At 54.3% G+C, this 119,155-nt stretch overlaps 2 protein-coding genes and 1 long non-coding RNA gene across 3 annotated transcripts in view; 1 reads left to right on the forward strand and 2 right to left on the reverse strand.

Annotated features, from left to right (window-relative positions):
- The window catches only part of LEMD1 (LEM domain containing 1), a 26,447-nt gene extending 17,985 nt beyond the window's left edge, over positions 1 to 8,462 (reverse strand). The window contains exons 1-4 of the mRNA XM_043569265.1: positions 8,399 to 8,462; positions 6,883 to 6,998; positions 6,148 to 6,267; positions 3,114 to 3,184 (exon numbers count right to left, since the gene is read on the reverse strand). Of these exons, the coding sequence (XP_043425200.1) occupies positions 3,114 to 3,184; positions 6,148 to 6,267; positions 6,883 to 6,964 (273 nt within the window). The 5' untranslated portion in view covers positions 6,965 to 6,998; positions 8,399 to 8,462. The remainder of the gene's footprint in view (positions 1 to 3,113; positions 3,185 to 6,147; positions 6,268 to 6,882; positions 6,999 to 8,398) is intronic.
- Positions 8,463 to 23,549: 15,087 nt separating this feature from the next.
- LOC122476499 lies at positions 23,550 to 31,232 on the reverse strand. Its single transcript, XR_006295511.1, has 3 exons — positions 31,072 to 31,232; positions 29,891 to 30,064; positions 23,550 to 26,711 (listed from the first exon to the last, which is right to left on the reverse strand). It is a non-coding gene; the product is annotated as an uncharacterized LOC122476499 (long non-coding RNA).
- Positions 31,233 to 41,137: 9,905 nt separating this feature from the next.
- On the forward strand, positions 41,138 to 111,972 carry CDK18 (cyclin dependent kinase 18). The gene is made up of 21 exons (XM_043568056.1): positions 41,138 to 41,184; positions 41,959 to 42,128; positions 42,354 to 42,535; positions 42,801 to 42,937; positions 84,571 to 84,737; positions 84,773 to 84,850; positions 102,290 to 102,439; positions 102,625 to 102,764; positions 103,361 to 103,486; positions 104,306 to 104,362; positions 105,173 to 105,287; positions 105,482 to 105,576; positions 105,800 to 105,862; positions 106,754 to 106,877; positions 106,979 to 107,099; positions 107,870 to 107,967; positions 108,211 to 108,316; positions 108,442 to 108,484; positions 109,144 to 109,234; positions 109,576 to 109,630; positions 110,387 to 111,972. The coding sequence occupies exons 1-21, from the start codon at positions 41,138 to 41,140 to the stop codon at positions 110,526 to 110,528; spliced, it is 2,307 nt and encodes a 768-aa protein (XP_043423991.1). The 3' UTR covers positions 110,529 to 111,972.
- Positions 111,973 to 119,155: the final 7,183 nt, after the last annotated feature.

Here is a 119,155-nt window from a genome sequence, read left to right on the forward strand (position 1 = left end):
CATTAAAATTTTTTTTTTTAATTAGGAAAAAATTATTGGCCTGGGGTGCCTGGGTGGCTCAGTAGGTTGAGCGTCCGACGGGCTCATGTCATGACCTCACAGTCCATGAGTTCGAGCCCCCCATCGGGCTCTGTGCTGACAGCTCGGAGCCTGGAGCCTGCTTCGGATTCTGGGTCTCCGTCTCTCTCTGCTCCTCCCCGGCTCGCACGCTCTGTCTCAAAACAATTTACTAAAAAAATTTTTTTGAAACATTGGTCTGACTTTCTGAGTGGTCTTGACCACCAGAGCAGTGGGCTGCATACATGATTTGATACAAGACACACATACAGTATCACAAAGCTTCCAGAAGTTGACACAATCCGAATCTCAAAGTGGTTTGTATGCCACTGGAAGCCTAGGATGGGAGACGAAAATAGGCGTTCATTTGTGTTTCAAAGAAATGCGGAAATACTACGTTTCCAGGTACTTAGAAGACTGTTAGGCACAGACCCCTGCTCTTCAGTAATTAAAGTCTATGGTGTTAGACAAGTATCTCAATAAACACACTTTTACCACCTTTTATGTGGAAATTTAAATGCTTATTTACATTTGCTTTAGAATTTAAAGTTGAACAGATGTCTTGAGGCCCTTCTGAGACTCCAAGTGGCTTATATAAATCCTCCAGGGTCAAAATGTTTCATGCCATCACAGACTTTCTGCTTAATTCTATTGCCAAGTATTGATGTGGTTTTATTTCAGGTTTCTGTAGAGCAAGGACTGAAGGGCATTGGTCCCATCCGATGCATTTTAAATACTCTGGTTGTTTTTCCCCCCTCCATGTCTTTGCCGGAACTATTACAAAGGGTTTGTGTGTGTGTGTGTGTGTGTGTGTGTGTGTGTGTGTGGAAATGAGGTTTTCTGAATGGAAAAGATTCCTTTGATGAACCATTTGGAAGATTTTAAAAATTCTTTTAGAAAACCTGATAAGATATCAAAATTACTTCATCAAATTTGAGTTATGTTCAAATGAGAAGCTAAAGTTTATGGCATACTACCAGAATATTTACTTGGGGGTTTCCTTTTCATTTGTTGAAATGCAGCAAGTAGTTTAAATATGAGACCAGGGGCGCCTGGGTAGCTCAGTCAGGTGAGTGTCTGACTTTGGCTCAGGTCACGATCTCATGGTTTGTGAGTTCGAGCCCTGGGTCGGGCTCTGTGCTGACAGCTCAGAGCGAGGAGTCTGCTGCGGATTCTGTCTCTCTCTCTCTCTCTCTCTCTCTCTGCCCCTCCCCCACTTGTACTCTGCCCCCCTCTCAAAAATTAAAATACTAAAAACATTAAAAAAATTTTTTAGAAGAATTACTAGACCATATTTGCAAACTAACCTATTCGTCACTAGAGCTGCCCTGGCAGACTTGATGAGGTGAGCTTCGGGCTCCTAGTTTGTGCAAGAGCCTGTGACAGCTATTGAAGGGGATAAATGGCAATTTTAAGGGGAGGCCCAGGCATGGCCTTTGAGATCGTCCTTAAACCATCACAGGATTTTAACCAGAACAAAAATGGCGGGGGTGGCGGGGGGTGGGGGGGTGGGGAGGGGGCTAATAAGGCATCAGATGAAGTTACGGGACCTTTATCGTGTGTGGTAAGTTTGCGTCTTGTTTCCAGGCATGATTCAGTCTCTGCTTGTAGATCTGAACTAGAGTCAGGAAAGGCCAGAGGCCCAGGACACTTAGGAGGATATTACAATTGTTGAAATAAAATTAAAAAAAAAAAAAAAAAGTAATACGGTACAAGTTAGGCTGTAGCAGAAAGAAAGGATGGATTTTCTTTCCTTTTTTTCCCCCCCTCCAGTAGGCTCCACGCCCAACGTGGGGCTTGAACTCAAGATGCTGAGATCAAGAGTCACGCGCATGCGCTCTACCTACTGAGCCAGCCAGGCACCCCTGGGGGCTGGATCTTTAAAACTCATAACTGAAATCCATAGGATTGGCAAGTGTTTCTATATGAAGGGCCATGGGGAGTGGGGGTTCCAAGATGACTCTTGAGGCTTTGAGCCTGGATGGGAAGGTGGTAAAACCATGAAGGTGAACAGAGGCCACAAATGCAGGTTTGGAGTCAACAGAAATGAGTTTGGTCCCCATGTCCCACGTGAGGAGCTGGGAAGTAGAGATAGCCACGGGGGAGAAGCGTAAATACACTTATGTAATCTACGAAATGTTCATGATGATAAAATTTGTTGCGCGAATGCAGGACAGAGGGGAGGGATGAAAGGACAAGGAAGAGGAGGGGGCTTTCCAGGAAGTGGCTGGTTAGGCAGGCCTGCGCCTCAGGGGAATGGGAGGCCAAGGGAAATGATGCGGAGCAGGAGGGGAGGGGGGCCTGCAGACCGATCTCATTTAGAGGCCAAAAGACGAGTCAGAATGGACACAGAGGTACAGAACCAAGAGCTGGGCGAGCATGGTGTTGTTACAATTGAAGGCGGCAGGCGTCTCCAAATACAGAGGGACCGTGGTCAGAGGACTGAGAACGAAGTCCCTGGAGTTGACATCTTGGAGTTCATTATATGAACTAATTATGTGCCTCGTTCTAGCGCTTTCCCTGCACAGCCTTTCACTTGACACCCACCCTGTGAGGTAGGCAGTGCTATCAATTTCACGGAGGGGCTGGAGGACCGTGCTGGGGGGGGGGGGGGTGGTGACGGGGGGGAGGGTCTTGAGCCAGAACATGGAAATAGTTTCACAAAACAGAAACCTGCATTCAAAGGAGACTCTTGAAGCGAGGATTCTACCCTGGTCACAGAATGTAGCGACTTGCTATTTCCTTTCTTTTTTTTTTTTTTCAACGTTTATTTATTTTTGGGACAGAGAGAGACAGAGCATGAACGGGGGAGGGGCAGAGAGAGAGGGAGACACAGAATCGGAAACAGGCTCCAGGCTCTGAGCCATCATCAGCCCAGAGCCCGACGCGGGGCTCGAACTCCCGGACCGCGAGATCGTGACCTGGCTGAAGTCGGACGCTTAACCGACTGCGCCACCCAGGCGCCCCGCTATTTCCTTTCTTAATACATGGGAAGAGTGCTAGTTCCTAAATTTAATATATGGGTAAAAGTATTCATGCATGAGAATTGTACATACTTTTTTGGGTCTCTTGTGTTTTTCTGATGAGAGAATGATATTTCCTTTCAACATGATAGTGGTCTTAAGCTCTGGATCACAGGAAACAAAAGGAAAACAGGGCCATGAGAACATACGAGCGAGCAAAGGAAATAAACACCAATCGTCGGGGTGAATGCTCTCAACTGTAGGGCAGAAGAATTTGGGGAGGGGAAGAAAATTCACTTTGCCCTTCTGAGGGAAAAGAGCATCTCTGCGGTGGCCTTTGTGCGATGAGCTGAGGCTTCCCCCCCCCCCCCCGGGGACACGGCGGGGGCTCTTGACAGGAAGGCTGTCATACGTGTATGTCTCCGAGAAAAACACATTGCTGCGTTCAAGCTGGCTGCTCGTCTGGGCGGCTCTTTTCAGTCTAGTCAGTGCCCCTTCAAACCAGCTGCAAGCCTCATACATCCCTGAATATCAAGACAGGGTAGGAGGAGTTTCTCCTTCTGTGTCCAAAGAAGCCCCCCGCCCCCTTCCCCAGGAGGGAAGGCCAAATCTTTGCTAAAAGGCTTCAAAATCAGGGAAACTGCCAGGGGAAGGAAAGGTGGTTGGTTGTTCATCAACCCTTGGCTTCAGCCCGTGGAGGAGCATTTTGATAAACCTGGAGCAATCGTGGGCCACTGCACGTTCAGCAGAGCCGTTGGAGGGGATTTTAAATGAGCTCTCCAACTCAAAAATATTTGGGAAGCTTGAAAAGAGGTGCAGTCGTTAAAGCTATGCCCACTGGGGGCCAAAACAATGAGGGGCAACGAGGAAAATCAAACCGACCCAGGTTGTTTGGATAACCTAATGCTTAGCCTCAGGTCATCACTGCCCCCTGCCGCACACTCCCCTCAGCAACCCTGCCCGGGGATTAGGTGTTTCTTTGAAATGCCCAAGACGGGATCTCCCCGGGAACTTAGCAGTTCTGCATCATCCCCTTCATTTGAATGGCACCAGGGTCTACAAGGCTCCTCCAGTGAGGGAATTCAAATGTCTGATTCAGACCTGACCCGGAGAAGCAGTCATTTCGTACTTGACCTAATCACCATCCACTGACACAACAGAATTGCATTACAAGGGTAGGACTGAACCAGAGCTCCCACCTCTGACCGGATCGCCTGCAGTCGGCTAACAGCAGGTGGACACAGTCTACGAAGCAATGGCAAAGCTTACAAACCGAGGGGCCCGTTTTCTCCTCGCCTCGCCTGGGCGTAAATGCCCCTCGGTGGAGGGCTGCGTGCTGGGAACCAGGTGAGCTTGGCCTGAGGCCACAACCGCTTGGCTGTGCAGCTTTGACCTGCGGCGCTGGGCGGCTGTGAGCTGTGAGTACACAAGCCTTCCTTTCTGGAATCTCGCACCCTGGCACTGCATTTCATCAAAGGGTGATGGAGTCCCTTCGGCTCCTGTCGAGGGCAGGAAACACAAGCAGTCCCAGGTCCGGGATAGGACTCGGAACACACTGCACATCCAGAAAGGGTCTGGGGTAGCCACTTGCCCTGCGGCTCCCTGGTGCTAACTGCCCCACTCTGGGGTCGGTGGGGTCCGTCTCCAAGCCCTGCTGCTCTTTCAGATGAGGCCAGCCACACCGGACTTAGGGAAAACCTTTAGAACCTGCACCTCTTCCAGTACCAGGCATCACAGGGGATTTTTCAGAAGGCCCAAGCACTTATCTTATTTGTTAAACTATTCCATTTGAACTGTTTGAAATTGCCTTTTTTTTTTTTTTTTTTTTGTAGATCAAACGTGGTCAAAAACACAATGTGCTCATCCTCGCGGTAGAAATTGTGGAGAGCGTGTAAGGCACGTGATAGAAGGATCACAACGATGAGAACCAGACCTGGATTCAAACCTCGGTTCTGTCACCCTCTTTCAACAAACATTTCCTGAATTCGTGCTATGTGCTTAGTACTATTAGTACTAAGCACTTAGTACTTCCAGGATCTGGACGTGCAGTGGCGACAGAGACAACGGACCTTGCTCTTCACGGCCCACTCTGGGGCTGCCTCCTAGCTATTTGATGTTGGGCCGGTCACTTGGCCTCTCTGGACTTCAGCTAGAAGCGTGGGGGTTGAATGAGATATTGCGCATTAGAACAGAGATGCATTGGTGGCCTTCAGTACATGGTAGTTCTATTATTTGACTGTGGCTCATAGAGGACTCCTAATAACTCTTTATCGAATGAAACAGCCTTGGAGTTGATCGTAGGAGTCTTCAAGCCCACCCCCTACGATTTCAAGCCAGACGCCCCTACAGAAGAATGCTGCACATGGGGCAGGGGCCACTGGAATGGGAGCCCCGGGATCCCAGAGACCACAGCTCTCCACCTCCCCTGGGGCCCGGAAGAGACCAGCTGTGGTCAGCGCCTACGAAGTCAGGAAGGCAGTAGGCATAGGAATTCAGGAAGGTACAGTTGGCTTCATCTTTCTGAATGCATTTGAAATCATTTAATCCGAACAAAATCATTGCCAAATGTATTGATTGAGGCAAAGCAGAGGTTGAGACCTCAAAGGAGACGGGAAAACTACCTGCAGGAACTTCTGGTTTTAGAAATCAAACCCACGTGGCGCCTGGGTGGCTCAGTCGGTTAAGCGTCCGACTTCGGCTCAGGTCACGATCTCGCGGTCCGTGAGTTCGAGCCCCGCATCGGGCTCTGGGCTGATGGCTCAGAGCCTGGAGCCTGCTTCCAATTCTGTGTCTCCCTCTCTCTCTGCCCCTCCCCTGTTCATGCTCTGTCTCTCTCTGTCTCAAAAATAAATAAACGTTAAAAAAAAAATTTAAAAAAAAATCAAACCCAGATTTGGTTCTAGTTAATAAGAGGACAGTGCCTCCCCTCCGGCTTTCCACCTGTGGGGTCACTGGCATGGACAATGGAGTATTGGGTTCCTTTGGCAGCCCAGGGGCCTAGTCTCCAGGCTCCGTGTGAAAACGGGCCATATGGATATTTCACAGGCCACCCTGCTGCATAGATCATACCAGACAAGGTTCGAATAAGTACACAGTTGCTCTCTAACAGCGCAGCTTCCGATGGTACCTTTAGCGTCATCATCCTGAGCTCTGTCCAGCTCTCTGGGTCCATTCATCACAGGTGATACACTGGGAGGTGAGACCAAGAGTTGCACCAACTTTTTTTCATACGCTTTTCTGGTGGAAGCTGAAGAAGAATGCAGAGAACACAGTCAGTTGTTCTGTTTGTGTATACGATCTCACTGCGTTCAAGGTCTTTCACAGAGAAGGCGCGTATTCTTGTCCCTTACGTTGTTGGTGAATCATGGCTTTTACAATCGGGTCGACCCCACAGCTGCTCTCCTTTCCTTCCACAAACACTTAAGGTGGGGCCTCTGTGGATTAGCCACAGAGGCAGGCATTGGACACATCCGACAGTAAGACTGACAAAACCGTACATCCTATCTATGGGGAATATGAACAATAAATAAATAGCTAACATGGCGCACATACTAGAAATCAAACAAACAAACAAACAAAACCCCACCCAACAGGGTGATATCATCAAGAGTAACTTGTTTTTCCTTGTTGGAAAAAAACAATTCTTTTTCTCTGGCTCCCTATTTAGTGATCCATATGTAGCATCAGGACGTATTTATCACCTCTTCCCTGTTTATAGTTTTTTGTGTACAAAAATTTGTTTTGTATTTCCATTCTGAGGGCTTTTATTGCATATGTTCCTTCCATTGTAAATGATTTTAAATCTCTGGAGGTAGTGTGTAAGTGATAAACGACTAGTCTCTAATATTTGCTGCATACGTACGTAATATCGGGCCAGGTGAATATCCAAGCTTATTAAGTTTGTTCTGTAATTCATAGTCACTCAGACACTTCACATCCACCATGGTGATAGATGTTTGGTCTCTCAGACAGTGGAATCTTTGAAAGAGGAAAACATTAAATTCATGAAGACAACTTCCAAATAAGCACGAAAACTTTACCAAAAGTCCACAAAAGTGCTTCAACCCAATGTCTCCAGGCTTGGAGGCACAGAGGCAAGAAAGCAAAAAAATCACTGTTTTCCGCCATAAATCTCTCTTGGGTTCAATTGCCTCAATGCTAAGCTTTGGGTAGGTGTCACTTTCCCCAATGCCTTTGGGGTTCAATTATTTCTAACTTTGCTACTCAACTCATGTGAGAGAAGTCTTCTGCACAAAATGAGCAGACGAACAAATGTTTCCATTCCTACTTAGGAACTCTGAGTAAGACTCACGCTCTGAGAAGATAAGAAGTTAATTAAATACGAAAGAGCTGAGAGAGATTTTTTTAGTGAGTTAAATAAAAGTTATTTATCCCTGCCCTCCTTTTGATGAGAGTACAGAGAGTCCAGAGCATTCAGTTCCTGCTAACAGTAGTAGTTTTCACACTTGTAATTTAACTCTGAACGTAACGAGATGGTAGTTTTTAATTAACCGTCAACAGACTTGGTAATTGCTGAATTGGCATTTGGAAAAAGTCAGCTATTCATTCTCTGGCACATAAATTGATTTATATAGGTTTACCCAAGTCTTGATTGGCTTTCCAGACCTACGCTAGCCTCAAGTTCAATCACGTTTATTCACTTGATCCCTTCATCCCCCGCCCCCCCCGAAGGACCCCTCCACCTACTTAACAAAATCCTGAAAAAGATACGTCTGTCAAACCTTTTAACAGAGATTTATAATTTAGGAGCTTGTTTATTGTACCTCACTTCTATCATGTTTCCATGCTTTTTAATATTGCAGTGAAAATGACTCAAGACAATTACTCAGCACAAGAGGATCTGGACCAATTTTAAGTAATGACTTTGCCTTTATTGGTGATCAATCAATGTCCAATTAGGAAGAACATTGTATACAAGCTAGAAGAAGCTGTGAATTGTCATGTACATCAGGGTTGTCTGAGAATGCCTAGCTTTCCAGTTTTCCACTTTAAAACTATACTTTTGACCAGAGTCACATTCTGGCACCACAGTAGGTGCTTCGTAAAAGGGAGTTTTCTTTTCTATGTGTTGGGGAAGCTGAATTAAAAATTTTGGCTACCAGTAAACAACCTAATATAGAAAGGAAAACAACAATGTGCCCCAGACTTTTTTTTTTTTTTTACTAGAAGCTAGCTTAGGCAGATCCTGTGACACTTGTTCCCAAGAACAGCTGTCTGTTGTTTCACCAACTTCCCCAAAATAACCTCCAAAAGAACCCTCATCAATTTCAAGTGACACTAGACAATTGCCTAGAGGGAACACACATATGGAAGAAAAATATTCAAATGGAATCCAACTGGATGATTAATTCACTTACCCCTTTACATGGTTGTCTAAAGTCTATGCAGTTGGGTTGGTTACTAGAGCCGGGTGAGTTTCACCCAAGGGTTTCTACTAGCAACCAACCCCTTTTTGCCTGTTAGATATCATGGTGATCATAATACAGACAGTGTGACATCAGTCAACCCCATAGCAACAGACTGATGTGGAAGTCAGATGATTAATTTAACCTAAGTTCAGACAGAAGGAGGCACTGGTTGATTTTATGGGCAGCCTGCCACGATGAAATGTCAAGAGATGCAGAGAAGTTATCATTATGTACAGGAAGTGAAGGGAAAGAGATACTACGGCACCAAACAGTGCCAGGAAACTGGGAAGATAAAGGAAATATCAGATAAACTCAGGTGCCAAGGTCATCATCAAAAGATCGACAGTAGTAGATGGGTGATTTGGCCATGTACTCTAGGGAAACTGAGAAAGTGGGAGAAGCTATATTAACTTGTCAAAGAATCCCTCATTTAAGAATGAGGAGATCCTTCAGACCATTAGCTTGAGTCTTTTTAAAAAGACCGCGGAGACTTTAAAAAACAATTATGTAAGATGAAATGTAAGTACGGGAAAACACACTGTCTTAATTAAATCCCAGGGATGGGAGGGAGTCACCTGAAAGGGTTACACGGACAGCGAACCAGCCTGTCCGGAGTCAAATCCCGGCTTTGCCTCTTACCAGCGGGGTGACATCAAGTGAGATAAGTTACTAACCTCATTATATCTCCTTTGCCGCCTCTGTAATGGGGATGACAACAGACCCACCTTACAAGGTTGTTACTGGACGTCAAGGAGTGTACAATACACAAGAAATGCTTAGCACATAGTAAGCCCTGTCTAAATGTTTCTCATTGTTCTAATTATTCGTGAGCCATGTCCGCAAAGTTTCCACACCGAGTCCCTTGCTCAGGAGGCCCCATCCCATTTACACTCGCCCATGGGACTTTACCATTTCAACACCATCCGGATTCTGGGAAAAGATTAAGCAATTTTGTGTGTATTGTCAGGGAGACTCATTGAATGATTCCAGGCTGTGGTTCTGAGGGCTACAGCTCCAGAGTTTCTGAATAGAGCATCAGTTTCCAAACAAACATGTAATGCAAACATTTGCCAACATCCAAACATTGGATTCACCAAACAAAGACTTGGAAAATTGACACATTTGTTTCAATCAAAGCAAATAAATGATAGGCTTGGGTTATTAGGATGCATACGCATTTTGTTTACATTTCCGGGAATTGCTTTCGACAAAAAAGCAGCCAGCAGGTGGAACTGCTTCCATTTAAACAGTTAGACCATTAGGATGAAACAGGCATTTCTAGAATATTTTCTTAGACCTCTGCGGTTTCAAAGAAGCTAGGTTGACAAAGGATTCAATCAGATGATCTGATTGGGTTGAGCCTCCTATTATGCACAAACTATTCTGTCTGAAATTATTCCCCTGTAGATCCCACCCAGCATCTCCGTGATTCTATTCTCAGCATTATTCTGTTTAAGAAATCCTGTACTCTGCAGTATCCGGAAATACTCGGTTTTGATGGTTGCAACACCCATTTCTCTTGGTTTTATCTGTGAAGTCCCGGGCATTAGCTTGTTTTTTTGTTTATTATTCCTCCCATGGCTGTAAAGATATTTTATTCCATTTCTTGAGGGAAACAAGTTTTAATTGCCAATTGACGAGGTATTCAACATGATAAGGTATCTAAACCCTGAGAGCTTCCTCTTTTCATTAAAATGTAGATCCAATTTCTTTTCCCTTAATGCCACATGCTGTTATTAAACTGAAATAACGGAAATAGTAAAAGCCAGATGTCACTTCGGTCTCAGGTTTGACGTGGGGCACAATTTCCTCTCCTCAAGTTTAATCTGCCGTTATTTACTAACCCCATCCTTTGGAAGAATGCACAATTTAAATGTAAATGCAATTTACATAGGGGAGCAGATAGATTTGCAGTTTCAATTGCCAATAACCATTTGCAAAGGGGGAAATCAACTAAAGCAAAGAGCAGCAGCTGTCAGGCTGAAGTCTGCATCACTTGCCATTATCCTAGACTTTCCTCCTGAAGACACCTGCCTCTGAGCCTCAGCTAGGCGGGCAGAAGGAAGTGGAAAACCGAGGCATTTCCTCAGATATTTCAAACTGCATTTACTATTGACTAGGGGAGAAAAGAGGAAGTTTGGGTTTCAATGTGCAAATTCAATTGGCATCATCCTTGGAGTCATTAACCGAGTCATCTCTTTCAACAAATATTTATTGATCATCTCCTGTAGGACAGACAACATGCTTGGCCTAAATTAGAAAATGGTAGAGGGGCGCCTGGGTGGCTCCGTCAGCTGAGTGTCTGATTCTTGATTTCAGCTCAGGTCATGATCTCACGGTTGTGTGATCGAGCCCCGTGTTGGGCTCCGCGCTCAGTGTGGAGCCTGCTTAAGTCTCTCTCTCTCTCTCTCTCTCTCTGTCTGCCCCTCCCCTGCTCACTCTCAAAATAAATAAATAAATAAACATTAAAAAAAGAGAAGCTGGTATAGGAGAATACAAAGATACAGCCCTTCATTTAAAGAGCTCATTGTCTCCTTCAAGAGAAACAAATGATTTCGAGAAAATAAGGTAAGCTGTTAACAGAGTGCTCCTGTAAACCCAGATTTGGAAGCCCTTAGGGTTGAAAGATTCATTTAGACTGAGACTTCCAGAATGATCAGTCGTTTGCCCTATAACAAGGGGGCTGAGGACAGCCTGTTCTAGGAGTGTGGTGACAGAAGAGACAAGAGGAAAATGAGTAGTGGGGTGGGGGACAGTAGGGGAGCGGACGGGTCAGGGCCAGCTTCTGAGCCATGCTGAGGAGTTAACCCTTCACCTCTAGGCACATTTGGAAGTTTGTAAGTAGGACTTGGCAAGATTACATTCGTTGGACGCTGGCTGTAGGGTTCTGTGTTTTTGCATCCAATACAATTTAGGGTGGATTCGGAGTGGATGTGAGTTGATAGTGCAGAGTCTGGAGGCTATTGGGAGAATTGTTACAACAGTCCAGAAAAGAGTGGATTCAGACTTGGACCAGGCCAGTGTGGGGGAGGGCGGCAGAGGAAGTCACATGACTCATGAATGATTGATTTAGGAGCTGGAAGAGCCAGGGCAGGGTGTCTCTTTGGATGTTTCGCCCCTTGACCTCACTCTTACGGGCACGAACTCCATCTCAATCTTTTGTCTCAGCCATGAGCCCACTTGGAGTTTGGTCTACACAGCACTGATGCTTTAATTATTCTGTATTCGTCTAGTCAGTGCTTGATTAGCCACACTACTTGAAGGCAGCAGCGTTGCAGACAACCCACAACTCTTCTATTTGGCTGCGGAATTAATTGCACCTTTTAGAGCAAATTTGCCTTCCTAATTAATCTTTCTTAGGCTAATATTAAAATTAACTAAGGGACACCTGGGTGACTCAGTCGGTTACGCGTTCAGCTTCGGCTCAGGTCACGATCTTACGGTTTGTGAGTTCAAGCCCCGCATCGGGCTCTGTGCTGCCAGCTGGGAGCCCGGAGCCTGCTCCGGATTCTGTGTCCCCCCCCCACCACACACACACCCTCTCTCTGCCCCTCCCCCGCTGTGCTGTCTCAAAACTACACATTAACAAAATTTTTTAATGAAAAAAAATCAAATGAACTAATATTCTCCAAGCCCAAAACAGCTGGGCAGGGGAAGGGGCGAGCAGGGCTGAACAGCAGGAGAAAGCCACTTCACCTTAAAATTCAGGGTGAATCATCCACAGGGGCCATGAGCTGGGTCTAGCTCATTGAGAGGTGGCCATATAACTAGAGACTTCAGTGCTTTGGGGGTTCGGTTGCCAAGTACCTACTATGCACTGAGCACCTGGCTGAGCCTGAAGATGGGAAGATAAACACAGCGAAGTCTGTTATTAAGGAGCTGCCTGTTTAACTGGGACAACGGAGGAGTAAACAGATCGTTTAATCAAATGCAGTCAGGGCTCTGGCAGAAGCATCTTCTCAAGAGAATAAGGCATGAGCAAGGTTAATGGAGAAAAAACAAAAACAAAGTTGTATGAAACAAAGGGGGGTGGGGCGCCTGGGTGGCTCAGTCGGTTAAGCGTCCGACTTCAGCTCAGACTTCAGCTCAGGTTGTGATCTCGTGGTCCATGAGTTCGAGCCCCAAGTCGGGCTCTGTGCTGACAGCTCAGAGCCTGGAGCCTGTTTCAGATTCTGTGTTTCCCTCTCTCTGACCCTCCCCCGTTCATGCTCTGTCTCTCTCTGTCTCAAAAATAAATAAAGGTTAAAAAAAAAGTTTTTTTTTTAAAACAAAGGGGGGAAAAGTTGCCTAATTGCTGTTTTATAAACACACCAGCAAATACGCTTTTAATAAAATGTGTGCATGTAGTTTCTTCTTCCAGTAACTCAAGTTTGAGAATTTTGGTGTGATCTTCCCTAGTGATTAAAAAAAAAAAAAAGTTTACTTCTTTTGAGAGAGGGAGGGAGGGGCAGAGAGAGAGGGAGACAGATAACCCCACATAGGCTCTGCACAGGGCTCCATCTCATGAACTGTGAGATCATGACCTGAACAGAAATCGAGATGCTTAACCCACTGAGCCACCCAGGCGTCCCTTCCCTAGTGATTTTTAATTATAATATTTCAGCACCAAGATTCCCTCCAAGCTGCCATGGAGGGGTGGGGGCACAGAGCAGCCCCACTCAAGGGCAACCAGGACAACTCCACCCCTGCCTGCTTTACATGTTGAGCTCCTGTGAGGACTACCTTTAAAGGAAGAGAAAATGGCCCTAGACCCAACATCGGTCTAGCCTCTAGCCCTGTTACGAAGACAAAGCAAACCTTGGATACTGACAAATCATGATCCGGAGGGCTCCCTTCCTGGTGTCCTGTAAGTCCTGCCTACAGAGATTTATTATGCATAAAACCTGAAAGAAATAATCTGTGGGTGACAGAGGGATAACTGAAATGTGTTTTTTGTCCTCAAAGGGATCAGGTTCTAGGTGGAGAAACCAAAAACAGGCAAGGGAAAAGGCAAATCAAAGTTCATAATCGAATACCAACACAGTGGTACCCATGGGTGCCCCAGGAGTTTGGAAGCAGAGAAGAAAATCACCATTGGTTGGGGGGTGGTAGGTGTTCAGGGAAAGCTTCCTGGAGGAGGCGGAATTCAGAGCGCAAGCTAACGCGTAGGCAAGGTCTAGGTAGGCAGGAAGCACGAGGATGGGCATCCTAGGCGAAGACACATCGTGAACAAAGGAAAATGGAGAAGGAACGGAGTAGGCTGGCCACAGCAAAGGATTGCTTTGAGAAGTGGATAGATACAGTTGAACCAGAGAGCCCTAAGATTTCATAGTAAGGTGTAGGCCCCCAGGACCCTTCTTCCTCCAGGATCCTCCCATTCTGGGGCCCGCTGATGCCAATGATGGGTTGCCCCTCGAGGCCGCTGACAGAGGGCGCTCAGTGATGACAGCAGGGCCATCAGGAAGACGAGCCTGACAGTGCAAGCCAAGATGCATTTTGGAAAAAGAGACACCCGCAGGGAGGGAGATGCTGTGGGTTCTTGGCCCTAGTCTCTCCATGAAATGGTCATGAACAGTAGTGAAGGGAAGGCAAGGAGCCCTGGGAGTGCCAGAGTCCCAACCAGGAGCTCAGAGGCCACCAGAGGACCTTGAGAGGCAAATGCACAGTGGTCAGGAGTGCGGACTCTCCGGTCAGACTGCCTCTGTGCCCTGGACCTGCCACTTACTATAAGCTCTGTTCCCCCGGGCCCTGGCTTTCACGTCGATAAAGTGGAAACATAATAATAGTACCTTCTTCACAGAATTATTGAGGACTGAATTAGTGCATCTCAAGTGCTTAAAACGCTATTTTCACGAAGTGCCCACGGGTTAGTGCTCCAAAGTGTGAGTTGTAAGTAAAGCCCCGTTACTATGCCAAGGCATTAGGGTCCTATCCCAGGGCTCTTGGTGGGGAGGGGACACAGGTGTGACAGTGTCCCAACCTCATTCAGCGTCCTAGCCCACCTTTGCTCTGGAAGCCAGAGAAACGGAAAGCAACTTGTCCTCCTGTAAAGAACCATCAGGGATCTGCTCTTCCTCCAAGGAACACTTGAGAGAGAGAGAGAACGAGACCGCACTGGAGGGGATGGGCTTACAGCGCAGGAGGGGGAGAGGGTTCATTCCGCACCAGGAACACTCACCAAGGAGCAGCCACAGGTAATAAAAGACAAGACAAACCGGGTGGAGAGGGCATGGTGGGAGATCCAGTCCTCTCCCTCAAACCCAGGAAAGGTCAATACCCGTGGCTTAAAGGAGGCTCCGCAGGAGTTTAGGGCAGCACAGAAAGATAATCAAGGTGGAAGCAAAAGAAGAAAGAACAAGCAGGAACATAAAACGGAGCAAAGCGCGAGGCTAAGGGAGAAGGGAGCCCTAATGGCCTGTATACGCGTTTATTGTACCTGCAGCAGGATTTCTAATTTGACCTAGCTTTCCAGCAGCCACGCAAAAATTGTCCATTCCATACTCATAAAATAAAAATAAAATAACTGTTCCAGAGAATTCTATCTGTCCCTGGTACTAAGAAGCGTAGATGTTTCCTGGGGATCCTCTGAGTGTGCAGAGCAACGGGGTGACAGCTGCGGGGCGAGGCTGCAGGTTGGCGGGGGTGGGGGGCGCTCAGTGAAGGGCCCCGGGGGCACCAGGAGCTCTCAGCTTTATCCTGAGGACGGCGGGGGCCAATTTTTATTTCCATAATTTTTAAACCCAATTAATTTTAAACAGTTTCAAGCAGAAGGAAATTATAAACAAATATAAAGTGAAAATATAATGAAAGTCACACATACCCTTCACTCTGCTTCAATAGCTGTGGACGCTTTGCCTGTCACCAAAGGGCTTTGAGCAGGGGAGTGACATGATGACATTTATGTCTGAGAGAAATGCCTCCAGAAGCTTTGGAGAGAAAGACAGGAGTGGTGCAGGACTGGACATGGGTGTCATTAGGTTGAGGCTGCAGCGAACGTTCATTCATTCATTCGTTCATGCATGCATTCATTCATTCATCCAACAAATATTTCCTGAGTCCTACCACATGCCTGGCAGTGTTCTCAGTGCTGTGGATTTAAAGGTACATAAAGTAACGGGGTTCCTGCCCTCCTAGAGCTTATGTCCTAGGAGGAGAAAGCAGACAAGCAAGTGAAGCGAACAAGAAAATTTCGGAGTGTGACAATGAGACAGACTGATGTGACAGAGAAGGTCTTGGGGGGGGGGCGGGGGACTAATTCAGCCTGGGTGGTCAGGGAGGGTCAGGCTTGCGTTCCCGCAACAGGAAAGCCAGCTGGCTGCAAGAGCGGGGGAGAGAGGAGACCAGAGGGGCAGGGCGAGAAGGGATGATGGCTTGGACTGAGGTGGTGGCAGTGGAGGCACAGAGAAGTGCATTTGGGGGGACAGTTAGGAGGGAGAGCCAACAGGACTTGGCGATGGATCAAATGCAGGGGCGTCAGGAATCGCTCTCTGGCTCGAATTGAAGGATGATTCCTGGCTCCAATATGCAGGCAGACAAGGGTGCCCTTCACTGAGACAGAGAAGAGGGGTAACGGGCAGAGCTCGGATCCCCAGGGGACCCCCTCACAGCCTTTCAAAGTGAGGGCCTGACAAAGCGAAGCCACTTCTATCACCAGCTCCAGTCAAGAGATCGATTATCCATGCAGCTTCTGGATCAGACGGATGCCTCAGGAAATTCCACGGGATCACCGCCATCACCCCTAACCCTCCAAAGCTGGTAGTAAGCCACCGCCACTTCCGATCACGTAGAGAGTATGGAAGGATGCTTGCCTGGGCAGTGGACAAGGTGATGGAGATACCACAGCCTCTGGGGGAGGGTGGGAACATTGAACTGAACCAGAGGACTATGGTCTCCATGGTGATGTTTCTATCATGATAGCAGGGGTCCTGTGAAGCCACGTCTGTGTCTCACGCCATTTTGGGGCTTGGCTGATCTCAATGCCCCCCATCTCAGGCGGTTATGAGGGCTGAGATTCAAAAGGAGCAGGGTTTTGCTGCTTTTGGAATATGCAGGACTACGCAGGTCTGGCTACAGGGAAGCCTAGCATTAGAATTTCAATCCTGTGACTTTTGCATGGTGCACAGATTAGAAGGGACACAAAAGGTGGCCTGGGAAGACAGTCGGGGCAGGGAGGAGAAAGATGCCCCCCAATGCAATCTAGACAGGAGACCACAGTGGCTAGGCGGGTGTCTGTTTCTGGAAATGACTCCTCCAACTCTCCTTCGCCCCATTTTTAGCTATTATCAGTCCTTGAAGCACCTTGCCCTAGAAGGGCATTTTTTTTCAGCTGTCTATTTTTGGGGGGGAGGGCAGGGACGGGCATTCGGAGTCATTGTCTGGGAATGAATCCTGGACAGCAGGAGGTTGCTGCTCTCACTCCTCGTCCCCATCACCCCATCATCTGTCACCCAGCGAGGGCCGCGGGCAGCCGGGCTGCGGACTGCCTAATGAAGACAGAGAGGTGGTTCCGGCTGTGCACAGGTGCCGCTTCCCCATTACCAGAGGTGACATTCCGAAACACTCCTCATTACAGAGCAGACATTGGACAGGGCTGGGACACATATTGATGGCAGCAGGGCCAGCCAGCGTCTGTCTCAAATCCCACCGCCCCTGAGAGAGCAAGCGAGAGAGCCAGAAAGAGGCGTCATGAGTGTCAAACGCACAGGCCCCTCACTTTGCAGAGAGAAATTCATTCTTGCGCGCATTTAGGGCTAAGTCATTCTCGCCGCTGCCCGCACACCCAAGGGTCCCTATCTTCAGGCACCCCCAGCAGCGGCCAGCTCCTGAAGAACCTCCAGCTCCTTGCGTCCTGGGAAAGGCTGGTGGTGTGAATGGCTGTGGGTGGGCGGGGGCTGGTTCTGGAATGGGGCCCACGATGTAGCTAGGGGCGATGCAGGCAGGCCAAGGAGAAGAACTTGCAGACTGAGGGCGATCGGGGAGGGCGCAGGGGGAGGCCCACAGTCGTGGCGCCTCCTGTGCAGCAGACAGTAAGTGGACAGATCTCCAGCTGGGCTGGGCTGGGCCACGCGTTCCCCTTCGGGGACGGGGACGGCCGGGAACGGCACACCCGGCCCGCGCCGACGGCTCCCGCTGGCGCGGTAACCGCGAGCGAAGTGGCTGACGCCGGCGGGGGGGCGGGGGATCGCCGCGGCCCGGACACCCTCGCCCGCCGCTGTGCGCACGCGCGCTCGGCCCCGCCGCCCCCGCCCGCTTCTAAACCCGCAGCAGACGGAACTCGACTTAAAAATAACTATTTTGACAGTTCAGATGTAAATATGTGAACGACGCGTGGGGCTGTTTTTCCTTCACACTTCCCCTCACCCCCTCGCTCCCTACCCCAGCCCCTCCTCGGCTGAGGCTGAGATGATGGGAGAGCGCCGCCTGCAGGACGCGTCCCAAAATGTAGCGGAGGGCTGGGCGGCGGTGGAAAGTGACCGGTCCGAGAGCACTAGGCCCCTTGCGGGGGGAGGTGGGGAGGGGGAAGGGAGGGGGGGTGGAAGAAGGAGGGAGGGGGAGGAGAAGGAAGAATCAGATGTTGGAAGATCCCCAGCTCGCTTTCGCCACGCCCCACGACACTGCATTTAGGGGCATCCGTATCTATTTCTCGTCTGTAACCGGAGAGAGAAGTTATCTAGGATACAAGTGAGCTAATTTAATAATTCCTGACCTCACCATACGCGTCTTCAATTCAGCTTGAATTGTGTTTACTGAATCTCTATCGTGTTTACCGAATCTCTGGCTCTATCCGGTACCGACACTGTGCCGGACGCAGGGGACGATGTGAGATATGCAAAACTTTTTGCCATTTGTAACTCTTGTTTCAGGTGACCCTTTGGGTTAACTTGTATTTAACCCCTGCTTGGTGCCGGGCCCTGAGCTAAGGAAGCGCTTCAGCACATGCTGTCCTATCGATCCTCACAAAAACTTGTGGGATGGGCGTTATTATCCGCATTTGACATATGCCAAACAGACGTTTGGGGAGATTGAGCTCTCCAGGCTACCACAGCTAGGGAAGAGAATTGAAATCAGAATGCGAGTCTGGTGCTCTTTCCCCCAGAGCCAACTGAGAGGAAGGGAGGCAGAGGTCCACCCATCTCACAAGCAGGGAAACCGAGGTCCAGACAGACAAAGACACGTGTCTGTCTTACCACCAACAAGCACCTTAGCTGGAGCAGAGCCAGGACAAAAACACAGGAGCTTTAGGATTGCCAGCGCAGGTTTTTGCCAGAGGTTTTCTGACTGTCTCCTTGGAAGGAGGGTGGAGGAAAAGGTAGTTGGAAAGAGAAAGGAAGGAGAAGGGAAAAGGAGGGAGGAGGTCTGGAGCACAAGCAGGCATGGGCGTACGTACGTAGCTTGGCTGGGCAGAGCCGTGAGATAGGGGCAGCTCCTTGTCAGACCTCCCAGCTACACCTTTCTTTGTTCCCCTTTTCCCCACCAGGTCGTCCCCAGCCTGATGTACCAGTGATGCTGTGGGGCAAATGCCTGATGACTGCCCAGTCCTTGCCTCCCTCCTGGATTACAAACCCTAGGGGATCAAAGCCTAAAGCAAAAGAGAGGAAGCACTGATGAAATTTCAAGTATCGGACTCTTGGGGAGGAGAGGCATTTGGGAGCAACGGGGCTTGCCTGCAACAGAAGAGGCTACGTATAGCTTTTGCTTGCCAGGTCATGGCTGGCTCTGGCTGTGCATATGACTACGGGCAGATGTCTGCAGCTGTTGGCAAGGAGAGAAGGGTCCCTGGGATCTGTGCTTTGAACGGTTTTTTTCCTCTTCATCCTTCAAGGCTCAGCTGAAATTCGCCTCCTCTGTGAAGCCTTCCCTGATCCCTCCCCACTTTCCAAACAGCTCCGCTCTCTCAGGTCCCTGCAGCCTTAAAGCACTTTGCTACACTCTTCCTAAGGTTTCTTGCATCCCTCAAGCCTTGGCATGTTGCTTTTTATTAAATTGTGAATTCCTCAAGGAGCAGAGCAATGTCTGATGTCCCTGTTTCTCCTGCAGCTCCTCCCACGGGACTTTGCACTGAGTCAGGACTCGATCTTGATTGAAAGGCTTGAGTTGACAGCAGTACAGGGCACACTCTCCCCACACAAGGAGGTAAGGAACGGTGCTGACAGCAGAAGGGGTAGGGACAGACGTCCCTGCCGTCCCTGCCGACTCCTGAAGGCTGAAAGGTGTGGGGCACTTGCCGGCCCCAGACCATTTCGCAAGCACTTACTGAGTGTTTACGTGCTAGGCAGCATGGTAGCCGAACCAGGAGAAGGGGTGGCCACCCCTTTCAGGAGCAGCGAATCCACTGCTCTAAACTATAGATTAGCCTCATCCTGCCCCAAACCACTCCATGCCTATAGGATGCTGGCTTTGGGGTTAGACCTTCTGGTTCTAGCTCTCCAAGCCCCTCTCAGGGCCCCTTATTTCAGTGATCATTTGGAATCTCTGTCCCTCCGATCAAAGTGGAGTCGTGATATAAGAATTCTTTTTAGGATTTTATTTTTAAGTAATCTCTACACCCAATGTGGGGCTCAGACTTACAACCCCGAGATCAAGAGTCACATCCTCTTGGCCAACAAAGCCAGCCAGGCACCCCAAAGAATTATTTAAAAAAAATACTTTTACTGATATATAACTCACATACCATATAATAATTCTTATTCTTAATGTGAAGCCATCTGGTAGCATTTTGCTCTCCTTGTAAATCTGAAACTTCCCATTTGTTCTGTCAATAGTCCTGGGAAGCCCAACTAAAGGTCTTTATTCTGTCTGTAAAAATAAAAGCACTTTTCAGACTATGTGATCCTATTATAATCCTAAACCACCTTCCCTGTTTCCCCACCCCACCTCCTCTAGCCAGCTTGATCCCACTATTTCTCTGAGATTCCAGGAGGCAGGAGCCCTGGATGTATAGGAAGCTCACAGCTCCAGGGGCTCGGTGGGTCTCCCCAAGCCTCCTTCTAAGCCCTGTCACCTCACTTGACTTCCATGCCCCTGACTTCCTCCCAGTCTCCAACCTTCCTCCTCTCCCCGGCAGAGTCAGTAGAAATAAATGTTTAGCTTCTGCTGCCGGAACGTATCACAGTGCGAAATAAACACGGATGCCCCATCTACCCTGACAACATAATTCATTTACTGCAAAGGGATATAATAAAGTCTGTTTATTACAGCAATTAACAGAGCAGCATTTGCCGGCATGCTTTTCAGAGGCAACCAGAAAAGTGCTTACTCCAGGTGCATAGATTCAGGAAACCATGCAACTTGAGCCAAAATGAAACCAATTAGACGCTTAGTAAATGCATCCCAGCCACCCTAGAAAAATTAGCCATCCTGGAGTCAGTTCAGCTGAGGTAGAACCTCTGTACAGGAGTCCAACACAGTATGAGTGCTACTTTGCTGGGTTTAGACCTGGACCGGTCTCCAGGGTCATGGTCTCGAGCATGTGCATGAAATGGTCCCCCCAACCCAACCACCCCAGCTGCTGGGTTCAAATCTCACTGACGATCAGAACATACAGGTGGGGAACGTTAGCACCGTTGACTTTCAGGGTACCACTGGGGTGGAAATGGGGACATAGGGAGAGGACCAGAGGCTGGGCCAGGGAAAAGGGACAGGGTGTGATCAGCTCTAAGAAATCCTTTCCTCAAACCCCGACTTCAAGAGCATTGTCAAAATGTAAGACCTCAGGCGCCTGGAGAGAAACATGGCTGTATGTGGGGGTGGGTAGGAAGGAGAGGAACCCAGGAATCTGCTTTCCAGCCTGGAGGATGTATGCTAACTTGCTTTGGGCACAAAGACTGGACAAAGACACGAAGTCAAATTGCCTTAATTCTTTGGTGGGGGGCAGAGGCGAAGGGAAGTACCGGTTTAGATTTCCCAGTGATGGTAAGTGTATCTGATTAATTAATCAAACTTAGCTCTCTAGCCCTTTCAAGGGACCGGGGGTTGGCCTGTGCCAACAGGACCTTCTTTGGAACCAGGTCTGATTTTCCCAAGAGGAGCAGCAGCCACCAGCCCCCGCCCCCCCACCCCCGACCAATGTCATAGCCGGGTAGGAAAAACTCATCTAGAGCGGCAGCTCTTTCTTTTTCCTCTGGAGCAGCCTCTCAGGGAGACCATGGGGAGTTTTGATCTCCCTGAAAATATGAAACAGAGCTCCTAAGCCAGCTCGAAACCCAACGGCTCACAAGTGCAGAGGCAAACCACCGCCAATTCCCCTGGTTGAGGCGTGCATGACCCAGTGGGTTCCCCCTTTCCTCCATTACTCTTTTTTCTTCTCAGGCCTCTGGGAGAAGATGCGGCATTGAAGGATGAGGGCAGAAGCCCGCCTGGCCTCTCTGGAACAGAGAAAGTCAGAGCTTTGAGCATCATGAACAACGGGATAAAAATAGCAGCGTTGCCATGGCAACGGAGGCTGGGAGAGTCCTGAGGATCTGGCTGGGTCCTGCCATCTCCCCTGCAGCCTTCCTCCCGCCTGTCTGATGGAACACAGGAATGACTGAGGGAGGAGGACAGGCTGCCCACGAAGGGCAGGGAGACAGACCAGTAGCCCACTAGGAAACCCTTGAACTTCAGAGCCTCGAGTTGCTGTCGAGGTGCCCAGCTTTGGGGGCTCCAGGCTTTTGGAATGCCTTCCTCAGGATAACGAGTTCCTCCAGGGATGGGCTGGATAGTTCCCCCAACCTCACCCTCCTGGCGGATGGTCCTGGCTTCCCTGTGGATAGCCAAGGTTTCTGTTTCTTCTTCGTGATCTGTGGCTCTGATCCTACAGGAATTTACAGAAGGGAACCCAGACTGGACTGGCCACACAGCCCAACACAGTAGGCACTGACCTAGGGGGTATGGCCTGGGGAATAGAGGACTCACTTGGACCAGCCCGCCCCCTGCTCCTAGCTTTTTTAGCCACGTAGGCTTAGGATGCTCTTTGTATTGGGAACAGGGTGATGGTGGTGACAGCTCTCTCATGCTCTTGCTTTTGTGTCAGAGGGATGGAACGTTCTTTGAGAATAGATTCTGGTTCTTGGTTCTGATGGCGTTGTCAGCCCCGTCACCTTCTGGGCACAGCGGCCACCTCCAGGGTGGACACCAGCTTTCTGGATCAACCTACTGGGAGCCCCCCCAAATGCAGCAGCCAGAAGTTTCCTTCTCTGGTGAAAGCCCATCTTCATCGTTGTAAACCAAGTGTTTGCCTCCAAAAGTTCAAGCTCATCTAGGCACATCTGATACAAAGTGCCCTTGTAACGAGTGCCTTCCTATGAGGTGGGGAGGAAATGAGTCTTCTTACCACCTTTTATAGAGTCCGGGAGAGAGGAGGCAAGTTACTGAGGTCAGGAGCCAGCCTTGGCGGAGCACTGGGAACCTGCGGGCGGCAGCTCTCCATCCAACGATGGCCAGTCATCAGCCCATCCCACCATGGGCACATCCCAACCCACCGGAGAAATGCACATTCATTCTGCAGGCCGGGCAGATTGCAGCCTGACTTCCCCTTGCAGAAGGCAAGGTAGTGAGGTGGGGTGGCTCGAGCAGCTTGGAGACGGGCTCACCAGCAGCTGGATAGAGGGGAGCCCATGGGTTACAGAGCCAGGGCCCCGAGCTGGTCCTCTGAGATCCCACCTGCCAGGGGTGGAGTGTGTGTGTGTAAGAGAATGTGCACAAAAGCGGCCCCTGAGGTGGCCTAGACAGGCCCGGCTGCAGGAAGGAGGAGAGGCAGAACTGCTCGGGGCCCCGGGGGAGGGTTCGAGCGGAAGCTATGGGTGCCTTGGCTGTCCCTCTCACCACCCCCGCCATTGCCTAGACCTGCCGTACGGCTTCCACCTGCCCTCCCCACACGGAGCTGCAGACACGGAGCCCAGGAGACTACAACCCCTGTGCCTCCTCGGCCCTGAGCCCCACTGAGGCTCGACTGCCCAGGGCCACAGAGTCCTGGCCTCTGATGGGGGGGTACTTAGAGGACATTGGTGGGAGGAGACTGAGTCCCAGAAATAGGACATGATTAGCCTAAGATCACACTGTCATCAGTGTCTAAGCAGCAGGGCCGGAACCCAGGAGATCTGGTTCCCAGCTCAGTGCCCTTTGCATCCACTGTGGTACTTCGTGCATATTTCAGTTAAATTATTGCTCTTTTTATTTGTTTCAAAAATAACAATCTCTGTATATATTTCTGTTGACTCCTGCGACATCCAAAAAGCCCTTCCCTGGGAGTGGAGAAGGAAATGATATTCTACAAAAATAAAATAAAATAAAATAAAATAAAATAAAATAAAATATTTCAAGAAGCCCCTCGGGGTCCCTAGGGCCCGGCCCCAGACAACATTCGAGTCACAAGAACCTCATGCACCCCTCACGTTTCTTTATCCCCCATTCAACAGACTGCAGCACAAGAGGGGAAAACTGAGGCCCAGGGAGGCCAGGGCCTCCCGCCCTCCAGCAAGGACTCAGTGCCACACAGCAAGAAGGAGAGGCCCGCCTCCTTCCAGAACCCTCGACTTTTGTGCCCCCTTCCTCCACCCAGGAGTTCCCGTCCCCCTCCTCAAGGTAGTCTGGGAGAGAACTGTGGGGTGGAGGGAATTAGGAACGGGGAGGACAAAATGGTCCGACCTGTGCCCTGGGGAGGAGCCTCAGGGCAGGGCAATAAACGGGGTGGCCAGACCTCGATGCCCCAAAAGAAACAGAAGGAAGAAAAGCCCGGACTGTGAGCCAGAGGCCTGGGGCGCACAGTCTGTGGACACGAGGGCTGCTTCTGCATTTTTGGATGAAACCTCTCCCCTGGGCTCACCCAGAGGCAGACGGGCAGGCACAGGTCTCCAGATTGGCTCCAGGCGCTGAGAGGAGCCAAGTCACCATTTCCCTGAGAAGGAGACCGAGGGAGGGACGGTGGGACGAGGGGTGGGTCTGGCTCAAAGCTGCTGCCGCCTCCTACTCAGCGAGGCATTTGCCCCCACCTTCACCCTGGATGAAGGAGGGGCCAGGGGCTGCGGTCTGCAGGCACGGCTAGCCCTCCACTCAGACCAGTGATGCCCTGACCTTGGGACCTCTCCCATGCTCCCGTAGCAGGAGCTCCAGATATCCGGTATCCCTTTGGAGTCAAAGGAGTTCTCCCGGGGGGAAGAAGCTCTCTGGACGGGCTTACTGCCAGACCCCTGCAGCGGACATTGCTGCTGAGCCCCAAGAGGTACGCAGGGGCAAAACCCTCCTTCGCCACCTCTCCTGACCTTTCCTCCGGGTGAGCCTATGTGGTCAGGACCTAACACCCAACACCTCTGAGGTTCCAGGGATACAATTTCACCCTCCACCGCAAGAGTGGCTTCTCTAAGCCTGCAGCCTCACAGGCCACCGCTAGGGACACACATGCCCTCCAGGCGGGCTCCCCTGCCGCCTGATCAAGGTACCCTTGAAAGCGTTTTCTGCCCGTCTCTGCCTCTCCCAAGGCCTCTACCGTCCAAGAGGCCAAAGAACCGGGGAGCTTTTCCTCTGTCCCTTGTGACCCCACTGGCCTTTATTGCTGTTTCCTTGAGGGAAGGACTTCTGTTTATAGTTCTTTGGATATAAAAGGAACTAACAGATTGTACAGGTCTGGGGCTGGGTGCTAGGGGCAAAGGAGGTGGTTGGAGGATGGGAGGAGAGGGATCGTAAGCGGTGCTCTGGCTTCACAAAGATGACCTGTCTCCCACCAAATCTGCCAGAAGCTCAGGAAATGCCCCTGAGCGTGGGGCATGAGCTGGACAGGCAAAGAAAAGCTGCGAGGACAGAACGTGCCTTTGCTTCTCCCAGGTTCCGGATGAACCAGCACAGGTGGTCTTCTGCCCTCCCTGACTGCCCAGAGAGGCACATTCCAAGGAAAAGGGCACACAGCCCCACCTTCCGTCCAGGGATCCTGACCTCCTCTCCCGAGCCCACCTGTTAACTGTCAGAAAGAATATTCTGTCCCCGGAGGCTACCGGGCATCTGACTCTGTTCCTGGGCCGACCTTTTCTGTGCTGAAGGAGAGGGCAGACTTGCTAAAGTTACAGAATCTGCCCAAAGTGTCTCTGCCACTGCCATTGCTGCCCGTGTGACCCTCTAGCACCCAAGAGGTTCGGGCACTGTGACAGAAGGGTAAGTTAGATCACATGGGAGGAGGGAGGAGGGAAGGAAGGAAGAAGGAAAGGGGGTTTTGTCTGCTTCTTACCGGCTGGAAATAGGCTGGGAGAGGGGGCTGAGACTGACCCTGGAAGATTGAGGTTAGTGGAGAGATTAGGGGGAAAAGGCAAGGCAGGTCCTAGAGGGTCCCTCCACCCCGTTTCCCCCAAAGGCACAACATGCAAGCCCTTCCCTCTCTATGGCTTCTGAGAAGAGAAAGTAGAGGCGGGCGGGCGAGGCGAGGAGACAGGAGAATAAAGGGAGGACACGGCACAGTCCAGGAAGGGGGCCCCACAGTCTGGTCCTGGATGACAGTTCCCAAGAAGGGGAGTCGGGGCCTGGGAAACAGGCCCCCACATCTGTGCTGTTGCAAGGAGGCGTGACAGGGGTCAGAGGGTCTGCGAGGCCAGGCCTGGAGAGAAAGCTGCCTTCTGGAGTGCGGGAGAGGGAGGCGCCCAGGGGACACCGAGCTGGCCTCCTGCCACGAGGACGTTGCCTGCCTCTCACTGTCCCCACTCGGCCATCCGACTCCCAACCTGGCTGCCCGCCTTGGTCCTGGCTCCACCTGGCCCAGGAGAACGCTGGGAGGGGACAGGAAAGGACCCCTCTCTCAGGGATGCTCCTCCGGAGAGGCTCCTGCCTCAAGTCCCGGGCTCCCAGGAGAGACTGCATCCTGGCTTTGGAGGGGGGCTCGTCTTACACCTCCACTCGGCCCGGCCTGCCTGAGGCCTCCCCCGGCGTGGGGGCTGCTGGGAGGTCCAGTTTCCTATCCAGGAGCAGCGCTCCTAGCCCACCAAGGCGGCACATCCCTCAGCCGAGGAGTCACCCTGAGTGGAGGGCTTGGAGCCCTGAGGGCAGGAAAGAAGTTTCACTCCTGGGGCTGCCCCGAGGCTTCTCCGTCTCCCGGTCTCCAGAAGGCCAGGCGGGTCCTTCCAGATGTGGGCGCGCCCTCAGGCCTGGAACCTGCTGGAGGCTGCAGAAGGGGCCCCGGTCCAGCTCACACGGCCGTTTCCCGCTGTCTGTGAACTTCCTCCTTCTTCCTCTTCATCTTGCAGAAGCCGTGGAGGCCACAGAAGCAGGCAAAAGTGAACTGGGGCATGCCCTGGGCCAGGCTGGGGGGATGCTCACCGGAGAAGATCTGCAGGGAGAGGCAGGGGAGGAAGAGGGGCAGGAGGAAGGAGAGAGAGAGAGAGAGAGAGAGAGAGAGATGCAAGCTGGGGTTAACATTCCCAGAGCCCTCCGGATCTGGCCAGCCACCACCACTCCCTGAGCCTGCCAGGCCCTGCCAAACCTCTCACACAGGTTGGGGGGGTGGGGGTGGGGCTGGGACAGGCATCAAACAAACAGCCTCTGTGAAAAGTTCAGCATTTCCGGATCTCTGTGGAGCTGATGTCATTCCTCAAATCGGAGCCTGGGTGAGTCCTGGGTGGGGAAGAGGGAGCCCCAGCTACTGCTGCCTTTGTTCCTCTCCTGCCCGCTCGGCCTCACCTCACCACCACACACCTGTGGTTGGGGAACAGGAAGCAAGCCGGCCCAAAGGAAGCTCCGTGCCACCTGACCCGGGTTAGGGGTGGGGGCTTCCGCTCGCTCCTCTAGGTCACACAGTCCAATGATCCAAATGCGGGACTTTGGGGGCGCCTGGGTGGCTCAGTCGGTTAAGCATCCGACTTCAGCTCAGGTCACCATCTCACAGTCCGTGAGTTCGAGCCCCGCGTCGGGCTCTGGGCTGATGGCTCAGAGCCTGGAGCCTGCTTCTGATTCTGTGTCTCCCTCTCTCTCTGCCCCTCCCTGTTCATGCTCTGTCTCTCTCTGTCTCAAAAATAAATAAAAACGTTAAAAAAACAAACAAACAAATGCGGGACTTTGTGGGCCTGCATCCAACAGCCTTGGCCTTGACACCTGGAACTGAGTCACGGGGTCCCCCCCCTTTCCTCGCAGCCCCCATCTGCTTAATACCCTTCAGGAAACCTATAGAAAACAGAATGGACTTTCTTTGCTCAGAGCAGCACAAATCCCGGTCCTCCTCGTGCAGAGAACAGACAGCGGAGAATTCTTTTAGCCAACAGGCTATTTTATTGAGCAGCTATGCTGGGCAACGGGGTGGGGAGGTAGGTACATAAGGGTAAAGATATAGTTTCTTCCCTGGCAGGGAAGTAAGGCTGAGAGAGAGGCTGAGGCTGGGTTCGCCCCGGCTCGGCATGTTATCTCCACTCCCGGCTGACACGGTGCCCGGGCACCCAGCACTGGAGGCGGGCGCCCCTCTGGGAGCGGGGGCAGTCTGGCTAGGGCTGGGAGCGGGCTTCAGGAGGTGGGTACCCAGTCTGCAGAGTCCTCCAGCTCGCTTCTCTGCCCTTCCTCTGCCCCTAGCCTGCCCCGGAGGGAGCAGATGTACGCTCAAGTCGGCCGAAGCAGAGCAGCTGGGCACCAAGAGAGCACTTTGCGTGGAGGTCAGGCTCCCATCCTAAGCCTGGTTTGGATCATTTTTCTCTTTAGAAAGAATTTGGGGGGCAGCCCAAATGCTGAGAGGAAGGAGGGAGGTGTGGGGCTATGCCGAAGTCAGGAATCAGGAAGCGTGAGGCATGTCCCCGGCCCGGCCCTGCATCGGGTGTCCCAGGCCGCAAACACTAAACACACCTGCAAATGGTCCCCCCTGTATTTGAGGAACCTGGCAAGGCCCAGGCGACGCCTCTCTGGACAGTTCCACAGGTTTGGCCAACTTTGCTCCTTTGGACAAGCTTCGCGTTTCCGCAGGCCGAGCAGAGGGCCCCGGCTGGCAGGACCTCACCAAGCACGGTGCCCACAGCGGAGCCGGGTCCCGTCAGGATTCTCCCCTCCCTTACCCTCCAAGTGTCCTGGTAATACAGCTAATGACTGTAATTAATAGGTGCAGTGCATTTCCAATGGCCAGCTGGGTGGGCAGGAGGCCCAGCCTGAGTCAGCATGGGTAGGTAGACTGGCCATTTAATCACCCGATTTCCAGCATCCTCCACATACCCACTCTCCTGGAGTATATATAGAGAGCAGAGAGCAATCTCCAGGATATATATAGACAGAGCCGGGACGCAACTACCATATTTCTAGATCTATCTCCTGCAGCTATCTCTGGATCCCTCCCGTGACAAACCTAGAGAGACTGGGATCTAAACTGGGGCTTAGATGGCCTGGGCTCTATTCTTGGCTCTGACGCCGGCATGCTGTGTCACCCTGGCAAGTGGCTGTGCCTCTCTGGGCTTTCACTTCCTCATTTCAGTGTACCAAGGGGTTACCTAAAGGGCCAGAAGGGCACTAGAAATCCTGGTCTGATCAGGAAGACGGGAGGGAGAACAGTTGGGTTTCCTTGTAATCCGTAATTGTAATGCATCCACTTCCTTTGCTTAGGGGGATATATGTCAAGGGTACTATCAACACAGCGTTTCCTCGATCACAGGAAAAAATAACATGGGGAGAAATCAGTAGGCACAACAAAGCTGATCTGGGGAAGGAATTCGTAGTTAAAACAAGCCAGGCAAGTCACTTTGACCATGCCTCTCCCACCCCAAGCCTGGGTCCAGGCGCAGCTCAGGGTCTCTGGCCCCAAGGTGCATACATCCTCTTTTCTCCCTACCATACTTCCCCTCCAACGTCTGCTCTTTCCAAAAAAAAAAAACAGTAACAGTGGGGGTGCCTGGGTGGTTCAGTTGGTTAAGCATCCAACTCTTGACTTCCGCTCAGGTCACGATCTCACGGTTCGTGGGTCCGAGCCCAGAGTCAGGCTCTGCACTGAACAGTGTGGGGCCTGCTGAGGACTCTCTCTCTCCCTCCCTCTCGGCCCCTCCCTTGCTTGTGCACACGCACGCGCGTGTTCTCTCTCTCTCTCTCAAAATAAGTAAATACACTTCAAAAAAATCTTTTAGAAAACCCCAGCAAAGCGTACCCCCTGAAGTGACTGTTCCTCCCCAAGGTCCTTTGGGAGAGATGAGAAAATCCTGCCTTTCTTGCTAACTGTAGGGAAGTTTGGGGCTAGAGGTTGGAGGAACCAGGACCTACACATCAGAGTTTCCAGAGGGTTGGATGAAGCCAATATATATATCTTTGATATATAAAGGGCTCGGATTGTCCTCTGCCTTCCCTACCAGGGCCCGACAAGGTCGTCTTCCCTATAAGGAGTGGGACTACAAGCCCTGAAAGCAGTCTGGGCTCTGTGCATGATACAGGTCCCTGGGCCGGTCCCCAAAGTGGGGAGCTGTGGACTAGAGAATGCCTTCCCATTCCAGGGTTATCTCTCCTGCTCGGGGTCCCACTCAGCCTTCGGGATCCCTCTGCGATGCTGGCAGGTACCTGGGGAGCTGTCGGGGCTGTGCCTCCACGTCTCTCTCTGCTTTGCCCACACTGCCTTGATCCCTTCACACTTGGCCGAGTGTCTCAGCACCAACAGGAGGGCTTCCTGGAAAACGTAGGTCCTGATGAACTTCCTCCTGCTCTGTCTACTTGAGGAGAAAGGGTTTTGAGTGTCTAAAATGGGCAGAGTGCAGAGTTTCAATGAAGCAAGTGGACCAGCGCCTGGAGGCAGCCCCTACTTATCTGTGTTCGTGATGCAAACTTCCCCTCCCATCCTGCAGCTTCCCCTCCGGCCTCAGCTTCCATGCCTCTAGCCCAGGAGAGGCTAAGGGATAGAAAGATGGCCCCCATCGACTCAGCATAGGAAGGAAAGGAAGGTGGACACCGGACAGATCCCCCCGCCAACTCACAGTTGGCTGCATCTGACCGCAAGCTGGTGGCTTGGATGTATTCCCCATCCGCCTCTCTGGCCTTTGTCCCCAGCTCAGATCTGAGATGATCTGGGGTATGGAGGCGAGAAAGAGCCTCTGCTTGGCCAGCTCTGTGGGAGCCGAGCAGAGGTGTGAACCTATAGCTCATCATCCCCAACCACCAGGGGGTTCCCAGCCTTCCTGTTGACCCCTTCCCCTGTCCCTCAACCCTGCTTCTCCTCTCTATACCAGGCCCCCTCCCGGGGGGGGGGTGGGGAGGGCAGCCCTAGCACGTCCAGCCAAACTGGGGCAGTGGGTCAGAGACGGCTTGAACACGTTGGAGGGACCAAGAGAGAGAGGGTCCCAGAGCAAGCTAGACACTGGGGGAGGAGACAGCCACGGCTTCATGCTGGCAGACCAGGAGCTCCTAAGTGCCTCGGATTTGGGCAATGTCCTCCACCAAAGTGGACGGCAGTGGGGGCTGGAAGGGTAGGGAGATATTTACAAGTGTTGGGACATGCCTGGAATCCTCTGCCAAACAAAAAAGAAGGGAGAGAGAGGTCTTCCCTCCCACCCCCCTCACCTCACCTCCCAAAGCAGAAGCAGAGTGGCGGCGGAGAAGGCGCCCCCCAGCCTCACTCTGCCCCACCCCCACCCCAGGTAAAGGGCAAAGGAGAAGTGACCCAGCGCGCCTCCAGAACAATGCTGAACCCCCGCCCCCTCCCCAGCGCCCCTTAGCACCGCGCCTCAGTAATTAAAATATGAATTCACCTTCCCTCCCCGAGCCATTCATCACTGCGAAGGAAAGCAGCTGCGGCTTAGGAGACCGGATTTGGGGGATTAGCTCGGGCGGTGGAGCAGACACACCAGGAGAAAGAATTAAAAAGGAAGGGGGTGAATTGGGTTTTCTCTCCCCACCTCCTCCCTCTCCCTCCTGCTGCCACCGAGCCTCACACCCCACCCCTTCCCCCAAAGCCTGGCCTCTGCAGGTTTCTGGGAACTGTAGTCCCCAAGACGTTGTTGATAAACAGGCAGGCCAGGGGTGGGTGGTGGCACAAACTACAGATCCCAGGACTTCTTCCCGGAGTTGGCAGAGGCGAAGCTGGGCACAGGCCTCCGGTCTGGGAGAAGCCCTCATTCTCCTTGGAGGTTAACTCCTTCTTGGCCTGCTTGAGACTGACTTCCAGCCTCTGGCTGACTGAACTCCTTGGAATCTGGAGCCAAGGTCCTCTCTGCCTTCGAGGGCTTCCGGGCCAGCCCCCCTCATTTCTCGCTTGCCCACCTATGGAGAAAGCGGGGACGCTCCTCCCACCTTTCTGAGACTACTAGGACAAACAGGCATTCACCGATGCTTCCGGGGGACTCAGGCGCCATGGGAGCTGGAAGGGTCAGGGCACTAACAGTCTTGATGTGTTTTTATGCCCTGGGCCTTCCAGGAGGCCCACCGCTTGGCAGAGGCTGGCCTATCTAAAGAGTCATCGGAAGCATGACCAGGGTCGTCAGCTTATCAGTGCTAGAAGGTCTTCCAGAGGCCAATGGTCCGTGCTATCCCCTTCTAATGACGGGACAGAGATTTTTTCTTTCAATAGTCTGCGCTTAAAAGGAGCAGACTTTTAGCAGTGAAACTCCACTTCCACTAAAAACAGGGCAAATACAACCGGAGAGATTCACTTGAATCTGTGTTGTTAAGTGTGGGCCCACGCTCTCAAAGGGGGAGGGCTTATACTGGGGTAGCTCTGAGGACTGTGAAAAAGACTGAGGTTCAGAATATTTTTGGTTTCAGCTGTCTGCAGGCAGGGAACAGGATAGATGCAGCCCTCTGATCCGTGAATCCTCCAGGGAGAAAGGGCATGAGGCCAGCTTGCCTATTCAATGCAGTTTAACAATTATGTGAAACATATAATTACATATCTCTGCCAGGCCTGCACCACTGGCAGTGGCCAAGAGGCAAAGAACAGAGACAAGCTGCAACCTTGTAACCCCAGAAGCACCCTAGGCCCAGGCCCAGGGAGGGTGGGCTTGCTCTGTGTCCCTGTTTGTGGCAACTTACCGCTTTTACCCCACCCGCCTTTTCTCCCAGTTCACAATTCATTGGACAAACGTGTACCCAGCAGCGGCTCCTCGGAGCCTTGCCTCGCTGGAGCTTTTCGGAGGTAAAATCTGGCATGGTCCCCTGTTCCCTTCCTCTAGGCCCAGCCCATTGCGGGGGACTCCCTGGCAAACCGTGCAACAGGATTCCTGTGAGGGACCCAGTTGCAGAGACAGGAAGGGGGCGCTGTTCCAACCTGACTTGCCCATTAGATCCGGAAGCTGAGGGGAGTAAGTCGGGTGCCTGGATGTCCTCGCCCAGAGGAAGGAACAGAGGATAGGCTCATTCGGAGCCAGGGGCAGCTGGATGAGGAGGGAGGTGGGGAAAGGTGGTAGCCACCTCTGATCTCTGGGCAAGAGGACCCAGAGGGAAAGTGAGAAAGCCTGGCAAGTCTCATCCCTGTTCCTTGCACCACCGAAGCTGGGGTGAGAGGGGAAGTGGCTTGGAGCAGCCCCAGCAAAAACCCAGCTGGCTTGGGCTTTCTCTTTGCTTCTCCTATTGTTTTGATTTTCTCCCCCTCTGCTGTTGCTGGAAAAGGGAAACCAGCGATGGACAAAGGATGGTTAGAGTTGGGCCACGGAGCCAGTCTGTGGACATGCATCCAGCACTTTCCAGCTTCCAGAGTGCTCTCCCATGCCACCTTGTTGGCTCTCCCCACATCCAGCACGATGTGGTAAGAATCCAGGTTCAAATCGCTGCCTCTGCCCCTTACTAGCCCTATGAACTCGGGCTCGTTTCTTGGCTCCCTTCTGCCTCAGATCTCCCAAAGTAAAATGGGATAATCATAGTACTTTGTTCTTAAGAGTTGTTTCCGGGATTAAATGAGCACAGGTAAGACGGAGAGAGTCTTGCCTGGCACAGAGCCAACACTAGGCGAATGCTGGCCAGGGAGCTGAAGGGCTCCGAGACATTGTAAGTAACTTGCCTCCTGGTTCTCAACACCAACTACCGTACCCTCTGATTCTTTAGTGGTCCGTCTTAGACAGACTGGGGGGCTTGGAGGGGAGGCGAGGGTGCTTCCACGGCTGCTCCAGCCAGATTGCCCGCCGTATTTCCATCAGCTGGAGCCTTCCAGGAGGGCTGGGATGGAGTTAGGCAGATGCAGATCTGCATGGGAGTTAGGGGGTAGGACAGGAACGGGAGAGGGAGAATGGGCCTGGGGAGTCAGGCAAGGTGAGTGGCAGACGGTGCGGGATAGGGAGAGGAGGTACTGTTCCCAGATCCGGGGAGAGGGTGACAAATGCCAGGATGGGGTAGCAGACCAGGCGCTAGCAACCCCGGACTCCACGTCGCAGCCCACGGGGAGAGGCTGCCTTCCTAGTTTCACGCTACTGAACTTCCTCTCCCTGAGTGGCCGGCCTGAGTTCTCCCGTTTCAACCACTGAGAAGTCCCGAGGTCTCTCTTACACAGAGAAGGCTGTGGATTCCGAGCTGACCACAGAGAAGTGAGCAAGGCCGAGAAGCACAGGCTGTCCTGGGGGCACCGAGTGAAGGCCGGAGGGCTGTGTGGTCCCATGCCCTTGACTCTAGCCCCCAAATCTCTGAGCATGAGCCAGTCCTCAACATGGCAAGGGGTGGGGGAAGGAAACCAACTTACAGACCTCAGCACCCCCTGAATGTGTCTCCATCCTCAGAAGGAATCTCCCTCTGGAATCACCAGTTCAGCCTCTTCATTTCGGAGTGAGAGACCAGGCCCAGAGAGGGGAAGTGACTTGGCCCAGCTCACACAGCCTTGGCCCCAGACCCCAGGTTACCAGATCCCCTGCAGGCCCCATCCCCAAGTGGAAACCTCTCCTGGTGCCCCCTTTGTGGCTGGCTCCCAGCCTGGTCCTGTGGGGAGGGAGGTGCAGATCTCAGAAGGAGCACGCCCCTCACTGTAGCCCATGGCTTTTAGCCCTACATGAGTTAGAAACAGCAATCACATAGGAATGAAAAGCCATAGGCCACAGCAGAGCTGAGGGGGTCCAGCGGTGGGAATCTCAAAAGGATGCGGGGAGCTGGGGGTACCTGGGGAGCCCTCCCTCCTCTTCCCACCAACCCTTCCCACCCACACTGCCACCCTCGAGGTACTGGGCCCCCCAGGTTACATTCTCTCACCATCCCCCACCACCTGCCCTGGCCCCAGCATTAAAGCCTTCCCAGTAATGAGTTTCCAGTTCTGGCCCCACAAAGTCCCCACACAATGGGCCTCGCTCCGGGGTATGAGGAGGGGTAGCTTCCTGGCCATAAAGGACCTCCTCAAATTCCCTTAATTAGCCTCCAGCCCCCTGCTCCGGGTCCTTAACTACCCCCTCCCAGAGAGAGACAGTAAGGCCGGATCTTTTCAATGATACTGCAGCCAGTGCCCAGGGCCAGCCCCGTATTAGACTCTCTCCTTACAAAGCTTAACCCTTCCTAGTCCAACCACAGGAAGCAGAGAGGGCAAAGGAGGGTGTGGGTAAAGGAGAGCTAAGATGAAGGCCTGAGTGTGGGCTTTGGGGGCCCCCGGGAATGGAAGGCAAAGGAGAACCAGAGGTTCTATTCTTGAGAGGGGTGAACAAGTTTCTTGAGCACCCCCAAGGTGGGGGGCTGGCCCACACTGCCTCGAGTGGTCAGCGTGACTACAACTATACCTGTTCTCATGTGGTTTAGAGGAAAGCAGGGCCTTCTTTTCAGACCCAGGTGGAGGCAGGAAAAGGGCCTGAACTTGAAATCCCCACCAGCTGAGGGCGGCCTGCTTTGGACCCATCCCTGGGCGATGCTGTGGGAGCGGGTGCTTGGTGCTCTCCCTCTCTCGTTGCCAGGATATACACAGGCACGGCCGGGGCTCAGGGCAGAGCTGAGTGGAGGGGAACCAAGGTCTCAGGACCCTGGAAAAGACGTGCTCTAAACATAAGGCCTGTCTCCTAATTCCCTCTCCCATGATGGGTCAGTCGTGGGCAAGCATCAGCCTCGGGGGACAGGAGTTCAGGGGACTCCAGGTTTCAGGAAGCCTCAGGGGATTTGAGACCCCAAGGAGAAAATCAGAGGTCGTAGGCCCACATCAGGCCGTGTCCCTGCCAGGGACCAGCTGGGTCCTGCGCCCCAGGGGCAGGCTCACTGTTCTCTTCAGGACTCCAGCTGGACCGACCTCCTTTAACTGGGCTTCCCACACTCCAGCAGCAACAGCGTGTGTGCGCACATTCACTCACACACGTCTTATCCAACCTACCGCCAAACAGCTGGACACCCTCCAACGTCCCTGAACTTCTGGTCACCCGCCCCAACCCCAGAAACCTCTGGTTCTCCCTTGCCTCCCTCTCCCGTGGGCCCCCACATCCCAGACTCAGCACCTGCAAAGAACCGCGGGCTCCAAGCAGAATGCCCTCGGTCCCCTCCCAAGGGCCACTGGGGCCCGGGTCCAAGGGACGGCTCACCTGGCGGGCCCCCTGGCCCTGGCAGTCTCCCTGCCTTCCAGGCAGCCACTCACTCCTCCACTTACCCCCAGAAGCTCCACGCCCAGCGAGGGCAGGCCTCCTCCTTCTTTCTCCCGCCCACCAGCCTGGGTCTGAGCGGCCCAACTCCACTTGACTCACTGAGAAGGCCTGGCTCGCCCCTCCCCCAGCCCGGTGGCCGGTAGGGTGAGGGTGGGCTGGGCCGGCGGGGGAGGTCAGGTATTCCTTCAACCCTGACTTGGGCCTGGGTAACAAAGGTCTCATTGAGCCTCTGGCTGTCTGGTCGGTGAAGCACAAACCTCTTGTATCTACTCGCTTTTGATCTCACTCCCTCTGAACCAGCCATGTATTACTCACGTCCCCCTGCCGGGCTATTGGTGTGGAGGGGCTGTTCCTCCCCTCCCTTCCTCCCCATCTCCTTTCTCTCCTTCCTTCCCCTGCTGCTCCCCTCCAGCTTTTTTATGGTTCATTTTTTTGGCAGGAGACCTGAGGCGGCTCCCCAGAGGCCCCCTCTCCTGCCTCGCTGCCCCTCCCCATCTCTGAAGCCCCTGTTCCTCCCCTCGCTCACGCCCCCACCCTGCGTCCCTCCGTACCCTGTACTCCCGCACTTGTTTGAAGGTCCACGCACCGGCTCAGATCTGGCCCCTCCACCCACCCTCACCTGGTTCTTCCCTCAGATTCCCGGCCCTGGGCCCCTGAAAGGCTCAGCGCCGCCAGCCCCAGCCCACCGACAGGCCCCAAGTAAGCCCCAGAAAGGGCGGCGTCTCTCCAAGGTGTTTCTGGGGCCAGAAACCGGGGAGTGAGGGGAGAGAACATCCGTCTGGTCTTAGGCAATGGCCAGGCCAGATCTCCTTGGAATGTGGAAGAAGGGGAAGCAGGTCAGGTAGCCCAGCCTCCTCTGCTTCCTCCAATCCTGAGAATCTGGAGGCGAGAACCCTAAGTGAAAGGCGAGGACCCTAAGGACCCACCTCAAGCTGGGGCCACCCCCCCCCCATCCCTGTCTCCTCTGGAGTCACCCCCCAAGCCTTCTGCAGCTCTGCTGGGGGGCTGAGAGCTAGGGCCCAGGCAGCCCACTGGCACATTCTCTCTCTGGCTTCCCCAGCCCTGTCCCCAGGGAGAGAGACAGTCACCTTTGAGGTCTGAGCTCTCCCCCAAAATGCCAGCAGATGCTAAGAATTCCCATGGTGGCCGGCTCCAGAGAGCTCTGCCAGCCCCCCTCCCCATGCCCACCACCTGCGGCCTCCTCCCCACCCCATCCTGGCCCTCAGGTACTCCCACTCAGCCGAGCTCAGAATTGGGGAAAGTTTCTCTTGCCCGGACAGAGGCCCCATTCTTCCTGCCGCTGGCTCTCATTGTCCCTCATGACTCCACACATTCTTGGGCCTCTAATGAGAAGCCAAGACAGCCACCTTCCCGCCCCGTGCTTGCAGCCTGGCCCTGCCACCTGCCCCTGGCAGGAGGTGGGGGAGGGGCAGGGGCGACCAGGAGAGAGTGCGAGGAGGAGGTGGGAGACCCAGGAGGAAGGAGCCAGAACTGGGAGAGACAGAGCAGAAAACGCTGACAGTGAAAGGGGCATGGAGTTGACAGCAGATGGAAACATAAGAGAAATCACAGAGGAGAAAGGGACAGGAACTGATACTTAATGGAGTGAAAAACTATGTCACGCACGCGCTAGGTCCCTGTTGCTGTTGCGTATAACCACTCAGTAATGCAAACACTATTATTCCCATTTAGTACTTGAGAAAACTGAGGCTTACAGAGGCAGGCAGGCGGGGAGGGTTGCTCTCAGAGAGGTATCCCTGGCCTCCTATAGTTCCCCTCAGGGTCTGTCTGCATGACTGGAGGGCAGAGACACTCCCCAGCCCCTTTGGTGTGCCCTCCCTCTCCAGTAGTAGCCCCTCCATTCCTACACACCTACGGGAGAACAGAGGGCCAGCCTGGATACTGAAGCCTCTTCCACTGGGGAACAGGCTGCAGCGACTCCCTTTTTAGGGGTCCCGCTATGCCCTTCGAGGGCACGCAGTCAACCTGAACCTCAGCCTAAGTCTGGTCACTGAGGTTGCAGATGGTTCCAGCTAAGGATGAGCCCGATCGATGGGGAGCACTCCTTTGCAAGGAGAGGAGTGGGGATGGGGCTAGCCAGCCATTCACCCTGCTGTCCATAGAAGAGAAAGCCACAGATGGAGGGAGTCAGGGGACCAGCCTGGGCTCAGCTCAAGAAAGGACTGAAGACCCAGAGCTACTCCAAAAGGAGCCAGCGGGCTCCCTGACCCCGGAAGAAGTCAAACACAAGGTGGTCAACCCCTTCTCAGACCCACAGCCAGGCGCACAGGAGGTGCCCAATAAATGGTCTACTAGTGTAGAAGGGATCTTTGCACCCGGAAGGAAGCCAGATAGAGCAAATCTAAGGTCCCATCCCACTTCAAGATTTCACGAGTCAGCATTGGAGCTGACATCTCCTCTCAGAGCTTCTCAGGCTTAGGTACCTTTTGGGGGGGGGGGGGAGGGTTGGAGCCCAGCAACTCTGCGTCTTTGCTCACAGGGGCAGGAAACCAGGATGTTAGGAAGATTCTGAATAGGAGAATCCTATTCCTTCCTACACCAACCTGAAGGAGATTAAACTGGAAATATATATCACATTATTCTAAGGATGTTGGCTGAATGATACAGGTATGCATTTGTTGAATGAATGAACACACGGATGCGTGAATGGCTGATGAGCTTAGAAACAAGGACAAGAGATCCAGGTTCTCCCATATTCCAGGCTTGGTGTGCCTGGAGCCCCCTCATGCCTGTACTTTCCGGGAGGAGGGTTCCTGTGCTGCTGCAGGTTGTGGGTGTGGGTGGCATCTGACTCCACTCGCCACGAAGAGGGAGGCGCTGCTGAAACTCCAGAGGAGCCTCAGGGATTCGGTTCTGCTACCTCTGCCCCAAACAGATGCCTAGATTTGGAGTTGTAATTAGGATGGACCAGTGGGTGTAGTCTCTGGCCCAGAACCGACCCAGGAGAAGACTAGTTCCAGACGGGTCTGCCAGTCTCCCGTGCGTGGTCCTCCAGACCTGAACCGGGCTAGCGGTGTGCTTGTACTGAAACAGGATGAGTGCCCTATTTGTGGACCCTTCAGTAGGGCTCCCCCAGGGCTCAAACTCCCACTGCTCCTGGCTCTATCTCTACTCCAGAGCGTAACCAGCTCGGGTTCCTTCTTAGTGGCTGGCTCCACTGAGCAAGAAAGCACAGAGAGGTCAGGCATGAATATTCCCTTTTCCCACGGGTTTTCTAGAATTGTCTCAGGAGCCTCAGCTCTGAGCCCTCTCGGGCAAACAGAGGGAGCTCCAGGCCTGGCAGGGTCCCTGGGCTCTTAGGGAAGAAGGGAGAAGGGAGACCTCATGCTGTCTCAGGAAATCAAGGCAGAAAGAGACCAAGGGGAAGGAGCGTGCAAGAGTGTCTCTCCAGCCTTGACGCTTCCTGCCCCTGCATCTGATTTCTACTAAGCTCCAGGACCGGGCTGTGGGAGGAAGAAGAACCCAGGGAAGTGCTTGTGTCACCAGAATCCAGCCTCCCCAAACACAGGACCCAGGCCACAGTTTTGCCTCTCAGAGCAGTTATGCTGTTAAAGAAAAATACAACGGGTCATTGGCAAACTCAATGCATTTCAACCTGAGCAGTTCATGAATTCCAAAATGTTCTGATGTTCTCCCCAGGCCCAATTCCTCCCCAACTCCTTTCCTCCGCTGCCCCCCTAAACCCACATAGGGCAATGGCAGCCCAGCCTAAAGAATTACACAGCTGGGCTCTCCCAAGCCCTTCCGGAGTACCTCTCAGAGGAAGAGGCAGGCAGAAATAAAGGGTAGGGAGAAGGTCCGTGGGGACGGCCGTTCATTTAGCAAACGTGCCCTGGGCACAAATAATGGGACAGGCACTGTGCTAGGTACCAGGAGACAGCACCCAGGAAGTCAGCCACCAAGCAGGCAGTCCAGTGGGAAGACAGGCCCATAGGCATAGGATTGTATTCAGAGCAGCCACTGCCACCGTGATCCCTGTCTCCCCCACCACCCAGAGCCTTTATACCACCTCCTGGGGGTTACACTGAACTTGGTTCTCCCTATTTGAGGGTTCCTCCTTCCTCATAGTGCTTTTAGGAGTGGCCCAGCTGGATAGATATTCACTTCTTCGTGTGTGTGTGTGTGTGTGTGTGTGTGTGTGTGTGTGTGTGTAAGCGGAATCTTCCTCTTTCTCCTCTGCTAGGCCCCAGTAGGGTGATGGGAGCTGGAACTGAGTGACAGATAGAAACTGTTCCCAGTCCCAAGCCTTAGCCTTGTCCTCCGAAGGATGCAAGCAGGGTTTCCAGGCCACCAAAACTGGCCCCCAAGGGGGCTTCTTAAAGGACAATCAATTCAGAGCTCTGTGATCTTAGGGCTCCCATCCCAGCCTCAGAGGGCTGAATTTCCCTCTGAAGTTAGCCCTTCTTTAAGGCTTAAGTCGGGCCAAGTTGTTCACCAGCAGAGAAAGGTACATTGAAAAATCACCAGGAGAGAGTAAAATCAGACCTGAAGAGGAATTTGTTAATGACCGTTGAGGGGAGGAGGGCAGGATACTATGCTTTCAAAGGGAGGCTGTGGAATGTCGGTCAGGAAGGGAGGGCTCTCCCTTGGGCACCCAGGCGCCCTCTCCTGACAGGTTTGGTAGAGCCGGGGGCTGGTGGCCAGCCCGGTTCCCTAGGGGCACCCTGTCATGGACCCTTTCTTAGGAAAGGGAGCAGCTATCCTCTCTACAAATGCCTCCCCCGCCCCCACCCAGCCAAGGCTCCCGCTCCCTGGCGGGCCTCCAGCTCCAGCCCCTCTTAGATGTGCAAGGGCCCTAGGGTTGAGAAGGGACGTGGGCAGAGGACCCAGGGCCAAGAGTTGGTGGGTTTTGCTCATAGAAATGGCTTCTCTCAGCCTCCCAGGCTGGGGTCTCCTGAAGACCACTGTCCCAGGGGTACCGGACACCTCGGCTTTTCCCTTCTTAGTGCTAAACAAATGCACAGGTGTCACAAAGTCCTGATCCCTGCCTCATTTATAGCCCCGTCCCCATCCAACCCCTCACCATGGGGTGAAGTCAAGGGGGGAGGCACCCAAAGCGGGTTTCTCTCTAGCTCCCTCTCATACTCCCCCCCCCCCCCCGCCTGAATCCTACCAGCTGCAAAAACCTTTATAAGGAACAAAGGCAATGGGGGCGGGGTGGGGGGGGCTTCCCTTTGGCGGACCTGGGGCTGCGGTTGACGCAGCCCGCAGCCGGTCGGCGCTGGCGCTGGCTTTCAGGTGAGTGCCTGAACCCGCATCCCGGAGTCCGCCCATGCCTCAAGGACCCCTCATCGCCCAGCCAAACCCCTCGGCGAAGAGGCAAGTCCTCCTCAGCTGCTCCCGGCCCTCAACCCGGCCGAGGGGGTCCCCGACTCGCAGCACTTTCTGCCTATTTGGTTTCGCTCAGTACTCACAGTTCGGATGCTAAGCCGTCTCCTCTCTCGCACTCACTTCCTTTGTCTCTTTCTCTCTCTCTCCCTCTCCAACCTCTCTCTCCCTCTCCAACCTCTCTCTCTCTCTCTCTCTCTCTCTCTCTCTCTCTCTCTTCCCTCCTTGTCTGATTCTCTGCTGTAGCTTCCAGTGGAGAAAAATAATTATTCTTCTCAATGGGTTCGCACGGGGCGCACGCACACACGCGCGCACGCGCGCGCGCACACACACACACACACACACACAGACACACACACACACACACCGCCGTGGTACCCAATCAATGCACAAATCTTCGGGGTCCCTTTAACCTCTGCGGATGACTCCGGGAGTTAATTATGAAGCCTATTTCGGCGCAGCATAAATATGCATTAAAGTATGATATGACAACCGATGCGCTGAACTTCAGGGAACTGGCATTTAGATAGACTTCGTCTCGCCGCCACCGCCCCCCCCCCTCCCCCCCGCATAGCCCCAAGAGCCACCTCCACAGCCTCTCTCCCTCCCGGGGCTAGCAGTGGCCCCAGCGAGCTCCCACCCGGGTGGAAGCGGGCCGCGTAACCGCGTCGGCGCGGCACCGCTGGCCCGGAGACCCCCTCGTGCGCCCCCTGCGGTCGGGGCAGACCTTCAGCCGGCGACTCCCCTTCCCCCCCACGCCCGCAGGCCCGGCCCGGGCGGCTGCGCTTCCCCGCCTCCCGCACGCTGCCCGTCTGTGAACAAACTCCGCGCTCAGTCCTTTGAGCAGCGGGCAAGAGCGGGACCGCTACCTGCCCGCACGCCCGAGTCCGGGGCTGAGCGCGAAGGACCCGGGACGCGGTTCAACTCGCGTTCAGGCCCAGCCGCCTCGCGTCTTCGGGTCCCACCGCCCCCCGGGCCGGTCCCGACCCACACACACAGACACGCATTTGCACACGAGCGCGCACACACAGGCACGCACACGTATGTGCACACACAGGCACTCCCGCGCGCGCTCACGCCTGCACACACTCAGGGTTATAACAAAGGAAGAGGGGGCCAGCGCTGCCTTACTTTTCTCTCTCTTCTCCTCTCTTTTGCAGCCCCCCAGCCCCGGGCCGGCGTGCCCGGCCCACCCCGCCCTCCGCGCCAGTCCGACGGCAGCTGCGGCCGGCATTCCCCGGCAGCGCGTCGGGGCGGCAACTTCGCGCCCGGGCGCCCGCGCCTCGCAGCCCGGCGGGCGGGAGACAAAAGCTGCGGCGCCGCCGGAGGCCGCGCGGCCAAGGTGTGCTCGCTAATTGTCAGGAAATGTGTGTGTGCGCGCCGGGAGCCCGCAGGGGCGGGGAGGGGGCGGCGGCGGGAGGGGGAGAGGGGACGAGGAGACCCACCCCCCCCCCCCACCCCCCAGTCCCTGCCACTCGCCAGCGCCGGGCACCCGAACCGGGATTAGAGAATAAATTATCTGCTCTCTTCTCATTGGGCTGTGGCTGAGGACGCCGTCGGCGGCGCCGGGCTGGGAGCTCGCCCGGCTCTTTGCATTCACCGCACAGCTCCGGCTCGCCTCGCTTCGCGGGGGCCGAGAGCTCCGGGCCTTGGCTCCAGACACCAGAGGACACCGGCCGGCTGTCCGCGCCGCCCCTCCCCCCGCTGCCCGCCTCAGCCTGACCCCTCTCCCCTCCCGAATCTGGTGCCTTGGGGACGTAGAGACTGAGAAAGAGAAGCCCAGAGGATGGAAATCTCAGAGTCCCTCCCACCCCTCTCTCGTTTCACCCCCTCTCCTAGGAGAAAGACGTGGGGGGTGGGGTGGGGGGGTCACTGGGGTCGGACACCTGAGCCAAGCCCATCTCAGTCCCTGAGAGTTTTGGGAGCCCCCTGAGAGGATACCTCCCAGGACCAAGTCCCCCTCCTTGGGAGTCATCTCCTGCCCTCCACCCGGCAGTAACGACAAAGAGGAGACGGCACTCAGGTCTTTGCTTTCTCCTCCGTCCAGCCCCACCAGCTCCGGCAGAATCTTGTTCCCCACTTTCCTGAGCCTTTCCGTGGCCCACCTGGGAAGATAGGTCATTAACTGCAAAGGAAATGTGCTCTGGTTCAAAGCAGCTCCCTGCCAAGAATGCATTCATTCATTCATTCATTCAGCAACATGCAGGACCACCCCTGTGCTGTGACATGGGCTAGCCACCAGGAATACAAAGGGGAAAGATTCAGATGACACAGTCACGTCAAAATAAAATAAAATAACAACCGTGCAAGAGGTGCTATATCAATATACAGGCCACTTTGAACCCAGAGGCAGAAGTGACTAACTTCAACCATTCATTCAACAAATAATTTAGCATGTCTTAAGTGCCAGGCTCTGTGCTGAGCCAGTGGGCTTGGTGCCCACCCCCCTGGAGCAGACAGTCTGGTGGACAAGATGGGCACTGGCTGGTGTGATATGAGCTAATCAGAGACACGGGGGGGAAGGGCGAATAGCAGGGGCTCTTAATCTCCTCTGGGGAGCCCAGAAAGGCTTGTGTGAGAAAATGAGATCTAAGTCAAGCCCTAAAAGATGAAAAAGAGATAACTACGTGAAGATGGGATGGGGGGGGGCGGCGGAGGACAACGGAAGAGTTCTGGGCAGAAAGAACTTTCTAGAAAGGCCCTAGAGCTGCTGGTAGCTGGCTCATTAGAAGGCAAGTAATCCGCCACCTTGCAGAGAGGGAGATGGGCCGGAGAAGAACTAGGAGAGCTGCCTGGATTAGTATTTACAGATATAACCCAGGGCAGACTTCTCCATGTCCCACAGCTTAATGTTCTGGAAGAGGCTCACTTGTATGCTGTTATGTCTCATTCTAGGCCAACCCCATAACCCCCCGCCATTTTGCTTCTAGTCACTGTCTGTTGCAACCAGACCAACTCTGTGCCTTCTAAAGACAACACTAAAACCAAGAACATAGACGAAGGCAGCCCTGCTTCAATGTATCACTTCTCAGAGGTTTAGACCACTACTTGCTCTGTCATTCAGTGATTCGGTGACCTGTGGCCCTCACATGGGGAAGCTGTCCTTAGAACTGGCCTAGACTCCTTTCCATGTGCTGAGATTGGATGCTTTCCAAGCACTTCTGCATTTATAATCCCTAGATTCTCACAATAGCCCTGTGAGTTAAGTTTATCTCCAACAGACAGATGAGGAAACTGAGAGTCAGAAACGGAGTGGCCTGCCTGGTGCCACATACAGTTGCTGTGGCCAGGCAGAGTTTATGGTTCCCCATCTTCTCTCCACCAGATTTTAGGTATTTGCCAGCCTCCTCTCCTCATTGGTGAGCCCCAGGAGGGTAGGGGTTCGGTGATCCCCTGTCTCTACGAAAATGTCTTCAGCACCTAGGACAGGGCCCTGCGCAGAGCCAACCTTGTGGAATGAGTGAACGAGTGACTGGGGTGGGGGCTGGGAGATGCTGATACAACCCACTGGGAACATGTTATAGCGGAAACTGCATGGGCTTTGGGTTCACACATACTTCAGTTGGAATTGCCACTGTTACTAACACACTTAGACTTTCCGAGTCATTGTTCCCCTGTCTTCCAAATGGGATTCATGATACCCACCAAAGAAGGCTGCTGTGAAGATTAAGTGGCGTTTGGTATATGTGGAATATCTGTGGGAAAATACACAAGACGTTGCTAACAGCAGTTACTTCTGGGAAGGGGATTCAAGTGGATATGGCACAGGAATATATAGAGAAACCCACTTTTCATGATTTACCTCCAGTGGTTGTGATGTGTTATCATGTGCATGTTTTGCCTGAGTAATTAAAGTGAGCAATAAAATATTTTAATGAGATAATATGCGCAGCAACATAACAACAGCAATAAAAACGGCACTCTACACACATTTGTTGAACTGAACTGAGTTTTGCCATTTGAAACATCAGGAGGTACCTATGACTCTGGCCTAAAGGTTTGCACACTGCCCTGTCTGCAGGCGAAGGCAAAGATGTCTAACCAGGCGAGATATTTACCAACCCAGAAATTCTACAGTTCAAACCCTTAGTCACAGAGGGAAACAGCATCCCAGCAGGCTCATTATTCTATTGTGAATCCTGGGAAGTAACAGGAGATGGAGGAGGATAGAGCAGGGGTGATGGGGAAGGAAAGCTGTGGGGTGGGGGCAGACCCCCCGTAGGCATCATGCTGCCCAGAGACGCTAAGGCAGAAAGGGCTCCCAGACCTACCCTTATAGGGTTGCCCTTCCAGAGCTTAGCAAGCGAGCTACCTACCCAGGTACCCCGTGGCCCCCAAGGAAAGCTGAGAGCAGCAGGTGCAGAGCCTAAGGAGGGGAGTGGGCTTTCTCCTGTTACCCTCCAGGTATTGAGGTCCCAGGGCAGGACAGGGCAGCCATTCATCAGCCAACACAAAGAGACACTTTCTCAGCTGCACGGAGACCAGGCCAGGTCACCTCAGACACTGGGGCATAACATCAGTGGGAACTTTAGAGGCCTCTTTTAAAAAGCTTTGGACTGTCACATGTAGTAGTATTGGGGGAGGGGGTGGGACAGGAAGGAAGCATGTCGTGGGAGATTCTGGAGAGGGAAAGAAAAAGTGGCCCGAGCCTCAGTGAAACAAAGGGAGGGCAAACAGGATCAGAAAAGCTAGAAAAATAGAAATCAAAAGAAATGGAAATCATTTCTTCCGGACGAACAGCAGGTAAGGGAGAAAAGGAAATAAAGTCAAAGGCACAGGCCTGGAATAGCCATCAGTCTAAGGGAAGGATGTGGCTGCTCCCTTTTCTGTTGTGAGTTTCCAGAGAAGGGCCTCGGCAGAGCATCTGAGGTAGGGCTGTGGGGGACGGGGATGTCCTGAAGCTCAACCTGAAATAGGTCACTTTCCTGGTCCTCTCCTTTGCCTCCTGTCCACCTCTTCCTAATTAAGGCAGAACACAACCAGGGTCCAGTCCCTGGTCAGTCTTGAACACAGGAATGATTTTCATTAGAAGGGACAAAGTGCAAGCTATTTATATAGTCAGCACTCCGAAGTCCTTAGAGATTGTCATCACCCCCAGGATCCTGAGTACCTATTGTATTCAGTGCACTAGGTTGTGACCTGCCCCTATTACAGTCACCAGAGCATCAGCCATAGGCAGTTTAAATTAATGAATACATCGAGCGCCTCTCACAGCACTAAACACCTCAGGGATACGTGGATTAATTTCATGCATCCTTTTCTTCAGTCGAGTCCTCGTAGGTGCCAGCTACATACTCTAGACTATAGGTAGCCTTACCTGACCACCCCTTCTTTTAATGACAATGTCAAGACATGCTCCATCATGTCTCGTATCCCAAATCCTAACCTCCCGCATCGTCCATAATTCCAAAGACCGGAAACCCCTCATAACTCTGTGTAGCTACCGACTGCATCCCATCTCCCACCTCTCTCCCATTCTCGCACCTTGCCTCTAAATCCTCTGGAACTCAGTCTGCCACTAGCCAACGCCCCTCTGTCCTCAGACCCTTCCTTGAGCATTCCCTTGACTGTCTTGCTCTACTGACACCTGGCTGTCCCCTGGAGACACTGCCTCCCAATAGCCTTGTCTACTGTCAAGGATGAAGGATAACAAAAACAGTGAAGGCTGTTCTTTTCTCTAGTACCCCACGTACCTCAGGGTCTATAGTGCTGTTCCGAACTACTTCTCCTCCTGCTTCCTTCAAAAATGTCAGCATGTTTGATATGAATGGGGTTAGACCTCACCTCATAGGCCTCAGTCGTCTCCAGTCTCTCCCAAGGTCATCCCCCAAAACCCTGCCCTCACCAATATGTTTACCTCCAGTTATCCCATTTTCAGGCATCCCAGCCCCCAGTGCCTCCTATCAACCCCGTTAACTTTCCGTGAGACCTCCATTCTGCCTATTGTTCGATCTCATAGGGACCTGATGTGCCAAGACAGTTTTTATTGTCCACCGTGCCCCGCATGTGACCATTTTATCCCTTAACCAGCTTCATTATCACGTCTACTGCTGGGATCTCTTACAAATGCCCTCACCGGCTTTGCCTCTCTTTCTTACCTCTGTTGTACTTTTCTGGCAAAATCCTAATCCTGGCTAAACCTGGCTACCCACCTACCCTTCACCTGTACCCAAGCAACCGAACGTTACTGAGGAAAATCATACAGCTCTGTTTATCCACTGGTCTTACTCTAAACTTGCAACTTGAAATCTCCTGAGAGCACTGGGTCCTGCCTACCGCACCTCTGCACTTCCCCGGTGTATTCCCCTTTCCCTCCCTCTCAAGTAACTATTTCATGCCTCCCCTCTCCTCCTTCTCTCTTCAACCCTCCCATATCCTCCCTCCTACGTCACTGATATAATTTAAAAAATGCAAATGAATGAGAGCTATTTCATTTCCCCACCAACCCATCTGCATGATCTCTACTTGTATTCTCCGCCCTCCCTGTAGATGAAGAGGCTCTGTGTTCTCTGGGGCCAGTCCCCCCATTTGTGCACTGGACCCCATTTGTTCCTTCCATGACTTTGCTTCTTGCAATTGTCCCTCTGTCTCCTGAGTCAGTGGTCTCTCCCATGCCTACTAACATAAAAAATATGCCTTAATATTGCCCACCTTAAAAAACCTTCCCTTTCCCCCACATCTTTTTCTAGGCAAGGTTCCATTTCTTTATTGTTTTATAGTAAGCCTCAAAACAGTTCCCTGCAATCACTCTATACCTCCTTACCTACGGTGTCTCCTCAACTCACTCCGCTTTGACTTCTGTCTCCATCACCTGCTGACATCTCCCGCCAAGGTCATCAGCAACATTCTCTCTCTCTCCCTCCCTCTCTCTCTCTCTCTCTCTCTCTCAACAGCTTCTCTCTTACCAAATCCAAGAGCCAAAGTCAATCTGACTTACTTACCATCAGTGTTTAACACAATTGACTACTCTTTCCTTCTTAAAACACTCTTCCCTTGAAACACAAGGGCTCTCTTCTCTCAACATTCTCTAACTTTCTCTCTAGACAGTCTCTCATCCAGTCCTGTGACTTTAAAGATCAACCTCTCCCTGAGCTGCAGGCCTGCATATCCAACCTTGACCTCTCCACTTGGATGCTGTATTCGCTTCCTAAGGCTGCTGTGACAAAGTACCATAGGTTGTGTGGCTTAAAACAACAGAAATTTATTGTGTTGCAATCGTGGAGGCCAGAAATCCCAAATCAAGGTGCCGGCAGCGCCACACTCCCTGTGAGGGCTCTAGGGGGGATCCTTTTTTTTGCCTCTTCCAGCTTTGGGGAGCCCCAGATGTTCTTTGGCTTGTGACAGCACTGCTCTGATCTCTGCCTCCATCTTCCCATGGTATTTTCTGTAAGTCCCAAATTTTCCTCTTCTTTCTTTCTTTTTTTTTTTTTAAGATTTTATTTTTTTAAAGTAATCTCTACACGCACCGTGGGGCTCAAACTCACAACCCTGAGATCAAGAGTCACATGCTCCATCAAATGAACCAGCCAGGCACCACTTTCTTCTTCTTTTAAGGACACTAGTCATATTGGATGAGGGCCACCCTAATGACTTCATCTTAACTTGATTACATCTGCAAAGATCCTATTTCCACACAAGATCACTTTCATAGGTATTGAGGATTAGGATTTCCATGTATCTTTTGGGGGGGACATAATTCAACCCATAACAGATGTCAACTGGGTATTTCTTTTTTTTTTTTTAAGTTTATTTGCTTGAGAGAGAGAGAAAGAGAGAGCGAGCACGAGCAGGGTAGGGGCAGAGAGAGAGGGAGAGAAGAATCCCAAGCAGGCTCCACCCTGCCAGCGTGGAGCCCCACGCGGGGCTCGATCTCACAAACCGAACTGTGAAATCATGACCTGAGCTGAGATCAAGAGTCAGAAGCTCGACTGACTGAGCCACCCAGGCACCCCATCAACTACGTATTTCAAACTTCACATGCCTATCATGCAATTCTTGATTTCTATGCCTCTTGCCTCCATCCTGTACCTCCTCCACCTTCCCCGTCATCATCAGCTCCATCCAGAAGCCTAGAGAACATCCTCGCTTCCTCTCTTTTCCTCACGCCCTACATCTAACCTATCAGCGAGAACACTGCCCAAATCCCAGCCCTTCTCCCACTCCTCTGCTACCATGGGAGTCCATACTCTCCCCTCTCTCCTGGGCTGCTGCACGGGCCTCCTGCTCTGCTCCCTGTCCACCGCCCCCCCCCCCCCCCGCCACAGGGTCTACTTTCCATCAAAAAGCCAGAGGGATTGTTTTAGAACATAAATCAGATCACATCCCTCCCACTGCTTAAAACCTTCCAAAGACTTCTTACTAGAATTAGCATAAAATCCAAGCTTCTTAACTTGGCTTATGAGGTTTGATAGGCTCTGACCCCTCTTCCCTCATTTCCTACCACTCTCTCCCACTCTCGCCTCCTCTCCAACTGCACAAACCTTCCTTCTGTCTCTCTAAAACGTTCCAAGCTTGTTCCTGCCTCAGGGTTTTGCATTCGCTGTTCCTTTTGCCCAGAACACCCTTCCCCCATCTTGGCATGAACAGCTTCTTCTCTCATTCCAGTCATATCTCTAATGTCACCTCCTGAGAAACCGTCCCCACTGTGACAGGCCCTGTCTAGCTACTTATTCTATTTTTTTTAATTCATACCTTTATTACTATTTGTTAGGTCCTGTGTTTACTGTCAGGCTTCTATCAGGCTGCAAATGTCATAAGGACAGGGAGTAAATCTGTGTGTGTGTGTGTGTGTGTGTGTGTGTGTGTGTGTGTGTATATATTATTTTTTAAGAAATTTTATTTGTTTATTTATTTATTTTAATGTTCATTCACTTTGGAGAGACAGAGACAGAGCACGAGCAGGGGAGAGGCAGAGAGAGAGGGGGACACAGAATCTGAAACAGGCTCCAGGCTCTGAGCTGTCAGCACAGAGCCTGACGCGGGGCTCGAACTCACGAACCGTGAGATCATGGCCTGAGCCGAAGTCGGACACTCAACTGACTGAGCCACCCAGCCGCCCCCATTTATTTTTTTAAGTAAGCTCTACACCCAATGTGGGGCTTGAACTTACCACCCTGAGATCGAGAGTGGCAAGCTCTTGATATGCCTTTGCCCCTGCTGAATCCCCGGTACCTGCAACAGATCCAGTACATCATAGGGGCTCCGTAACACTTATTAAAGAAATAAACTTATTTCTATGTGCCAGGCACTGTACTAAGACCTGGGGATTCAACGACGAGTGACAAACGAAATCTGTTCCTTCTCCGTGAACCGGACAGGGCCGCACCTGCTGAGGAGCATATCACGGGGTAACTGGCTCCTGAGCAGCTCCATGGCAACACTGCCTCCGAGGCTGGGTAAGCCCCCTCTCTCTTAGCCAGAGAAGCCTTTCCAAACCTACAGCGCTCTTGACACTTCCCTGCCTCCTCAGCTCAGTAGAGGATCTCGTTTTCTGTTTCACAGAGAAAATTGAGGTCCAGATCAGGAACTCCTGAGTCCTCCTTTTATTTCCTTCCCTTTTCTCCTTCCTGTCTGCCCTTCTGGAATGTGAGCTTTGCCTTCAGGGAGACATGGGTGCCCTTGGACAAATTACTTAACCTCTGAATCTCAGTTTCCTCCTCTGTAAAATGGTCATGAAAACGCCTACCTCATTAGGCTGTCCGAGAATTAAGCAAACATCCTAAGTCACATGCCCGTCTTTTCATAGATGCGCAGGAAATGTTTCATTCCCTTCCCTTCCCTTCCCTTCCCTTCCCTTCCCTGCTGCACCCTGCCCACCCCCCCCATGAGATAAGTGTGGTTTCTGGTTTACAATGGAGAAACTGAAGGCAAGTCTTCTGATGTTTGAGTCTATTGGTTATTCACATAAAGTCACACCCCGCTAAGTGGCAGACCCCAAGTTAAATCCCAGATCTTGGACTCCAGACCCAGGACTCCTGGCACTGCAGCGAAAGACAATCTAGTGACTTTTTAATAAAGCCAAATTAATTCAATTCAAAGTTTTTTTTTTAACATTTATTCATTTTTGAGAGACAGAGTGTGAGCGGGGGATGGGGAAAGACAGGGAGACACAGAATCTGAAACAGGCTCCAGGCTCTGAGCTGTCAGCACAGACCCAACACCGGGCTCGAACTCATGGACTGTGAGATCATGACCTGAGCCGAAGTTGGGATGCTTAACCGACTGAGCCATCCAGGCACCCTGAATTCAATTTAAAGGTTTGTCCTTCGGTCTGGTATTTTGTCCTCTTTCTCTCTACCCTCCCCACTCCCTCTCTTTCTCTTTCCTTTAGTGTTAGAATGTCCTTTATCTGAAGAAATGATGTATTTTTTCTTACTGGGAAACAAAGCTAGCTGTACACGTATCCCCACTATTACAAAACTGCCTCAAATATCCTACATAGGCTGCCGCTCATCTCTCCGTGACAGGGGGACTGGCCCTGGGACTTCTGCATTAATGCGGCAACCAGTGGTCTGGTTGGAAGGAGGAGGGGGGGAATTGACTTAGAGCTGGTTGCATAACTATTTACCTTGGTTTGGAAGAAGTAACCAAGATTTCAGAGAAATCAGAGCCCCACCCAGCCACTTTCTGTCACTGCAGCGTTCTGGCACACGGGCACACCCTCTTCTGAGAAGGAACACCAAACTGCTCAGACAGGCTGCACCCTCCCTGTCGTGGTCCTTCCCTGGCCAGAGAATAGTCTCTGCCTTTTCCCTCTAAAGATTTCCCAGCATGTCCCATGGGGTGATTTTTGGAGTATAAAAATGTGGTCAGCATATTGGCCCTGGTACTTGCCCTCCCCCCTCCCCCCTACGTGCGACCGGTCCCAGGAGGTGACTGACAAGTTGGGCCAAGTGCACTGAAAGCCCTGTCTCTGTGCGCCCGTAACTCCTGAGCCTCACAGACCCCAAAGGACCCCGCAAGATGGCAGAGAGCCATAAATCCGGGGAGCTGAAGCTGGGAGCTCATGGGCGGCACTGGGGGAGAAGCCGCCGATCTGATTGCTACGTGAGCTGGAGAGAGAAAAGGTAGTAGCTGGAGTGCTGGAAATACAACCACTTTGGAACAAAATGAAGCAACAGAGGAAAGGCAGGAGGGACGGTGCTTTTTTCTTCGGTACAACAAAGGGGCTGGATTATACTGTATCCAAAGCCCTTTCATCACTGAAATTCCGCGTTCCACTCTGCAACTAAGGTCAAGCGTGATCAAGCAGATATGGGAGATGTGAGGGCAGAAAAGCAAAATTGGGAGGCCCGGAGAAGCCAGAAGCAGGGAGGAAGAAGAACTATTTACTGACCAATTGCTATCGCCTTTAATCCTGAAAACAAGAAAGGTAGATAGGGTTTTCCCCATTCCGCAGGGAAGAACACTGAGGCACAGAGGCTGAATTAATTTCCCGAGGTCACAGAACCAAGTGCTCAGGCTGGGACTCCAGCCCAGCCGGTCTGCCCCGGGGTTTGCCTTCTGGGGCGCGAAGCCACCTGCCTGTGTGTGTGCAGTTAGCAGAACACAGCAAGAAGCCTGTTTACAACCACCTCTCCGCTTTGAAGGAGAGGAATAGGAAACAGGCAGTCCCCAAGGAGTGGACTGTCCGAAATGTACACCTGGCTTCCAGAGGAGAGGAGTGTGGGCCTGTGTGTCCGTCTGTCTGTCTCTAGGGGATGTAGGATGTGGCAGACAGAACCACAAGGCACATAGGTGAAAATATTCCATAGGAATGAATGTAAGCTCCTGCACACGGGGCACAGAATCCCCATTATATAAGAAGAGGGGGGCACATTAGGACCAGAAAGCCATTAGTTAGGCGTTTCACCGGACATCAAACTCAAGCTGAGTCACCAGGGAGGCTTCCAAAAGAGCCCACCACAGGGCAGCATGGACCGAAGGGCAGGGTCTTACACCAGAGAGGTGAGAAGCCCCGGAGCACCTGCTGGGTTGAGTTCTGAGCCCCTTGCGGTGCCCAGAGCAGGGCCGGGCTCGGAGGAGAGCAGCTGGGACTGAGAGAGATGGCCATCAGGGAAGAGGTGAAACACCCGCCAGTTGAAGGGCTGGGTGAACCTGAGTCACGCAGATAGGACAGCTCCGGTTTTCTCACCCGTGAAAGGGGGTGGATAGTAGGATTGGCACAGAGAATACATGTGGCGGTGCATGTCGGCTGCAGCAGCTGTTATTACACACTGAGCATGTTCACCTCAAACAAGAGAAACCATCAGAGACACACTGGAAGGTCAAGGACAGGGCCTTCCATGTCATCAATCTGTCCAGAGCCACTAGCTTTTATGGACTCCGTGAGCGCATCCAAAGTCCTCAGGTCCTGTTCCTCGTCCTCTGACGTTAGTCCTATGAAACCCCAACGGCCCAGTCTTTTTAAAAAAAAAAAAAAATTTAACATTCATTTTTGAGAGACAGAGACAGAACACGCGTGGGGGAGGGGCACAGAGAGAAAGGGAGACACAGGATTCAAAGCCGGTTCCAGGCTTCGAGCTGTCAGCACAGAGCCCGATGCGGGGCTCAAACTCACAAACTTCGAGATCATGACTTGAGCCGAAGTTGGACGCCTAACCGACTGAGCCACCCAGCGGCCCCCAACAGCCCATTCTTGATGATCGAAGCAGAGAGGTATCTAGAGGGCGGTGCTCCCCCCTCCCCTGGCAGGCTGCTGGGGTGGGCAGGGCAGTTGAGGGCACACGACAAGCTGGGGCCCAGCGACTGCTAGGTCCAAGCGCTCCTTCCGTTTGCTTACTGAGCCCTTCTGTCCTGTCTCTCCCCCTCCCCAGTTCACTGCCCCGTCACCCCTCCTCCCCCACCATCCCTGCTCTCTTGGTGGGAGCGGGAACAATGATGCTAGTCTCGTCTTTGGCTCTTTCCCTGACCTCTGGCTGAGTGTCAGTCTCGTACACGGGCAAGATCAAGACACACAGTAGGCTTTTAATGACTAGGAGGACGGAGACTGGATGCTTAATCCTTAGCATCAGTGATTTTCCAAAAATACTGAGCAGAGAAGTACTTGGGGAGCTTATTAAAATGCAGACTCCTGGCCCCCACCCCACTCCTACTGAAATACAGTCTCTGGGATGGATAGCTGGAAATGTCATTTATAACCAGCTCCAGCAGGTGATGGTGTGTGCAGGGGGGTGGTGGGTGTGGGTGGTCTGGGTGGACATTTTCAGAAACACTGCTCTGATTGGCGATGCCTCTCTGTATTCCTACCACACACATGGACCTCTGGGGAGACCATAAGAAACTTGCAAAATGCCCCACCCTCGTGGTGCCTGGCTGGCTCGGTTGGTGGAAAATGCAACTCTTGATCTCAGGGTTGTGAGTTTGAGCCCCACGTTGGGTGTAAAGATTACTTTAAAAAATGAAGCTTAAAAAAAAAGAATTTACAAAATGCCCCATCCTCAAAGAGTTCGCGGTCCAGCTAGAGAAAGAAGACACCCACAGGAGGAATTAGTGCTAAGGTCCTGACAGATGTCTTGTGCTGTGAGAGCTTAGCAGAGGGCTGGCTCCGTCGGAGGCAGCTTTGGGAAGGAGGCTAGGTTCAGGCAGGGCTACGACAGTCAGGTACAGTCTTCGTCCCCAAGCAGCTAAGATACGCTCCATTGTGGAGGTGTTCAATTAGCCACACTCGTGAATCCTACACGTCTATCTAACTGGCTTTCATCCACCCCCACCTCCTCCCTCCAGATGGAGCCCTCTGCTCCGTGGGATATAATTACACTCTCTGGCCTGTTTTAATGAAGGCAAACATATTCAGTATTTGTATTCAGGCTTCTCCTGTGTTGGAGAGGGTTGGAGTGGGCAGGGCGGGGAGGTGGTTCCCTGGGAGAATGGGAGAGTACTAACCTCACTGCTCACTTCCACAAGCCTCTCCGTTCACGAGGTCCATTCACGTGTATTTTCTCATCAGTGCTGCTGCCCTATCGCTGTGGCCATGCATTCGAGACCTGTTCGCGCCAGAAGGTGTGCCCGCGTGGCTTTACAATGATGTTGGCATCGTGTCAGTGCAGGTAAATCAGTATTTCCAGCTCAACCAACTAATTTAGCTGGGAGCTCAAATACCAGGATACGGGTTAATTCACACAATCCCACCATCACAAATGTTTCACTACGGAGTCAGTTTTCATTTCTCCTACTGTTCATAGTGATAGTCACTAACCTCTGCCTAGCATACTACACAAACCTTGGACCATACAACAAAAGCATCATTATTTTACAAGCCACCAAGAAAATAAAGAGGTTTGCCAATTACGATGCAACCACCAGTTCTGCGCTGTGTGCCGATTTCAAGGATGCTAAAATTTGAAAAATAACGCATGTGAAAATCAGTGGGAGGGCATAAATGACAGAGAACACAACACAACACGTCGGTCCACCTGCCTTTGGCACATGAATCTTTTTACCGAATGTTTACCCCAGATTCAATGGCAAGTGGGAAGAGAGTAGAGAGAAAGGGGGGAGAGAGGCAATTTCCAATTTTTCTGAGGCTCTAAAAGCCACTAGAGATTAAAATTTCTATGGTTCCATTTTACAGGCGAAACTGTCAAGGCTCAGAGACATTTCAGGGCTACTGAAGGCCACAGAGGTAGAAGTGGCATGGGACACAATGCTGGGATTTCTGTTTCCGAGTTCAGCGCCTAGGGGTGCGTGGGTGGCTCAGTCGGTTGAGCGTCTGACATCAGCTCAGGTCATGACCTCACGGTTTGTGAGTTCCAGCCCCTGGTCGGGCTCTGTGCTGACGGCTCACAGCTCACATCTCGGAGCCTGGATCCTGCTTCAGATTCTCTGTCTCTCTGCCTCTCCCCTGGTCAAGTTCTGTCTGTCTCTCTCTCAAATATAAATAAACATTAAAAAAAAAAAAAAGAGTTCAGTGCCTAAACCACCCAAACGTTCATCAACCGATGACTGGATAAACAAACCGTGGTGTAACCATACAGTGGAATATTATTCAGCCAGAAAACAGAATGAAGTACTCATACATGCTGTAACACGGGTGAACCTTGAAAACGTGAAGTAAAAGAAGCCTGACGTGCAAAGCCACATATTGCATGACTCCATTTATATGAAATATCCAGAACAGGCAAATCTAATTTTTTAATGTTTATTTATTTTTGAGAGAGAGAGAGAACAGGGGAAGGGAAGAGAGAGAGAGAGAGAGAGAGAGAGAGAGACAGATTTCAAAGCAGGCTCCAGGCTCTGAGCTGTCAGCACAGAGACTGACGTGAGGCTTGAACTCATGAACCGTGAGATCATGACCTGAGCTGAAGTCAGATGCTTAGCCGAGTGGGTCACCCAAGCGCCCCCAGAATAGGCAAATCTATAGACACAGAAAGCAGACTAATGGTTGCCAGGGGCTGGTGGGGGGAGGGGGGGTACCTATTAATGAGTGTGGAACTTCCTTTTGGTGTGATGAAATTTTCTGGATACATAGTGGCAATGGTGCACAATCTTGTGACTATACTAAATGTCACTAACGGCAAATTTTATGTTATGTGTATTTTACCACAGTCAAGAAGAAAGATACAATCGGGGGGGGGAACCCCATTCCCTTTCCTCTGTGGCACTCCTATAGAAGCAGGGAGGAAGGGTGGCCGGGGAGAAGGGGAAAGGATGGGGATACCAGAGCAGAGGGCACCCAGGCACCTGGCAAGCCCTCCCCCACCACACACCTAGTTGTGACCCTCCCTCCTCCAGCAGGAAGATGCACAGAGCTGGCCTGGGATCATCTGTCTTCATTACACCATCCCTACCAGCTCCATCGCTTCTTGCCAGAAAACTCATCAATATTCCCCTGTGGCTTGGCAGACCCAGCCCCCCTCCCTCCCCTGCCCCCACACTGGCTCCTTCTCCTCTTCCCAGGTTATGAGCCTGGACCAGCTGATACACACACCCCAGGGTCCCTGCTCTCCTTTGTCTCCCCTGGAGATCCCAGCCATGCCCTCCCTCCCTGGCTGCAGGGTCTCTGGATACCCTGGAGGTGTGCAGGGGGCTTTGGGAGCCAGACAGGCTGAGAGGTGCTGAGTGTTGTCAGCCCCTTCGAGAAGCCACCCTCGCACCTCTATTTGAACTTTCTAAGCACTTCCTAGTACTCTGGACTCCTTGTGTCTACTTTGTTTTTCTCTAGTCTAAAGCATCGATCATTTTCTAATATGAGTTATATATTAATATCCTATAGTACTTATAGGTTATAGGTATAATATATGTATGCTGTTTACTGTTACTCATCCCCTATTAGAATGTATGCTCCGTGAAGGCAGGGCTTACATCACATGTGTTCACTGTTGCACACCCAACGCCCGGACCAGTGCCGGAACTAATAAGTAGAATGAATGAATGTTTGGGGACTGGGTTTGGATGCCCAGCAACAAGGTGTTAGCAACTTTGAGGGCTTTTCAGTACTTCTGGAACCCAGTGGCTGTGATAGCAAGAAACAAAAGTGTAAATCAGATCGGAAATTCTCCTGCTCTCATCCATCCGGTGCCCTCCATTACCCTTCGAACAAAATCCATACTTATTCCCCAGCTTGGCCGTGTCTCTGCTCTTTCCTACTCTGCCTCATTCACTCTGTGGAAGCTACTCTGGACCTCTTGCAGTTCCCCAGCCTCCTAAGGTTATTCCCTGCCCCCACCCCGGGTCTCAGCACTTGCTATTTCCACCGCCCTGATTCCAATGCTGTTCCCCATTTGACATTCAACCGCCTGCAGATGGCCTGTCTCTCACCTCATTCAGGTCTCAGCTAAAATTTCATCTTCTCTGAGATGCCTGCCCTGACCACCTGAGCTAACACGGCGTCCCTCATCCCCCTCCACCTCCTTTCCCCAATGCTACCTGGCTATGCACTACATAGGTTTGTTTACATCACTCTCATTAGACGGCAAGCCTCATGAGGGCAGGAGTTTTGTTCGCTGAAGGTAGCAGTTGCTGTCGGTGCCCCAGCTCACCTCCTCCGCCCCACCACAGTCAGTGCACAGCAGACTTGACTCCAGCTGCCAGCTCTGCATTTCTTTGCAGGATGGCTTTCTCCAGCTGTGCCTGCTTTGCTTGCATCTGAATCAAGCAAAAGGGAACTGACGGGAAATCAACACACACTCAGACACACCCAGAAGCCCTCAAACGAGGCTCCTGGAAATCGGTTTATACATCCCCTTGCCCCCTCCTCCTCGGGCAGAATGACTTTGAAGTGCCGAGTTCTTCACTCCCAGAGCTGGGCAGTGGCCTTAAGCTTCAATTGTTCTCAGTGGTAATTTGCTCGATGATAATCCTTTACTGGCCCCCTTCCCTTCTCTTTCTCCCTCCCCTGTTCTCCTACTGGTGTTTCCTGGGATCACGTCCCAAATAGAATCCTACAGTTCAAATCTTATCTCGAATTGGAACGCGCATGCATTGCTTAGTGGGGATGTAAAATGGTCCAGCTGCTTTAGAAAACAGTTTGGCAGTTTCTCAAAATGTCAAACATGGAGTTACCATATGACACAGCAACCCCATTCCTAGGTACACACCCGAAAGAATTGAAGGCATATGTCCACACAAAAACTTGTACACGCACACGTTCATAGCAGCGTAATCGATGACAGTCAGAAAGTGAAACAACCTAAGTGTCCATTAACTGAGGGATGGATAAGCAGAATGTGGCAGACCCATATAGTGGAACCGTATTCAGCCACAAAAATGAATGAACTACTGACATATGCTACAATGTGGGTGAGTCTGCAAAATAGTATGCTAAGTGAAAGAAGCCAGTCACAAAAGGCCACATATTGTACGATTCCATTTTTATTAAATGTCTAGAGTAGGTATATCTCTAGACAAAGTCCGTTTGTAGTTGCCAGGAAGGCAGGGAGAGAGGACAACGGGGAAAGACGACTAAGGCGTGTGGGATTTCTTTTTTTTTTTTTTTAATGTTTAGTTTTGAGAGACAGCACAAGCCAGGGAGGGGGAGAGAGGGAGGGGGAGAGAGGGAGGGGACGCGGGATCCAAAGCAGGTTCCGCGCTGACCGCAGAGAGCCCGATGTGGGGCTCAAACTCATGAACCACAAGATCATGACCTAAGCCAAAGTCTGACGCTTGACTCATTGAGTTACCCGGGTGCCCCTGTGGGATTCTTTAGAGGGTGATGACCCTGTTCTAAAATTGAGTGTGGTGGTGGTGACACAGCTCTGAAAATAGACTAAAAATCACCAAAATATGCAATGCGAATGGGTAAATTTTACAGTGAATGAATGAAATCTCAGTAAAGCCTTTTAATTCTTTTAAAGCCCTTTTCTCAAGGCCCACTTCTGGAGGAACCCAAAGGAAGGTCATCAGAACCTAGGACCGTGCCTAGCACATAGTAGGTGTTCGATCGACATACAAATAACACGTGGAATAACGAAAGGAATGGAAAATAGCTGCCAGCAAAGACTTGATGAAAACCACGCGAATAACTTCAAACAGAGCTACCACTGTTCCCCCAAGTTCACCCTCAGCCATTACCTCGTGTGCCACCAGGAACAAATAGCACATCTCACGGGCACGTCTGTCTGGAATTAGCACGAGAAGGAAGCAAAGTGATGTGGGTATGTGTCCACCATGAGACGGTGAGGGTGGGAAAGGTGTGGCTGTGTGTTTATATGTGTTTGTGTGTGTGTTATGTATCTGTGTGTGAGGGTGTGCCCATGGTGAGTATGTAAGTGTGTTTGCATGTGTGGTACGTGTGGTGTGTGTGTGTGGGGGGGTGGCTGGGTGGGCAACCAGAGTCAGGCTAGATGCTGTCAGGAATCTGACAACAGAACCCTTGGTTGTTGGGGGTGGGGTGGATCTGAGCGCCGCCTCCTGATCCCCGAGAGCCAGGGCGTGCATCCCAGCCCCCTTGGGGTCTCCTCTGGGCCCGTGAAGCCCCTCCTATTGGAGGCCCCCTGGGGTCCCCGGAGCAGATGCTGTCACTTCAGCAGGACGCTCCTACCTGCAACGTTGTCAGCCGTTAGTCACTCGCTCGGCTGGTCGGCGGGTCCCGTGCATAGGGGTGGGGGGCTGAGAGGAGCAAAAGGAGCCCGAGTGGGAGCAGGTTGAGGGAGCAGAGGGATCCCTCCACACCCGTAATCCAGTATTTCAGACCTTTTCTTGTCCATTAGCAACAAGACCAGTCCTTAATCGACTTAGAACACAATCTCCATTAGAATGTGCTTCCGATTGTCTGTGACTCATCATCTCCCTCAACTGAGTGAGACTTCAGAGTCCCCGCCGCGCTGCCCAAGGGTTCCGCTGAGCTTCAAGGACTGACACCCGAGCCTCTGCACGCGTCTTCTGCAAGTCCGTGGGTTGGGTGGAAAGCACATGGGTGACCAGAGTGTGAGCCCTGGGAGGTCCTGAGCAGGTCTCACTTCCTCACAGCGTGTGAGGGCAGGGGGCTGGGTTCTGCCGACGCTGACATTCTGTGTCCTGTCCAACACGGGACAGCCCTCCTCCTCTCTCCATCTTGGCAGCCCCCAGGACCACCCTCTACTTCCTCACGCCCCCGGCGGTTCCAGGGGTGACTGACCAGTGCCCCATCCATTCTGGAGGGCCATGTGGACTCTCCCTCTAGCTGTCCCCGGTCCAGGAGCTCAGTGGCAGGAGACTAAATCCTCTAGGCTGGCTCCAAACTCTACCTCCCTGGGCACCTGCCCTTCCCGCCCCAGCAGATGGCCACAGCGCCCTGGGTCGCCGTGAGCAGGAAAAGAAGCATGGCACCCGGACCAGGCTTGCCCTGACGTTGCCTCCTGTGACCCCGCATCTTTCTTTGGACCCCTCCCCAAACAGAGAGCCCTGCCCGTGTCCGGGCAGTGTTGGCTCTCCCACCAGCCGATCCCAGCGCTCCTACTGACCATTTAGTCAGTCGGCACTCAACAAATATTTTTGGCCCGTCTGCTCTGAGCTGGGCACTATGCCAGGTCTCGAGGATATCAAGATGAAGGAGGATGTGGGAGGGTCTCTGCCCTCAAGAACCTTGGGAGAAGCAGACAGGTGACATAACCTGTCATGGTAAGGGGCGCCTGGGTGGTTCAGTCAGTTAAGTGTCCAATTTCAGCTCAGGTCATGATCTTGAGTTTCGTGAGTTCAAGCCCGGTATGGGGACTCTCTGCCTGTCCCTGTGTGGATGTCTCTTCTGTCAGCTCAGAGCCTGCCTTGGATTCTCTGTCTCTCTCTCTCTCTGCCCCACACCCAGCCTGCTGTCACTCTCTCTCTCTCTCTCTCTCAAAAATAAATATTAAAAAAAAAGAAGAGACAGGGAGGGGGGCGGGTGGCTCAGTCAGTTGAGCATCCGACTTTAGCTCAGGTCAAGATCTCACCCTGCCTCTGGCGCCCTGCAGTGAGCACAGAGCCTGCTTTGAATCCTCTGTCTCCCTCTCTCTCTGCCCCTCCCCCACTGGTGCTCTCTATATCAAAAATAAATAAACACTAAAAAAAAAGAGAGACATGTCTTGGTAAGAGCAAGGACAGTGCTCATAAAACACTATAAGAGAACTTGCCACATGTAATCATTGTTTTTTGGGCAATTACTGTTTTAAGCACACATATATTAAGTCACAAAGTCTAACAACAACCCTGTAGTACGGATATTACAAAGACAGAAGCCGAGGCTCAGAGAGTTTAGGTAGCTTGTCCAAGATCATCCGCTGGCACAGGGGGTGAGGAGGGATTCAAACCCATGCCATCCAGCTCCAGCGTGGAACTTTTAAACAATGCTAGCTTGCCTCCAGATGAGTACAGGAGAGAGACACACGGGGGCCAGGCCATCTCAGCTGCTTGGATGAGTAGGGAAGGACTACTGGACCATCAACCTTCCCTTCCCAGATGCCGTGAACGACCTTAAACTTGGCTCTAAACGCAAAGGTGGGGCAGGGGGCCGCCTGACTCAGAACAGGCAGCTCTTGATGTCAGGGTCATGAGTGCAAGCCCCCATGTTGGGTGTAGAGGTTACTTAAATAAGTAAATGAATAAACAAACAAACAAACTTATGTATCTATAGATATATATTATATAAATATATATATATAATATAAATATATATAAATATATATTTATGTATATATCAATATCTAAATATAGACATTTATATATCGATATGCATAAATATATACATATATAAATATAGATATTAATATATTAATATATATAAGGCCTTTGAGCTTCAGAATATTAAAAAAAATTTTTTTTAACGTTTATTTATTTTTGAGACAGAGAGAGACAGAGCATGAACGGGGGAGGGGCAGAGAGAGAGGGAGACACAGAATCGGAAGCAGGCTCCGGGCTCTGAGCCATCAGCCCAGAGCCCAATGAGGGGCTTGAACTCATGGACCGCGAGATCATGACCTGAGCTGAAGTCAGACGCTTAACCGACTGAGCCACCCAGGCGCCCCTCAGAATATTAAAAAAAATTTTTTTTAAATGTTTATTTATTTTTGAGAGACAAGAGAGACAGAGTGTGAGCAGGGGAGGGGCAGAGAGAGAGAGAAAGACACAGAATCTGAAGAGGCTCCAGGCTCTAAGCAGTCAGCACAGAGCCCGAGGCGGGGCCCGAACTCACAAGCCGTGAGATCCTGACCTGGGCCGCAGTCGGACGCTCAACCGACTGAGCCACCCAGGCACCCCTGAGCTTCACAATATTAAGCCCTTAATGGTCAAAGGCTTTTTGCAAACCGAAGAGCAGCAATGTGGTCCTTGGCATGGGAGGGCAGGGAGGGAGCAGGGTCATGATGCCAGGAATCAGTGACCATGAGAGACTACAAGACCCCATGCCTTTGGCACCCGGTACCACCGCACGAGCAGAGGGCCGTCCTGGTGTCTCAGCAAGGACTATCCCCCTCTTATTTCCTTCTCTCTCATTATTCTCTACCCTCTTTTGGTCATAACTCACCACACTTGAACCTCACTGTTCCACTGCCCGTCTGTCTCACACTCTCCAAGTTCTCTGGGGGCCGGGGCTCCATGTGTCTTACTCCAGGTCATGCCCTCTGCAGCCAGTGCCCTTACCTGGAATGGAAGACACACAGTAACGCTATTGAATGAATGGAGGGTGGGGGAACGATGGGCGAGTGAATGAATCCGAGCCTTACAATCACCCCAGGAACATAGAGTAGGTATTACTGTCCCGTCTTATGGGGTTCAGAGTGGCGGCCTGGAGGAACTGTGGGACCAGAGCGTTGGTCTGACTCCAGCCCAGGGAACGTCTTTGGGTCACACTAGGGGTAGGTCCCCAGGGTCACAAGAATCAGGGACAGCTGGCTTCTGGCAGCCCCAGGTCCCATTTTCCTTCCTCTTTGTCTCCTCCCTCTGGGGGTCCCTCCAGCAGCGGTCCATAGACCCCAGATGGCTCCATCCCTTCCCTCGGCTTGGCCCATCATTGTGTTCTTGGTGGCCATTGTAGTGGAACAGACATGTGCCTGGGGAGGGACGCAAATAATAACGTGTATCCCTGAGGCCACGGTGATGCCAGCAAAGTCCTCCTACGCAAGCACTTTCCCTGTAGTGAAGACCCATGTGCTGGACTCTCAGGGAAAACATTCCATTCCATTCATTCATTCGCTCACTCAACACACATGCATCAAGGGCACGCTGTGTACCATGCGGTTCTGGGCACCAGAGCTCCAGGAGGGACTGGCAGTCTAGCAAGGGAGACAGACAGACAGTCACACGCCAGCAGGACAAGCAGCAAGCACGTGGTGGGTACAGCGAGGCGGGTAAAAAGAAGTCACCTCTCGGAGGGGTCCAGACACTGAGGTGAGAAATAACACAATTTGCATGGTGGGGGGGTGATGACAAGAAGTGCCAAGCTGAGCCAAGCTGCCGAAGCGAATGCGTGCGGCAGAAAGGGGCAGCAGAGGAAGCTGGGGGAGGCAGTGGTAACGCTCCCAGTTCTCAGAGAAGCTCATGGAATTCTCACAAGTCTATGAGGCAGGTACTCTTAACATTCTGATTTCACAGACGAGGAAACGGTGGCACAGAGAGGTTCAGTAACTTGCCCTTGGTCACAAGCTAGGAAGTAGCAGGTGGGATTTGAACCCAGGAAGTCAGGCTCTAGCATCCGTGCCTCGGATCACATCCCGCACCGCCTTGGCAAGCGGGAGTCAAACCACAGGTGCCTTTTTGGTCATGCTGAGCAGTCCAACCTGATCCCAGGGGGGATGGGGAGACCCTGGAGATGTAAATGGGACAGAGAGCGGCTAGGCGAGCCCCTTTGGGGTTTGGGCCTGGAGGCCCCCTGGGGGGACGGGTTTGTGGGTGCAGGCAAAGAGAGCCAGTTCCTGTGATCCAGGTGAGAAGAGAGAAGCAGGGACTGGTGGGAGAGGGAGGTTGAGTTGGAGAAACACAGAGAAGGTAAACTTGGCGAACCGTGGTGCCTGGCAGGAAGTGAGGAATCAGAAAGAGGAGACGGGGAGGAGGACCTCCTGATTTCTGGCTGGGTCCTGGGGGCCAGTGCTTCTCCAGCCAGGAAACAGAACCAGGAGAAGGTTGTAGGGGAGCGCCAGAGCTCAGGCTGGGACACGTTACCTCTGAAGTACCTTTGGGACACCCAGGTGGCCGTGTGCGAAAGTTACACAAGAGTCCCACAGCCCGCTGCCTCCCAGGCCCCACTTCCTCCCACCTGCCCTGCCCTCCCCACCCCCAGCCACTGCCCGGCCCCGCCTTCCACAGCACCCCAGAGCCACCAGCTTCATGGAAAGCCCCAGAGCTTACTCTGGCCTTCCAGGGCCCCGCGGTTTCCAGGGCCCCTCCTGGCCTCCTGTCGATGGGGGGTCCACAGACCCTCCCCCACTTCCTGCCTGCCCCCTGACGGTGGGATGGGACTTTTCCACTCTGGTTTCCCCTGGCAGCGGTGGGCGGGACGTTAGTTATCTCCCTTTATGTGACTCCACCCAGCACCAGCACCAAACTGAGGACGACCCCAAGCGGCGTGTGCACAGGGGTGGGGTGGGGTGGGGAGAGCGTTGGCACCGGTGGCTGGGGGGGAGCCGCCACGGGGTTCCTAGAGGGTAGCCCCCCCTGGTCTGTGGCGGGAGATGGGGAAGAGCCGTGTCTGGCAGGCACAGCTCCGGAAGGAAGGTCGGCCGGGTCCTCTCCCTGGGGATCGAGAGACCCAGATGCCATCCTGGCCCTCCTACTGACTTCCCACGTGACCTCGGGCCACATACTCATCTGCACAGGTCTCCTCGGTCACATCTAGGCTGTACGCCTCTGCCCTCACCTCCCCGTAGGGAGCCTCCCCCACCAGTTCGCGAGGGGGAGCCCATAGGGCCACACAGTGCTGTTCTAGAGGGGGGCGGGGCACTTGGCAGAAAGCTCAGCAAGGTATTTTAGCAACAAGCCGGACAATAGGGCGGCTTAGAGCTGGGAGCTTTATTCTGCTTATTTCCCCCGTCTGTGTGTCAGGACATGCCAGGGTTGGGTGTCTGCATTTCGGTAAGCCTCTTGCTACAATAGCATTCTCAGCAGCTCTGCTCACTTAGACCACAGGGTAATCGGCTCAGGAAGAGCCTGGCCCTGCCGAAGCCCAGCCCAGCCCAGCCCAGGGGCCGCGTTTGGGACAGGGGGCCCGAGTGCCCGTGCAGCCACTCCTGCTCGTCTGCCTTCGCTCTCCTTTCTCTCCTCGCCCAGTGTGTCACCTCCAGATGCCCTACAGACCCACCGACAAGCGCCCATCAGTGGGAGGGCCGACAGGTCGCACTCAGCTGAAAGTTGGGGTGGTTGAGTAAGAAGCAATGTGGTCCCTCTTTGTCTAACGAGTGTCAAAAATATGAGCTGTTTTCTTGTCTGAGGTAGAACTTAGCTGACTGGAAGTTTGGCATGAAGGCAGGGAGTTGGCCATTAAGCCTCCAGAACTTTCTGGAAAGGAGTTGAGTAGGGGCTGGCGGGGAGTATATCAAAACCATTAGTGAAGAATACCCCCAGGAATAGCTCTCCAAGACTCAGCTGCCCTTTGCCCTTTGAGGTAATGAACTTGACTGTGAGTCCTGAGTCCCAGCTGTGAGTCTGCCTACAGGAACCTGTCTGACCCACTGTTTCCTCTTCTGTCACCCAATTTTTGGCTGAAAAGCCGTCTCTGACCTGACACCCTCAGCATTTGATACTATTCATCTTCCCTCCGTTTTGAAACCTTCTCCCTTGATTACTAACAAGTGACATTCTTCAGGTTCTCCTCCTTCCTGTGAATGAGGGATCTTCCGTTTACAGGAAACAGAAAACTCTATCTTAACTGCCTTCAACCACAACGGACACTTATTCATTCACCAGTGGTTCAGGCAAGGATCGATGGGGCAACTCTAGGATGTCCCCAAGGGCCAAGTTTCTTTCCATCTCCCGCTGTCTTCCTCAGCCTTAGGCTGGCTCCCCTGGGGCTCCCAGATGGGGGTCAAGTTCTCTTGGTCCCACATGCCTCTTTGTTCATGTACATGGAAAGATCTTTGTCCCACATGTCCACCAAAAGTGCCGTAATTCTCTGATTGGCTTGACGTAGGACAAATGTTCCCCCTAATCCAACCATGGTCGCCCCACTCAGGAGCTGCTGGGATGAAGAAGGGGACTCCCCCCCCCCGGGAGACCCATACAGACAGCCTGCCCCTGGGCCCTCCCCTGATCACCCCCTCTCCCGCTGGGCCTCAGCCTTCCCCTACCCTGCCCACCTGGCATCCGTACTCCTTCTCACAGCTCCAGAGGTCATGTCCATGTGGCTACTTGCCTCCTTATCTGTGTCTCAAGCCCTCTCTTCCAATGCCCATGGGGGTTACGTCCCCAGACCCCGAAACCACAGAGAGTACCGACCCCTCGTATACTATGTTTTTTCCTGTACATCCGTATCTACAATCAAGTTTAATGTATCAATTAGGCACCGTAGGAGCACCTGGGTGGCTCAGTTCATTAAGCGTCCGACTCTTAGCCTAGGTTTAGGTCATGATCTCACGGTTTGTGAGTTCGAGCCCCGTATCGGGCTCTGCACTGGCAGCTCGGAGCCTGCTTGGGATTCTCTCTCCCTTCTCTCTGCCCCTCCCCCACTCGCTCTCACTCTCTCTCTCTCTGTAAATACATAAATAAAATTAAAAAGGTAAATTAGGCACAGTAAGAGATTAACAAAAAATAACAAAATAGAACAATTATAACAATACACCGTAGTTAAAGTTATGGGGTCTCTTTCTCAAAATCTCTTACTGTACCGTACTCACCCTTGTGATGATGTGAGATGACAAAACGGCCACGTGATGAGCTACGTGGGCACCGGGACGTAGCGTTAGGCTGCTGTTGACCTTCTGATGATACTCAGAAGGAGGGTCATCTGCTTCTGGACCCCGGGTGAGTGAAACTGCGGACAAGCGGGGCACTAGGGTATCTCGAAGTGGTCACAGAGCGTTTCTACCTCATGTCCTCAAATCCTGCCTCCTATAAAAAGAATTCGTCCTCTTGTCCCTACCATTGCCCCCTCACTCGTAGACACCACGTGGCTCTCCAGCTCGTCCTAATTTGGGCTAGTCTTCCTCCTTCACCCTCCCCCATCATATCGGGCTCGACACCCTGGCAGTTCACCTGGAACCCGTGCCTTCTCCACCGTGCCGTTGGTGGCCCTCGGCCTGTAGCACAGAAGCATCCTCCTCTGCTTCCTTCCCGATGTGTCCAGTCTCCTCATCACTTTCACATCAGCCTTCCCGAAACTTCCGCAGCGCTTACTGTCCTACCCTCCTTCAAAAGCCTTCTCTGCTCTCCCCGCTGCCCACATGACCAAATCCACCTCCCTTAGCCTGGCATTCAAGGCTGTTTGCCAAGCAGCCGCCTCTAACTTTATGGGCTCCCATATTCCCCTCTACTCTGCTGGCTGGTCCAGACCCCCCGTCTGGTTCGCTGCAGCCCCTGAAAGACCATGAGCCTTTCTGCCTCTCCGCTCTCCTTCCTGCGCCTCCCCAAGGGCCATTCTCCCGACAGCCTTCCCCGACCACTTCAGCCCAGCAACGTGTCTGTCACAGTCTGCAGCTGAGCCTCCCGTCCGCGTGTGTATGTGCCAGTGTGCCCTCGCGTTCCCAACTGTATCACAGACCCCTGGACCCAACAGTCTCTGCCTCAAACCCCCTGGGAGAGCCTGTTCTCAGTTGAAATGAGCTCACGTGCGGGGAAGCACTTGAAACGTTCCCGAGTTCCACAGAGGAGTGGTTTGGTGTTTCATCAGCAGGAGCAGGACCCTGAGGGAAGCGGCGGCAGGTTGAGCCTCAGGGACAGTGTGGCCGCAGATGACCAGGAGAGAGCCACACCTGGCATCGGAAGATACGCTCCGAGCTATAATCCCAGCCACCCTGCTAATGAACTGTGGCATCTTGGGCAAGTCACCCCCCCCTCCACTCCCTTCTGAGCTCCGGTGCCCTCGCTGGGACGACATCATCCAACCTGCTCTGCCTGCATCCAGGGGCACTGGAGGTTGACGAGAGGTGATATGCAAATAGATGGGAGAAGGAATATTTATTTATCCAGCGGCCTGGCCTCAGTCCAGCCGGCCCCAGAAAGGGCAAGAAAAAAGCCTGGCCTGCCCCCGGCAGGAAGCTCTGCGTCAGTCCGGCCCTCAGCAGGCTGTAGGGAGAGCAGGAGCTGATCACAGGCCAGGCTTGTAAACACCAGGGGCAGACACCTCTCCCCATGCGGGGAAGCTGCAGACCGACTCCCGCTGACGCCCTCCTGGCAGCCAGCAGGGCCCTCCTGCCCCCTAGTGGGCGCGATTAGGAGGTGCACCCACTTCCGTAGCCCTGGCACGGCCGCCTGCCCCAACAGCAGCAAGGTCTGTGGATGGCAGGAAGCCACTGTGCACTGGGAACTGTGCTGTGAGATTTGTCACCTTGTAGAATTCTCAACAGTCCTCCAAGGTCTGTGTTATGACCCCCTTCTCACAGGTGAAAATCCTAGGGTTTAGAGGTTATGGGATTGTGTAAGCCCAGCAGTTCACAATGGTGGAGCCGGGATTTCCAGACCGGAGGGTGTGCGGAGGGGTCTGGGCGCCTTTAGGATTCCCCTAGGGAGCTAGCAGGAAGCTGGGAAGATGTAGGTTCTTCACTGGGGAGTCTTGTCATGGGAAAATCAGGGCAGCTGGCTCTGGTGAAGGTCTCCCAAGAGCCTATCTCCTTCTGCTCCTTTGACCGGCCCCTCCTTCCTCTGTTCTCTGCAGCCTGCACATCCCGCATCCTCTACCCCCTACCGCCCTCCCCCCAACTCCATCCCACCCAGCGGACAGGCTGCTTCCGCTGCAACAAGGGGGCAGATCCTGTGGCTCAAGGCCCTTTTACTCTAAGCTCAGGATCCACACACTTTTCCGCAAAGGGCCAGATAGCAACTATTTTAAGCTTTGCGGCCATATGGACTGCGTTACAACTCAAGTCTGCCATTGTAGCTGGAAGCAATCGTAGAGAATGTATAAGTGAATGAGCACGGCTGGTTCAATAAAACTTTATCTGCAGACATCGAGATTTGAACTTAACGTTATTTGGGGTGTCATGACGTATTCTTCTTTTGAATTTGTTCGACCATTTAAAAATGTAAAAGCCCCATGGTTCACCAGCCCTTCAGTTTACGTTACCCTTCCTTACCTGTGTGTTACCTGGAGAAGGCGTTTCCCTTCTCCCAACCCCCAGCAGCGATGTGGTTTGCTCCAGAAAGCGTGCAGGGTGCTGCTCCCACTCCAGCTTGGGTCTACATCCTGACTCTGACACCAGCTAGCATGTGATCCTTATCTTGTCCTCCTCCGGGGCACAATCATTGTGTCTGTGTCTCATGCTATGTTGTTGGAGAAGCAATGAGAACTGAGTTATGGGCCAGGCCACCTGGTGTCTGGTTCCAGCTCTGAACTTGGGGAAATTACGGGGTGCTGGGTGCTGGGGTATTAGGGCCTTTTGCATCAGGACACACAGACCTGGATCTCAGAAGAGATGAAGATTTGGGCTGAGAATAGATCTTAAATGTTCTCACTTCCCCTTCCCCCCCACCCACATTCAAAATGTAACTATACGAGGGGCGCCTGGCTGGTTCAGTTGATAGAGCATTGCACCCTTGATCTTGGGGTTGTGAGTTCGAGCCCCATGTTGGGTGTAGAGATTACTAAATAAATTTGAAAGTAAAATTTAGGGGCACCTGGGTGGCTCTGTCAGTTAAACGCCGACTTCGGCTCAGGTCATGATCTCGCGGTTCGTGAGTTCAAGCCCCGTGTTGGGCTCTGTGCTGACAGCTCAGAGCCTGGAGCCTGCTTCGGATTCTGTGTCTCCCTCTCTCACTGCTCTTTCCCCACTCCTGCTCTCTCCGTCTCTCAAAAATAAATAAACGTTAAAAAAATTTTTAAGTAAATTTAAAAACCTATAACTGGGGGCGCCTGGGTAACTCTGTAGGTTAAGCAATCTGATTCTTGATTTCGGTTTAGGTCATGATCTCACAGTTTGTGAGTTCGAGCCTCACATCAGGCTCTGCACTGACAGTGTGGAGCCTGCTTGGGATTCTCTCTCTCCCCTTCTCTCTCTGCCCCTCCCCTGCTCATGCTCTCTTCTCTCTCTCTCTCTCTCTTTCACAAAATAATAGATAAAACTTGAAAAAAAATTTAAAAACCCATAACTTTACGAGGCCATGGATGTGTGATCATTTCACAGCATATACATATATCACATCATCATTCGCACACCACAGATTTGCACAATGTTATGCATCAACTGCATCTCAATAAAGATTGCAAAACCTTCAATGATTATATATATATGGGAGTCAGCAGCATGTAGATGGTCACATAGCCCTGGGAGAGGATGACATCAGAGAAGAATCCTGAAAAACACCCCTGGGCTAGTCTTAACACTTTGTGGCCAGGAGGTGGCAGCATAGGCCTTTAAGGGGTGTTCTGAGGGGCAGGAAAGGGGCTTGGGAGAGAGGGGTAGGCCCCCCAAATTTCAGATTTGCCAACTGGTTGGGCAAATGCCTGGTGCCCAGGTAGAGGAGGGGAGGAGAGCTGAATCAGGGGGGTTTATGTATATGTGGGTAGAAACACATGTAGCTTTTTCCAACTAAAAACTCCTGGAATCAAGCAGGTATTATATTGTCAGGAGCACTGACCTAGAAGCCCGAAGGGTAGCACTCACTTGGGGAGGGCTGGAGGAACACAGGGTACACACTCCCAGGCTGTCTAGTTTCAAATCCCAGCTCTGATGTTTACTAGCTGTGTGACCTTGGGCAACTTACTTGACTTCTCTGTTCCAGTTTCAACTATAAAATAAGGACAATGATAATATCTATTTCCATAGGGCTGTCTGAGTACTGGACGAATTGATACACGAAAAGCTCTTAGAACAGTGCTTGGCACATAGAAAGTGCTTAAATATCAGCAGTTAATGTTATGAACTTTGAAATGCCACACTGACTGGGAATCCCCCAGGTTCCTTACTTCCCATGAAGAGGTGCTGCAATCTCAGCCTGGGGACTCAGAAACATAGTAGCCACATCAGATCAGCCATTAGCAGAAGGGCCCTTGGCAGAAGCATAGCATGGCTTACCAGGCCAGGAGACTCAGATTTCAGAGGCCATGCCAATAGGAGGGTCAGAGGGCACATACCTGCTGACTCCTGACTCCAAGCCCATTTTACCAGACCTGGGTCCCCACCAGTCTCCAGGAGGAATTCGAACCGTGTGTGTGTGTGTGTGTGTGTGTGTGTGTGGAAGGAGGGGGATGGGAAGGAGACAGCCTCTCCATCTCTCATGTCCCCCACTCTCCCAGTTTGTCTCTGATCTTGAATTCAAATGATGAGGCAGAAAGACCCCCGGACTTGCCATTAGGCGACCCAACTTCCAATCCTGGCTCTGTGACTTAGGGTGACTTACCTTCCCTCTCTGATCTATTTCTCAGAGGTCCCTCCTGGCTCTGGCATGTCATGGTCTTTGCGGGGGGGCTTATGACTCCTCACCCCCCCGTCATGCAGTGTGGGATGCCACACTCCTCTTCCCAGTGTCTTCTCCCTCATCCTCCCCAACCCACTCCCGTGTCCTTGTAAAAGGATCCCAGGTCAAGTCCTGTTTTGAGAGCGAATAGGAAGAGACAGGCAGCCTCCCAGCCTATCTGTTTCCATTTCCCCTGCAGCAATGCTTCTCAGGGGTCAGTAGGTGGGCCCAGACTGCCAATTTAGCGAACGGGCTGGGCCCCTTGGGAACAGGAGTCTAAAAACAGCTAAGGGGCAGACGCCGTGGAGGTCAGATGCCTCAGAGCAGTCTGCGTCGGAGGGAGGAGGCGGCTCCGGGTCCGGCTCCGGCTCCGCCTCGGGTTCCAGTCCTGGGACAAGCGTGTCTGGAGTGTCTAACCGGGTCGTCGTTTTCTGACCTTGTTACTCAGAGCTCTGTCTCTTCCCTGGCCTGTAGCCCTCATCACCCCAGTGGGTGCCGAGGGGGGCTCGGCAAGTGTCGTGGCCCTGCCATGCATTCTTGGAGGAAGTGATTTGGGACGAGTGGAGGCTCCCAACCTTGTGGGGCACTTAACACCAAATGGGGCTGGTGGCATCACGGAGACCACCCTCTGTTGCAGAGAAACTTCGTGGGCATAGAAACTCCTGAAATGATGAAATGGTGGAGGCTTGTTCCGGCACGGGGCACGGTCAATTCTTTCTGGATTCAGGGAACTGAACACAAACCAATAAGCAGGATTCGTTAGATAATTTGCAGGACCCAAAGCAAAATGAAAACCGCAGGGCCCCTTGTTTAAAGAGCATGAGGAATTTCAAGAAGGCAACAGTGAGGCATTAAACCAAGCGTGGGGCCTTCTGAGTGTGGGACCACCTGGGCCCAACCCCGTGCGTTGCATGACTGAGTATCTGTAAAGCCACCCCTGCCAAGAACGATCATGTATTAAGGGGTGCTAGACATTTTAAATGATTTTTTAAGTTTATTTTGAGAGACACAGAGAGAGCGTGAGCAGGAGAGGGGCAGAAAGAGAGGGGGGTGGGGAGAGAAGAATCCCAAGAGGCTCTGCAGGGCCGGCACAGAGCCGGACACGGGGCTCAAGCCCACAAACTGTGAGATCATGATTTGAGCCCAAGCCAAGAGTTGGATGGGTAACTGACTGAGCCCCCAGGCGCCCCCTAAGTTTTGGGGTTCCTACAGAGTCACGGTGGGCCCGATCTCTTCTGTGCGTGGCAGCTGCTGGTCCTGATGCTGGCAGCCGCGTGCTTTCCTTCCTCAGCGGGGTCTCAGGCCAACACCCCTCCTTTCCTTGTCCCCATCCCCTTCCAGGGAAAAGCGTCCCCTTCCTACAGGAAGGCCTCCTGCCATGGGTGCCTCCAACGGGGTACCGCGACAGGACCTGATCAAGAAGGCAGTGCCTTCTTTTTTTTTTTTTTTTTTTTAACGTTTATTTATTTTTGAGACAGATAGAGACAGAGCATGAACAGGGAAGGGTCAGAGAGAGAGAGAGGGAGACACAGAATCTGAAACAGGCTCCAGGCTCTGAGCTGTCAGCACAGAGCCTGACGCGGGGCTCGAACTCACGGACCGCGAGATCATGACCTGAGCCGAAGTCGGCCACTTAACCGACTGAGCCACCCAGGCGCCCCTAGAAGGCAGTGCCTTCTTGATCTCAAGGAGAGAACCCTGAGCCCCCTCATCTACTACTGGTCCCAAAGTTTCCTTCTAGTCCCTCCCAGCCCATGGCAGGAAGAGGAAGTAGATGGTTGGGTCCGGGGATACCTAAGGCCTGAGAAACCCTCCAGTACCTGAGAAAACGCAGCAACTTCTCCCTTCTTCTCATCGCCCCTCCCCCAGAACCCAGCCAACTGCCGCCTCGGGCTGCCTGGGGTGACGCCTGCCCCTTTGCCCTCTCTCCAGGAGTAAATATTGGATCAGCCTCAGTCACCAGCTGTTTAACAAAGAGCGAAGTTGTGGGTTCACAAATGGCTGGGATCCTGGAGAAGAAATGCTGAGCCCTATCAACACCGCAGAGGGACCGTGGGCAAGTGCCCCGGGGCAAACAGTAGGCCTGTGAGTTCCAGACTGTTCACCGATCCTTTCCTTCTCCCGGCTGTGCTGAGCACTGTTAGATACCAACCTGCGAGACTGGGCTGTTCACCGGCAGCAGCCGGTCCCCTGGATTGGGTCTTTCTTCCCAGGTCATTTGGGACTCTAGTGTGAGTGGGGGCAGCCTGGTGGATCCAGGCATTGTACCCGGTTACGCCTGTTCACTCAGCCACACTGTGGCCACCACTGCCTGGCCACTCAGGTACATTTTCACCTGATAGTACCCGACATATTCAGATATATTTTGATTGGACATACCTGTTCATTCAGGTATAGGGTCCCTGGACCTAGCTGATCGTTCGGGTGTGTCCGACCTGAGCAGGCCTGGTATCTGCTCCATCACTCAGACAGGGTGTGCTCCTGGGAGGCCCCAGTCATCCACACCCTTCTGGTCACGGGCTTACCTCAGAGAAAAAGGATTGTGAGCCAAGCTCCCTACTCCTTTCTCCCTCTTCTGGTTGTACCCCCAACACCGGGCCTGTCCCGATTCCTTCTGGTTCCAGATCCCTCCTGACCCCTCCCATCTGCCAGGCCCCACTCCCATCCCTTAGGCCACACCTGGCTGCTCTGGGGCCCCAGCCCCTCCCAGGCTGCAGGAAAAGGGGAAGTTGGTCTGGGAGGAGCCCCCAGGAAATTAGCTGCCACTCCAGGGCTGGGTTCACCCGGTGTGGTGACAAAGGGCTCCCCGCTGGTCCCAGCAGGCCGTAGGCACAGCCTGCCCAGGCATTTCTCAGGGCGGCCTAGCCTCAGAGGCCAGCACTGTGAGTCAGCACTGCAAGGCTGTCCTCGCCTCTCCCTCCTTCCCAGATTGGTGGTGGCAGTTCTGTGGTGGTCGGGTCAGTCCGAGCCGGGGTAACCCCCAGGGGCGAGGGGCAGGGGCCAGACGGGTGCACTTGTCTGATGATGGGCAGTTAGTTCTCTGTGCTGCAGCTGGGTGCTGGCCACCAGTCCAGCTGCTCACTTTGACATTTAATGCCTTGCACACGTATAGCGTCCACATTTTCTATCTATGCCTCGGTTTCAGAGGCGCTGGCCTCTGGGTCTCCCCGTCTCTGCCCCCTATGAACTCACCTTCTTGCCTGTGCAGAATGATGTGCTCCGTGGCTCTGTCCCCCATCAGGATCCAGCTGCTGGAGCTGGGGCTTGGAGCTTGGAGCGTCGGGTCATTCAGGCCCAAGCCACTGAGGCAGAGGGACCGGATAACTCTGGAAGGGTGTGGGCGCCCCATCCCCACGCCCGAGGCACCTGTCTTCTCTCCAATCTCCTTTCTGCCTCTACTCCACCCTCATGCTGCGCCCCCGAGCAGCCACACTTGGGTAGGGGCAGAAGCCCCGTGTCATCTTCTCTACCCTTCAGCCGGAGATCGTGTTTGGCTGGAGACATGTGGGTGCCCAGGGCAGGCCAATTACGTGGCACCTCTTCATCAGGGTATCTTCGCAATATTTGTTCAAAGTGATTTTAGCAGAGAAGCCAAGGTTTGGGTGGGATTGGGCAGAGAAGGACCGCTGGGCCAGGCTCGGCCCCTCTGGCTTTCCCAGTCAGTTCGTGCCCCCCACATAGCAAAGCAAAAGTGCTCAGTCCTCCCACCCGCCATCTTGTCACTGGAGCAGTCTTGAGCATGAGGCGAGCTCACCTTGACCCTAAGAGGCCTACCAAATGATTTCTCCTACGTGCATCTTGTTACATTTTTAGGAATGGCCTGTGCCTGTCTGCTAGCCCACCCCTTACTCCAACTGTGGCTACTAGGGTCTCTGGGGTCCATCTTGTCCAGGCCTCTCCCCCCAGAATCCATCCGTGTCAGCCCCCTTCTGGTTACAAACCAGTGGAGTATGTGTGTGTGTGTGTGTGGTGGGAATGTGTGTATGTAGGGGGGTGTGTGTATATGTGGGTGTGTAAATGTGGAATGTGGGTGTGTGTGTGCGTGTGTGTGTATGGTGCGTGGACGCTGAGATGGTCTCAGACAAACCCGGAGCAAAGACTTTATAACACCCCTCTTTCTAGGACCTCACTTTCTAGAGTCCAGCTCGGAAACCCTGCAGAAGGCCCGTGTGGCCCATTTGCCCTCCGTCCGTCCTGGTGTCAGATAGGGAGAAGGCGGGGTCCCTCCTCTCGCTCCATGCCCTTTCACTTCCTTTCCCTGAGAGCTTCCCACATCTCCTCCCCAGGGGAGGGTCCCGGGGATCCCCATTCACGACCCACACCCCTCTGGTTTCCCTTCCCCCAGAGGGCCAGAGGGAGGCCTCACCCACGCTCAGCCCCTCCCCACTGCCTCCCTATCCCCCACAGGAGGGGCAGCCAGTGCCTTGAAGAGACGGGGATTTTGTGTTTAATTATGGAGCAGGCACTTGGCAAGGAGGTGGCTCCAGCAGGGCGTGCGGTGTCTGGGCACCCTGGCTAATGAGACGGTGTCCCGGCGGCCGACGGAGGCGGGCCCTGTGATCACGGCTGTGGGGGGCTATTGCTTCTTCGTTCGATCAAGAGCAACCTCCTTCTTGTTTTTCCTCCCTCTTTCCTCTTTAATCTAACTGGGAGAAACAGAGTTCGGGTGTCTCCTAATGAATGCGTTGTTCCGATCCGGACACACTATTCCGCGGCACCGGGGTCCATTAGAACGTCTCTACTCTGGATGACGTTATGGGCTTTCAGACTCGCTGAAGCCCCGCGTGGACTGTCTCCTGCTGCTCAGGGATATGAGCTTCTCCGCATTTCGGAGGCCTGAACCCAGACCGAGATACCTGAGGGTAGGAACTGTGCCTGTCACCTTGACCACTGTATAAACAGTGCTTAATTAGTGTTTCCCGAAAGAGGGAGAGAGGAAAGGAAGAGGCAGGGAGGGAGCGCGGGACCCCTGCCTTTAAGAAGTTCAGAGTTTAATTAGTTGGACTAAAGAAATGCAAACTAAAAGAAGATTTTTATCATTTTTTATGTTTATTTTTTGCAAGAATCTTTATTTTTTAAAAAGTTTATTTTGAGAGAGAGAGAGAGTGGCGTGGGGGCAGGGGCAGAGAGAGAGAGAGAGAGAGAGAGAGAATCCCAGGCAGGATCCATGCTCAGTAAAGAGCCTGCCACAGGCTCCAACTCACGACTATGAGATCATGACCTGAGGGGAAATCATGAGTTGGATCCTTAAGCGACTGAGCCACCCAGGTGCCCCCAAAGAAGATTTTATAGTATTTAAAAAAATTTTTTTAAATTATTTTTGAGAGCAACAGAGAGACAGAGCACAAGCAGGGAGGTGGGGTAGAGAGAGAGGGAGAGGGATAGAGAAGGACAGAATCCGAAGCAGGCTTCAGGCTCTGAGCTGTCAGCACCGAGCCCCACACGAGGCTCGAACTCACAAACCGTGAGATCATGACCTGAGCCGAAGTCGGTTGCTTAACCGACCGAGCCACCCAGGCGCCCCCCCAAAGGAAGATTTTAAATAAAAGTTTAGAAGAAAAGTCGACCAGGAGTAGCTGGATCTGTTGTGCCTACAGGACAAAATACTACAGATACAAGGGACAGAGGGCCACTGGTGCTGTGGGCATTGAGGTGGTGGGGAGGGTCAGTCAGGCGATAGAGGTAGTGACCCTGGAGCCCTTCAGGAGGAAGTCGTCAAGGGGCACGCGATGTTCTTGACACGAGCCTCGTTTGCTTTCTCCGCAGGGCAGTGGGACCAGGAGAGAGAGGCTGGGAGGCTGGGGCCATCCTCAGGCTCCCGCTGCCCTCCCTCCCGGACCCAGCACACTGGCTCTGCAGTCGGTCACCAGTTGTCCCCGGTCGTCCTTCCGCATCTGCCATTGGTCCTCCAGCCAGCCTCAGGCAGGTTTCTGCCCCAATCTCTCTTCCAGCACTGCCCTCGTTAGGGTCACCAACCATGACCAACCTGCAGGGTGGCCAACCATGACCGTTCACTCAAGACTTCCAATTCCAGAACCGGGGGAGTCCCCGGCAAACCGGGGCTGCTGGTTACCAACGGCTTCCTGGTTGCCAAATTCAGTGATGCCTTTCAGTCCTTAACCATTTTGACCTCGAACTTCTGATGCCTCTTTCCTCCTTGATAGCCTCTCTTCTCCTGGCTCCTGTCCTAACTTCCCGTCTGCTTATTTTCCTCCTTTGTCAGCTCTGTTTCCTCTGCCAACTTGGTCCTGCTATTTTGGTTCCCCAGACCTATTACATGCTAGGAACTAGGGACATAAAGGCTAAGAAGTGGTGTGTGGCCTCAGGAAACTCAAAGCTCGATAAAGAAGACAGACACAGATCCCCCATGTAGTGGGAGACAGGTAATGAGAGTACTTCAGACCATGGAGTGATCAAGCCTGTCTGGTCAGCATCAAAAACTATGAGGTGTTGACTCCTGAACAGGGTTTTGAAGCATGAATAGGAGTTTACCAGGTAACAGGTGAAGGAAGAGGCCTCTCCAGTTGGTGGGAACACAGGCACAAAGGCATGAAGCAGGCCAGTATGGCGGTGCCCGCAAGGGGAGTGCACATTGTTTGGTGTGGCCTGTTATATACCGGGGGCGGGGGTGGGGCAAGCCAAGTGAGCTGATGAGGGAGGCAGAGGCTGGCCACGCGGGCCTTCACATGCTATTCCCCCCCATTCCAGTCCATGAATGAGCTTGAAGAGGCCCATAGCTCCCCAAAATGAATGGAAAATGCTGGGCATGTATGTTTTGGATGCTAGGAAGGGAGTCTCTCAGCTGTCGTCAGATTCTGAAGGAGGGGACCCAAGGCTGTTGGTGAGCCACGGGAGGAAGAAGCTGGGCAGAGGAGCGCATTGTCAAATTTTCACTTTGAATTAAGGTCTCTCTGGTAGCTGGCTGAAGGGAGGATGATGAGGTATGGACGTCAGAAGCCAGTTCGCCAAGGGGGCCCGCAGGGTCCCAGCTTCAGCCCTCTCCCTTGGCCCGGAGCAAAATCTCCTCCAGGCAGTCTGCTGTCCGTATAAGCACCTGCTCCAGACCCGCCCGACAGACCTCCAGGACGCTCTCACCACCGACACGTTCTGCAGGCCCCGCCCAGCCCACCCGGCCACGGCTGAAGTCAGCATCGCTGCCTGGCACAGGGTAGATACCAAGGAAATGTTTTCAAACTGAATCGAGGCCCAACTCTACGAGGAACTCACGAGCTGGATTTTAGGGTCTCTCTGAGGATCAATGGGAAGTCTTCTTTTCCCTAGGAGTCTCAACATTCTGGAGGTTTTCTGAAAAGATCATCTATAGTTCCTATCCTTGTTTATTGGTTAAAAAGTAATTGCAACGCGATAATACAGGCACACACTGAGGATACACTAAAATACAAGTAGGCGTCTGTGACCCTACAGGTCAAAGGTGAGCAAGCGGAGGCCCAGGGCTAAAAACTGGGCTTCGAAGGTCCAGACACACCAGCCCTCTTTTCCTCCCCTCCCTGCATGGGGACCCTCTCCGCATCGTGACCTCACGCTAGCCAGTGCTGCTGGCGTGCTCACCCCAATGACTGGTCCAGTCTTGTTGCTAAGGGCCACTTTCCCATTTTCCCTGCTTTGTGTGATGGTTTCGTTGCCATGGCAATGCAGCAACCTGAAGGTTGTGTGTGTATATGGTGTGTTTGGGAGGCACTGCCGGACTCGGGGTGGGGGTGGGGGTTCTAATCGGGTTGATGGTTGCTAGGGTCAACAGGGCTGTGATTGGCTTACTCTGTTTACATGCCTACCCTGTTCTAGAACCTTCTGGGGACGCAGCTGTTGTTCCATCGGAAGTCTGGAGTGGTTGTGCATGGGGTGTGTGTGCGTGTGTGTGTGTGTGTGTGTGTTCACACACACACACGAGTACATGCGTGCCCGTGCATTTAGCACAAGCAGTGAGGAGAGGACGTGATGCTTGGTGCAGTGACAAAGTGGCAGCTCCCGGGCTCTGTAGTGGCATCATACTGGAACCAGGTAAATGACACTGACCCTAATCACCCTCACTCTCCATAAGTCACTGGAAAACAATGGTCTGAGTTTCTTCAGGGGAGGAGTAAGCATCGGCTGAGCAAGGCCACGTCCTGCCGCCCCTACGGACTCACACACTCGTAAGGAGCTAGCCCACAGCGGGGTGGCCCATGGGCCAAGCTCCGTGTTGCCATTCTCCCTCCTCCTGCTGAGGTCACAGACGTCCTTGGGGAAGACTTCTCTCTGTTCTGAGTTTCCCATTTCTCTGGTCTTCACTTGTCTCCTGAGAACCCTAAGAAGGTCTCTTTGGCCAAACACTAATGATCTCACACACAGGCAGGTGTTTTCACAAAGTAAACTTCCGCATTCACACTCTCATTTAACCCTCCGGAGCGGCAGCACTCACATTATTCCCCATTATGCAGAGGAGGCAAACTGAGGCCCAGATAAACGAAACGGCTCTTGGCACCTTAGCGGCGGAGTCGGGTCTCCGGGCCTCCCAAGTGTCCGTGCAGTGCTTTTGGAGACGGTGTCGCATGTGTGGGTAGCACCAGAAGGGAGGAGAGTTTGCAGCAACTTGCAGAAAGGAGATTCTCCGTTGGCTGGTCTCCCTGTCTGGATGCTGAGCCTCCCAGGGGAAAGTAGGGCGGGCTTGAACTTTGGTTTTTCAGAAGCTATTCGAATGCACTGCCCACACAGTCTGTGAGGGAGAGCTGTTTCCAGCTTCCCCGCCAGCCCTCGGGCGCCCAGGGACGCCTGTCCTATCTGCAGAGCAGTGGCATGTGATCGGCAGCAGGGAGGAGAGACAGGATTGGAGTGGGAGAGTGGGCTGGGCCGCTGCTGGGCCCCCATTGTCATCCTGCCAGCACTACACCCTAGGGTGACCAGGGCCACCCAGGGATGCCATTTAGGCTAGCAGAGGGGAAGGCCTATAGCGTGGGGCCCCAGAGGCCGGCGTGCCAGGGGACATCCCCAGCTGACAGTCTCGTCTGACCCTCTGCAAGGAGGCAGTTACTGGGCAGAGAAGGGAAATAAGCATCCCCTGTCCGCCAAGTTCACGTCACATTGAAACCTCACAACGGCTCCACGAGAAGGGGACTGTTACTATCTCCATGTCACAGATGGGGAAATCGGAGATGTAACAGTCCATCTAGCTGGAAAGCCCAGAGTCTTGCTTGGTGGGACAGCAAGGCAGCAGTCCTTCCTTAGTGGAGGACCAGGGAGCGCGGCTTCTACCAAGCTGGGCTCGTTAAGAGAGGGATGGAAAGAAAATTGGCATGGGAGGCAGGCTGAGGACACCAAATGGTTTTGCGGGGAATTTTTAGAAGGGTACAGACAGGGAGCAGAAAAATCAGGACAGCCCAAGTGCACACACATATAGGCTCCTACCCGGCTAGCAAGCTCCAGCCACGTGCCCACGTTCACGCTTACCTGGTCCCCCTCTTCTATCTGCCCATCTGCTCATGCCCTGCCCTGGGGTTGCCAAGGTTCTACGTACCACTCCCTGGGTCCATATAGACACTCATCTGTAGTCCACCCCCTTCTCCCAACCCCGAGGAGCATGTCAAATGCCTTCAAAACGGAACATTTCAGATTCTGAAACACAATCCCATGTCTGGGAGACGGGGGCGATATGATGGCCTCTGAGCCGATAGCTGGCCCTACGTGGTTTAAGCTGTCATCTCTCCTCGGTGAAGTTGTCCTTGATTCTTTGGGCACAGTTTCCTCCTCTGCCCCAGCCCATACCAGCCCGTATTGCTTGGCTATATGGCTATCCTCTGCATAGCTCTCTCCCACTAGATGGTGAGCTACACGTGACCAGGGAATGAGACTTACGTCCCAAAGATCTAGGACAATCCGTGGTACATATCAGGTGCTCAACAAATGTTTGTGGAAAGGAGAAACAATCATAATTACATCTACTATTTATTGAATTCTTGTTACGAGTTAAGCCCTACGCTTTGGCATACATTATCTTTAATATATACAATGACCACGCAAGATCGATTTCAGTATCTTTGTTTTACAGATTGCAAAACGAGGCTCCGGAAGGTTGTCATTTGCCCAAGGTCACACAACCAATAAAAGGAGGTTGTATGAATCAAGGCAACCCGAAGAAGCTTCTAGCTTGGTCTATCACACCAGGGGCTCCAACCTTGACATTCTTTGCTCCCTTATCTCCTAGACTCAAATAGGCACAAAATTCCATGATCCTGGCTCCCAAACCGTCTCTCAAGTCAGCCCCCTCCTCTGTCCCTGCTGCCACTGCCCCAGTCGAAGCCTGCGACGTTCATCGTCAGGATCAGCCTGCAAATTGGGGGTTCTACCTCCAGATTTTGTCCCACTGTCAAGCCTCCACTTGGCTGTCCAAGGGATCATCCTGTATCACAGACCTGGTGATTTCTCTTTCCTCTGACATGTTCCACTTTGCCCTGTAGTTTCGGGACAGGGCGAATGTTAGGAGGGTCTTCAGAACCCAGCACCTGCCTCCTCCTAGCACATCACCTCTAGCCCCGGCAACTCTAAGCTCTGGCCTCTCACCCCTGAAGTCTGCACAGGTGGTACCCTTCCTGAGAAAACGGAACCCCCCTCCTGCCTTCCACTGTCCTCTCATCCCTGGACCTTCAGCTCAAGCAGCAAAACAAACTCTCCAGGCAGCCGCAGCTCTAACCTGGGTTAGAGAGACAACACCCTGTCGCTTCTTACCTGTCCCAGTAGATCGCGAGCTCCCGGAGGGCAGGGCCTGTGTTCCATCCATCTTTGGTGCCCGGAATTCCGGCTATTATTTGGCATATAAGAAATGTTCAGAAAACTTTGGTTGAAACCTCTCCACCCCATCCATTCCCCTGGTTCCTTGAAACTCTAGCTTGGCCCCGTTCTCTTGAACCCTCCAGTATGCACAGTTCTTTAGCCATAGCCCTCTCCCCTGCCCTCCCTGTCCCTTCCCTGCCTCTGCATGGCCTCTCTGCCCCCTGTGTTATCATACACATGGATTATGGAGCCAGGCAGCTGGCTGTTCCCATAGCCTGGAGGCTATGGATCCATCCACTTTTTGCACCCCTTCGGCACCAGGCAGTTTTCTCTTCCTAAAGTGCGCGTGCCCAGGAAATCTCATGCCCTGGCAGAGAAAACAGGTGGCAGAGTTGGGACGCCCTTTGTGGTGTGCCCCCGCTGACGACCCACAAGTCACTCTACTGCAAGGGCCCAGGGTCTTCCTTCTTTCTGCCATCTCCAGCCCCCGTGGAGTCTGGAGAGATCCGTGTTGCCGGCTGGATGCGGGCAGGTGTTGGGGGGCAGACGGTGGGTAGGCCCATGTCCTCCAGAAAGGAAACACATCCACACTGTGGACCACCCTCCTCAAGAGCCCCCCCCCCCCCCCCCCGTGAAGACCCCCAGACTGTAAAGGCCACGCCCACTGGCAAGGCGGAGGACACAGATCTCTCTGATTCGGTGCCCCTACGGTCTGAGGTACCACCTGCTCTCTGATAGCCCCCGCAAGGAAGCAGGGCTGGGCAGGGCCCGGGTGGGACAGGTGTGCCCTTCACTCCATCTCAGTTTTCCTTCGATCCCTGAAGTTAGATGGTGTGGTCATTGGCTTGAGTCCCAATCATGGTTTGTCTCTGACTCTTTGTGGAACTGTAGGCCAGTCCAATCACCTTTCTGGGCCTCAGTTTCCCCTTCTGTAAAATGAAAGCGGGACCCGGCACTGGCTATTCTGTAAGGGTTCCTGGATGAATCTCAGTCGGCCTGCAGAGTTTCATTCCAAAAGGACAAACTGAATTACCCTCCCGGGTAGGAAGTGGCGGTGATGACTAGTAGGGCAGCTTCATTCAGGCCCTGGAGAGGTGGGGAAACCAGGTGGGAGTTTTGTCCCAAAACGTTAGTGACAAGTCCCACCGGAGGGAGAGCCCTAGGGCTACTGTTGCCAAGAACGCAAAAGGCAAACGTAGCCAACAGGATCAGTCTTTGCACATTAGCTCCTGGGGTGCCAGGGGCTGGGATCCAGGATCAGCCTCGGTGGGAAAGCTACCTTTCCAGAAAAGCACTGTCAGCAAATCACCCGTGGTGGTCTGGCCCCAGTCCTGGGGTGCTCCAGTCCAGAGGGTCTCATCGCCTAGTCGGGGTTAACCGGGCCAGCCCCAGAGGGCTGGCAGGGGCCAGGCCTAAGGAACGAAACCGGAAGAAGCACTTGGACCCTGGTTCCCAGAGTGGGAGAAAGGGGTGGGCACTCGGGCAGAGGGAGCCCTGGGGATTGGCAGCGGCTGTGGGCAGGGCGGGAGGCACGGGGGAGGAGTCAACTTGTACACGTGAAAAACTCTGGCGGGGGCCGGGTTTTTCCCTTCCTCCTCCTCCTCCTCCTCCCCCTCCCTCCTTTTCCCCACCTTCCTCCAACCCTCCCTTCCCCTCCCCTTCTCCCTCCTCCTCCTCCTCCTCCAGCTCAGGTTGCGGCTCCTCTGGGGAGCCGCTCACCTTTCCGGAGCAGGGAAAGCAGCCCCGCGCCCGGGCAGGGACCCCAGCAGGGCGCAGGGCACGGCGCCCAGCCCCGCGGCACCCCGGCCGTCGCGGGCGGGACCCGGCGCGCCGCGGCCCCCAGGACACGCGCGGTGAGTCCCGCGGGCGACGCGCCGTGTCCGGAGAGCTGGGCGGGCGGCGCGCCGGGGGAGGAAGGGGGCGGTCGGAGGAGGGGGCACCGCGGCGCCGGGTAAACCGAGCAAAGGTAAGCGGAGCGGCTCTTAAAGGCGCCGGTCTGCTTTTGCCCTGGGGCGAGAGGTTGGAGGGAAATGCCGGAGCGCCGCGGGGAGATCCGAGATCACGAGGCGTAGGGGCCAGTGTGCTGGGGGTGGGTGATGCCCCGTGCGGCCCCCTCCCAAGTTCCAGGTGCGCTATTTTGCAGCCGCAGCTTTCCCCCACCCCCCACCCAGGGAGTCTCCGCCGGGACTCACTTTGGCCCCCGGGCTCCGGTCAGAACCCTAGGAAGCAAAGTTTTCCACCCAGGCTCCGACCTGGCGCTTTCTAGTCGCCCTTCCTTCTGGAAAGGGCAAGGGTCAGGAGTCTCCGGGTGACGGGAGAACCCGCGAATGTGGGGCCAGATCGCGCCTTGAAGGGCTTTCTGGGCTCCGGTGAACTTTCCAGAGTGGCAGGCTGGAGGGTGGGAGACCAGAGCCCTGGGGTGAAGGTGGAAGGACACGCGAAGCCCTGCAGGTTCCAGCGCTGGGGAGAGGGGGATGGATTGGGGCCTCTGGGGATTGCTGCCTCTTCTCTGCCCACCAGGGAGACCACGGGGGCAGCGGCCCCCACCCCGCAGCAGTCGTGGGCGAAGGGTTAATAATACAGCGGTGGGGAAGGGCGGGCGGCCTGTTGCGCTATGTGGCTGGAGGATTCTGCTGTATGGGGGGGGGGGGTTGGAGGGAGAGGATCGGGGATCTGAAATCGGGAATGGGCTGGAAGCCTCTCCCCTCTCCCTGTTCATGGCAGGGGTTCCCTGGAGCTGTCTGCAGGCCCTGTGGGCCTCCGGCTGTTGAGACAGTGACTGATTTTCTGTGCTGTGGGGTCAGCACACCCCTAGGCACCAGTGGCCTCTTTAAGGCTCTCCAAACCCTTTCCTGACAGGGAGGCGGTGGGGAGGAGGGGGGGGAAGGTGGGGGGCCTGCAAAGTTAGGGTGGTGTGAGGACTGGGGGGAGGTCAGCTCCCCCCGAATCTCCTCCCTCCCCCCAGCCTAACCCTCAGCAGTTCCCCAGCTGCGGCCTGGGCGCTGTGACTCACTACCAACACCAGCTTGCCCCTCCTGGTCAGTACCCTGTGAGATACGGCATGTTCGGTGGCGTTTTCCACTGGGCATGGGCACACGGCACATTCCAGGACGCTGGCCTGAGGGAGCAGAGGCCTCCAGGATGCTGGGAGGACGGGCTGACAGGCACTGCCGGCCCTGGGAGAGCCCCTACCTTTAGTGTGGCCTTGGGAGGGGGCTGGGAAAATTGCTGAGGGTGGAGGGGAGGCAAGGATGGGCCCAGGCAACACTGGCTTCTGGGTTTGGGTCTGCATCTTGAAGGCGCTCTGGAGAGAGGGTCACCTTGCCACAGCAAAGCTACTGTCTCGGATTACTCTGTCCCAGCCACCTCCTGTTTGGACTGATGAACCTGTGAGGCAGACCTCCCCCCACCCCTGCAACCTCACCGCCCATTAGGGTTCTGGGACTCTCCCTGCTGTCTGCCCATGCCCTTCCAGGAGCCTGGAGCCTTTGTTCTTCCCATATTCACGGGGCTTCCCGGAACCAGAGTAGACTTCAGTAGTTACATCCGATTTCTGAATGCCTTGATGGCTCCCATTTATAGACTATCTACTGGGTGCCAAGCAGTGTCTTACCCGGCTTTATAAAGTAGGCATTACTAGCCCTGTTTTACAGGCAAGGAAACAGAGAGTCTGAGGGGCCAACTTTCCCAGAGGCCCGCATAAGTGGGATCCAGCCTTCTTTCGTCCGACCCCGAGCTCCCTGCTCGCAGTCCCTGCCCCATCAAGGGAGATCCCAGCCCACTCTGGGGGTTCTCTCGTTTGACGTCAGTCCTCAGGAGAAGGAAGGATGGGTGTGGTGCTCCGAGTAAATGAGGCCCCCCTGCTTGTCCTGTGCCAGGCAGAGCCAGGCTTCTCCACGGGTCGCAGGAGAGAAGGCACCAGATCTGAGGAACAAGTGGGTTCTTGGTCTGAGATCTCCTGGGATCCAGCCGCCTGCCCTGGAAGCCACCCCCCAGGGCCCAGGGGACGTGGAGCTGCCTTTACGGCTGTACTTGTTTTCTCTGTAGACCCAGACTCTGTCGTCGGCCGGCCGGGCCCAGGCAAACGCGCCCCATGCTGTAGGGTGGAGCCTGGCTTGTCTCCTCAACTGCTACCCCAGCCATGCCTCTTCTTTCGGGGGTCACCCTGTCTGGGATTTTTGTCCGGCATGTCCGTCTATCCCTCCCGATTCCTTTCCTCCCTGAGTTTGAGACCTACACGGGAGGGCAAACCCAGGGTCTTGTTGGACTCCGGCTCCAGAACATACAAGCTGTGTGACTCCCCTCTCCCCAGCAAACTCCTGAGCTTCTCTCAGCCTCAGTGTCCTCATCTGTGAAATGGGGCTCATCGTAAGGAGGATTGTCACATGAGTTAAATAAAACAACTCCTAGTGCCTGGCACGCAGCAGATGTTAAATGACTGCTAGCTGTACCGTGGAAGGTTATTTGGGAAGGAAATTTCCTGGTTATCACACCATGCCTGGCTCTGGGGTAGAGACTGAGGCAGGCTTTCCTAATTCCAGCAGGCTGGGCCCTGCACATCGTTTCTGCTCTTGCAGGTTGGGAAAGGGTTGGATGGAAACCTGCCAGGAGGGGACCAGGAGTCTGTGTGGTAGGGACTCCGCCCTCTAGTTCCCAGCATGAGTGAGGGGGGCACCGGAAGCTGGAAAACCAACAGCCTCCTGCTCTGACAGGCCTCTGGCGGGGCCTCCATTTCCTGGGGTAAGGAGACCCTTGCTCACTACTTAATTAATTACGGTCCCTGTTTGGCTCTGTTGTCCATGAGGGAGTGGCTGGCCTGGGTCCAAACTCACCTGATCAGCTTTACCTCGTTGGGAACAAGTCACATTTCTCTTCTCTAGCCCTGTGTCCTGCCCTAACCCCTTCTCTCCCCCACCCTGGACCCTTTGCCTTTGCCCTCCTGGCGTGAGCTGCTGAGTGGGCACTCTGCCATGTCCCGGGGGTGGGAACACGCCACGGTTAGTCTTGTCTCGTCCTGGTCCCCACAGCGGCGTGCACGCCCACAGAACCCAGCGCTGAGGCTGGGCTTCTGGCCGTTGGGGCAGGGGGCTGGGGTCCCGGGGGTCGCCCCAGAGCTGGGGGCCGGGCCCGGCAGGAGCTGGCCAGTGGTGCGGCAGCAGATGAAGGAAGAAGGGAAGCTGTAGGCGCATCTCAGCCAGAACTCCTGTCTGAAGGAGAGCCCATCTGCTTCTGAAATCTTCCCAGTTTCGTCTGCAGAGGGGGAGGGGTGGGCAGGCAAGGAAGAGGTTTAGCTTACAACCAAAAAGGGTCCTGAAGCTCCCTGCAGGCATGAGTGTCCCCGCTGAGACGGGGCACCCTGGTGGCGGAGACACTGGCCAGAACTTCTGAAGGGACGGTGGTGAGAGCCTCTTTCTCGGAACCGCGGATGGTTCACCCTGTGCTGCCACCGCACCTACCGACGTTCAGGTCTTCCCTGGAATTAGGGGGGGCCGGGGGGGGGGGGGCCGGGGGACAGACAAGAGGACTCCGTAACGGCTGATGCCTTCACTCGTTCTTTACAAGTGCCCGTCTAATGTCCTGCATGGGTGGGGGCATTTTACAGACTTTGAGGTTCGTTCAAATCCTGCCCCTGCTGTTCAGTGAGCGGTGGGTCTAGGTGAAGGGACTTGTTCACCCAAGGTTCAGTGTCCTCATCTAGAAAACAGGGAGAGTCACAGTATTACCTCGTGTGGTTACGAGGATGTCCGTGAGGTCGTGGCCACAGCACTCCTAGCTTTTTGCCTCGCCTCGTGTCGTCATCGAGGAGCGGTGGCCAGCGGAGTCACTGGGACACACGTAGCAGTTCTCGGTAGCCTGGCCTCTGCATGGCCCCTGTAGAAACCAGGGCTTAGGCCTCAAATCCAGAAGGGCAGTATTCCTAAGCCATTTCCACCCTCCCTCATTCCAGGCACCTTCTGCATTTTTACTGTTATCGTGGTAAGTTCCAGCAGAACTCCAGAATGGTTTCTGTCCTTACGTCTTGCCTCCCTAAAGAAACCCACCCTTTCTTGCCTCTGGGGGTCCCTTCAGGAACCGGGGCTGCTTCTCTCCCCTGGCCCCAGCCATCCAGCAGAGGAGACCCTTGCTGGGTGACCGGTTTGGGTCCTTCCCCGTGTCTGTGGCAGGGTTCGGTGCCTGGAAGCAGGTAGGAGGTAGGTCCTGTGCCGGAGGGTATCCCTCGTAACGTCAGCTGTGCTGGGTCTCCAGACCACCTCTGGGATGAGGCCAGACGAGGGGTCCCAGAGCCCCTCCCTGTTCCTGGTACGGAGCCCAGCGGGTACCCTCCATGTGGCTGGGCTGGGTGCCGTGTTCTGGGCTGAGGCCATACCTGACATGGCTTCTTCCCTAGGCAAGCGGGTCCTTGGGTGGGCTGATGATTGTCTAGGTGATATTGCCCTGTGCGGAGAGAACTCTCTCTGGGCAGGTCCTTGCGGTCCCTGAGGGAGCAAAAAGGGCATTGCATTTACAGTCACAGGCCCTCAGTTCTGGTCTCAGCTCGGCCTCTTCAGCCTGAGTGGTCTTGGGCAGCCCATTCCCCTGAGTCTTGCCTTCGCCTGAAAAATGAGGGCACAGATCAAGGGATTTCTAAAGCTCCATGCAAGACTGCTGGTTTGTGGTTCCAGCTTTTGCCGGTCGTGCTGATCAGGTGAGCTGTACTCTGAGACTCCAGGAGGGACACTCTCTCTGCCGTTCTTTTAAACTCTGGAGCACGGACAGGGGCTTCCCCAGTGGAGGCCTGCGGACCTGGTCCCTGCCACGGCTCAGATGAACCAGGAAACCCTGGAAGGCCTCCCCACAGTCAGATAATGAGGGAAAAAAAAAACTCTCAAAGCAGGGGGTGCTGGATTCAAGTGTCACACAGGCACTGGACGCTCGGGGACAAGGGACTTGGCTCTCAGCCGGGTCCAGCCTGTTGCAGTATGGCATGTGAGCTAAGAATGGTTTCTACGGTTTTAAATGGTTGGGGAAGAGTCAGAAGAAGAAAATAATATTCGAAGACATGGAGACTTATATAAAATTCAAGTTTTACTGTCCACGAGTCAAAGTTTACTGGAATGCAGCCACACTCACTTGGTTACATCTGGTCTCTGGGTATTTAAAAAAAAATTTTTTTTTAAATGTACATTTATTTTTGAGAGAGACAGATCGCAAGCCAGGGGAGGGGCAGAGAGAGAGGGAGACACAGAATCTGAAGCAGGCTCCAGGCTCTGAGTTGTCAGCCCAGAGCCCGATGCGGGGCTCCGACCCACGAACCGTGAGATCATGACCTGAGCTGAAGTCGGACACTTAACCGACTGAGCCACCCAGGCGCCCCATCTCTGGATACTTTTCTACAAGGCGGGGGCGGGGGGGGGGAGGGTTGTGTGACTGCCGCAGAGACCATATGACCCCCAAAGCTTAAAATATTGACTCTCTGGCCTTTTACAGAAAAAGTTGGCCAATCCCTGTTCCAGATAATTATAGCCCTCCCAAGGCTTGCACTAAACAGTTTCGGAATCTCAATCTAAAAATACTTTCTTTTTATTTTAAAAGAAGTGTTGCTTCTTTTAACATAAGCAATGAATGGCCATTGTGGAAGTATTGGAAGATGCGAATAAGCAAAAAGAAGATGCGACAGTCTGCCACCCTGAGCTCACTCCCGTTGGCATTTTAACCTGCATCTTTCTGGACTGTATCTAGTGTTCGTATTTACAAGTCCACACGTGTAAGTGTATACGTATGACACGTGCCTATCTAGCACACACACAGCTTTACCAGTGGTACACATCTGCCCTTTCCACTTAACAACACATCTCAAACTATTTGCTACATCCGGGCCCAGTGAGGTTTATTCTAGTATTTCAGACCCTGGTGGGGGGACATCCAGCCGGCGGTGGCCCGGCAGGCGGTCAGATCTACAGGTAGCACTGAGGCTCTGGGGCTTGCTGGGGCCGGAGCTGTGGGTCTGGGAGTCATCAGCACGTGGCTGGTGGTTTCCACCACGGGAGAGCATGAGGTCACCAGGAAAGTGTGTGGAGGGGAAGAACAGAGGGCCGGAGGAGCCCGGGCACTGAGGGACAGGTAGAGGGAAGTGAATCTGACAGACGCAAGGGGCAGAGAGAAGCAGGAGGAGAGCCGGGAGGCTGAGGGAGGGGAAGACGGGGCGTGGAGCCTGGGACCGTGCCTGGCCCGGAGCAGGTACTTGTGGAAGGAGCTAGTGTCGAGGAGAAACCAGTGGGGGAGCCTGAGCTCCAGGCAGCAGGGGCCACTGATGGGGGCATGTAGAGGATAAGCTGAACAACTGTGGGATGTTCGGAGGGCGCCTTGGAAGCGGGGAGGGGTGGGAGGAGGTCTGGGCAGAGGGGGCCGCCTGGGCCCAGCCTGGTGGGAGGGAAACCCTGCTGAATGTGAGGAGGCCAGCTTGCCCTAAAGGTTGGGAAACATTGGCCGGGGGTCCTGTTGGAATGTGGGCCAGACTGGGGGTGGGGGATGGGGCGCGACTGGGAGTGGAATATAAATAGGAACAGAGTCGAGAGATGCTGGGAAAGCCTCCCCTCCTGCCCTCCCTGCTCCTGAGACTGAGAGGTCCCCAGGGATGCTAGCGCTTGATGTTAACAAAGATCCCGTGACAGACCACCGTGAAAGCTGGGCTTCTTCCGTGGATGAGGGACAGGGTGGGTGAACTTGATAGGCCTTATTTCTCCTCCTTTTTATCGTGTGGAAGCTGGTGGGCACCGGCCTCTAAACTTCAGCAAATGCAGAGGACACAGGTGTGAGCTGTTTCCTTTGGGACTGTAGGAAAGGTTCCAGACCTTGGGATTTTGAAAACACTAGACTGGGGCCGCCTGGCCCAGTCGGTGGAGCATGCAACTCTCGATCTCAGGGTTGTGTGTTCAAGCCCCATGTTGAGTATAGAGATTGCTTAAAAATTAAATCTAAAAAAACAAAACAAAAACAACAAAAAAATGAAAATGCTGGGCTAGGTGCCTGAGGGACCTTCCTTAAGGGTCTTTATTTTATTTTATTTACATTTATTTATTTTTGAGAGACGGAGCATGAGCAGGGGAGGGGCAGAGAGAGAGGGGGACACAGAATCAGAAGCAGGCTCCAGGCTCCGAGCTGTCAGCACAGAGCCCGACGCAGGGCTCGAACCCACAAACCGTGCGATCATGACCTGAGCCGAAGTTGGATGCTCAACCGACTGAGCCACCCAGGCACCCCATCCTTGAGGGTCTTTAATGGAGCCTGCTGAAAGGAGCGGGCTTCTCACCTGGCAGGGGAGGCGGGCCCGGTCTCGAAGCAGGACAATGTGGGGACAGGTCTTGCCTACACTGCCCCTTGCTGTAGCCTCTGGTCTGGGATGTTCTGCCAGGACTAGAACTGGCAGAAGGGCACCTTGTCCCATTGTATCACTTGCAAATTCAGAGCCTCCCTAAAGATTGCAGACTAGACTTAGCTGGGTCTCAAAAAGGGTCAAAAAGAAAATACGAGAAGATGATACATGAGCCTCCATTCCTTGAACCGTAAGAAGCCAAAGAGAGCAACAGAGAGTGAATATCAGCAGGGTTGGCGTGGGGCCCACACAGAGGGGCTAGAAGTGGACAGTCAGGGGGTCAGGAGGGGTCAAGGTCAAGGTCTGATCCTGGATAATGCACCTGACCTGTGAGGCACTGGGAGTCTGCCCCTGAGGGATGGGAACCCATGAAGAGGGTCCAGGCCCTGTCATCCCCCCTTCCCCACAAGCCCTGTAGGCCCCAATCGATGGTGTTTGGTTGGAACCGCCCCCCCACTTAGGACTTTCTCCATCACCAGTCTAGCCATCATGGTGGGTTATCAGCCCAAGTAGAGACCTCTGCAAACCTCACTGAGGGAGTTGTCGTGGGGCAGGCAGCTTCCCCCCATGCCTCAGCGGCCCCCTGGCCCCCACCACTGCCATCAGTGGAGGGCCAGAGAAGGAAGGTTCGGTTACAGCTGAGGCCTCGAGGCCAGTGAGCAACGGACAGTCTCCTGGCTGTTCCTGGCTGTTCTCTTGTCTCTGAACAGCCCCTAGAACTCAGAACTCACACCTTCCAGGTACTCCCTCACCGATCGTTTGAGGGCTCACTCAGTGCCAGGCCCCGGGGATGAAATGACGAGTCAGACCCAGTCCTTGCCCTAACAACTCACAGGCAAACTGGAGAAGCAGACAGGTGAACAGGAACAGTACAGGGTGCCAAGTGCTCTGCTTGGGGACGGCTGGCATGCCGCAGGCTGGGGCCAGTGGGCTTTCCGTTTGGAGGAGAAGGGAGGACCGTCGCAGAGGGCCTCGTGGACGAGTCTGCGCCTCTGTCAGGCCTTGAAGATGTGCGCGTTTCCCTGGCTTTCCCTAGTCCCTGGCCCACCAGTCCTGCCCGTGTTCCAGTTCCCACTGAGAGTCAGGAGAACCAAGGAGGAGCGACGTCCCGGGGGACTAGGGCTGGTTGATTGGGCCGAAGGGCTCGCTTTGGTGTGCCCAGAAGGAGGGCAGGGCCAGGCTCACCCCCATTGTGCTCGAGGCCTACCTGCTTAGAGTAGAGCTGGCCTGATGAGAAGAACCACTTAGAATCAGGGCCTTGGTTGGGCTGGATGTAGGAAGAGAATCACATATGCCTCACACAGAGAGAGCACCCTGGAGGTTCAAGGGGACCTTGGGGGGTGGAGGGAGGACAATGGGCCTCGTCCCCATTATAGCTGCAGAGGGAAGAGCTTGAAACAGGCCATTGGGGTGCAGTGGCCCGATGGGCTCATTCACTCCACGAACACGGACTGAGCACCTTGTAGGTTCCTTACGCTGTGTAAGATGCTGGGAAAACAGCTCACAGAGCCCCTGCTCTTGTCCCGAAGGACACCACAGTCTAAGGACAGATATTCACAGGCTGGAATGGGAGCGACAAGGAGGAAGCATCCCATTTTACCTAAAGGAAGGAGGTGCGGTCACATGTGACTTTCCAGGGAAAGCAACACTGGAGTTGAGAAGCAGTCTTACCAACCCTCCATATGGGGGGTTAACTCCATAACCCTCCAGGGAGGGGTGAGAGCCGAGACTCCAGAAGGAGACAGATCAAAACACAAGAGGCCTCGTTGGCTGGGCCCTGGAGTTTGGACTTTTGTCTGAGGGCAATGTTATTTTGAAGGATTTTAAAGAGGAGAGTGATATTGTCAGAAAGTAGCCAAGAAAGTTAAGTCTGGCAAGCTTCTTGGCGGTTGGATCGGGGATTAGGTATTCTCTCCACTTAGCGGACAAGGAAACTGAGGCATGGGGGGGTCTTCCCAGGTCACGGTGCTGGTAGGTGGGAGAGCTGGGGTTTCTTCCATACTCCGAGCGGCAGAGAATTTCGGAGAGCAGGCCTGGACAGCATGTGGCCCTCACTCTAGGACAGTTCCATCAGGTGGGACCCTGCAGGGGTAAATGGTGCATCTGTCCAGAGAGCAGAGGCCCCCCTGAGCCCCAGACACTTCACCTCCTGACCATGCTTCCTGTGGGTCAGCTCGGCTGGCTCCCGGAAGGCCTTCCCCGCCTGCTTCCTGCATTCCAAACAGAGGCTGCGGGCAGCGTCTGTTCACTGGCAGGGCGGCTGTGGGCCTATCTGTCCTCCTCGAGGCTGGCCACCCAGAACGTGCCAGGCTCCCAGCCTCCCATCCAGGCCGGAGCTGGGGCGGGGGTGAGGTCCGTGATGGGGCCTCCGGGGCTTCTGCTGTGGCAGCAACTTCAGGCAGCCGTGGGGTGACTGGTGGGCTTGAGGTTTGTCACAAGCTGGAGAAACCGAAGCCCCACGCTGTGCAGGGCAGGGGCAGCCAGAGGAGGGCAGAACAGGTAATATCTGCAGGGCTCCCTGAGGCACGCTTCTCACTGGGAACAGGGCATGTCTCTGAAGTCCCAGCTCATGACGGCTGCAAACTTGCTCGGCCGTGGCCTCTTGTTCTTTTGAAACCCGCCCAAAGCGGCAGAGTGACCGGGATTGGGGGCAGGGAGCGAGCAGCAGAGGGTGCCCCGAGGATCCTGGCCAGTGGGCAGCCTTTGAGACTGAGGCTCAGACCCTCTGGGCTCCAGAAAGTGGGCAGTTGGGAGTTCTGTCCTTGGAGCCCTGTCCCCGGGACCACGGAGACAGGGATCTAAAAAAGAAAAGAAAACGGGACGAAACCAGAAGAGGGGCTGGGAGAAGCATCTGACTTGTTCCTGGAACCCAGTAGGTGCTCACCACGTGCCTGTCTGCTGTATGTCACCGGCACCGGGCAGAGAGAGCAGAGCACCCTTGTGGGAGAGGCACTTGAAAAGTCCTCACTGTGGCCCTGGGAGATTATGCGCGTTCTCGGACTGTGTCCATCACAGGGCCACCCGGTGGCCCTAGCTGTTCGGGGAAGCCTTGGAAGACCCCAGGCCTGAACCGTGTGCAGGGGGTACAGGTGCTGGAGCCGAGCTAGGGTTGTGGGGAGCGGGGAGAGCAAAGCCGGGGAGCAAGGGGGCTGGATCGAAGGACCTTGGGTGCAGGCTGCAGATTGGGGCTTTATTTAGGGAGAAGGCAAAGGGCTTCTCGGAAGGGTTTGCTGAGAGGAATCTCAAAGCCTGGCTCCCTGGAGGTTAAGGGATGGAGCTGACCCCTGCCTTCCGCGTTAGTATCACTTCCGTGAGGTGGACGTTCCTACCCAGCTTCCCTGGATGCTCTGCCAACCTCCTCTGCCTCCATAGCTTCCCGGTAAGGGCCCGGCAGGTGGTAGGCGGGAGGGGCTGGGAGAGACTGTCCTGGGATCGGGGGCAGCAGGCTGTGTCCGGACTACCTGTGCAAAGGGCCCGTGGACCGGCCTGGCCTGCTGTGGGGAGCTTTCTCCCCTCTGAGGACCGGGGTCCTCTGCCCTGCATGGCTTTGGAGAGTTGTATCAGTCTGAGCAGGGGTGGGGGGAGGGGGGGGACCCTGCCTGCCTGGCCTTTCCCTCTTTGTCAGGGGATTCCGGCCTGCAGATAGCTGGCGGGCTCCTGCCTCCTGCCCCTCTTCCATCCGGGGTCTCAGAGCCCTTCACAGGCTGTAAAGAGGTGTGCGAGGGACGTGTCTGATGAGCTTGATCTGGGGCCTCTCTTCCGGCACATCTTTGCATCTTAGCAGGGGCTTGAGAGAAGACAGAGAAGAGCTGACATCTCCTAGTGTCTTCCTTGTGCGGGCTGCACCGTGTCCGGGTGCTCCGTGCCTGCACACAGGTGCCCACTGGACATCAACACTTGCCCCAAACCCAGTTCCTGGGCTTCCCTCCAGAACCTCCATCCCAGCTTTGCTCACCTGCACCGATGGCCACCCCATCCTTCCACGTGCTCCAGCCAGAGCCCTTCAGGGTCCCGCTTGACTCCCTTCTGTCACCCCCTGGACAAATCCGTCCGTAAATCCCTTTGGCTCCACCTGCAAGATATATCCAGAAGCCAACCACTTCCACTGCTCCCACGCTGGTCTCAGCCACCACCATCTGTCACCTGGATCTCTACAGGAGCCTCCTGACTAGGCTCCCCGCTTCCTTCCTTGCCCATACGGTCTGTTCTCAACACAGCAGCCAGAGGTACCCTGTTAAAATCTAAGTGGGATCATGTCAGTCATCTGCCAGAACCTTCCTGTTCCCTGTGGGGACCAACACCATCTGCTCCGTGCTCGTCCATGGCCTCCTCTGCAACCACACTGCTGTTCGTAGAGCACACTAACACTTCTGCCTCAGGACCTTTGCACCTCCTGTTCCGCACTGATCTGCTCCCCCCCAGGTTCGGCATGACTAACTCCCTCGCCTACACCTTCTTGGAATTCTTCCTAAGGTGTCGCTTCCCCATGGAGACCTTCCTGACCACCCTGTTTCAGGTTGCAACACCCCACCCCCCCACACTCCATCCTTCTTTGCTACTTTGTTTTCCTCCATTGCACTTGTCGCCATCATCTAACATCCTGTGCACTTATGTATTTGTTTGCTTGTCTGCTGCTCCCCACCATTAAAATATAAGTACCATGAGGGCAGGAACTATGTCTGCTTCTTTCATAAATGGATTCGCAGGGTCTACAACAGGGCATGGCATGTAGTAGCTGTTCAATAGATACTTGTCAAATCAAGGACCGGAACCAAAGCTAAGAGAGATCATAGAACATCACTGCCACCATCCAGCCCTGCCTATGTAACACCAGGATTTGAATTTGGTTTTTAATTCGGGGCGGGGGTGGGAGAGACCCGGAACAGGAAACAGCACTCACAGCCTCGTCCATAGGGAGGGGTGGGGCGGGGAGAGCTCCCCTTAGGAGAAGCAAGGAGCCGTGTGGTCACGGAGTCTGTGCGCTCGGCAATGACCAGGAAGTTGCCGCATGATTTTGAGCAAGTCAGCTCTCATCTTGGAGCCTCCGCGTCCTCCCTGCATTCCAGAAGTTCAGCCCTTCATCACTGGGTGCATGGTGGCCTCTGGGCAAGTGTCAGTTTCCTCCCGGCCCGTTCCTCCTGTGCTGCCCGCTTCTCTGGCCCCAGCAGGAAGCTCCGGGCTGGCCGGTGTATGCCCGGGAGGAAGTGACAGCAGGTAGGCTGAGAGCTTTAGGCTTCCCTGGCAGGGGGTGCAGGAGGGAAGGCCTAGTTGGGCATCTGCTTGTGGAGGGTCTACCCCACAGTTCCTGAGGGGGGCCCTTCTGCTTCGACATGCCCCCCCCCCCGCCCCAGACAGCCCAGCCAGGCCAGCATCCCCCACGCCCATCCCCCTCCTCCCCTGGCACCAGTTGCACGAAGGCAGCCCCAGATGGCTCCCTGGCCCAGGGACAAAGGCCACACTGTGCCCGGCCTTGGGCCGGCCGCAGGCTGGGTCACACTGAGCCCTTCTGTCCCCAGATGGGGGTGAGGGGCAGACGGCACCAAGGTGACAGGCCTTTTTCCTGTCTCCCTTCCCCCTTGACCCCCAAATCTGAAGAGCCGATTCTCTCAAGGGAAAAGCGACAGAGGCATCTTATGTCTTGAGCTGGGGAACAACTAACCATTCACCACTCCGTCTGCCCTGTCACACCCAAGACCCTGTCCGGCTCAATGCCCCGATTGTCCCCAGCAGAGAGAGACGTCCACTCTCTGCTGTGGCCACCACCCCTGCCGCCTGCTCCACTGTCACCATCAGAAAGTCCATCCTTACATGTGCCCTCTATCCCTCCTGCTACAGTGACAATCACTTCCTCTGGGTCCCGAGTGGGTGGAGAACAGCCGGTCCCCGTCCCTCCGCATCGCGTGGCCCTGCATTCCTGCTTGAGAAGCCGTCCTCTGCTTCACCCTCCTTCCAGCTCCCACCCCACCCTCCACCCCACCCTAGACCCAAGCCGGTGGCTCCTGGCTCCTAACTAAAGTGAGGGGAGAGCAGGAGCAGGTGCAAGTCTTGCAGAAATTGGGGGCCTCCCTCCCCGAAGGCCTTTAATGAGCCCCCCTTCCCTACAGACAAGAGCAAGGGCATAAGATTTATGGCAGCTACTGGTGGATTCCCGAACACAAACCCAGCATGCCATCCCATAAATCCCAGACTGCAGGACGGCTTTATGGGGGAGCCCTGTTTTTAGGAGGGGGCGTGACTAGTCCCTCTTGGCAGAGCTCAGACCTCAAGGAGCCAAGTGACTGCCCCCCCTCCACTGCCGCGAGGCCCTAGGATAACGATGGCCAAGCCTGGGGCATCAGTCTGCAGGGCAGACATTCCTCTCCCTTCTGTGCGGTGGTGGTTGGCAGGGAGGGGTGGGGGGTCTGCTGCTTTACTCGGCATGCCTTCCTTCTGCCCTCCTGCACCTCCCCAGCTCTGAGGATTCCCCATCAGCACAGAAGCTGGAAACCGGGGTGAACTACCATCCCTTACCTGGACATCGGATGCTTTTCACCATGGCTCCGTGTCCAGAGCACTGGGGATGCTTCTTTAAAAAAAAAAAAAAAAAAAAAATTCGTTTTCTCAGTCCACATTCTCCGTTCCAGACTCTGAGGGTGAGACCCAGGAATCTGAGTTTTTAAAAATACTCCCTTGGTGCTGCTAATGTTCAGCCCGCTTGGTAAACAATGGACCTGTACGGCGGGGACATCTCCGCTCTCCTGTCCTGCTTGGGAATGGGAGGCCACAGGTAGGACGCGTCTAGATCTTCTTGTCCCCGGAACCCATATGCCGCCGCTATCACGAAACTTCTATCGCGGGACACCCCCTCGCCCTCAGCTGGCTGCCACTACAGCGTGAAGTGGGGTGGCTGCCCTCTGGGAGCTTCCCGTCTGTGAGTCCTACAGAAGGCACCAGGGGCGCCCCGGGGGGGCTCCGTCGGTTGAGCATCGACTTCGGTTCAGGTCATGATCTCACGCTTCGTGGGTTCGAGCCCCGCGTCGGGCTCTGTGCTGACAGCTCGGACCCTGGAGCCTGCTTCGGATCCTGTGTCTCCCTCTCTCTCTGCCCTTTGCCCTCTTGTGCTGTCTCTCTCTGTCTCAAAAATAAATAAACAAAAAACCAAAACCTTTCCTGATAGACACCCATCAGTGAGTGGTCATTGGACTCCACTGAGGGACTCACAAATAGTAACTCTGCTTGTTTTTAAATTTATAGATGGGGACTTACGATGATTATGGTGTGCCCAGTTCTGCCACTTTGTGCAGGTGTCTTAAGGACATCATACTGACAGAAAACTGTTAATGCCATGAAAAAGTAGTCTTTTTATGTTGTATTTCATATGTGCGTTACTTAAATTTTTATTAAGGTTGATAAATCTTGTGCTGCTCAACTGAAAATTTTTCTGACTTGCCTTAAAACTAAGATAAATTCTTTGTTCGGATCCTTAAAATTTTGCACTATAGTTTTATGTTAATGTGTTGATAACCTAGAAAGTGTAAGAATCTGGATTAAAATACGGAGTTTAGCTCTGCCTCAATGGACTAAATTCCTTTGTGCATTTATTCTATGATGACAGATTTTAAATTTTTTTTTTCAACGTTTATCTATTTTTGGGACAGAGAGAGACAGAGCATGAACGGGGGAGGGGCAGAGAGAGAGGGAGACACAGAATCGGAAACAGGCTCCAGGCTCTGAGCCATCGGCCCAGAGCCCGACGCGGGGCTCGAACTCACGGACCGCGAGATCGTGACCTGGCTGAAGTCAGATGCTCAACCGACTGTGCCACCCAGGAGCCCCTATGATGACAGATTTTAATAGAACATATGTAATTAGAAAATACATTGGTCCGTCCTTAATGTTATTCTTTGTAAACTAATCAGAATGAGCTTTTGACGTTGATTTTTAAAAATTAGTCTTGTCGGGGCGCCTGGGTGGCTTAGTCGGTTGAGCGTCCGACTTCGGCTCAGGTCATGATCTCGTAGTTCGTGGGTTTGAGCCCTGCATCGGGCTCTGTGCTGACGGCTCGGAGCCTGGAGCCCGCTTCGGATCCTGTGTCTCCCTGTCTCCCTGCCCCTCCCCTGCTCACGCTCTGTCTCTGTCTCTCTCTCAAAAAAAGTAAATAAACATAAAAAAAATATATTTTTTTTAAAAAGCAGAAGAAGGCAGGCCCGAGATGGCAAAGAGCCATGGAGGAGTGGCTGAGGTTGGCTGGCGGGAATGAGCTTAGGGATGGAGAACCGGGAAAGTCCAAGCCTGCTGGGCTTTGCCAAGGAAGCTGGTAGAAGAGCTTCTGATACCTTCTCATCAAAGGTGTCACCAGCCCGAGTTCCTTGAGAATACAGGCCGCGCTTTACTCGCCATCGTGACCCCCGTGCCTTAGCACAATGCCTGGACGCAGTAGGTGCTCAGTCCTCATTTGCTCAGTCCTCACTGAACTAAGTGAGCCTCCAGGACCCGCTGACAGAGATGGGCTCGGTAGGCAGCGCAGACCTGAGACCTCTACGCTGAGACCTGCCGGCCTGAGGAAAGAGGGCCTGGCCACCCTCAGTCTCTGGGCTCAGGGTTGCTGCAGGGCCACGACTCAGGTGCATTTGGGGGCAGCTAGGAGCCAGCAGGCCCAGGGAAGGGACCCTTTCCAGGCTGGCTGAGGACAGAGGATGATCATTAAGCAAAGCAAACATGTTACTGACCCATAATCCCTTAAACCAGGAGGATTCCGGAGGGGTCTGGTTGCCTCGGCAACGGGGTACTGGCTAGTGACGGGGCGGAGAGCATCCCCTGGGGATGGGCTGTGCCTGGTGCTTGGGTAAAAGCTGGGAGAGGGTGCAGGGTGCCCCCCTCCCATCACAGGACTGGCCCTGGGTGTCTTCTTGGCAGGCGTCAGTGGGGCCCTTGTGAGGCCTCTCAGTCCCCCTGCAGCTGAGGGAGGTGTGGGCAGAGCGGGATGAGGGCAGCCACACCGAGAGCTTATGAAATCATGGAGGAGAGCAGGGAGGGGGTGATTTGGGGAAGCGAGGTGGGCCAGCCCCTCTCTGGTTTTCAGGGCAGGATAGAGAAGAAAGTGTCTGTAGGAAGAAGCAGTCTTACTGGGTGGCTGGGGGTGTCCCCTCACTCAGAGGGCAGGAGGGCTGGGGAGCCACAAGGAGGGAACCCTTTCTGGTTGGGACAGGGGCCTTGGGGGTGAGCCTAGCAGCCCACCCTCTTCCCCCATTGTGTTCTCTGCAGTGGACACCCTGCCGCCCTCGGGGCTCTGCCGAGGGACGGGCCCAGCCTCCCGTCCCTGGGGCCCTCTTTTTCCGGCAAACTTCTGTGTTTCCCCTGAGACCTTCAGCTGCTCCTGACCTCCCTCCAGCTGGAGAGATGGGGCCGGGCCCGCTCAGATGCATATGTCCCCTCCCTTGTCCCTTCCTTCTCTTCTCCTGTCTCCCAGGGACCTAGGACAAGCCAGAGAGGGACCTCCAGGTGTCAGTAGCACGATGAAATGGGAGTTGGGGCCAGATTCTGTCACAAAGCTGTAGGCAGAGCTGATGTTCAGCTTGTGGGCGTCAATCAGCAAGGCTTACTGGCTGTTCGCATACTCAGGCTCTCACATACAAGTTGGTAAAGAGCTATTTGGCCTGAGCGTCACCGAGTTCTGGTCCCCTTGCTGCCACTCGAGGCCTCTTTTGAGAACCTTCTAGACCTCCAGCAGCTAAAAGGTTACCATCTGGCCCCGGTGAGGCCCCCAGGGTCCTGCTGGCACATCGTGCGGCTATTATGAGCAGTACTTTGCTATACTGATTGATTCATGGTGTGACCATCTCCCCCGGGGGGCAGGGGATCCTGGGGGAACGAGATTCGCAGGGAGGAAGAGGGCTGCTAGGTCCTCCCCTCTGGGGGCTCGAACTTTGGTTAAGAAGATGCAACCCCAGCTTCTGGATGCAGGGCCCCAGAGCTCGAGGGGCAGACGGAGACCAAGACCCAGAATTCACAGCTGGTGTCAGCACGGACCCGGTGCCGTGTCCTCACCTGCCCTTCTCCCCTCTCCCGTCTTAGGCCCTGCTGCCTGGTCCCTGCTGACCATGAACAAGATGAAGAACTTTAAGCGTCGTCTTTCCTTATCCGTGCCCCGCACAGAGACCATCGAGGAGTCCTTGACCGAGTTCACAGAGCAGTTCAACCAGCTCCACAACCGGCGCAATGAGGGTGAGGTGTCTGCCCCCCCACCCCCGCCCCATCCTTGATGCTCCCCCACGGCCCCTCCTGGCCCGTCCTGACCACGCCCTCACTGCTGGGGAAGGACAGAGGTGGGGCAGCAGACTCCCCTCCCCACCCCTCCCCTCCCTCCGGGGCAGAGGGCCGGGGTGGGCAACTCATGCCTCTGCTCTCAGACCTGCAGCTCAGTCCTCTCGGCAGAGACCCCCAGCCGGCGTCCAGCACCTTCTCCCCGACAGACAGCGGGGAGGACCCTGGGCAGCTGTCCCCGGGCATGCAGTACCGGCGGCAGAATCAGCGCCGCTTCTCCATGGAGGTGAGGGGCCCAGGGCTCTGCCCTGTGCAGGTGACAGACGCGTCTACAGCGTATGCCCAAGGAGGGTGGTTGCGTGGGAGCCAGACTTCATGGGTTCAAATCCCAGCTCCGCCACTATTCAGCTCTGCGACCTTGAGCAAGTTTCTCAAGCACTGCATACCAGTCTCCTTGTGTCAAAATGGCCATCGTGGAGATTAGGCAAGTTAATATATACCAAGTGCATAGAACAGTCCCGGTACATGGCAAGGGCTGGACAATTTGATTATTGTTCTTGTGACCCGTATGCATGTGCCCAAGTAAATGAAAAACAGGCTTACAGAATCACAGCGTCTGTAGGAACCTCATTCCGTAGATGGTTATACTGCAGCCCAGAGAGAGGAAGGGACCTCCTAAGGTCACACAGCAACCCCTGTGTGTTCACATATGTCTCTGAGCACATCTTTGAAGCAGCTGTGAGCCTGGGGCCACAGTCCATGGTTTGGCCCTGCTGGGATTGCTGTACAGGAAAGCCGGGCCCTGGGGGAAAGGCGAGGGTCCCACAGCACGAGGTAACCTGGAGCAAATGCTAGTGTCCCTGTCTCATCCCGGCCACGTAGGACATCAGTAAGAGGCTCTCTCTGCCCATGGACATCCGCCTGCCCCAGGAATTCCTGCAGAAGCTACAGCTGGAGAGTCCAGACCTGCCCAAACCGCTCAGCCGCATGTCCCGCCGAGCATCCCTGGTGAGTCCTAAAAGGGTCAGAGGTCACCAGGGTGGACCATCCTCTCCCCAACTTGGATACATCAGTCCTCGTTTTGAGGGTCCCAGCTGAGGCCTGCAGTAGTCTGTGGCCCTCCAGCGCCACCTGCTGGCCTCAGGAGACTCACAAACCTTGTACTTGGTCAATATCCCTTCCCTAGAGGAGTCCCACCGGGCCTGGGGCTGAGCCCCCAGCCCTCTCTGGGCCCCAGGATCTCCACTGGGGTGAGATCCATAGACCAGCTGGCCCGTGCTTTCCAGTCGCGGACGCTTATCACATTTCCTTGGGAGCATCTTGCAAAAAACATGGACTCTGGTCCCTGCTCCAGATACCTACAGAATCAGACTCTGGGTGGTGGGGTCCAGGAATCTTGTCGTTAAGGGTCGGGTACCACTGAGCTAGAGAAGGTATGCTGATGAGAGAGGCTGCCGGGGAGGCGGGTTCTGAACTGGGTCCTGAAAGGCACAGTTCCTGCCCAGGGGGAGCTGGTCATCCGAGCAAGGCGGAGACAGGGAGAAGGTGTGCGGCAGTCCCATGTGCCCCAGCCCTGGCTCCACACCCTCCACTGCCAGGGGAGGAGGGAACTCTTACTTCCAAGGCTCCTTCCTTTATCACAGGGATAGAGGGGAGGGGCCAAGAGGCAGGATTTGTGGCTGCCCTCCTCCCCGCTAGCCTCTGTTCTTCCCTCTCACCAATGGGGGTCTCATTCCCTTCCCTCCCGGAGGCTGGTTGGGGGGGCGTCATGTATGTGGGGCTACTGGGGCCTTGAAGCTCACAGGACCCTGTGTCTCTCCCTCTCAGTCAGATATCGGCTTTGGGAAACTGGAAACATACGTGAAACTGGACAAACTGGGGGAGGTAAGAGACCGGGCAGGACGCTCAAGAGCAGGGTCAGCGTCTTCCTTGCCCTCCCTGCCTTCTCATTGCCCCCGCCCCACAGAGGCGTACCATTTTGGCCGGCCAGTCTGGCCCAGCCTTTTGCAGGCATTGAGGGGGGCCCAGGTCCTGGAGGACATTGAGGACACAGTGGCCCGTGGGCTCTGGGCATAATCCAGCCCTTTTTTTTTTTTTTTTTTTTTTGCCTGAAAGTACTTCTCTGGATTCAAATCCCTGCTCTAGCATTTGCTAGCTCTGTCGCCTTGGACGGTCGTATGACCTCTCTCTGCCTTAGTTTCTTCCTCTGGAAATGGAGATGCAATCGCTCTGCCGCCTAGGGTTGTTGAGGCCGGAACAGGTTACTATAATAAGCTCGTGTGCACACTTAGTGCCCGGCACACGGTAAGCACTGGGTGCCGTCCGCAGTTTCTGTTACCGCGTTTGGTGTCAGAGCCTTGGGGTGGGCGGAGGTCTACAGACACAGCCCTCTCCCTCCCGGAACCCAAAGAGGAGACCGACCTGTAAACGTCGACACGAGGAAGGGCAAAACTGGCGTTAGAATAGAAGGGCACCTCGCCTTCTGGGGGCCTCGGGGGAGGACAGTGCATCCTGAACAGGGAGGAGGGAGGGAGAAAGTCATAGAGAGGTGGCCCTCGGAGGAAACAGAGAATAGCAGTGAAAGGAGAGGAGGGACGAAGGGCCCAGCCCAAGCGGAGGCACGAGGGGGAGGGTGCTGGACAGAGGACTGTGGGCCCTGAGTGTGGCTGGTGCGGCTGGGGTTCTTGTCCCCAGGGTACCTATGCCACAGTCTTCAAGGGGCGCAGCAAACTGACAGAGAACCTCGTGGCCCTGAAGGAGATCCGGCTGGAGCATGAGGAGGGGGCGCCTTGCACCGCCATCCGAGAGGGTACAACGTCCTAGGGTCCTGCGCTCCTGGGGGCTCCGGGGAGGAGGGCTTCATTGACCTGATTCCCAGTGGGAGCTTGGGGACAGAGGGTCATTGCTGGGGGGGGGGCGGGGGGTCCCGAGGCTGATTGCGGGAAAAGAGGGAATGAGGGGTTTGTGGGGCCCAGGGACCCAGGTGGGCCTGTCACCCCACAGTGTCTCTTCTGAAGAATCTAAAGCATGCCAATATTGTGACGCTGCATGACCTCATCCACACGGAGCGGTCTCTCACCCTGGTGTTTGAGTACCTGGTGAGTCGGGCTGGGGCTAGCGGCTTCTCCTTTCAGTGGTAGGGGTGGGGACAGCAGGAAGGGGCAGCCCAGGCCTTGTTCTAGAACCAGGTTCTCAGATGCTCCCATGCGGGAGTGGGCCAGGGGGGCTTAAAGGGCAGCTCGGAGCTTGGGCTCTGCCCAGGGAGGGGCTTCCGGCCGGGGGTCAGGACAAGTCAGGGCTGAGCCAGGCTCTGTGTTCCAGGACAGTGACCTGAAGCAGTATCTGGACCACTGTGGAAACCTCATGAGCATGCACAATGTCAAGGTGAGAGCCTCAAGGAGGGCCGCCTCCCCTCCGACACCCTATCTTGGCACCCACCTGTTTTCAAGCCCAGCGTGGGAACCCACGCTCACCAATAGGGGCCCAGCTGCTGAGGTTGCTCAGACCTTCAAGTGTATGAGGGTTGGGGCGCCTGGGTGGCTCAGTCAGTTGAGCGTCCGACTTCAGCTCAGGTCATGATCTCACGGCCCGTGGGTTCGAGCCCCGCGTCGGGCTCTGTGCTGACAGCTCGGAGCCTGGAGCCTGCTTCCGATTCTGTGTCTCCCTCTCTCTGTCCCTCTCCCTGTCACGTTCTGTCTCTTTCTCTCAAAAAATACATAAGTGAACGTTAAAAAAAAATTTCAAATGTATGAGGGTGTGCAAGGTCACTGCCATTCGGGGTAAGCACCCTTCTCTACCCCACCAGTGCACACACCCTCTACCACCATCTAGCTGTTGACATAGAATCCCCTCGCCAGCTCCGAGCACCACTTTCCCATCCGTCAAATGAGTGTATGGATAAAGGGAGGCTTCTGGAGAAGCATAAAAGGATGAGTGACCTCTTCTGGTCATTGTTAAAGAATCAAGGGCACACCTCCCCGCCCAGGCCCTTCCTGGCCCTTCGTGCCCCACCCCCCACCCCCAGCTCCCAGGCCAGAGAACTCTCTGGCCTCCAGCACACCTGATGCCCTCCTCTGTGGATGCGATCCCCTGGGATGGACGGAGCCCAGGATGGGGAGCAGCGTGGGTAGAACACGAGGTTGCTCTTCTCCAGACACCTCGCTGCCCCTCCGTCCCTGCCCCATCCCCATCCGAGCCGTGGGGCAGAGACGCAGGGTCTCCCACGTGGGACACGCTGTGTCCTTCACTCACCGTCCGCTTCCCCTCCTCCCGCAGATTTTCATGTTCCAGCTGCTCCGGGGCCTCGCCTACTGCCACCGCCGCAAGATCCTGCACCGGGACCTGAAACCACAGAACCTGCTCATTAGCGAGAGGGGGGAGCTGAAGCTGGCTGACTTCGGTGAGGGCCACGGCCCGGCAGGGCGAGGGGGGATCCGGCACGGTGTCCTCGGGAGGCGGGGGCTGTGGGGGAGGGAGATCCAGTGACATGTCTGTCCCCAGGCCTGGCGCGGGCCAAGTCGGTGCCCACGAAGACCTACTCCAATGAGGTGGTGACCCTGTGGTACAGGCCCCCCGATGTGCTGTTGGGGTCCACAGAGTACTCCACCCCCATCGATATGTGGTGAGTGAGTGCCGTGGGGCCAAGGTGAGGGGGGGATTCACACCCCCACATTCCCTCTTGTGGCCTCAAGTCCCTCTGCAAAGAACTGCCTAACCTTTGACTAGAAGCCATGTGACATCCTGCTGAAGTAGCTGGATACGAAAAACTAAGCCTGGACTACCCCGGGGTTCCCCTGGCTCTAAACAGACCCTCCAAGGCTATGCTTCTGAAACATGCCCCCAGGGACCCCTAGGAGGTGACCAGAGGGTACGGGAGGCCTTCCAGAGTAAACGTGAGGAATCTCCCCCAAGCATCGGTTCTACTGAAAATTTCGGAAAGGATATATTGTTTTTGTGGGAAAATTAACACGCGTATGATTTGGGGTCGAATGAAAAATCAGCCCAGTTTTAAAGCTAAAACACAGGTTTCCGATGAATGGCCACTGTGCTCTGTGCCAGGGGTTCCCCAGGAGAGTGGATTTATGGACTTTCCTCTTCCGGTGGGGGCACACGTGGACAAAGCTTGAGACAGCACTGCTTAAGGATGCCACATGGGTGCAGCCGCAAACTCCACAGCGTGAGGGGAGAGCCGAGAGAAGCCCCAGAGAGAGGCCACGGTGGCGGATTGGGCTGTGCCAGCCTCCAGTGTCCCGGGCCGCCCACCCCAGAGCCATGACCATTCGAGCCACCGTGGCAGGCAGGGCATCCTTGGTGCCCTGGTGGAGCAGCCCTAGGAAGGGCAGGTGCGAGGAGGCCCAGCCTGACGCCGCCCCTGCCCATTGCTCCCCGCAGGGGCGTGGGCTGCATCCACTACGAGATGGCCACGGGGAGGCCCCTCTTCCCCGGCTCCACGGTCAAGGAGGAACTACACCTCATCTTCCGACTCCTCGGTCAGTCTCCGGCCGCTCCCTCCCTCTCGCCACCAGGGGGCGCCAGGACTCTGTCCAGCCCAGGCGCCTAAAGGGACTGGGAAGAGGGGCTCCCCCTCGCTCTCAACCGGGCGGGCGGCCACCCCTGTGGCCTCGGCCATTCTCTGGCCATTCTCTGCCCCCGCCTCCTTCGTTGCACCTTTCCAAGCCGCCCTTGGCTCTGGCCCCTCACCATGCCCTTCCCACCCCCTCTCGTCTCCCCAGGGACCCCTACGGAAGAGACGTGGCCCGGTGTGCTGGCCCTGTCGGAGTTCAGAGCCTACAACTTCCCACGATACCTCCCCCAGCCGCTCATCAGTCACGCTCCCAGGTAGCCGTGCCTCCCCACACCTCCTGGCCTGCTCGTGGTCCCAGCTGTCCCTTCTGGAGGTGGCCACACACACACACACACACCCCCACCCAGATCAGGCTTGTGCCCGCTCCGTTCTCGTGCAGGTTGGACACCGAAGGCATCCACCTCCTGACCAGCCTCCTCCTGGTGAGTGTGCGCCTGGCCGGGCCCAGGCAGCCAAATAGCGCCGAACCCCCATGCCCCACGTGGGCCCTCCGCCAGAGCTCAGGCGTCTCCCCCATCTTCCACCCTGTCGCCCCAACCCAGGCCCAAGAGGGACTTGGGAGTGGGCGTGCTCTGAACTCGAACCTCAGTTCAGACCCACCTACTAGCAGTGTAGCCGTGGGCAAGTTCTAGAACTTTTCTGGGCTTCCTTTTCCTCAACTGCAAAGAGGAATTAATAATTCGTAGTTTTGAAGATGGTCACGAGGACAAATTGAGACCACGGAACACAGTATGGTACCTGTCGTGAAGTAAATACGCAGTGAAGGGTAGTTGGTGGTATCACATGTTAATATTTCTATTATTGATGTGGTCATGGTTGCTTTAGCGTCTGTGTTTCCATCCCAAGAGGAGGTCACTCTCTGGAAGTCCCGTTTCTGTCTTTCTCTTGGTAGTTGGAGACCCTAAGAGTGGAGACCTAGGACTGGCTTGGAGTTGGAGGCTGGCGGCTGACCCCGGGGGCTCCTGGGTTAGACTGCGGCCCCTTGCATCCTGGCCACCTAATTTAGTGCAGTAGTTGCCCTGCCCAGAGGCGTGCCCAGAGTCCCCAGCCAGGGCCCAATAGCCTACCCTCTGCCTTTCAGTATGAATCCAAGAGTCGCATGTCAGCAGAGGCTGCCCTGAGCCACCCCTACTTCCGGTCTCTGGGGGAGCGTGTGCACCAGCTCGAAGATAGTGAGTGTCTGGGGGAGGCTGGGGGAGGGGGACCAGGGTCACCCCGGAACCAAAGAAGGGGCAGCAGGTGTGGGCGGAAGAGCTGGAGCAAAGAGGCCACAGGTCCCAGTCTAGCCGAGCAGCCTTGGGCCCGGGGCTTCCCTTCCTTGGGTTCTCATCCGACACTAAGGGGAGAAACTGTGGGATCTAAGACACTGCCTGAAAGGCCCAGTCCTGAATGAAGGGGTTCCCCAGCCAGGAGGTGTGGGGGGCCATGGGCTCCAGGAGTAGGTCGCCCCTACCCAGCTCTCTCCCTGCTTTTTCCCTCCTTCGTCACAGCTGCCTCCATCTTCTCCCTGAAGGAGATTCAGCTCCAGAAGGACCCGGGCTACCGGGGCCTGGCCTTTCAGCAGCCAGGTAGGGGCTCCCCCACCACTCCCCTTATTGGAGTAGACCAGGCAGGCTGCTCCTCCCTCCGGAAGAACAGAGATGGGGCCCACCAGCCCCTCCTGCAGCAGGGAAATCAGCATGGCCTCCGCAACATGGGCCTTACTTCGGGGAACCCGTGGGGAGCGGGGAAGGGGCTGGCTTCCCTATCTCCTGCCCAGGCTTCCTCCTCCAGGGTGTCCCTTGTCAACTCCCACCCCAGACACAGCACTGACAAAGCCCTGATGAAGGTGCGTGCTCTCTCTGGTACATTCACACTCTGAATACTGTCACCTCCATACCATGTCTCTAGGACAGCTGAGGGGGTGACAGGTGCGTTATTCCAGTCTATCCTAAAACACCCCTTATAGCTGGTGCTTGTGTGTGTATATATATGTATTTTCTTAAGTAATCTCTACACCCAGCGTGGGGCTCAAACTCACGACCCCAAGATCAAGCATCACAGGCTCTCCCAACTGAGCCAGCCAGGTGCCCTGAAGTAGGTACTATTAATGCTGAATAATCCCATAATCACCGAATCTGAGGCATAGGGGAGGTTAAGTCACAGTTTCATGCGGCTAGCAAGTAACAGAGATGGGATTTGAACCCAGGACCTGCTGGCTTCTGAGACCATACTTTTGCTGGCTCTGTCAGAGTGGCACCGGAGCACGGCCGTCCCTCCCAATCTCGGGCCCCCTTCTGCCCAGGCCCCTCTCTGCAGCCCCACCTCTCCCCTCTGTTGTCCAGGACGAGGGAAGAGCCGGAGGCAGAGCATCTTCTGAGCCGTGACCCCCCTGCTGCGGCCCGAGAGACGAGAGGTCACAGTGAGCACAACCACAGGCAGGACGGGGCCTGCGTGGCCCCAGCAGGACTGAGGAGCAAGGGCTGATGGCTGGCCCAGAAGACCTCTGGCCATGGCTGTTTCCTCTTCCTGCTTCCCACATGCCTCCCCTGCAGCCTTCACCTACACACCACACCGTCTGTCACCGGCCCTGGAGCCGGGGCGGGAGCCGCTGTCCTAGGAGGAGACGAGGGGGTGGGGAGGGACCTCAGACCCTGTCTCACCATGAAGTGCTCGGGCACCAGCGTGGGACCCACACAGGCGGGAGACTCCAGGGGCCAGACTGAGCACCGGGCCCAGGACATGGGCAGCACCGTGCCCCCCCACCCCTGCCCACACTTCACTCACCCTCTTCCCCTCTGAGAGCAGGAAGCGGCACGGCACCCTGTCTAGGACCCTGGAGTCCTGCGTGCCAATGTGTGTGCCAACGCCCACCCGCCCCCCGCCACTCGAAGGGAGGGTGTCCCGGGAGCAACAGAGAGAATAGCAGCCCACCCCCCCTTCTCCACACCCTCATCATGTTCCCATCCCCTCTCCTGGCCAGAGGCCCCATATGCTGCTGGAGTCCAGCTGAGTCCAGAGGTGGCCTGGTACCACCAGCTTCACTCTGTCACCTCAGCTGGCTCCCACCCCTCTTCCTGGTCTGAACGGGATTGCCTTAAATTGGCAGGTGGTAGAGCACTCACTGCCCTTGGAGCTCTGACCCAAGCTCCTGCCTGTCCACCCTTTCCCGAGAGCGGTTCCTGCTTATCGAGCCCGGGCGCTGATCAGCCGGCCCTGGGCCAGGGTCCTGGGGGTGACCCGCAGATATGCAAGGTCACCCTGACACTGGTGCCAGGCCGGCCTCGGCTCCTTGGGGCTAGCACAGCCTCTGCCCCCCCCCCCCCGTTCCCTCCTTGCCACCCCTGTGTCCCTATCCATGCTCCACCCAATCCTGGCACCAGCCTCCCCATACCTCTGCCCACCCCTCTCCCCAGAGGGTAGGGTGTAAATGCCACGGTCTGAGGTGGAGGAAGGTGGGATAGAACGCACAGGCTTTGATCCTGAGAGGCTGGGAGTATGAGGGGCCGCAGCCCCAAAGGAGGCGCCCTCACCACCCCTTCAGAGCACGCCTGTTGTATCCCCAAGGTCTCCTCAACACTTGGCCGAATCGCGAATGGCAAGGCCAAGAGGAGGCCAGGCCCGGCCTTGCTACACAAGACCCCTGCCCAGCCCGACCCCTCAGCCCGAGGGGCAGCCCTGGAGGGTCTTGGCCTCCCCACAAGTCCCTCTCTTCCTCCCCCACTGTACTGTGAATGTCCTGTGACTCAGCACAAAGACAGATAATATATTTAATTCATGTTGTACAGAAAGGAGCGAGCAGTCTGTACCGAAAAGCTGATTTTGACAGATTGATGCCAAAGATGGACGACTGAAGGCCCTTCTCCAGGCCTCGTGAGTGCGGCTGGGGCGTGCTTGTAGATGTATATGTATATAAAGTGGACAGAGAGTTTGGTTTGTGTGGATCTCTGAGCCCACCCTGGGCTTGGGCGGGGTTCCCTGCACCCTTCCTGCTGGATTCCGGATGCTGCCGCCTCCAGGGCCGGAAGTCAGCTCTGGGTGTTGTGGGGTGGAGTGGAGGAGGCCTCTGCCCAGGGTGGTGGCTGGAGGGGTGGAGCCAGCCAGAGAGGGAGTCCCGGGGAGGGGTGCCGGCTGCTGTAGCTGACCCTCCTGCTCCCCAACTGAACAGCTTCCTGACTAATTGGGAGGGAAGGAGGGAGGTTTAAGAGAGGGTTGACATGGGGAATGGCCGAGGCCAGGGCACAGAACGAGGGTGAGCACCTCTGTCCTCCAGCCCAGCAGCAGTGTCCACAAACCCTGAATCCACCTTGTGCTGCCCAGACCGCCTCTCACCTCGGGTACACACAACCTTCTTGCACACACATCTTCCAAAGTTCCCAGCATCCTGCTCTGTCTTCCAAGTCAGCGTCCAGGCTTGTTCTCCCGAGAGCACTCGGAGAAGGCCAGCCCCAAACCGCACCTCCTGACTTTCCCTGTCCAGTGGCCTCAGAGCCAGCCATAACCACTTTCCAATCCGCTGACATCCTTGGCGTGGCTGCTTTCAGAGAAGGAAGCTAATGCTGAGGTTGGGTGATGTCTTCCGAGGTCATGAAAGTAAGGGGTGGACCAGGGCTTGGTTCTCAGCCCAGCACCACTTCTGCCCCCTGGACTTCCTCACCCTTTTCAGGCAGCCGGTCCCCGAACTATAGGACAGTTAGTGCTTGTTGGGAGACGTAGTGGTGGGAATCAGGGATATATATATATATATATATAATATATGAATATATGAATATGAGAGAGACCATGAGCCAGGGAGAGGGGCAGAGGGAGAGAGAGAGAGACTCTTAAGCAGGCTCCATGCTAAGCAACGGAGGGCTTGATCCCACGACCCTGGGATCATGACCTGAGCTGAAATCAAGAGTCGGACACTCAACTGACTGAGCCATCCCGGTGCCCCCCAAGTCAGACTTTTTTAAGCTAAGTTGAGTGGGGGGTCACCTGGGTGGCTCAGTCGGTTAAGGGTCTGACTCTTAGTTTCCGCTCAGGTCATGGTCTTACCGTTGTGAGATCTAGCCCTGAATTGGGCTCTGTACTCACAGCACGGAGCCTGCTTGGGATTCACTCTCTCTCTCTCTCTCTCTGCCCCTTCAGTGAGCTCTCTCTCTCTCAAACACACACACACACACACACACACACACACCAAAAAACAAAAACAAAACAAAAAGCTGAGTTTGGAAAGAGCCCAGACAGACCTGATATTGATGAGACTCCCTACTACGTGCCAAGCACGTTCGGAAGCATCTCACTGACCCCTCACAACAGCCCCGTCGCTCTCCCTGCTCTGCAGGTGAGGACAGTGAAGTTAACTGTCTTCCCCAGTGTCATGAAGCAAATAAGAATCCCAGGTCTGTCGGCCATACCAGCCATTGGTCTTCAAGGAGGGAAAGGAGCAGAGAGAAGGAGGTGTGGACAGTGCGGGGCCCTCGGAGCCAGGGGATCCAAAGAAGGCAGGACTCCAGGCTGCCGCTGCTTTGCTGGAGCACCTCGCGAGACCACCGTTGTGGGCAGGCAGCGATGGCCACCAGTTCCCAGAGGGGCCTGCCCCTTTAAGAGTTCCTGGCGGGGACAGCTGTTCTGTCTGTTGTGGAGGCTCACATGGGTGGGGGGGGTATATTGGAGGTCTATGGGCGGGGGGCATCAAGGCACTCTGAGCTGCCCAAGAAAGCCTGGGGCCCCCAGCGACAGGTTCGCACCAGGCTTCGTATGTAGTTAGCGCTCCAAACCTTTCAGTGCAGAAGTGCTTCCGGAGAAGGCAGCTGGAGGGCCCGGTGAGTCTGGTTATGAGCTGTAGGGGCGGAGGGCGTCAGGCGCCATCACCTGGCTCTCTAGCGACCAGGCTAAACAACACAGGCACGTGTTTCCTGGACACCCCCGCCATCATGTCCTTATACCTTAGGGCTCAGGAGCCTGCCTGTTTCACTGGAGCCCTGGGCAAAAGCACCTCTTAGCGAGTCATATCCCCCCTGGTGCCACTGCGCCATCCGCTCCTGGAGTAGGTCAGGGATCCCGGGGTCTCGACTGACCTCTCCCTTCACCATGCCCGCTCTGCCGGGCGTTTGTAGTTTGCAGCTGCCTGACAAAAGGTCCTAGTTGTGGCTGGCTGCAGGGGTGGGGTGGGACCTGGGGCTGGCTCTCCGCAGCCCCACCCTTCCCTTCCTGTGGGCTCCCAGTCGCCCTGCCCCTCCAGTCTGGTCCAGTCCCCCAGGCCGCCACTCCCTTCGCCCTGCTCGGCTGCTTGGACCCGCTGAGGGTCAGCGCCGTCGCCAGACCTCCTTGTCTTCCTTGAAGCAGCGCCCTTGTGGCCCATCTTTCCACCTCCGTCCGTTTGGACCCCTGCTTCCATCTTGAGGCCTCCCAGCACTCATGAGCCCTTCTGTCTCCAGAGCAAATCCTCACACCATGAATCGGTCGCTGGGCCCAGGACGCCGAGGTGCATGGGGTGCCCTCACCTTCCAGGGGCTCAGGACTGCTGGCGGAGAAGGTGTCTCCATACACCTTCTTGTCAAGTGCTCATTGAGTGCCAGGCGCTATGTTGGGCCCTGAGGATGGGGCAGTGAAAGAACCGCCATGTCCCTGCTGTCAAAGAGCTTAGAAAGATGTCACCCAGATACACACATGGTACATCCAGGGGTCAGAAGTGTGACAGGACAAAATTGAGCAGGGTCAGGACAGATGTGACGGCCAGGGGTGGGGGCTCTCTGACAAGATCAGGGGCAGCCGTGACTTGTGGGGGGGCAGGGAAGGTGGACCCCCAAGGACAGAGCATTCCAGAAAAGGCCCCGAAGGGAGCGTACTTGAGAATGAGCAAGGAGGAGGCAGGCTGGAGCACAGTGGCCGGGCAGGCTGGTGAGGCCGCCGGGAGCACGTAGGACATGCCAATGCCTGGCTCCAGTTCAGATCGGTTTGCTCAGACCTGGCAGTGGGGACAGGCATCAGTAGTTTTTCAAAAGCTCCTTAGATGACCCTAATGGAGCGTGTGCAAGTGAGCAGGTTTGTCAGGACTTGAACCCAGGCCCTCCCGCCTGAGCAGCACCACCGGCCTCCCGGGGAGATGTGGGCGGCCAGCGGCCAGCACAGAGGATGCACAGCTGGGGTCCTGAGGACTGGGAGCAGCACCCTCGCCCTCCAGTCACCTACAAGCAAAGGTCACCATAGGCACCAGAGGGTTAGCCAACAGTCACTGCGCCCCCACCCCACCACACGCCCCCTGCCACCAGCCAGCTCCTCCTCTGGACCCTCTGGACCTCCCACCATCCACCAATGGGAAGGGCAGCATAGGACATGGAGGCCGCTGTGCCTGGCGGCCTTTCTGAAGGTTGGTGCTCAGCTCCGGTGAGGGTGTGCCACCGCCCAAGACAGGACAGGACGCAGAGGGTACACTGCCTGCCGGCGCCTCCCCCGCCCATCAGCCTCTTCTCCTCTCCCTCCTTCCCTCCTTCTTCCTGTCTCTCGCTCCCTTTTCCCCTCTGCCACTCCCTCTTTCTGCCCCTCCCCCTTCCTCTTTGGGGGGGAACACTTAACCCTGGGGAGCCATCAGCTGACCTGGCCTTCTCCCTGAGGAAGAAGATCTTGCGGCCTCCCCAAGCCCGAATCCCTGAAAAGCTCTCCTGAAGCCAAGCTTCCCTTTCTTTCACCCTCATCCCTTTTCTAGTGACGTCGACACAAGCAGGGGGCATGGGGCGCTGTGGCAGTGGCTGTGCGGCCATGGGGGGCGCAGCCAGAGCGTGGCAGGCACGTGGCTTTGTCCTCCTGGATGCAGGCAGCACTCCTCCCTGCTTGGAGCTTCTGCCCTGTTCCTATTTCCTGACCCCTCCCCCCCTCCCCTCTCCCCTCTGCCTCCTCCTTCCCCTCTCCCTCCTCCCTCCCTGCCTCCTTCCCTCATTCATTATTCATCTGAGGGCTCCTGACAATGTGCCAGGCTCTGTTTCCAGTACCACCCGGATACACACTTGACCCTGACTTAGACCCTACTTGCGGGAGCTCAGAGTCGGAGTCAGTTAGGATGTGGTCTTGGCTTCCTCTCATGAGATCTCAGTTACTTGAGGGAAGGAGAGTTGTCTTTTAAAATTTACCAAGTTCTTTTCTTTTCTTTTTTGTTTCTCTTCTTTTCTTTTCTTTTTGTTTCTTTCTTTTCTTTTTTTTTATTTCTTTTCTTTTCTTTTCTTTTTTCCTTTCCTTTTCTTTCTTTTCTTTCTTTTTTTCTTTTCTTTCTTTTCTTTTTCTTTCTTTTCTTTTTCTTTTCTTTTCTTTTCATTCTTTTCTTTCTTTTCTTTTCCTTTCTTTTCTTTTTCTTCTTTTCTTCTTTAACATTTCAAACACAACAAAACCTTTTTATGCCATCCAGGTTTTCCCTGGAGGAGGGGTCAGCTGGGTCCTGGGTTCCTGAGACGGAGGCTTACACATCCAGGGCTCCAAAATACACAGGCCTGGATTCAAATCCCATCTCTGCTGCTTGCAAGCTGGGCCACCTTGGGCATGTTACACCCCTCTGTGCCTCAGTTTCCTTCTCTGCGGCATCACCCTTTTTCACAGGATTGTGAGGGTTCATGAGAACCCCGGGGCTGGCACCCAGCGCTCGGTAAATGGTGGCATGGGTACGCTGCGCATGCCCACCCTGGTCCCCAGCAGCAGGGATTCCAGCCCCCTCCTTCCCCCCCCCCCCCCCGGGATCCCAATCCTGGCATTAGAATTGGCCGCTTTTTCGTTTCTTGCTTTCTTCACCCTTGATAAGATCTGTTGTTTTCAACAATGTATTAGGCACCTTCCATCTCAAGGATTTTGCAAGCCTTTAAGATGACCTCAGCCCAGAGTATTGTCTCCACAGAGCTGGGGAAGGAAGCATGGAAAAGTTTACAATAAAAGCATTGGGTCAAGGTGTCACTCAAAGTGGGTCAGCTGCCTTCTGAGGTAGCCAGTGCTCTGTCCCTAGAAGCACTGTGGCAGGGGCTGGGGGAGCACCTGTTGGGAGCTCTGGGGGCGTGCACTGCCTCTCCTAAGTGCTACCGGCTTGCAGAGGAAGGGGCCATCTGGGTCGGCCGGATCCGTACCTGGTCTGACACTACTCTTTGGATCTCCACTTTGCCAAGCGGGGGAGCAAGGTCTGGCCCACAGGTGAGAAGCATTGCTCAGAGTGGCCGAGAAAAATGTAGTAAACCGTGGCTGTGGGTTGCAAACCTCCTTCCCCCTGGACTCCAGGAGGCTTGGGCCACCCTCCCAATCAGGTCATTCGCTTTAAGACCAGACTACCTTGGCTTTTCAAGAGCTGGGACTGCCTCTGGGGTGTGGGAATGAACAAACCTGGGGTTCCAGAAGCTGGAGCTGTTGAGGGTGGGAAGGCTGCCTTGGGGAAGAGGGGATGGGGCCAGGGGTTAGAGAGGTGATCCTCAACCACCTGTGACTGTATGCCTCTGGCTGAGAGTTCCACCTGGTAATGGAAAGGACAGCCCAGCTTCACCATACAAGGTAGCGGGGAAGGTCAGGATTCACAAGCAGGACAGAGGTCGAGAGCAGAGCTCTCTCTAGTGCCTGGCTGCCTCGACATGAATCCTGTTCCACCACTTCCTGGTTGTGGGACCACATAACATGGCTCTCCGTGCCTCAGTTTCCCCATCTGTCAAATAGGGTGAGCGTAGGATTAATGTGGAGATTAAACGAGTTAATACATAGGGGTGCCTGGGTGGCTCGGTTGGTTAAGCATCCGACTTCGGCCTAGGTCATTATCTCGCCGTTCCCAAGTTCGAGCCCCACGTCGGGCTCTGTGCGGACACCTCGGAGCCTGAACCTGCTTCGGATTCTGTGTCTCCCTCTCTCTCTCTCTCTGCCCCTCCTCCACTTGTGCTCTCTCTCTCTCTCTCTCTCTCTCTCGGGAATGAATAAACATCAAAAAAAATTTTAACGAGTTCATACACGGAAAGCACTCAGAATTTATTGGCCACATAGAAAGCACCACATTAAGTGTTAGCGTTGTTACCTGTCTCCCAGGATAGAAGCAGACATCACTCACCCTCTGTTTTCCCGGTGAGTGCCCTGAGGGAGCACTAGAGGGAGGAAGTACTGTGGCGGGGGCGGGGGGGGGGGGGGGGGGGGGGGAGTCCAGGGATGAATAAAACCCCTTCTGTCCTAGGGGAGCCACTCTTCCTCCCGAACTGCCATCAGAGCTGGAGAATTCCGACGTCCCTTATGGAACATCTATGTTCCAGGCAGAGTGCTGTGAATTTAACAAATTGACTAAATTTAAAAAAATGTCCTTTGTTTCCTTCAACAGACATTTATTAAACATCTCCTTGGCCCAAGCAACCCTGTGAAACACTAAAGATTTAGAAATAAGTAAACAGTGCTCTCTCCTCAAGGAACTCAACGTCTGGTCAGGGAGAGATAAGCCGATTGCAGGAATAATAATAATGGCTTCGAAGTGGGCTGCGTTTATCTGCTCCTCACAGATGCCCGGGTGATAATCCCAGAGGGTGGGAGTGGCCTCCCCGCCGGGAGCCTCCCTCCCCTCCCCTTCCTCAGCCCCCGCAGTACCTGTGAGTGTTACAAGCCTCATAAAGTGAGTTGCACCTTTACACTCTAGGTTCGGGTCAGGGTCGTGAAGAAATATGAATTAATATAAAAATGAAACGTCTGATCCATCAGGAATCTTCCCACTGATGGTCCTACCGGCATCTTCGCAAGGTTCCCAAGCCCTATGTTCCCCAGCCTCTGAGCCTCTTTCTCCACCTGTGTCTGACCATCCACTCTGTAGTGTGACCATCTACACTCGTGCCGCTGGGCCAAGGACCCACCCTTCCCGGAAGGGGCTTCCTCTCTCAAGCCTCTGTACCTCCAGAGTCCATCTGTCCGTGTTCCCTCTGCCTGGACTTCTTCCACCTCCCTCAGCAGCTCCGGCTCAGTCAGACTCACTGGGCCTTGGACAGGTGCTTCCCCTTGCTGGGAGTTCAGCGCCCCTGTCCCTAGAGTGAAGGGGGGCCCCAGATGCCCTAGAGTGTCCCCTCTGCTCCAGACTTTACACCAACCTGTTTCCACTTCAGTGTTTTGTATGAATCATTTCCCTCCCTCCTCCTTTCAAGCACGCC

This window comes from Prionailurus bengalensis, chromosome E4 (genome assembly GCF_016509475.1).
Source record: "Prionailurus bengalensis isolate Pbe53 chromosome E4, Fcat_Pben_1.1_paternal_pri, whole genome shotgun sequence".
Lineage (NCBI taxonomy): Eukaryota > Metazoa > Chordata > Mammalia > Carnivora > Felidae > Prionailurus > Prionailurus bengalensis.

What these genes read in the sequence shown, in the direction of transcription:
- CDK18 (XM_043568056.1), top strand. Translation starts at nt 41,138, where the DNA reads ATGCCTCAAGGACCCCTCATCGCCCAGCCAAACCCCTCGGCGAAGAG. An exon ending in AGCGCCGCTTCTCCATGGAG is followed by an intron (nt 102,765 to 103,360) that starts GTGAGGGGCCCA and finishes CCGGCCACGTAG; the next exon opens with GACATCAGTAAGAGGCTCTC. An exon ending in TCCACCCCCATCGATATGTG is followed by an intron (nt 107,100 to 107,869) that starts GTGAGTGAGTGC and finishes TGCTCCCCGCAG; the next exon opens with GGGCGTGGGCTGCATCCACT.